The sequence below is a fragment of the Falco cherrug genome, chromosome 5, assembly GCF_023634085.1.
Source record: "Falco cherrug isolate bFalChe1 chromosome 5, bFalChe1.pri, whole genome shotgun sequence".
Taxonomy (NCBI): Eukaryota; Metazoa; Chordata; class Aves; order Falconiformes; family Falconidae; genus Falco; species Falco cherrug.
Genome location: NC_073701.1, coordinates 51,672,493 through 51,816,671, shown reverse-complemented (window position 1 = coordinate 51,816,671; position 144,179 = coordinate 51,672,493). Strand labels below are relative to the sequence as shown.

The window sequence follows — 144,179 nt, the reverse complement described above, 5'->3', positions numbered from 1 at the left end:
GCTTAGTTCTGTCCCTGAGACTCTACTAGGGTTTACCATATAGTAACATAAAACTGTGTTTTGAAAATAATGCTTTAATACACTGTGGTGTGCTACATGATATCTCAGACTGATTATATGTGATGCATATTTGCATGAACCTTAATGAGACTTACAAAAGTAAGAGGCAAATTTTAGAGAAAATTGGATTAAATGGCTTAATTCTCCATAGTTGAAGACTTTTAAATTTTAATCAAGTCTTGAATCTGAGACTAATAACTCTTCTACTAGATGTTTAAAATGACTAAAATTTAAACCCTAATATCTATAATCTAATGTGTATTATCACCAATGTATTTGTATAGCAGTAATTCCTAGAAGTACGAACATTAAAATGACAAATTTCAAAAGCCAGCATAGACCTTTCCCAAAACTCTGGGTTGGATTTTGTTGTGTGTTTTTGCCCAGCTGTATCCAAAGTGGTATCCTGCGCTGCTGCAAACCCAGTCGCCCCTGTGCAGACGTCTTTAAGACACCTGTGTTGAACTGCATTGGTGCAGGTCTTGTTCCCAATGATGGGGCAATGCAGTACCAATCCTCATCTTGCTTAATGTACGGGACAGGCAGAAGGATGTTTGATTCTTTGTTATCTGCCTGCTATGCAATTTTTACAGAAAAAAAAAAAACAAACCAAGAAAGAGGTGGCTTTGGATTCCGGTCTGTTATTCCCCGTGCCTGTGGTCACAATGCCTTCTCACCTCAGTGGTATTCAGGACTTCATAAATATTATACATTTGTGGATTTCAACCTTTCCTTCAGTTGGGTTTTTTTTTTTTCCACCTGGCTCACCCAGTTCTGGGGGACTTTGCGTTAGACTGAGCAGATCATTTATGGTCAGTGAAACTGGTAAGTCCCAGATCCTTTCAGGTAGTTCCCACCACACTTTTAAGCTTTTCTCACACAGGGTTCATCTCACAGATATTCCATACCAGGTATCTTCTAACACATAGGTTTATCTAGTTGTTTAAGAATGCATGTGTCTGTGTGTAGTCATATGTGGCTGGGGTTAATTAATTTTTTCTCTCTTCTACTTACTGGTAACCATCCATATCTGTTCATGCCACACAGCAGGTTTTGATAATGGCCATCATGTATGTGAAAATGAGCTGGGCTTTTAAGAAGCCTGCCTGTACTAGACATTTTGTTGGTTGTCATGAGGTGATGAGGGATTGTCTTGGCCTAGCAAAAGGTATTTGTATTTGTTAATTGGAAAGAGGACAATAAAACCTTCTAAAAGTTAGTTTGTTTGGTTTATATATCTATAGAGGATCATGAGAATGCTTCAGTGATAAGCAGTAATAAACTTTTAATAAGACATTTTGATTAGGCAGTTTTGACAACAGTTTTAATAACCTTAGTGAAGTCATCATAATTCTAAAATAATTTAATGAGTTTGTTGTGACCTTAAGACATTACTGATAGAGAATTATGTGAAAATAAATGAAATTATGTTTGACTAGTGAAATAAGATATTCTGGAAGTGCTGAGGAACACTTGTTCCTCAGTATATAAGCTAAACAGTATGCTTAAGAGATAATTCTTCAGACCTTTTCCCAGGATGACACCTTTACTTCCTGTGGATCAACTGTCCTATCAGGGTAAAGATGCTGTGTGTATAGTGGGGATAAGAAACCTCTAGCAGTGCCTTGCTTTCAGTCTACTTTTGGAGTTATTTTTAGTATGTCTAGTCACCTGTGAGACTAGCAAAAGTAGTAAGTGTCCACTAAACTTCATCCAATCTCAGCTGAATCTGGTGGTCAAAAGTCTTCAATATCTCTGAGACTTCCACTTTTCTGCTAGATTTGTTTGAAATTGTCCAAGAGGTTGAAAAACTACCAGGGAAAGTGGGGTAATAGTTGAGTGCATGGATAATGAGCCTGCCTAAACCTCATTTCCTTAGGATATCATACAACAAAGTGAACAATCTGTTCAATGGGGGCATCTTCAATATTTAGCATTATAGGTGTTTGGTTTCAGTTGTTAATCTTACTGCCAGTTTGTGGAGAAAAAAAAATCAGTTTGCTTAACAGAAAAAATACTAATCCGTTTCCATCACACTTGGCTTTTCCTTTGGAAAACATATAAGAGTTAAACTGAATGTATTCTACCTCGAGTTAGCTGTAGTTAGCATTTCTGATCAGAACATCCAGTTCTTTCTTCTCTCTTTCCTTTTAAAATTATGTTTTTATTTCAGCCACTTTCTACCAGCAGGCAAAGCTGCTGTTACACTCTACCCAGCTGTGAAATCAATATGATTTTCATTACAAAGATAACAGAAACTCTCTTAGAAAGTCTATGAATTGCCAAAGTTCAAATAACAGTCAGTGGCAGAACTTAGAATTTAGATATACTAATTAAAAAACCTCGTGGTATAAATATATTAATGAAATGCACCCTGAGAAATGTTTGCATTTAAGATGGCAACAATCTTAAACTATTACATTGTTTCTTTAATTACTGTAGTTCATGTAAGTCACATCAAAATGTGATGGGTTCTTTCATTTATGATTGTTTCTTATAAAATAGGTATTAGCTTTTGTTTCTTTTTTCAATTCACAATTATTTGAGCTTGATTAGATTAGAAAGTGTAGCAGTCATAGAAGAGAGAACATATCTAGTAAGATTTCTGTCATATTGGGCTCTAAAAATTACACATAAACAGAATGAATGGGTGCATCAGTTATTTCTGTGATATATGACTTCATTAACAACAAGAGGAAGTGCACAGTCAAACTGAAAGCAGCACTTGAGTCTTTCAGCCAGAGCAGCCAGTTCTATTTAAATTAAAATCAGTGTTTTAAAATAAATGTTATTACTCTTCCTAAGATCATCTTTGATCTCTTCTTATTAAACCTTAATTTTCCCAGCAGTTAAGTTACATCTGCTTTATTATGGATGAAAATAACAGGAAATCAATTATTTTGTTACTTGTATTTGGTTGACATTCCTCTTTCCCATCTCTATTTTTATTTAAATTCTGTCTTTTCCACCCCATATGCTAAAACAGTAAACTCAGATTGCCAAATATTGTGGATTTTAATAGAAAAAGTTCTTCACCTTACAGCTGAAGGGTTTTTACGTTATTGTGCTCCCTCTGCTGGATAGTGCCTATTAATTTTTTATTCCCTGAGCTGTTCTAATATCCGTGTTCTATAAACAAGCAATCACACTGCCTTAATGAAAGAGGTATAAAAAGCAGGAATGCTTCATTTTGGTCTCAGATGACATGGAAGGTGACAGTTGTAGGCTAGGAAAAATCCTGTTGTCTGGCAGCTCAGAGCAGCTGAAAGCCTTTAGTGGAATTTGAGGAACAATTATTTGCTCTCTCTTGGACTAAACCAGATGGACACTAAATAACCTTTCGTTTGTATAGCTCAGAGAGAGTGATGTTGATTCTTGTACTGTGGTAAGTACGACAGTATCCTCAGATGTCCCAGTAAAGTTATTAGTGTCTCAGTCTTAGTGGTGTGATTCTCATAACACTTCATCCTTTGTCCAGTCCTACAGCATTGCTTCTGGGTCAGCGTTTGCTCAGCGAAGAAAGCAAATGTGCTCTCATCCTTGCCCCACAGCAAGGTGGTGATGGCTCAGTCCTTTCCCATCTCCACTGCAGTGGGTCAAAAAGGAGGAAGAGCTATACTCCAGTTTTGTTTCTGGAAGTTATTTTGGTCTTCATGGCCTTTGACTTCATGGGGTGTTTTGGGTTTGCACTCCTGCTCACCTCTCCCACTGCTGTCACATGTCGAACCTGGCTTTGTCCTGCTTTCCTCCCTTCTCTTCCTCCCTCCCTCCCTCCCAGCATAGTTGATCCTATCCCACAGCTCGCTCTCAGGTGGCCCTGGGGCCTTCAACCCAGGGGGCCACCCAGGCCCCTCCATGGGGCACTGCCCGGACCAGCCAGCCCCTGGATTCCACAACCTCCCAGCTGTTCTCTCTGTGCTGGCTGACCTAATCGGTCCTGTGGGAAGGGGATGGAAGTTCAACATCCACTTCAGGTGCAGGTGGTTTGCCCATCTGAGCTGCTTCTTCCTTGATTTTATGCCATGGTTTTGCCAGGGAAGCTGGATACCTTTGCAATTTCCTTCAAATTTAATGTGACATTATAAATGCTGCTGCATATTTAGTAACATTGAACTGGCAGTTAACTGTTCAACTTGGCTTGGTTGCACTTAGAGATTAGCTCACCCATATTTCTATACAGATCAGACTTGTAGCATATTCCTGGAAAGAAATAAAAAATTACCAATTGTTCGGGGCGTTAACTTATTTTATAAAAATGGTAACTATTGACTCTTGGTTTAACTAGGAGACTCATTTTGGAAGAGGCATTATGGACAAATTCTGGTTAAGAATTTTTTTCTGAGGTCAGTTTTAAATTTCAGTTTCTGGATATATAAAATAATATTAAAAGTCTTTGATTTTTCCCAGACAGTCCTACAGTGAAGTAATCAGCATAATTATCTTCTTTGTGACCCTCTCTAATAAGCAAAAACTACTTCCATGTGCATGCACACTTCTTTTAGAAAGAAGTTGCTTTTTAAACCATTTCTGATAGAACAGCTGGTTAAAAGAATAAAGTTCCAGTTTCTGTAACCTTCAGTTCCTCCTGTTCAGAAGAAAAGACATGTTTAATACATTTTGGATTTGCTAAAATAATAAAAAGCTTGTGTTGTTGAACCAATATCACTCCTTAATTTATTGAGGCCTAGACAAAATCAGCATCGCTGTTTGCGGGACAGTTTGTCCTAGGGTGAATCCTCTCCATCGAACCAAGCTGGGCTGATGACGGTTCTGCTGATGGTGGGACTGGGCTGGGGCTGCAGCAGGGACTCTCCGTGGAAGAGCTTCCAGGATCAGGTTGAAAATCATTTGCCTCAGATGCCTATTGAGTTATAGCAACTGAAACACTTGACAGTGCTTGTCTCAGCAAGAGCACACACCATATGCTTTGGGAGCATTCCCAAGCAGAATATTATTCTCCTAGCACCCTGGCAAGCTCATTAATACTCCCATTATCCTGTTCAGTGGGACTAATCCAGCAGCCCCTGAAGCTGGTGAGGAGATTCAGGTTGTCTTTAGGATGCTTTCAATAAAACCTTAGATGAAGTTTGCATAATTTAAGTCACACCAATGGAATTATTTTCTAAAGTTATTAATGTTAGCTTATTTGTTGGTTTCTTTATTCCAGGCTACCTGTTTTCCTGCATCTTATGAAAAGCAGTGATGTGAAATGGAAAAAGGAATATGTTTTTGTAGTAGGATTTGCATTTCTGTACATTACTGCTATTTTCCTAAGTTTTTCCAAAGAAGGCCTGGAAAAAGCTTGCATCGGCACTCCATATAGTACTAATACAAATGCAAATTTGTATGTTGATCAAGTTTTTCTCTAAACACGTGAACAGCTCATGGAAAGAACTGTGAAAATTTTATAGTTTATGTGGATAAAGAAAGTACCAGTTTAAGCTTCTCAGTCAATTCTGATTATTCTTTATTGCTTTCTGGTCACACAACAAATTTAATAGAAAAATAATCTTTCACAAAATAACTTACTGTATGTAAGAGAAGAAGAATTGGGGTTTGCAAAAAAAGAAATCCCCCCTCAGATCCTGGTGTTTTTCCAGGCTGTATTTCTTTATATGTTGAAAATTTTTCTTTTCATTCCCATTCATTTTAACAGAAGATTTTAATTTTTCTTTTGGGAAAAAGAAGAAGAAAAAGAATACGGTATGTAGGGAGTGAGGAAGAATGAAGCCACAAACTAAACAGCCAAAAGATACTATTTCAAATAAGTATATTTATGGTAGTGGGAGGAAAACCTGGATCAAACAAAAAGAAAAGACTGGAGAGGACCTACTCTGGATTCCACTGATGTGGTAACAGCTGTTACTACAGTATCCGGCTTTTTTAATTAAATATTAATAGAAATAAATAAATAAAAGACTGAGTAAAGTGAAATGTGTGTTCTGTCTTCCTAAAGCTTTTTTTTTTTCCAGCATCTGGAGTAGCAGAATCAACACCCTTTTATTCAATTAGTAGCATTAAATAACAACATCAGCTGACAGGAAATAAGAAAGTTCCTATGGCAACTAAAAATAAGCACAGGAGGAAAAACGCATCAAATGCTGTCAGCAGACAGCATAAAAGGCAGCTGTATGGAGATAATAGAACAAGAACATATACAGAAATCCTACTGGTAAACATAACGCATTTCATAGCTTTTACCAGTAGTTTTTTTGTTTTGTTGGTTTTTTCCCCACAAATGGGACCATGACACCCTGGTTACAGCATCTACTTATCAATATCTCAAATTGTTTTGCTGAAATAGGCTTCTGATTTACAGCCTGTGAAACACAGGGACAGAGCCCTGCATCTTCAGGAGAGCAGATGTATCCCCTCAGATTTGTACGCTGTTCGGAAAGCCTTTGGGTGCTTCAAATCTTGTGCACGGCTGCCACTTTCTCTCAAGGTTACTCTTTGGTCCCTGCATACAGAATGTTTGATAAAAGTTTTTGATAGAAGCAGAAGTGCAAAATGTCTAGTAGAAATGTGACTTGTAGAAGAAATAGGGCAATACACATCATGCAGACACTACTTAAATGTGCAGCTGTGTTCATATAAAGTTATACTGAGCTTGAGAAGGTGTAGATGATAAAATCCCTGGTGGAGGGGAAACCTGAGTGTGCAGCTGCTGTGCTGAGGCTACAGCTGGGCCACTTGCGAGCTGCTCCTTTCATCTCTGTGGGAGAACTCGTTTTGAAGACAATTTAACTCTTGAAATTCCTGGGTTATCTGCTTTTCCTACCTATCTGATCTTCCCAGTTTCACCTGTCTCATAAAAAGCAAAACCACCACCCCCTCCTTCCCCCACCAGACCTGTGCAGGGCAGAGAGGGCTACGCTGTTTCCCCTGTGCTCCCTGTGCTCCAAAGTTGTTGACACTGCAGACCCATCTAGGCTCCCCCTTCTGATACAGAGGTGCTGCTGTTTCCACAGTAAAACTCTTCTGAGCAGTGCTGCCTCTCCACCCAGGACCCTGCTGGAGAGGCTCTGCTCACCAGGGCTTGCTGGGGAGACAAACCCACTGTCAATGTCTTGGCCAGCTCAGGAAACTTGGTTTCTGAGTGGGAGAACATTCAGCCTTGCAGATAGCAAAGGGATTGTATTTCTGCCTGGTTAATTCCATCCTGTTAAGTGATAAAAGTGAGTTTATTAATATCAACTCTGACATTATGAGGCAGTGTGGCAGAATGCTGAAGCAGGACCAAAAGCAGTGGCTGGGAGAAATGTGATCAGACTGCCCTGATACCAGTAGAGGCTTTTATCTTTGCTTAGGACCTTTGTAATTTCTGATTTTTTATGTGTCTGTGCTGATTGTTGACCCAAATCTTGAATTCACCACTCCAACTGTAAAAGGCAACTCCCTTGTTCCAAGGACAACTTCATTTTCAGTCCAAATGTTACACGACTGAGAGGACCGCCTGGGGTCGGAAGCCCACTCCTAAGCTATGGTGGGCCACTATATCATATAGTTGCTTCCCAAAGATGCTTACATGATAGTGTATCACAGATGTAACTCGTCATTAAGTGACTCAGGCTGCAAGTCGACACATGTAACCACAGGCATGTGGAGTATGAATAGATACCAGCCGCTGATACTATTATAGCTTACTCTGCAGTTTGGCTATGTACAGGCTGTTGTGAGCAATATCCTGCCCCTGTGTGGACTATACTTGCACTGCCTGCAAGTCACCACATGCACAACTCCAGAGAAAATTTAGGAACTGATCGTTGGGTAGTCCACAGCAAAGCATCAGAAACTACGTGATAGAGTCACTCAAAGGGAACCACTTTCTCAAAGTGGCTGACAAGAGCAAGCATAAACATGTTGTGTTTTGCTCTGACTTAATTAGCACAGCAAAGAAATTAGCTGTCTTCTGATTGAGTAAAGGTGTATACTACACAGAAGTACTCCAGCAAACAAAATGCTTCTGAAATTATCTGAACCAGGATACCACTGTAAAGGGAAATTGCACATTATATTGTAACAGAAATTCAGGGGATGGCAGCTGAGTGTTGGCAATTACCTCCGGATCCATAACAAACTCATTCTCATTCGTGTCTCGGTTATTGGCGCAGAGCAGCCTGCATCCGTGGGAGCTGCAGGTCTTGCGTTAGGGAACATTTGGTCTCTGAGCTGTGAGTTCCCGGTAGCGGTGTTGGGCAGGTACAGCCCAGAGCAAGAGGCAAGCACAACTCGTTCTGTCCTTCCCTCCTGTCCATGAGTACCCTGCGCTTTTCAACAGCTAGAGGAATTTATTGACCGCTTCCCTGGTGCTGCTACAGAGCTGGGTAATTACAGTGATTACAATGATTAGATTACAATGTAGTTTTTCCTACTGTGCTTGTGAAATGCTGCAGCTCATCCCACCTTTTATTCATGGCAGATGGTAGATTTGCAGTATATGAATGGGTACTGCAAGAGTAACACACACACGCCACCCCAGCTAGGATATATTCTTCACCTTGTGTGAACTAGCAGGGCAGTAAAATAGACAGCACGTCTGCTTTGTGTGAGTCAGACTTGTCATTTAATTTACCCTTTCATATTCAGTAACTCTGATAACTGAGTTGAAAATAACAACAACAAATGACAAGCAAACAGAGCATCAGTGACCTCATAATTTCTGTTCCTTGGTTGAACAGATATTCTTGATTTGCTGAAGAACCTTAAGACAAGTATTAAGAAAGAAATAGAAGAAACTAAATCTATAGTTTGAATGTTTGTACTAAACAAGGTCTAAAGAAAATACTTGGATTAAAAAGTTTAGGGTGGGTTTTCTTTTGTGTAGGAAATGTCAATGTATCTCTTAAAAAATTAGTGTAGTTGTAACACAGAATGAACTAAGGCATTGTACCTAACACCTGTAAGACTGATCTGGTACTAAAGCCTGCTTTTAGTGGCTGGGAACATGACTACTGAAATGCTGGCTGCTCAAAATGCCAAAATTTATGGAGGTTTAGATTCTAAACATACCTGCAAAGCAAAGAAAACCCAAACAGGTTTTGTTTGAAAAATGTGCTTCAAACAATGCAAATGCTTAAAGAATTTCAGAACTCTTGTTTGTGGAAGGGATAAATGAAAGGTCATTCTTCTCTCCTGTGACATTTGTCATCTTTTGCTCTAATAAAGTCCAGCTCCATTGAACTTTGTGAACTTTTGACAAAAGTATTTGGCTTACCTACAGTGACGCAAAAATTTCTCCTCCTCCTCTAGCAACAGCGACTTTTTCAGCAGGTGCAACTCACTCAAATTAGTCGATCCAACACTGACTGCCAGGTAGACCCAGAAGCTGATGGGGAGCTTGCATTGATCACCACTATTTCAGCAGTCAGTTGTTGAAACTATGTCTGGTGTAGGACAGAGGAGGCAGAGGCACTCATGCAGGGACTGAAGCTCAGGTAACTCCTGCTGGTCAAGTATGTGAACAAACTCCTAAAAAAGAAACACTTTTCAGCTGGAGCGAAGAAGCAAAAATGGAAAAAAGAAAGAGAAAATGGGAATGCCTTTGCAATATTAATGTGCAGTGTAACGGACTTTTCCTTTATGTAGTGACCAGTATTCTGCTAAGAACTTTATGATAACAGATCTCTCGTTTAGTGGATCACTTGCAGATTATGATCGACAATTCCCTTTGCTTCACTGATTTCACATTTCAATGGGTGTGTATATATATACAGGTTACATTGGTTGTTTGTGGATAATATACTTGGAATACAACACTTTACGGGACTTTGTAGGCACTCAGAACAAAAACTTCAGAAACAAAATAAAATTGGCCAGTGTACATAAAAGAAATCAGTCTTGTCTCTGTATGGGAGAACTCTCCGAAACGGAAAGAAATTCTGAAATCGGTGGGTCAAGTGTTCTGTTGGTATAGCTGTCCTATTCTGTTGGAAAGAACTTTTGTCATTGAAAACAAATGTAAAATTTAAAATGAAGCTGTTTCTCAGCTAATGTAGAGTAGGCTCTTTCATGTGCTTATTCCTCAGGGATGCAAAACATTCTTGGCTACTATTGAAATGAAAGACAAAATTGTTTAGTACCTTGCAAGACTGAGCCACCAGTAATCAAAGCTGGTTGCATATTCTTGGGACCTCAGGCAATGTGGTATTGCTGTCTACTGAGTGACCTGCTATACTTAATAAATACAGTCATCTCACTGGAAACTCATTGCACGTGTTCAACCTGAAAATAATTAGAAATATTTTGTTTTATTAGTAAATTAAAAATATTAAATCATTGCACCTTCAAAATTGAGAGTATATTTCTTTTAACTTTGAATACCTAGCTTTTTCCTTGTTCAATATGTTTCTGTTTCTTCAGCAAGTGTAATTTTGAGGAGGAAGAGAAATATATGACTGATGCATTAAAATCAATCATGATAGCAAATTTAATATCCAAAAGTTCTTCAGATATTCTGGGAAAAAAATCTGATGATGAAATGCAGTGCGATGGTTAGCACTCATTTGCTATACTGAAGTCAGAAATATGCTGTAGCTTAATTTTCCTCATGATTATAAATGGCTCTTGACTTTACCGGCAAGTCCAAACTATACCTCAGCTTTTGAGATAACCAGGTTATCTTGCACATGCAGCTTAAAACGTATGTGGCAGAAGGGTATATGACATGCATAAGTCACTGTCCAGAGCCCGGTGCAGTGCATAAATATAATTTGCATAGCACAGAACATATTTATAAGTTCATGCTAATGTATGATAAGGACATTTTTCAAAAAGGCTAGCAGAAGTGTTTCAAATCTTCTTATTGTAAGTTACAGGATTAATTTATTAAATGTGGGCTGCAAATCCCTGCTCCAAGTTGAGGCCATTCAAGACTAGGCACGCAGGGCTTCCTAGTGCCTGGGAATCTCCTGATCACAAAGAACATGCAACAGAGGGGAAGCTGCCAGAAGCCTCCTTTTTATTGAAGGCTGTGGTGGTAAGAAAGATGAAAACCTTCAGGGCTTGTATCCATGATCAGTTGCTGGTGGTTTGAGCTGAGGAATGAGGACTCCAAGGGTGCCAGCTTGCCTAGCGAGAGGCATGAACCGGAGGAGAGGAGCTAGGAAGCTCTCAGCAGAGCAGTGCAGTCCCTCAGATGGGACAGGTCCCTTGGGCTACCCCTGCACTGCTAAAGGAGTGCGACTTGAGAGGCTCCTCAGCCCTCTGGCCATCAGGCACAGGCTGCCGACGTGTGCCCTACACAGCCCTTGGCTCTGCATCTCTTCCAGATGCCCCGTGACAGCCTCAGAGCTGTTTTGCATTTGCTTTTGTGATGTGGAAGTGTCTGATGCCGTTGCAGTGGCGTGAAGCTGAAGGTACACCCCAGGTTCCCCGGGCCATGGCGCAGGGCAGACGGGGATGCTCAAGGGTGCGGATCTGCTGCAACAGCAGTGGGGGCCATGTCGGCTGGAGGCAGGGCTGGGTGACACTGGAAAAATTAAATAGTGTGGATGATCTCCAGCCTGGTACCTTGGCCCTCTTACTTACCAGGCAAGAGACTCTAAACCAAAGTGGCTGCCTCGAGTAAAGGTTTAGACTGATCTTTTTTTCAACTGTCACCCTGTCTTCATGGAAAACCTGCTGTTAAAGAGGACTGCTTTGTGAAATGGCATCAAAGAAGGATTTTTACTGTTTGTCATTGGGTTGTATTTCAGTGCTAAATCACATCAACCCTAGAAAGATTGAAAAAATGGAAAACATGTCACTGCTGTCATCCCAAGTTTTGTTTACATTTCTTTACATTAAAGCTCTGATTTCTGTAGGAGTTTTGAGGTTGATCTTGTTCTTGTCTCTTCTAGGTTTCTGCAGTGTATTGTTAGGTACTAAATCAGATCTCGGTGTTACTTGTAGTATGTTTACATATTGTAAAATCATATGGTCTAAATGATGCTCCTAGGAAAGCATATCAGCACTTAAAACCATAAGATTATAGTTTTCAGTTTAGCTATCCTGCATTTTGTTATTACTTGCATGTGTTAACATTAAGTATTAAAAAAGAATGTTAAAAGGAAACAAAGCTTTTAAAGTCAAGCAGTAAAACATAATACCATTTATTTCTGGCTTTAATCTTCGCAATTTTAACTAGCTTCCTTTGGGTTTGTGCATTGTGATCAGTCTTTAATTAAGAGAACACATACTATTTTTTTGTCCTTGCTGATGGCCCTCTTCTGCTGAAACTTTAAAGTCAGACACCTGGCATGGAAACATGCTTCATGTAGATGGCTCGTTAATGAACTCAGTATTTGATTTAATCCTTGTGTTTGCTGGGCATCCAATGCCTTATTCATTTCACATTGTGCAAACCTGCTGTAATGCAGAATTATTTGTTTCCTTACGACCATTTCTTTCCTGTCCATCATTAACATAACCCAGCTGTTTCACAAGCAGTAATGAACTTATTACCATACTCCTGTGATGCAGTGAAGAGTATTATTAGTCCAATTTTTCAGATAATAAGCTGAAGTGGAGGAACATGAATAATAACTTCAAATACAAATTTTGGACATTGAGTAAGAAAACAATGGACAACTATTCCTCAGGCTTTTATTAGTTCACAGTACAGCCCTCATCCCCCGCCCCAATGTCAGGTGTGGGTGTGAGAGCCCTGCGCTCCTTCATGACGAATGCAGCCCCCTGCTGCAGCTGGGCACCCAGCTGAGGGGCCGTCAGTGGCCATGGAAGGGTAATGTTGCGGGGAATGGCTTTGCAAGGTTAGCTAGGTAAAACAGCTTGAAAGGAGGCTGATGCCTTTCCCTTTCCAACTGCGGGGAGAAGTTTGATTGAAACACCACCTTGTGTAACCTCCACCTTGGTTTTGTGTCTGGCTCCTGGGCTGGTGCATCTGGGAAGTGCTATTGCAGGGAAAGTCTTGTCTATACCTCCTTTATCCTGGGATCAGAAAGAAAATAGGCTTAGCATGTACAGAATCCTTGGAAATGCTATTTATCAACTGCTACTGAGTGTATGCAATGAGATATTTTCTCAATTATTTATAGCTTGGCTATGTTTGGGCATTATACCCCTCCACACACGTAGATGCACAACAAAAGGCTTATCCATCACACAAAGACTACTCAGTGCCAAATTTCATTTCCTTGCTTCAAGTCATCATACTGCCAGAAATTATTGACAAAACTGTTGTAGTAATCACTGGTAAATAGTATGATTGGCAAATAATATATTTTGTGCTGACTTTATTATTGGAAACAACTGGACAATTTATGCTGACACTCTCTTGGAAAACAGACATGGAAAAATTCAGCCCCAACAGTTAAATTCTGGAAGAGTTTTGAACGATGGAAATGAACGGTTTCTAATGGGAAGAATTTGGCAGCATTAGCTACAAAGAGCCTTAGCCATTCAGTCTGCAATTGCTTTTCTGGAATTTTGAATTGCAAATCACCTCTACCCCTAATTCTCCCCAGAGTCACAGTCCCTAGTAAGACAGCCTGGTTTTTTATACGGGACATGGGAGTAGAGAGGTTGAGTAGCTCTACTCTATAGTATTTATATGAAGACTGGACTGCTATAAGCATATATGGAAGTATATAAGGATAAAATAAAGAGTAGAAATGAGCTTTATGTACAATGTATACAATGCGTGTAATGAAATTTTTCAGTTTATGCGTCTCTCTGGAATGAGTAGGAATAGTATTCTCTGTTATTTGCATAGCTGGTAACTTCCAGTTGCAGAATCAGTGTAAGGTATTTACAGTAGCAGTTTTGTTTTGGTTTAGTTTTAGTTATGTGAATTTGATGTGAGAAAGATGCAGACTGTAATACCATATTAACATGAGTCCTGTCCACAAATGAAAAAATCAGTATGTACTTGTTAGGGCAAATAAGTTAGAAAGAGAGTGCAGGGGGAGTATTGTGTGATTATGTTACAAATGCTGTTTCTTTGACTCTGCTCAAAGAAATCCCAAGTGCAACAATGCCATAACTTATTTTATAAGCTTATAATTCTGGTAGCATATACTTAAAAAAAAAAGCCAAAGGATGTCATCTTTGAAGAGTTTCTTCAGCTTCAGTTAAAGATAAGTCTTCGCAGGATCCATGTGGAACCCTTTAACAGCGTGGCGTTAAAATGTGCTCATTTTTCCATCTTTGGGAATTGTCAGTCATTTTGTACCTGTTTATTTCACAGTCAGATTCCAATTGCAACCTGCTGCTAGGAAACCTGGCCATAAAAGTTGGAAAATACAGCATGGAAGACATTATTATATACTGAGGCATCATCAGGATAGTTGGTGTGTGCATTTGGGAGGAGGTGAGGGAGAGCAGCAACAAGGAGGTCTTTTTTATTTCACTTGCTAGGCAAGACCCAGCAAACTTCTTGTGACTGGAAAGATTATGCCAGCACATTGCAGAAAATAAGTTTTCACTATAAGCACATTAATTCCCTGACTGCATGTGTCAGGGGGAAATAAAAAAGCCGGATTGTTACGATTGATAATACAGAATTGATTGGACATGACAGAACTATAAGAGTCAACACCCAGAGGCATGTTTTACCAATGTGGTGGTAAAGTTATTAATATTTAAGACATGAGGGTTCTGGCTAAGAAGTTTGTCCTAACTAAAAGAACAGTCCTTTCGACTAGGAGCTAGCAGTCTGAGGTTTTCCCCCTCCCCACCACTGATGGAAGGCAATACGGGGTGTGCCTCGTAATAGAGGCTCCACCAAGGGCCATCCCTCCACGTCCTCACCTTATTTACTGCGTGAGTCCTTAGAGCTGTGGCAGCTAGCAAGCTACTGAAGGAGTCCATTCCTGCTGGAGATGGATACCTGACTTTGTTAACATCAGAATTACTGGGTTTCCTCACCTCTCTCTTTTTTCTTTCTTTCTTTCTTTTTTTTTTTTTGTTCCCCTGACACAGTCTGCAGGCTGGGTCTCTGCAATCACTTGGCAGAACGCAGAGGAGCAGAGGGGGCGATGCTGTCCAAATGTTTTCTCCCTGTAATCATGGTTATTAATGCTCTTGTCTGACCTGTCCTAAATTGTACCTGTGTTACTACGCACTTGGATTCCCCAGCTGTCTGACACCAACGTGCAACCCCAAAATTAGATGATAACAAGGTTCTTAGGATAACAAGGAAGTCACCTCCATATTAAAAGAAGAATCTCATTTTTCCCCCTTCTTCTCTTCAGTTCTAAGCCTTTTAGAGGTCTTTGCACTGTATTTCAGTAATTTTTAAGAATTCAAACAGCTTTTTTAACCCAAAGGAGCAACTTTTTAAGATACCTATTTTTCTTAGCAAGACCACATTCACTCTGAAGAAAATGTATTACCTGGAATTTATAATGTAATATTGTTTCTCTGAGTCATCATAATGAGTCCACATTAGTTTATTATCACTTACGTTCAGCCCCAACACATTATCTGAATGATGTTGGGTAGCCTGTATATCTGAACATTGAAGTCTTACAAATGGTAGCTGGTACTCTGATTTAGAACTTGGTTGGGCAAAATGGTCTTTATAATGAGTATTTTTTTATTAAAAGTGATAAAATCTTAGGCAAGGCATTAAAGCAAGATTGGGACAATAGAAACACAAACTGAAGGATTGTGAGAAACAAATGTATTTCACTTTGTCTTGGAGCACCCATGACTGTACTGGATGACATCTGCCTGGATGTGAGTTTCCTAACACCACGTCCACACCAGCAGAATGAACCAAAGGGCCTGAAGATCTGCCCCAGCTTTTGCAGGGCCATGAGGTGCCCACCTGTTCTTCTTGTCCTGCTGCCTTCACAAAAAACAAGGGCCTGGAGGAGACCCAGCTCCACCACCTGCAGTTTCTACCTGAGGTGCCAGCAAGTCACTGGCTGGCTATAGCTTTTGTTGGGCTGAGCTCAACAGGAGATGCGTGTTCCCTCAGAATCACTCATTTTAGCCACTGAGTGGTTGTTTTCTTTTCATAGTTGTCTACCCCACTGCTTCTGTCATCGTGTCCTATGTTGCTTAAGGAATTGCTGCTGCTGCTGGACTATTGCTGTTGTGTGGTTACATGTACCACTAACTACATAACATCATCTACTCAGACAACGTGGAACTGGGTATATTTCAGATTTGCAGATATTATCACATATGAGTAAAAGATTTTTAAACTCAAGGTACAACCCATAAACATCAGAGTTTTTGTTCATACTTACCAATATAAAAAAGCCATCCTTTTTTTCTATAAACTTGAGGTCTCGATTTAAAATGAACACACTTGTCTTTAAAAATGCTATTTACATTCATGGCAATGACAGCTGGTTCTAAGGCCTAAATATACTCTGATTATTCTCAGATGTTAATCGGCTCAAAAGCACTTTTTTCCAATGGGAAAATTATTTTATGTATCACTATGGCTAACCGGAGTTAAATAATTTTGTCCAATATTATGTATCACATTGCATAAGTCTCCATAATGGATCAAGAGAGGTTTTAATTTTTTATTTTTTTTTTAACTTTGGAGCTTTTTCATTTTCTGCTTTATGGAGGAAGCTTTTCTGAATTAGTTCCAGTGGAATTTTTAGTTGTGAGATGCAAACATGATTTCTTCATCATCTAAAGCTGAGAGACAGAGTTAAGAAAGCAGGGAAAAGTTTCTGTCTTCCAGTTTACAAACAAATCCCCAAATAGGCAAGAAAAACATCAGCTGAATCTAAAAGTTAAAGACTATCTGGACACATTTACAAAGATATTCTTGCATGTATAGCTGCTTTCCAGAACTGCCTTGGCATCTTACTGGCACTGATTTCAACAGAGATGAAGCAACTGGCCTACTGCAGTATTTCTGAAATCCCAGAAGGTAATGAACTTCTTTATTAGGCACCATATACCTTTGGAAATCAGGCCCATGGTGACTAGAAGCAATCTGTCAGTTCACTATCTATAATTAATATTTCTTTTGTATAATAAACTGGTTTTAAATACAGAGCATAGCTTAAAAGCTTATTTTTCCCCCCCTGTATAAACAACAGATAAAAGGTCATTTATTTTACATGCAGAAACAATTTTAACAAGCTCTTTTTACGCATTCATAGAATTTTAGCTCTAACTTTCATCTGAATACTGCTCCTCAAAAATTCAGGACAAAAATTATCACCAGGAAATGCACCCATCACTACTATCCGTCATAAATATATATGTACAACTAATCAGCTGAATAAAGGTGTGTATGTAGGACAGAAGAAAAAGATGTGAAGAGGTATTGTAAAAATACCGCGTTTAGCATAACTATTGTAAAAGTTGCAAATGATCATGCCAATTCAATTTTACTCGGGGAACAGCTAAGTGGTCTACTATGCCTGTGCCCATGGCAAGAGCTGGTGGGGCAATGCAGAGTGCAGCCCCAGCAGCGTCTGAGCCCAAACTGGGACGCCGCCAGTTGCACCCCCCTTGGCACGGTGAGCACAGGCTGCCATGGGGAAGGGTCTGGGTGGTTTGTTCTCTGCCTGGCCAGTGATACACGCCTCTTCTCAACTGCCTGATTAGCACAAAGGCGACTGGTAGAATGCCACGCTTTGTGAAATGGGTGAATTGAGGCTTGAAATAAGTCAGGCAAATGGCTTGACTCAGTGAAATGAAGACCTCCACCTGTAACATAGCGCCTAGGTTCATCTTAGGGAGGTTAGGGAAGGGTAAAGCTGGGATCTGCTTGTAATGGAAATACCATTAAAGTCCTGCTGGTCATGTGCAGTGATGCTGGGTGCTTATCTGACTTGCAAAAAGCATGACAGATGGTCCTGTCACCTAGAGAGGGGTGACAGCTCTTCGGGGAACAGCACAGCATGTGGCACATGCACACAGGGCATGATCTTTGGCGTGGGAGCAGTGCCAACTGTGGCGCATCAGGATGAAAGTGGGACCTGAGAGGGTTAATTTTGCAACATGGGTCACTGTGGTGTGGTAGGACTGACCACGATAGCTTCAAAATGCCCAGTCTGTACCTGTGCTGGTTGCTGAGGACCCAGTTTCAGCCCCGTGTGACTGCTACGTATCACTGTCGCAGGGAAACCTTCCTGTGAGTGAGAGACATGAACGCTTGCTGGGGTGCAAAGCAGCACTGACCTGCTGGTGGTTAGTGCACGGTGTTCTCCCACCAAATCCCTGTCTCTTGTCACCTCCTCCCTCCTGCCAGCATCCTGGTGCTGCTTCCAACACATTCCTGGAGCCTCCTCCAAGTCCTTGCCTGGTGCTTGCTGAAACCACTGGAATTATTCCTGTTGACTTCAGGAGTCTTTTTCTTCCCCCAGTGTGTATCCAAGGGCTGTAGCGTCTGAATCCGATTTCATCTATTATCCTGCATCTTTTTTTTTAAAGGGATGGGGTGGAAAGACCCTATATCCTGCATGAAAACCCAAAGGGCTGTAAAGAATTATTCTCTTCACCAGGTCATGCCCTGATTTCACTCGGTCTTAAAATCAGCCTTTCTCACACTTCTCTATCAGTTCTGCTACATTTTGGAAAAAGAGATGACTTGCTTCCCTGATGTAACAGAGGCTGTTTATACCAAATATGTTTAACACAAAAATGTTTCCATGCATGTGACACAATTTGTACACACACAGGCTGTAGTACACATGAGCGTGTTGAATATCGGGCCAGTTTTCACTTTTTAGCTTCAAAAGAACCTTCCTTATCAGTAAATCACATCGGAATTTTTTCAGTACTTTATTCTTAGTGACATCTTTTTGGGGGGCACAGAAAGGTACAAATCAGGAGACATTTACTATTTATACAAATATTCCATGCTTATTGCTCATAAGGAGCCATTTAAAATGACAAATCACTATTCTATAAATCAGATATAGACAGATAACTTGCTGGATTCCTTCCAAGATACACTGAGACATGCACCAAAATATCAGAGTGTAATTACTTTCATTATGTATTCCAATTAATCTGAAAACAACTGAGACTGTAAAGATGGCATCCTGCTAATTTTTACTGACATAAACCCCAATATTATTTATAGAATTGGTTGTCCTCTGTTTACTTGATTAAAATATGGAGTAATCAGACATTGCTTTTCTAGAAATAGTTCTTGAGTATGGTAATTTGCCATCTTCTGAAATTTTCTTTATTTAGCCAAAACCCAAGTGCATGTTTTAATTGTGACAATATTTTAAATTTATATCTGTTTTAGAACCAATGATTTAACTAAAAAGGTTCCTAAACTAAAAGACCATTTTTAACGTGTATCTGGAAGTCTCTTGTATGAACCCATGTTCTACTTTTGATATTCCCAGGGTGTTTTGTTGTTTGACCACAGCCCTTTTCCAATAAGCGTAAGCAATTATTTTAAGTTGAAAATTATTTTGATAATGAATTCATCTTCACCTTTTGACATTGCTTCAGTGGGGGGAAAGGTTATACAGCCGTTGTGGGCATATAACTGTTTCTGACTATTGATATAGTGAAAAAACCTAAAACTCTGCTGCAGACAGAAACTGCATAGATAACAGAAACATTAACACCGGAGAAAGAAGGAAGGGCAGGAGCCACTTCCAGAAGGGACAGTTAGTACCGATGTAGATGAGCTCAACAAGAATGTACATAAGGAGCCTTCTGACTAGGACATGCTAACTGATAAAAGAAAACAAACTAGGGTGAAATAATTGCGGTAGTAGGAGATCAGCGACTCCCTACTCAAATGGTCCCCACTTCGAAGAGGGTGGATCCCCCGCCCGGGGATCGTGCTGGTATAGACTAAAACCAGCCCAGTGGGCATGCATTAGCTTGGTGTGTTTAGAGTGGACAATAAGGAAGGACTAATCGTTAGCTAGCAGATGTTTCAGGGTAACAGAAACTGTATAACAAAGACTGCCAATGTATGCAAGAACTTCAGGTAACTGCCCAAGAAAGGTGAAAAATACATCTTGAAGAGGCGCCAGAGGGAGGAGATTCTGAATGGTCATGGTCGGAAACCTTATGTGTATGCATGACTCTGTATAATAAATATGGGGCTGCTTGTTGAAACGCTGTGCAAATTAGGAGGAGCAATCCCCTTGCACCCAGTGCCGCAATAAACATACCTGCTTTGTAACTCTCCTCGAGTTGTAGAGTTTGATTCTGCACATCAGTAATTTAGACATTTTTCTGTCTTTCAAAAACAATGATTTATCTGCCTTCATTATTTCTTTCAAAACATCTTTCCTTCTTCCTTTAAAACAGAGATTAATTTTTGCCTATCTGGAGTTCTCCATAAAGGGAAAAGAAAAAAAATTAATTTAAAATGTTTTAAGACATTAAAAACACTAGCTAGTTAAATACTATTATATAGCATATTTTAATAAAAACCCTTGAGCACTCATAAAGGATTGGGAAGTTAAAGGAAAAAACATCGATAACAGTTGCCCAGAAAGGCAGTTCAAGTTGTGGGTGAATGGAGGAGAAATGTATTGCAAAACCTCAGCCCTGGGGTTTGAAGCACCCTGAGTGTCTTTCTGGCTATCAGTGTTACCTGCCTGGCCTTAGGAGGACCTGGGGGCAGGAGGTGGCCTTTTCTTACCTCCCTTTTTTTCTGGCCTTAGGCAACAAGATATATTTGTAGATTAATTAGAGAGAGAGCAAGTTGCCCATGCAATGGATGAGCATACCATGAGTCCACAGTCCAGGGCTTCCTCCCAACTCCTGCTGCTTTACTGGTCTGAAAGTTCCCCATCCCGTGTTGTGAGGGTGCCCTAGCTTCGCCCCCGGGTTTCTGTCCCTGGTGGCTGGGCCAGCCAGGTCACTCCTCCTTTTCTCAAGGAGCTCTTCTGGTAGGCCAGCATCCCAGCCTCTCCCACTGTTACTGTAGGCACACCATTCTGTGTGCACCAGCCAAAGTTTCAAAACAGCTCCAGTATCAGTTCCCTGTACATCTCCATTTTATGGATCAGTGAACTTGAATTACATTTTCCATATGGTGATGCTTCAGATGATTTTTTTTCTTTTTCACTAATAATAATGGTGGAGGCAGCAAGTTAAAAAATGAGGCATCCCTTCTCTGATGCCTCCTGGTATAAACAAGATACCGATGTTCAGATCTGACCAAGAACTATTCTCCATCTTTGGGGCAGGTCAGCAGGTGCAGACTTGCATGGAAGTTGAACACAGTATATGGGCTCATGATGGCCCTGCTTTGGCCGGCTGGTTCTTCCTGGACAAGTACTGCCTGCACAGAGAAGACCACTGAAGACAAGGATGTGTTGCCTTGGTAAGCAACAGCAGGCCCCAGAGCTCTATATGGAGAGAGGAAGAATATTGCTTTTGCCCACTCCTAATCCCACAGCTTCCCAAATGCTGAATTAATTATGTTTGTAAGCCTCTCTTCCTCATTCAGTTAAAGTCTTCTCTTCTGACCTTCTTTCTCCCTCTTGGCCCCTTCTTCATTGGCACCATGCTCCATTCAGGGCTTAATTACACCACCACACTTTGTGTTCTCTAGTTTGAAGCCACTACTTTTTGTTTTGTCATATTCTGGTAATGCGAATAATCCCCTTCCTTTGAAGCTATTTATATTCTATGATCTTGTCTCCTCTGAGCCTTCCCTTTGGCAGACTGTAGAAACCAAGTTTCTTCTGCCTAACCTAGCTCACTAGATACCTTTTAATATTATTCTCTCTGTGTGTGTTTTCTGTAGTTTCATGGCATTTCCAAGCTGTGACCCAAAAGGAGGTCCCAATGCGCTAACCCTTATAAAGCACTCTGTAGCCCACATTACTTTTACAAAATAACAGCGTACAATCGCTCATCCCTCCTGAACTTCTCAACTCTTAACATGAAGGAAAGTATCAAGGAAGAGGGATATCCATTGACCTATCAAGAATCTGTGGATTTAAAATCTTTGGCCATTCTAAAACCTATAAGGCTATGATTCGCCATGCAAGGCAGTACTGAGACTGGATTACAGTTAAGAGTCCTTTTGGCTGAGCCTTATCTAAACTGCAATATCTGAATACATTGATTCTAGTGACGTTATTCATGGCTTACATCGACTAATTTAAAGCCTTCATCTTTCATACGTAAATCTATTCTTCCAGATGTAAGGTAAATGGAAAGTCTTGTGATTAGCTTTGGTGAGGCTACCTTAGAGAAGATAACAACCAGAACTGCTGAGGCTCCCTCATGTCCTGGATCCTGCTCAGCAAGGGACTGTGTAATAATTTACAGAATGACTTAATTGAAGAAGCTATGGAAGTACAGTGATCAGAAAATTTACAGTGGTTTCTTATGTACAAAGGTACTGTCAGCGTGCCCTAATGCCTCAGCTGGTTTTCCTCCATCATCTGGTCTGTGCTATTTATTTTTAGACCCTGATGGTTTAATCAGTGCCGTGTGGACTGGAGGCTCCACATACCTGGAGCTTATGGAGGGCTACAACTGCAAGTTGCAAGAGCCTCATGGCAACAACTGCCATTCAGCCCTGTGCAATCTGGTTTCACTAGAAGTTATTCATTAAAGGCAGATATCTCTAATCATCCAACATTTTAAATCTCTCTCGGTCTGAGAGATTTCACATCCACTGATCATGCCTCCAAAAATAAAAGAATAAAACCTGTGCAGAAAAATACCTCACATGTTTAGTGAGTATCTCTGGAAAAATAAACATAAACTTAAAATTATGCTTTTTTCTAGAATCCTTGTTTATCTCAGGATATTTTCAGTACAACACCTCCTTCTTTCGTTTTAATGTAGTAAGTGATAATTGCACCCCTCGGGTACATCTTGGCTGATGCTTAAAACACATCTAGAGCTGTTTTCATATTACAAGGAAAAGTTGTTTGAAATGAGAGGCTACAAGTGCTTTAATACCAGGACCACAAAATGAGCTATCAATAAAACTCCTTTATCATTTAAGAAAGTTAAGTGGTGTGGAGATTTATTAAGTACCAGATATAATTTCAATGGTGCACAAAATACCACAGGCCCATTCTGTTACATTAAAAACAAAAGGAGAAAATATTAAAATAATGAATTTTATGCATTCAGAAATCTCATAAATCCCAGATAATAACTCTGGTCTTGGCATGGCAGTGCACAAAAGATCTACTCTGCGCCACAGAATTTCCCCAAAACTCACCGGTACTAATCATGCTTAATGACTTCAGTGGAACTAGAATTTCTCCCTAAGAAAGCTGCTTTCTCCTGCTGTCATTGCAAAGGAAGTCCAAACCAAATAACATAATTAAAATGATGTTGTGCTTTCTAGCACAGATGATGCTATATTTTGTAGGCTTCTTCATAAGAGGTCAGCAGTGTAGATCTTGCCTAGTACTTGCAGGAGAGACCACCTGGGAGTCCCACAAGGTGCAGTAGACATAGTACAAGAAGTCACGGCTAACCATCTGACAAGCAGGAAGCCACAGTAGACAATAAACTGAAAAAAACCCCGTTTGGCTGTAACACAGGACCTCAGGGGACAAGTAAGGAAAAGATGAAGGGAATACAGCACTTCATGTTTGCAAAATGATCCTCTTCCAAGACTGGATCTCCTGTCACAAAGCAGTTCAGGCTGTCCACAAGTGCCCCATAGGCTTTGTGCAGGCTTCTGCACAGGGATGTGTTCAGTGTGAAGAAGGTACTCTAAAATATAGATACCAATAATCATTCTCAGTCTCTGTTTTCTAAAATTACAGACATTTCTAACTGAGCAGAGTTGAAATATTCTTTACATACTAGTCTAAATAAATTCAGATTTACTATGGAAAAATGTACAGTAGCTTTTCCTTATGTACAAGACCCCCCATGGCTTCCAAGACAATGGGATCAAATTCCACAGCAGTGATGTTTTAATTTCAAGACAACTTTAATTTTTGAGAACATCTTGCAATAATCTTCCTTCCCATCCTCCTCCTGGCCCCAGAAGAATCCTGTGCAACCAAAGTTTGCAGTTAAATGTATTTGTTGACATAACATTCGTTAATGCTTTTTCCACCATCCTTCACTTTGAAGACAGTTTATTCTTAAGACTTCTGTGCTGCCTGGCTTCAATTCCCAATCCTGCGCAAAAGACATACTGCGCAAAAGCAGGTATTTGTTTCTGTCAAACACTACCTGGCACAGTAGAGAAGGGAAAACTGTGGGGCTGTAGGTCTGCGAGGTTGAGGAGCACGGGATTGCATCTCGGCAGACCACATGTCCAAGATGTCCTGAGTCAAAATGCATGTTTGTGCTGTGGATGAAAGAGTGAGACAGCAATCCTTGAGCTTGCCAAGACGAGAGGTCAGTGCAGACAGTGGCTGAGCAGAGTTACTGTCTGGGATCTGGAAGCTGTAGGCTGCATGTCCCCATGGTGCTAACCTGGGGCTCACATGCTACCAGGCACCACCCTGCAGTCCCAGCTCGGGTTGTCCACAGGGATGAAACATCTCAGTTTTTTACAGCTAGTTTGTGCTTCTGAGGTTTTCTGTTTTGCTAGGGGGTCCCAAACCATTATATTAAAGAATAAAAAAATATCCTAAACCACAATTAAGATTATATATATAATTTCACAGCAAACATTAGGCTTTGGTACACTGAATTACCAGGAAACTTGTGGATTCTTGCAACTCATTTCTTATGCAAGAAGGTGGAAACTTGCATGTATCTGATGTCAGCCTGTTGCTTGGTGCGACAGGAAAACATAATTGAAAGTGTTCTGGTCACAAATCTCAAGAACACAAAGAACAATGCCAACAATCTGCATCTGTGATGCAACAGCCCATTATCTGCTTGCTAAATAATTATACGTTTTAGAAACTAATCCCGTGCATACTGTTCTAGGAGTATGAAAGGAAGGAAACAAAACAGGTATGGTATGAAACGTGTACTGTGCAGCCTTCTGAGAAGTGGCGAAAATGTAAAAAGCAAATACCTTTTTTTATTCTGTGAATTCCAGTTCTTAAAAGCTGTCTGAGCAAAATATCTACTGTTAGCTGCCCTATAAAGAAAAATGGGAAAGGGGCAGCTGAAATATATGAAAGGAACAATAGTCTATAAACTAATTGCTCTTATTTCCATATAATTCAAAAAGATAAAATTGCCTGAGCAATGTAACAGGAGTAATTTACTTCCAGCCTGTGAATAACCTAAGGCTTACATGTTTCCCTATTCAAGAAAAACTTGTGCAGGAAAGTTGAAACAGTAAGCTCAGGCATGCATTCCTTTCCAGGCTGAGGTTTGCCATTTGAAGATGGTATGTAGCTCTCAAGCCTGAGCAGGGGCAGTTCTCATCCACAGAAGCACCCTTCCCCTGCACAGGGCTCAGGTCCCTCACTACAGATAAAATGTTGGCACACACGCTCTTTTTGTACTATCAAGAACTCCTGCTGTCTGCAAAAGCCTCCTGGAGAGGGTCTTTGTGGTTGGTAGTGTCTGACTATATGTTGTAACTGTCTCCCCTCAGGAGGGTGCATGGGGTGGCTGAGAAGCCAAAGGTTCACGGTGCCAGAGCTGCACTCAGTACCGGTCCATCAGCCTGAATTGCTGGATCTCTGCCTTGTCTTACAAAAGCAGAGGACAGCATCTCCTGCCTTAGCAGGAGACTCCGATAACAGGGAACACTGCTGTAACTGGAAGTAGCAATTAAACTCAATACTGGCAGTGCTACATAGCAGGATTTCAAGTTTAATAGCTCAAAAGCTAGGAGAGTAAAAGTAATCATCATTCACACAAAAGCAGACTTCAAAATGTATTTCTTTGAAAAACTAAAGCAATTAATCTAAAATCACCAGGATAGAAAAAATAATTAAATCTATAGCATTGAGTGAAATGATGTATTGTCACTACTATCATAGTATCATAGGCTCATAGGATAATTCAGGCTGAAGAGGACCTCAGGAGGTCACTTGTGCAACCTCCTGCTCAAAGCGGGGTCACCTCTGAGCCCAGACCAGGCTGCTCAGGGATTTACCCAACTGGGTCCTGAAACCTTCCAGGAATGAAGACCATGACTTGACTCTCATCCACTGCTGGCAGTTCTTCCCTTTGAACCCTAAAAGACCTTGTAACTAAGGACTACAGCAAAGAATCAGAACCTCACCCTCACTTGTGTCTGCTGTCACAATTCACTAACCCAGGCAACAATGAGCCCTCATTTTCCTTGTTCAGCCTTTTATCATTAATGTAGTGTCTGAAGTTCTTCTTGTTGCCCTTGACATCTCTTGCAAGTCTCCGTTCGAGCTGAGCTTTGGGTTTCTGGGTATCACTGCCTGGGCAATATTTCTAAACTACTCCTTTGTAGTCTGTCCTTCTGCCACCTCCTATAGGCTGCCTTTCTGCATTGGAGCTCTGCCATGAGCCATACCAGCTCCTGTTACACACACCTGTCTTTCTGAATATCAAGATTGGCCTGGCCTGTGCTTGAAGGGTGCTGTCCTTAAAAGCTTGCCAGCTCTTCTCAGCATCTTTCAGAGCCGCCTCAGGGGATCTCACCTACCAATTCCCTGAAAAAGCAGCAGTCTGCTCACGTGGAGTCCAGGGCCTGTGCTACACTCCTTCCTCTTTCTCCACAGGATCTTGGAGCCCACTATTGAGTGGTTACTACAACCATGGATACCACCTGTCTATCCTGTCCCCAACCAGCTCTTCCTTGTCAGTGAACAGCAGATGCTGGGGATCATTGCCCTGCTTGGTCCACACAGTACATCTATCAAGAAGTTCTCCTTTGTTCCAAAGTGAAGCATTAGAAATAGGAGTTAAAATGATAAAAATATGAGCAAGGTTTACAAGTTAACATTCAGTAAACCATCCTCTGTATTTCAAGCCATGTCTGAGTTTGATCACAATCCTATTTTATGTATTAGGGGAAGAAAGAAAAAAAAAAGCAGGTTTTTATGTCAAAGGAACAGAGTGGAAGGAATAGAACAGAAGAATGGACCATTTTAAACTCTGGCTTACTGCACGAGATTTTCAGCTATTGAAAGGTCAGAAAGAACCCCAGAAGATCCATGGATTTTCTACTGGAATGTGAGAACAACCAATTAGGTCAAATTACATTTGTGTCACATAATACTGAATCTAATAGTGATCAATATAGGATGCCTAGGGTTTGAGTATTAGAAAGAAAAGAATACAGATGAAGGATGCTGTTGTGTGGAATGCCATCTGGTACCCCAGGACATCTTCAGCAGTCATTGGGTTTGGACTGTTGGGGCAGCAGATTGCACCTAAACAGCCTTGGTAATCCCATGCTTTACAAACTCATTTAACTTTCTTCAGAGCTCATTTATAACTTTGGTATCAATAAATTACACAATTAAATTGTTTGTTATGTTGGGAAAAGGCTTCCTTTTGTTTGGCTTAAACATACAGCCGAGGCTGTCCCCTAGCTCCTGTGTAACAGGAAACAATGGGAAACAGTGAACGATTCCCCATTCACCTTCTTTCCACTGTACAGAGTTCTCATAGATCACCGCCAAAGCAACTCTTGAGTGTTTTCTTTCCTGATGAACTTCCCTTGGGATACATTTCCTATGTCCATTTGTCTCTTATCCCCTTCCCATGTGTCTCTCCCACAAACACCAGTTTGAGAGCTGTTTACAAAACAGTCCACAGATTTCTTGGCAGACTCTTAAGCAAAACACAGTCTCTAGCCAAAGTCTGTGTTTTGGAAACTGTGTTTCTTTAGTAAGTATAGTTTCATTTTTATTTGATTATCTCCATTTGCTAAATGTGGTTAGCTAGCATTTTACAACAGCTATATTTCATCAGTTGGAAAGATAGGAGGGACTCTGTTGCTGCATTTGGAAATGGAGGTGGGAGAAAGATGTCAGGAATGGCCTTCACCAAGGTCTTTGAAGTTTTATGTATGCAGAAGGCTCCCCACATCCTGTGTCTAGGCAACTGCCCTGTGGAGGTCATCCCTGATGCTCAGGAATTCAGGTGGGAGGCTTTGGAGGAGGAATTAGAGATTGTCAGGGAGAGGCAGGACAGGTGCTTGAGTGTTTAGCCCCAGCACAAAGCACTTGCTGGCATTTGCACCCTGGGCTGTGGGCATCCTACTAGAGCAGTGCCCTGGTCACCGTCGTCGTGCTTGCCTTGTGCTCTCAGGAGATGGGTTTGTGCCTTTAGTGTCACCACGCTTTGTCTCCACATGCAACATGGGGCAGGGAGCAGTACCTTTGCCATGCCAGCATCAGGACACAAGTCTTCCTCTGCAACGGGGCCCCTGCAGAGCAAAAGTCTGGCTTGATATATTACCCTTGGTGCGGTCAGTGGGATTTTGGGCATTTTTTTCCTTGCCTTTAATGACCTTAGGAGCAACAGTCATATAAATCAGTGCCAGAAAATTATTTCTGGCCATGAAAGTAGAATTTCAGCACACAACAGATGACAGCGGTGATGAAGCAGCATGTCACAGACCAACTCTCCCCATAACTCCTTGCACTGGTGTGTGAGGCTTTACGATTCAATATGTGGCACAGCACCTCCTTTCATTCTTTTTCCTTATGAAGTTGGTCAAGGTGCATTTTACCCTTTTCTTAGCAAGCTAGGCCCACTAATAATTTTGATTCTCAGGGGAGGACTTACTTTGGGGGCAACTCTTCTGGTCATTCAGTTCACAGCATTCAGTTCAGAGCCACGTGTGTTTGCCCTTACAAACCAAACCCCTTCCCCTGCCTTTCATCCTTTCTCCCATAAACACAAACCCCACCAACCAAAAACATTATTCTAAATGTAGCTGGGACAGGACAATGTCTTGTCTTTTTATTACAGTGGCCAATAATGATGATCAAAATTAAAAGAGGAAAGAAAAAGAGGAAAGGCTATTGATTCATTCCTTGGTGACATTTGGTTTTAGTCTAGGCTTTGGAAGACATAGAGTATTTTCCTCAAGACTATCGCGTTTTATGTCTACCTAATTTATTTCTCAGTTTTGAGTTTGAGCAGAAGTCTTGGCTGTCAGACACGTTTGTAGTTTGCGAATGGAGAAAACTGATAGGGAACTTCCTCATATAGCCCTTGAATTTTCAGTTTAAAGAGTCATACGCTGTTTTAGACTTTTTTCTATGTAGTGTAGTAAAGTAAATCATCACTCATGTTTTCTCTTCTACAAATAAAGCCTTTTGTTTTCTAGCAGCTCTGTTGTAGCACACCACGCAGTCAGATAGTTCTTTTTCCTTCACATCACAGTAAAAGAGTAACCTGAAGGTACTTACCAAATTTGATGGGCATTTCCTTTGGCAGTAGTGTCAATATTTTGAAGACTTTTTGCTTTCTTTTAGTTTAACCACTTAGCGCATTGGTTTAGTTTTCTTTAGTACCATAATGCACTAGACCTTTTCCTCTTATCTATCTAGACTTCTCTACTAACAGCTGCAAGCCTTAATTGTGTAAAGTTAAAAAGAGAAAACCATAAAGCATTAGTTTTGCAAGTGCAGATAACATACAGGAGATAACAGCATTTACCTATGACTTTCTCCAGCATAACCTCTTACAGAGTATACTGAAAATATGCAGACAGGCAATCTGTGTAAGGTTTCTGTGAGTGCTCTGGACAATATTTCTGACCAGATGCTCAGCTGATTCAAGTTGGCATTAGTGTGTAGACTACACTTTTAAATTATTTCAGTTATGTGCACTGAACTAATGGTTATCTCAAATTTAAACAAAGTTTAAAGATGGCCAGAAATTACAAGCTTTTCTAACCAAGAGCCCATTTATTCCTACTTGAGTGACAGACATTTTAAAACTGGTTAAAACAGCTATGCAGCTAGATGTTTTCCACTGGGCAAACTGAAAATCCTGGTTCAGAAAGGCTTCCAGCATATATTTAGTCTCTTTGATGCTCTGTAGAAAGAACTAATATGGTACAGAAAAGTTGCAGAAGTTTTCAGGAAAAAAAATAATCCCTATTTATTCCAGGGAACTCATATGGGGAAAAAAGAAGAATTAGATTTGTAATAAATGTTCATGTGAACCATTAAATTACAAACTTACCAGTGAAAGAAACTGACAAATATTTGAAATGTGCTTTCCGTAGGCAGTATTTCAAATTATGCTACTTTATTTCAGAATTTATCAGTTTGGAGTTAAAATTTCTATGTATCATAAACAAAATGTTTAATGTTACTCCTTAATATGATTCTATTTTAACTATGTTATGATGAATACTAATAGGAATACCATGGGTATTTTGAAAATTTTTCTCTATAGATGTCTGTATTCCATATTTGTATTGTAACATCAGGTTAAATTCAGTTAAATCCTATTTCAGAACTCTACAGATACTCTTATTTTTGTTTATGATTAAAAAATATTGATGATTTCTCTTTTCATTTTTTTTTTAAAATCAGATTTGTATACCTTGGTTCATAGTACGTCTTCATCTCTGATACTAAGTTTATAAATCATTAATTAGAAGCAAATAATGTACACATTTCTTTTATATATTATCTAGTTGCAGTTACTTTATACTTTATACTATCTAAATTACACATGCTACTATTCTTTTCTTCAAGATATACGTACCATTTAGCTTCCACTTTGTTTAGTTTTAGTTAGCAAGTAACTATTACAGATTTATTGCTTCACTGGTCTGTTTTTTGGTGAGGGTATTTTCCTCTCAAAACCAGGCTCATCCATTTTCCCATGTGTAGCTGCAGATAGACCTCTACTACTGCAGAAACTGGAAAAGTTGTGGTGTTCTCATTCTCAGTGATCTTGGTGGGCATACCTTATTTTAATAGGACTTATAGGAAATGCAGATACAATTCAATAGGAAACATCCAGTTTAGGATTTAGATTTCCAGTTAGACCTTGAAAGGGTTTGAAGAAACTACAATATTTCATCAAAGTGCTGGAAGATCTTATTTCCTAAAGCATGAGGGGAAAAAAATAATATTTTATTAAATAAGCTCTGAACCACAAAGGTTTAGATCATCCAGCATGACTCTTTGAACAAAGCAGAGGCCAAAACTAAAAAAAGATGCAGAGACTTTGTGCTCAGTGTTCCCATGGAAGGGCTGGGCAAATTCCTGTCTCTGTGCTGAACATTTCAACGTCAGCTGTGGCACGGTGGGATCCAGGGGGAAGCAGAGCCACCACAGCCAGTGCCACCACCATGGCTGTCCTGCTGCTTGCTGTCCCCCTGCCCAGCCTCTGCTCTCGCTCCTGCTCTGGGAACAAGTACTAGAAGGTCCATAAAGAAAACTGAGCTTGTGCCTCTTTCCAGCAAGAAGGATTACCTCTGCGTTTCTCCAGACTCTGCAAAGGTTGTGGTTAAAGTACCTGGTTTAACCCCACATTAGTACAGGTCTGTTGAATATTGAGTTGGCTCTTTTATTGTCTTTCAAGCAGGACAGAATATAATCTGATGCGGTTCTAGGTGGTTGCAACAACTGGAAACACATCTGCTTTCTTTCCTGCATGTAGCTGTTGTCTATCCATTGCGAAGGACGCAGAGGAAGATTTATACTACTGTTTACTTTTTCTTCTGCCATGTTTCATAGTCTTATCTGTGTTTGGAAGTTCTCCAATATGGAAACAGCTAATTCACAATTTTCTGTTGCACATTATTGGATCTGCAGTTTTGGCAGTTCTTAAGAATCAATCTTTGATCAGCAGCTTAGATATTTTCCCAAATGCCTTTATTTAGACTTAAAAATATTATGCATTTATATAATGTATGCTATATATCAAACAAAATTCAGTTTTGCAAGGTTTTTCTGAGGTTACTTGCTGTGGAAGGATCACAGTTCTGATCAATCTGTTAGATCTACAGGTGTTTCAGTGTTTCCTGCCCTCTGCACAGTTTGCTGTTTTGTTGTGCATTTTTAGGACCCTTTTAAACTTTGTCCCCTAAATGATGCCCCAGGTGATTACTCCCTGGCCTTGTGCTAAAGGCAGCTCTGGATAATCTACCTACAGCAAGGGAACATGCTTCCCTGGAATTCACAGTTGACAGCCCAGCAAGTATGCTGTCTTTCTACTTAGACACTGTGCTGTTAGAAGATTCAAAAAGGTTTAAGAAAACACATGTTTATTTGACTTATCTTCTATTACGCACAGGGTTTCTCCAAGCTATATTTCTCTCAGCTCTCCGAATCCTTCACTCTGCAGAGCCTCTCTCGACAGCCCCCTGCCTCTCCAGCTGCATGTTGCATGGTGTGCAATGACCCTTCTTTTAGCTTTTCATTTGTTCTCTCACCTATAGTTTCCCCCAAAGGTTGCCTTTGAACACCTTCCTTCTGCTGTTCCCACCCACACACCACCTCCTGGGAGCTGGCTGCAGTGCAGTACAGTGTTTCACAGCTTTCACTACTGTTGTCAACAAGCCTGTGATGACAAGCCGGTTCTGAGATTTAAATTGTCTTACTTCCTTTTATGTTGGTAGAATTACAAAAAAGAGTGAATAAGCAAGCATTGTCTGCACACCACTCCTGATTTTACTGACCTTACATGTCTCTTCTCTATATAACGAGTCTGGCTGATTTGATTTTCCCCCGTTCAGAAGGTGTTCCAACCTTTGGACCATCCCCATTGTCTTTCGCCTACACCTGTACCATTTCTACAATGATTTTTCAAATTATGGGACCTGAAGTGTTGCCAGTAAGACAGGGTAAATTCACACCACCTACACAATGCCATCATTTTATTTCTGGTTTGTTTTTTATTCCTTTCCTATATACTGACAGTCTACAGGCTGGGTCTCTGCAATCACTTGGCGAAGCACAAGGGAGCAGAGGGGGCGATGCTGTCCGAATGTTTTCTCCCTATGATCATGGTTAATAAAGCTCTTGCCTGACCTGTCCTAAATTATACTTGTGTTATTATGCACTTGGAGTCCACTGATCTCTGACATTTGACAAAGCCATGTATCTTTTCTGGCTGCTGTTAACAGTGAGCTGAGAGCTTCCCACAGACCTACCAGCAATGACTCCTAGTTCTCTTTCCTGAGCAGTAATAGCCAATTTAAAATCCATTAAGTTATATATGTCTAGTTAAGGCTGTTTCCCTCCATATTCATTACTTTACATTTATTGACATTGAATTTTGTCTGTTATTTTACTGCCTGCATACTTAGAGCATGTTCATCCGACTAAATGTAGATGAATGGGCCCTGAGCCACTCACCGTGTGATCCTGTTTATTATAAGCAGCAGAAAGTGGCATCTCTAGGGCTGTGATTCCTCCGGTTCTAACATATATATCACATACAGACCAGGGGAATCAAGCCTTAAAAGTACCTGTTTCTCTCCACTGAATACGAAAGGACCCTCAGGTGAATCTTGCTTTCTCTAACAGCTCTCCATTCTAGACATCTGTGGTTAGGTAAGATGAATCCCATGTATATCATATTGCGAGCTGTCTATGTCACATTACAGTCAGCTTTTTTTTATATTGCCCTAAACTATTTTGTATCATCAACAAACTCTGCCATGCTGCTATCCACTTTTCTCGGATGATTTATGGGTGAATGGAGCACACAGCTTCATAGATGGTGGTGGGGCCACTCTGAAAATCTCACTTTTTTAAAAAAAAATGACCTTTTGTTCGTACCCTTTCTTTTTGACTACAAGGGCGCCTTTATTTAAAAACCTTTTGGGAGGGACCTTGTCAAAACCTTTTTGGAAACATGAGTATGTTGCATCAACAGCACTACTGCAGTCTGTGCTCTCACTGACCCATTCCAAGGAGCTCAATGGATTTATGAGGTAAGATTTTTTCCCTACAGAAGTCACAGTAGTTTTTTCTCCATTGTGTCACGTTTGCCCGGTGTCTCTTAGTTCTACATTTTGTGCTAAGTTTTCCAAGTCAGTGTTCCTGAGTCAGAATTACAGGTCTGTAGATCTCTGGAACTTTTCTAATTTTCTTTTCCAAAACTGGGTTCACATCTGCCTTTTGATTTCCTTAGCATCTTTTCAGTGATGGGTTGTGCACTGCAGTTAGAAGTTCTTTTGCAATCCTTTGCAGTCCTGGGGAAATACCATATGGTCCTGCTGATTCATTACTACCTATTTTATTGATCTGCCCTAAATCTTCCCCTACTACATTTGAGCTGCTCCTATTTGTTCTCACCAGGAAAGCCCGTGCAGTGGGAATCTCCCGGAGATCCTCTTTCGTGGTTACTTAGCTTTTTCTTAGTCCACTTAGCTTTCCTCTTTCTGGAAGCCCTGTGGGCCTTATTGATTACCCTTATTATTACTGTGAGCAGGCTGCCAGCTCACAGCGTGTTTGAGAAAGGTTTGACTACTTTTGATTCCTTTAGCCGGTTGTCTCTCAAAATGTTTTTCTGACCTGCCTCCTTATGATTTTACCGTTTGCTTACCAGAATATATTCTTTACCCACCTCCTAGCTATTTGTCCTATATGTTGTTTATATCAATCAATTATTTTTCTTTCATTTTGTGTTGTGAAAAACCCAATATTCTGTTCATAGAGGATAAGTGAAGTAATGACCTACATTAGGCACATATTATTTCCTGACTATTATGGCGAAGAGGTAGTTCACCCATTTCTGCTCACAATCTATACTTTTGCTAATGAGAAAGAATTTCCATTAGCCTGAGATGACTGAATGTGGGCAGCAGAGGTATTTGTGCTCTGGTACCTTTCCTTTCCATGCCATTTTTAGAACACACTCTGCTCCGTTAAAAAAAGAAGAAACACCTTCCATTTTTAAATGAATTGAGTTAAGACTGTTCTCACATGATAGGAGCTTCCTCAGAGGAAGGTCAATAACATAATTAGCAAAACATAATTAAGAAAGTGGTGCTGAAGGACCAAGTTGCTGGCCAGATGCTTCCCTCAGTACAGCTGGGAGACCCATGGGGCTGTGGGTGACGTGGGTGTATCCCTGAAACCAAGGGCCAAAATCTGCCCTTTAGAGAGCACAGCGATGCAGGGTGAGAGGCAAGGTCTGTCCTTTGGCTAGGCTTGTGGAAAAGACAGAATTTGGGAAAAAAAAGCTCTTGGGGCTGAATATCTGGCCCTTGAAATTCAACACTACTACATTTAAATTTATAAGCACTGGACCTTTTGATCAAAATAAGTACACAAAAGGCATCATTTATGTTCTTTATTTCAAAAGTTAGTTTTTCATCACATATTCATTTGTAATAGTCAATGTTTTTAATTTGTACTTTGATATTTATTTGGAGATATGAGCCTGACTGAAGCCTGAAGTGACATGTAGCCTACCAATGCAGTCCACACCCTCAAATTTTTAATCTTAATGAACCCTCTAATCTCTGGGAGGTTTTTATAGAGGGAATCACAACTAATTTAGAATAATAACCATATCTGAAAGTTTGGACCTTTGTGTCTGACAGGTCATAAAGTGAAAAATCAGCAGTTATCCAATAAATTACTAGCAATGAATTGTTGTCCTTGATCTATTAATTATCACAGGAACAGAAGAATTGCTGTATTTTAACGGACCACTAGCCTGATGAGTCTATTAAAATTTGTTGCACAGTGGCCGATTCTGTATGTTTCAAAGAAATATTCAACAAATCCCATGAAAATATTAAATATTAACCCACCCACAGGAACAGTTCTTAACTCCTGGCAGCTAGGGCCTGATTTATGGCACCAAGCATGGCAAAAGAAATCCTAAATGCTTTCCCACATCTTTTTCAAAAGTAACCCCTCTGAGTAACTGAAGGACCAACACATGGGTGCCACCTGCACATTGTGGTTTTGGTTTTGTTTTTATTTTTAAAAGAAGACTTAATAGCATTTCAAGTATTTACTTGGTATCTTCAGAAAAAGGACACTTGTATTTATCTCTGTAACAGATACTGGAAAGGCAGTAGAAAAGGGAATTTTCCCACACGGTTTTGTGGGGACAAGTTAACCACAGCATTAACAAAGGGAATGAAATCTATCTTACCTAATTTCGGCTTCTCAAACTCCAGCCCTTGCTCCATCAGAGCACAAGAGGGTTTAATAATACAGCTACCTTCTCAGTGCTGCTAACTGGATTAAGATCAACAACTAATTTTACATACAGGAATGTAATTTTCCAATTGCTAAGCACTATTACCTTTCAGTCACTACTATGTAGAATCATTTTTGTTAACAGATCAAAATCTCTGGGGATTTTTTTGTTGCTTGTGACCTTTTTTCCTCATATGATTCAATTCTCACCTGGGTATATAATACCAGTGAGACTGTAAACTCTAATAATTTGGTCATGCAGAGTGCATCTTAAGGTGTTTGAATACTCTAAGTATGGTTTTCCTGATGTTCATTGACTAACACGTGGTTCAAGATTTTATTTAGTGGCCTATGCCTATGATTGTTTCTATAAATACATATTTGGACATGGATTGAATTAATTTGGCAACACTACTTAGGCATGGATGACTGATGGACCATTACAAGTCATTGACTGTGGAGAAGCTTAATCAGACAAATTTCTCATTAACCTGAAACTGATTTTCCTCTTCATTATTGAAAGCCAGATAATTTTAATTTTCACTGTGAAGTTAAGGAATTAGTTATCTTATTGTGAAATATGTTTATATACATATTGAGTGTGTGTGTAGTTTCTATGAGACGTTTATAAAATAAGGAATATATTGCACAAAAACATTTTGTAGTGCTCTGCAATCAGAAAGAAAACCCCAGTACAAGTAAATGAACAGAATACTGTTCTTTTCCAGTGCACAAACACATGAAAATGCTTTTCAAAGACTTCTTTTGTCAGCTGATGACCTTGATGGCTCTTTTTCTTTTCCAGAATTTTTCTATTTTCTGTGTTCGTGGGTTTGTTTTTTTATCCTGCCCATTTTTTTTCATTGTTTTATGTTATTGTTTCATTTTCCTTGAGCTGCTTCCTTTCTTAAAATACATGATTTTCCATTCCCTTCAGTGGTGGTCCTCATATTATATATAGGTTATCCTCAGATATATATATACACACAACCTTAGCTAGTAATCTTGCAGGTGGCACATTCTTGCCTCCTAGTAGTGTATTTATGTTTTTAAACCAGATCTGCTCATTGTGAGCTTTATTTCTCAGACCACTAGGTAAAATCCTATTTATTTATCATATTTGGCAAACATGCTATGCCAATATTCCATGGTCGATAGTATGTAGGTAGCAGGTCAGCTCATTCCTTGTGTCATGCAAAAATGAAATAGTTACTTACATATTTTTTTAATTCATAACAGTGTGCTACATGTATGCCTCCCTCTACATGTGTGAGAGGGAACAATACTAAATGAGTCCAAGGTGTCCTCTTTCTTTGCAGTTGTTGGGCTTCCCCATAAGATTCATGTTGTAGGGAAAGCTGGAAGTCTAGCCCATCCTACATGCATATGGAGATGTTAAACCATAATTAAATACTCAAAATCTTGTCTTCACTGGTAGCTGATGCTGGCAGAATCTTAAGCCTCTAGGCACCTAAATTTCTGCCAGTAAAGATCTTAATTTCTTGAATGATAGTTTGGGAATGTGACCGACACTGTCTCATTGCTGAAGGAAACTATGTGTTCTCAGATATCCACTAAATGTGATTATTTCTTCTATCAGATCAAGGTTTTGATTTCTTCTCTGGTCAATGTTTCATATCAAGTAACTGAATAATCATGAGAGCAGAAACCAGAATGCAGTCCTCTTCCACTCCTACTCCAAGTGACCAAATTAGAGGCTAATTTTCTGGCTGGCTAACCCAACAGAAATGCAATCGTTTCATAAAACCAGGAACAATTTCCTGGGAGGAACTGGGAGAGTGCCATCCATTTATATGCCGGTAGCCACAACGAGATCCAGGTTAAAATTGCCTTGGGTGGAGAAGAGTGGCCAAGGCTCCAACAGACCTGGCTGTGTGTCCTCACTGCTCCTAGAAAGCAAGGAAAGAGAAAGTCACATCAGCAGCTTCCTGGGGCTGAGGGAGAAGAGGCTTTCACCCCTAGCCCTTTAAAGCTAGCTAAGTGAGACAGTTCCCCATTCCTTCTGGTGCTTTCCTAGATCCTATTCAGAGGCATGGGGATGTCTCCACTTATTCAACAGGGAGCCTAGGTACATAATCCAGGGCTGGTTATTTCTGTGGGTGCCAAAATCTTGGATTCATCCCATGTAACAGTGAACCTAAATTACTGCCTGGAGCTCTCCATTGACTTCAGAGGAGCTCAGCAAGATTTTTCCTCCTGGCTGAGATTCCCAAAGTTAGTGGGATGAAGCCAGCCAAAAGTGCCAAAAGTTCAGAATTGCAACACTTGATATTGCAACATCTAAAGCCTTTTGTGGACTGATCTGCTGGGGAAATTCTGGTTAGGTAAACGCAGTGGTGTTTTACAATTGACTTTAATGGCCCTGGAAGTCATTTAAAGAATTCTGTACAAAAGCTAATGCTGCTACTCTAGAAGTAGGCATTAACTGCCTTTGCTCTGATAATATTGAGGGATCAAAGCCATTCCTCCTAGGTCTTGCTGTAATGAAAGATGGGTTTTAACCGTTCTTTAAAAGCAGTGAATCTTTTCAATTCTTTTTCTCCTAAAAGCTCTTTCTATCAGATGTATTTCGATAGAGTTAGAATCATGTCCCTGTTTTCTTACTAAATGTTCCTATTTATATGTTAAAAAACCTGGCAGGTTTGCAAGTACTGAAAAAAAATCTCAAGGGGACAGCATTTTTTAAATGGAATGGGATTTAAAGTGAGAATTCATGAATATCCCTTTGGCCGGGTATGACTGCAAATCTTACAGATTTGTGACACGTTCTTATTCAGCAGACTCCAGCTGGGAACTGGCAGGTTGTGCCTGTGTAGCCCTTTGCTCTCTGCATTGGTAGAGAAGGAGGTCAGTTCTTGAGCCTGGCTCAGCCCAGCCCTGTGGTGGGGAAGGATGTGGATGCTCTAGTGCAGGTAGGAGCGGGGGCTGGTGCTTGCATGGTGGCTGTAGTTACAGCTGGAGAGTAGGCTGTCTGCAGGGGTTCATAAAACCTGGATCACTTTCATGAAACTGGGCTACTGTCAGCCTTTTGGTTTGGTTCTTCACGAAGAACTTAAAGATCGTGGAAACCTTTCTGAGCTCAGCACTAACACACACATCACTGGATGTCTAGTTTAAGTCTTGCTGGTTACTTCTTTTTTAATGTTGACTCTACAGGTATCTTGAGAATATAAATCACCATATTACACCATGTGTCCTTAATGCAGGAAGCAATTACAACTACTAAGCTGAAAACATCTGCCTGAGGGAAGATCTTGTAGGCCGAGAACATGAAGGTGTTGCTGTGAGATAGACCAGTGATGGGTTGTTCCAGCACTGCCCTGTTATGTGGTTCAGCTCAGCTTGCTTCATCTGATCATGCCTCCATCTTACTTTTTTTCTACAGTGCCCTTAAAATAATGGATGAAAAGGGCTCCAGGAGCTGAGAAGGGCTGGAAGAACTACTGTCAGATGCCATGGGATTAGACCAAGCACTGCAAGGGTTATAGGCCAGTGTAAAGGATGGCACCACTCAAGATACTGGTTCAAATTTGTATGCCTGATTGAAAATCACTGAAGCCTGAGAATACAGGCAAATCTAAGTCATTATTACTTAACAGGAGGTTGGTTGTATTGCATCAGGTTTCCTTTATGTTACGGAGTAGTTGACAAAGCAGAGTCTTGCCACACCAACAGGCATAATCTAAAAGCCTGGAAATACTTCTGTATAAAGATGGAGGGACCGCAGCTGCTTGATTCAGAAAGCAGATAAAAATGTAAATGTATGAATAGAGTCAATACGGGGTGGAAGATGCACAAAATAATAAATGTACAGAAAATCAAGGTCTCCTACTTATTCTTGAGCATAATGCCAAAACAAGGCAATTTGAAATGGAAGTGAAAAGCAGCATATCCTGAGTGGCGTATTATTAATTTATGGTATTGATTGATGCATCAAAATGATGGATTTAGTAAAAATAAAAACAAGGAAACATCTCTGTATGGAGAACGAGAAGATCCAAACCCTGTTACACAGCACTGGATGACACAAGCCACAGTAACAAAAGGCAGCCCCTAAATAATTGCTAGTAGATTTCTTTTCCCTTCCTTTTGCCAGTGATCTGAACAAAAGTCTGAGATGGCCAGATCATTTCTTTGTTCAGGTGTTGCAATGCTGTACCGACAGGTTTAGGCATGATTTTGCTAAAGTGCTCAGTACAGCTTGCGTATATCCATATTTTCAGCTAAAATGTGTTTGACGTGCTTTCAATTGCATGCAGTATGGACAACCTGTTGTCAGCAACAGTTGCTTTTCACAGCCTAAGCTATACTGAGGAAAGTGAATTTGGCAAGAAACTTAACAGGAGTACCCTCATTCCTGAGGTAACTCCACTGACCTCGCTAGAGCTGCTCCAGAGTTCAGTCTAGCCTTGACCTGTTTTTCTGTGGTTTGCAAGTCATGTGCTCAAGAACTGTTTTTGTTTCTGCTGTTCCATCCATCTTTGTTCAAAGTAATAACAAGAGAATTAGAAAGGGTTCAGGAAAGGGTGACAAACATGATTGGAGCAGAGGAAAACTCTCATATCAAGGGAGATTGATAAAGTTGGAGTTGTTTCCCTTAGAGATGAGAAAAATAAAAAGGAGACATAAAAAAGGAGGCAAAATAATAAATAGTCTAGAAGGACTCATTCACACACCTCTTGTGATCTGCTAAAGGATCTTTAGAGGTCCATGACAACATAATCAAATTAAGCTGCTGCTACCTGCCTCTCCCTGCCAGCTGGCTGCGCAGTCAGGCTTCCCTGCCCTGTGCCTCTTCTGCCTTTTGGGCTATAAAGGCTGAAAACCATTAGTATAGGGAAGGTTGGGCAGGGACAGCTGTTGTCCCTGTTTCCCACCCATGGAAACGGGGGTAGACACAGAAAGTCAGAGAATATTCCAAGCCAGAGGAAAGAGAGATACTTTTCCACATAATACACAAACATCTATGGAGCAAGGCAATAAATAATATTTGAAGAGGCTGTGCTTTATTACAAGACTTTCCTGGGTTATAAGAGTTGCTGGTAAAGCTGGGTGCGGCTGTGCATGCTGGGGGAGGCTGCACGCTGCTTTCTCCATCCTGTAAGCGAGGCTGGGTGCCCAGGTGGGTGGTGGTAATTAGAGGACTCCTGCCCTCCCAGCCTGTTGCTGTAAGTCTGCCCCTTGTTACTGCTAACAGGTATGCTAGCGTGTTTACAGCAGCTCACAGCAATGGGGGCTTAGGAGGAATCATAATGTGGCACATACACTATGCCACCTCTGCTTAATGCAGGGGATCTCATATCTAATGCCAGCTGTCTGCTGTCGGGGTGGGATGGACAAGGTAGGATGGACCATGGCCGCAGTTCCTGTGCTCCTGGTTCTGCATCTGCCAGCATCAGGGCCATGGGGCCACCCAGAATCCGTAACAACTAATTTCTTCCCCAGTAGGGAAATAGCTCCTACCTTGACTCCAAAACCAGCTATGTGTTGTCCAGAAGAGAAGGTTTTGCAAATAATTTCATTTTAGAGAGGGATCAGTGCTTTTAAAATGGGTGCTCCTGTGCTGTTTCAAACTCCATGCTTTCTTAGTTACATCTTGTTCCTATGGCTCAAAAGATGACCTAGTACCTTTTTGGATCAGTTAAGGACCAATGTAACACCAAAGTCATCAAAGTTTGAAAGCCATAAATGGAAACAGGCAAAAATAACATGGCATGTATTGAACACGTATATGTGTATGTTATGTATCTGTCATATGTATATTGACATGTATATGTCTCCTTCTCTGGAGACATTCAAAATGCACCTGGATGCACTTCTGTGCAACCTGCTCTGCATGAACCTGCTTTAGAAGGGCAGTGGACTAGATGGTCTCCAGAGGCCCCTTCCAACCCTGACCATTCTGTGATTCTGTGATGCCGAGGGAAAAGCAAGGCTGAGGTGATTGAGGCTTCAGTCACCTGGGGAGTTAGCTGCCTGAGTCAAGCCATTGTCCTGCGTCATCTGAGCCATGCAAGTAGACCTAGAGTGTGTCAATGTGGAAAGCAGTAGTATCTCACAGAGGATGAAAGTGGGTCAGAGTAAACTCAATTTCTCATGCATTTGCAGTGAACTGGCAGCAGAAACATGTAATCATGTTCATGAACTATGGTTCAGTTAGTGTTTGGTAACTCTGAGGGTGACAGTGAGATATTGTGAGACTAAGTCCTAAAATCATGCTACCTCTCTATTTTATAGGAAACAACCATCATAACAATCTCTGAGGACTCACTCAAATGAGTTCCCTAAGCAGTCGATGAAGCAAGGTACTTTCTCAGTAAATTCAATTTCACGTCAGTGTACTTCATTCAATGAATATTTTTTTTGCTGCATGGCTTCAGCAGCAGTGGGGTTGAAGAGTGCCACGTCCTTGCCTTTTCCTTGCTGATTTGCTCACAGCACACCTCATTTGTAACCCAGCAAGCCCCAGAGATGGTAAAAATGCATCTCTTGTGCCTGGGCTGGGTGCTCTGGCTGGTCCCTTACGGCTCAGCAAACACCTGCAGGGGTGGCTGCAGAGAGAAAAGAGGTCATTTGGGAAAAGCAAAGAACCAAGGCAGGTGCCAGGGCATCAGGACCCGCTTGCAAGGACCAAGCTCTGGAGATGGCAGTGGATGGATCGCGGCTCCCAGCCTGCTGGGAGATCTGAATCTCTGGGGCTTTTCTCTTTAACTTCCCTTTCTTCCTTAGAGAGTCTTCGAATTCCAGGAGTTTATTCTTGTTTTAATATGAAGGGACTTACACTGATCATTCTTGTTAACAGCTGATAACGGGAATTTTATTCTCTTGAATCTCTTGTGTTTTGAAGTACCATTTAGTTTTCAAAGAAAACTCAAATTTCTAAGCATTCATGGGAAGAAAAAAACTACCAGGCAACCTCTGCACTGCCTAGCTGATTTTATACAGCCTTCTCTAGTTAGCTTAAAAAAAATATTCTGAGTTTAAATATGTAGCATAGAGCCCTAGACACAGAGCTTTACGGTGCTTGTCACTTCAAACACGGTATCAACAACCTCCCTCTAAAAAGAACAGATTGTAGGAGTGCAAGGGACTCCCTTTTTTCCTTCTGCAGAGGGTCTTTTAAAATCAAAAGGCTCAGCTGCAGCAATTCCCCCAGCTGCTTCAGCCAGACTCCAGCGATGGCTGAGGCTGCAGGTGAGCTCCCCACAAAAACTGGGGCATCTCCCATGTTCAAAGAAGAGCAGCTGGAGCTGGATGGGGCACATTCTGCAGACACATTTCCTTTAATTATTTTTAAAATTGTCTTTACCATATTATTTTTCCATATTTCTGTTCTATATTTCTTCTCATTTTTCTGACCCAATTAATGTCATTTCACTTGAAATGGTTTGTACAGTCATTAAGAGGGAATTTGGGGAGAGATAGCAGCTGTAAAGTAGATGCTGGGATGTTTTATCTGATAGCCCTCTGTGACTGCCCGTCTTTGTGCTCTCAGAGGCCTTTGTACACACTAACCTGACTTAGGTAAGTTTATCTAAGGAATTTAGGCAGTAATACAGACCTCACTTTATGGGGGCTTGGGTGGATTTGGGATGCTTACATGAAAATTGAGTATATATGCAGACAAAAATAATAGTGGAATAGAAGACTATGTAAAGGAATTGCCTAACACCCAGACAAAAATAACAGGTTTGTGTAACCTAGTATACATAGGATGAGCTTTCTGATGACTCCGTGCAGGAATGCTTGTTTAGGCCCCAAATATCAGGTTGCCAGTTTTTTTCAATTTGAATGTATCTGAAGAAGTGAAAGATCATTTGTAAAGTCAAGTGTAAAAATAATAGTGTTGTACAACAACTGCAATATTTTTTTCAGATGAACTGAAATTTAGTGTTAATGTTTCATTTTTTTTTAGAGCTATGATTAAGAATACATAAGCTTTTCCATCCTAATTCTGGCTCGCAAGTATTGAGCTGATGTGTTGCTTATTTATTCTTTTCTAGACTTTCACTTGCTTTTAAGAATGACTAAAAACTTCTCAAGGAGTCTTCAGTAGGAAAGTCATAGAAAACATGGCATAATCATCTGCACATATTGTGAGATCTTCCCAACTTGAAAGACTCCTAAGCCATGCTTCAAAATATGGATGTAAAGGTTAATTTATAAAGATATCTGGCAAATTATTTTAATAATGGCATTAGAAAGCTTCCCTGCATTGCTGCAAGTGAGGAGAGGCAGCTCTTTAGCGCTCCTGTCATACCAGTCAATCTCTAGAAATGTGTTTGGCCAAAACAAAAGAAGGAAGACAAGTCTAACAATCTGTATTTGTATTTTATTAACATTCCAAGTGTGTTGCCTTTTCATGTTAATAGGCTTTTAATGACTTTGCACGGGAGAACGTCCTGTTTAAAGAAAGAGGGAACAGCTGATAAGTTCAAATATAGGAAAAATAATCTAACATAACTTGTGTAGCATGGCAGCATATTGAAATTTATAATGTAACTTGTACTGCCTCAGTTGTGAAATGACCTCATCTTTATTCCTTTCCATACAGTTTAGTACTCAGCTGAAAGACTGTTGCTAATAACTGTTTATCTTTAATACCTTCACTAACAGCATTATTTTGCAGCCCATTTTCAACACAGGCTGCATTTTAGAAATAGACCTTATATTACACCACATTGCAATGGCCTCTATCCCAGAGGGCAGAAATAAGCAGCTTAAATAATTTCATTATTGCCTTTGTGAATGTTTATATGGGCAACTCTGAGACTTGTAGTTTGTTGGATGACAGGGCTGGATCGCTGAAGTGTGGGCAGGCAGCCGTGTCTGATCGCTATTGACAGCAGCAGTGGGGTTTTCGTCACATACCCCCCTGCAGCTGCCAGCAGGACCTGCCCCGCTGTCATTAGCATGGTGCCATTTGGAAACGTGTTGATGGTTGACATCAGGTTTGCTTCTGACGTATAGGCAGTTCTGGACTTTATTAAAGCAGCCTTCCACTTGAGCTGAAGGAACGAAGGATTGAGGGCTGGGGGAGGGCTAGATTCACTAAAAAGGAAGCACCTCAAATCAGAAGCCCGATAGATAAATGAGTACAGAAAAAAGTAATTCAGTTGCTGCCTTGCTCCTGTTCACCCTGTCTTTTGAAAGTGCAGTGGAACTCCATAGTGCACCTGTAGATGAAGAGCAGAGAGGTGTGTGACTTACAGGCTTTGCCTTACACGAGGAGGAACTGCTCTTCTAATCCATCAGACAGGTAGATTGCATTGCGTTTAGCTAGTAAAAGGTGGATATTGGAGGAAACAGTCTATTAAATTGCCATTTACTAGTCCTAGAGAGGTGTTTCTGAAGAAATAGATCAGAAAGGTGTGAAAGAACAGCCAGGTCTTTCATCGGCTCCTGGTTTTGAGTTTGGAAAAAAACCAGCAGCGCCTGTCTCTGGGTGAGTCACACAGCTTAGAGTAAGTCCCTTTAAAATCTTCTTACTCATTGCTGCACAGACGAGAGACATACACGCTACACGTGTGTGCGTTACGTGCCAGTGGCATCCTGGATGCTGCAGGGGACCTTTCCACAATGGAACCCCCCAGATGCCTCCTGGTAAAGCGGGGTCAGAGCCAAGGGCAGAGGGGAGGCTGCCTCCACCTCAGGACAGCCTGCAGCAAGCACATGTGCTCTCAGCCACCCCTTCACCGGCCCTGGAAATAAAGTGGGGTTGGGGTTATCCACTCCTTAATCCTATTTTTGGTTTTGCCAGTGTTTTGGATCCCAGCACAGGCCGGGTGAGGTGGCGGGGCTGGGGCACGGCTGGTGGTGTGGGCTTGCCACCTCCATGCCAGGGGGTGTGGACCCAGAGCACCCCGGCCCTCACACCTGCCCTCTCTCTCCCTGGCCCCTTCAGGAGCTGCTTAGCTCATTAGCACAGCAGATGACTAATCAGGCGCTGGCATTGTCTGCTTTTCCAGCTGTAGGGAAAAAAACAAAACAATTTGGATTCTGGTCTGGGGTCTCAACCTCAGGTTGCTTCTTCCAGGTGAAGCTGCGCTGTGGAGCTGGTGGTTGTTGCAGGTGAGGGTGTTGTGTGGGGCCAGGGCTGCCCGTCTCTCAGGACTCAGCAAGAAATGCCACCTTCTCAAGAGAAAAAAAGTTGTTTTTTCTTTTTCTGATTTCTTGCACTTTTCTCTCACTGACAGGTTTCTGCTTGAGGTTTCCCTTTTGATGAACTGATATTTTTTGACTGATATTTTTTCCTGAAGAACAATAGGTGGTGGTGAAAAATTCTCAGCCAGCTGTATCCAGGACGATTGCAAAACCTCCCGGAGAGCTGGTCCTGTTAGAGCAGCTTGTGGTTAGAAAACCAGCTTGAAAACACAGCCCTTGGGACTGGAACAAGCTTTCAGAAACTGCTTGGGGGTGTTGCAGATATGCTGGGTGAGTAGAGAGAGGGAAGCCCAAGGGCAGGAGGTCATCTGTGATGCCATACTGGGCTCCCACTGTCTGCCAGGGGAAATGGGAGGGGGCTCTGGTGAGTGTCTGTCTTGGGGTGGGAGCAGGGGAGGGCAGCGACCAAAGGGTGACTTCCAGCACTGGGACTTGCAGCTCTGATCCTGCTGGCCATAAGCTGGTGATGATGGGTCTGAAGGATGAGTTTGAAGGATGGGACCTTCAGTTTGTTAAAAAAAAAAAAAGGAAAAAAAGGGAAAAATGGAAAGCTTGACTTTGGATGGTCATATCTCATGGAAAGAAAATCCAGACACTGGAGCAGCCCCCTTCTGCCTTTCATCGTTGGAAAATGCAAGTGGCTAGTGCCACAGCTGGCTGAAGTGCTGACCCCAAATCCCACCTGCAATGTGCCTGTGGGAGGAGTAGGAGCTGGTAGCTCAGTCTTTCCCCCTGCTGGCACCCATGCTGCTGTTCCCCACGGTGGGAACATGCTTTGCCCTGGGCCTTCCCAAAGCAGAATACTTGTGCTGGTATTAGTAAAACTAGTCTGTTTTTACAATGAAGATATCAGCTTCTAAAATAAATCCAGTCTTTAAAAAGCAATGCAAATCACTACTTCATTTCATGCAGTATAACACATCTCTTTTTATTTCTAAGCTAAAACATCAGTAACAAATGTAAACTATGTATTGGAAAATATTGCATACCTTTGTAACTGATGTAAATATCCAAGTGGTTTTTTTGGTGGGGTTTTTTTTGGTTTTTTTTTGTTTTTTGGTTGGTTTTTTTTTTGTTAATGGCAAGATTCTTTGTGTGTTGTGCTTTTTCCTAATTTACAATCCTGAAAATTTGTTCAGTCACATTTGGTGTGTACCTAAGATTCAGATCTGAAAGCACTCAGATGTCTTGACTGAAAAGAACACCTAACATCTATGTAGCTTTTTTACCGATTGCTACAAAAGTGATGGAACTGTTTCCACCCTTCTACAATTATAATAAACACACAAAGTACTGATCAGGTTTTCATCAAACCCCCCAGCAAGGATAAAAACCAAACACACTTCTTGACAGATACAGAATACTGAAAATCAGCCTAAAATCAAAATGAAAACAATCTTACAATCAAATCTGTTTGACAACTAAAATTTTCAGTCCTATCTGCTATCAGCTTTTAGACAATAAATGATCCTAAAGAATATATATTAATATCACTAATGGGAAAGGGTCACATAAACTCTGGATTTTTTTATTTCAGTCAAATTGCATGACAAAACTAGGAAAAAATAAGCTTCTAATGTTACCTGATCTGCGTTATGGACTTGGATGTATTTTAGCAGCAATACTTTGGTCTTAGGGCTTTGTAGAATTATGTTAATTTTCACACTCTGAGATCTATGGATCAATATAAACATATATATATTTACTCATTCACACACTTTCTATGGAGTGAATATCTTTCACACTTTTTTTTTTGTCATCACTAAGCTGATTAATGTAAATTGAATCTGTTAATGCAAAATATATTTTTTTTCTATTAACACACACAAATCCTTGCATAAAAGTTCTTGGCTGAAGTACAGTATTTCTGGTCCAAGCTAGGAGGAAAGAAGAAGAAGAGGAGGAGGGAAAAGGGGAGTAGGGAGAAACAGTTCTTCCTCCTGCCATGGGTGAGTGTCTGGGGCCCATCCTGGGATGCTGAAGGCTTTGTCTCAGATCAGACTTCCTTTGCTTCAAAACTGGCAGGAATCCACCCCAATACTGGATGGTAGCTAGGATAAGAGTTAGCTGGGAAGGACTGTCTGAGTTTCTCCTGATGAAATAAATTTATACTGTCATTTTAGATAATTACACATTGGCATAGGAACCTCAGTCTGCTTTCCCCAAATTGCAGGTGAAAATGCTTCACTCCAGTCTTTTCCAGGCTTTTAAATCTGGTTGTGGAAAATTTCCCAAGGTTTTGGGTTTGCCTTGGGTTGTGGAATATAAAACAGTTTGAACTCTTAGAAACTCTCTGGGGAGGGAAAATATTTCCCATTCAGCTCTATTTAAAAACCCAACACAACAAACAAACCGACCAATTTTTTTTTTCCTTTTTTACTCAGTTTTAAAGACAGCTAAGAAATAGATAATTCATTCCTTAAAGTTGCCTTTTCATGGAGCAATTGAGGTACAAATGTTAACAGGTTAAACAAGCTGGTCTTGCTGTATTGGAAGGTGCTGCAGACAGCAGTCCCGCAAATAGATTGAAAAGAAAAAAATGCAGGGAAATGCTTGCCTTGAAATTAATCAGGTGTTTAAATAGGAGAAGCTGATTTCTGTAAAACCAGGAGTGCTTTTTAATCTTCCAGAGTGGTTCAAAGATTCAGTCCTCAAGTGGAAGAAGTCCTAGAGGGCTGCTCTAATGTGTTGGTAAGCAAAGGACACGGACCAGTGAATAAGAAGGCAGTGTCTGTTTTATAAATACATAGAGACAGCTTCATCTCTGTAATGCATTCATCATGCAGCAGTAAAAGCACTTTGGCCCCATGACTTGAGGAACATTCAAGTTTTACTGTTGTAGCAGTGCATTGCATGTCCTGTTTGGTGTTGCTGCACACTCAATGTATCTCTTAGGCTTGTAAATGGGATCTGTCGGGGAGTATTTCTTTAGACTTAAATTATCACAGGCCAGATTTTTGAGGAGTGTCAATATGTCTGGCTGTAATGGAGTCAATGGGACCAAAGCACTTTACACTAGCTAAGGATCTAGTCCTTTGTGCTTAAAAATAACCTAATGAGGGAAGGGACCCATCTACCTAGTGCGAGGTTTTATGACCTACTTCTGCAGCTCACCTCTTCATTTGGGAAGGCTCTGCTGGACTTCTGCTTCTTCATCTCCTTGGTCTCCCCCAAACTGCTCACAAAAGCAAGTTCCACCAGACAGAGAGACAGCTGCTTCTGCATATATTAATAATACACAGCTCTATAAATGATTAATAAAAGATACCGGTGACTTTGAGTTATGGTGTAGTAATTCACACTTAGCTGTTTAGATGGCTCTCAGCCTTCATCCTGACATTGCACAAGGCACCCGGGATGAATGATTACCCTGTCATGCAGACTGTTGTTTCTAGTTGCTTAAATTGAGCACTGCACATATCAGACAGGATCATACAGCTGATTGTGGCTCACCAGAGAGACCTTGCCCACCCCACAGATGGTCAAAACAAAATGATCAATTTTTCAAATTGCTTAACGATGCATCTATGGTAATGCTGTTAGCCATAGACTGCAAGGGCTCCATCCTTTGGCATGCTGGAAACCTAGAGCTGGGCCAGAGAGGTATTTAAACTTGTGAGCGTATTTAATCACATATGCAGACATTTTTGAGGATTCTATGAAGCACCTAGTGCAGAATGAGGTCATGCTGGCCCTCTGGTGCTGGATGTGGTCATGTTGTCTTTTTCCAGCTGTTCTCCACAGGAAGTCACTGCACTTTCTGCTGTGACTGTACATGTTCTCCACGATGTTTGTGTTTATGTGAGATCTATCCCTACAAAGGCAATACTTCATTTTGAAAAAGCTTTTCAAAGATGAGATTGTGTTAAAAAAAAAAAAAAAAGAGGAAAAAAGAAAACTGAGAAGTTGGGGTCTTAGTAAATTAGATTGTCCATGTGTGATAGAGAACAGAAGCAGAAATATAGCCTTGCCTAGTCACCTGCAGGCAACTAAGCCCGTTCTGGTTTACCTCCAGGTGATTCACCACATTCAGATGTCCATCAAAGTGTATCAGAAGGATCACACCTGAAAAGTGCCAGTTTTTCTCTGTTAATTACAAAAGCTTCCTGGGCTGGCTTGCTGAGATATAGATGTCTATGCTCCAGAGCCCTAAAACTTGGGGATGTGAGGCTTAACCTTTAAATCCCTGTTTTCCCATCCTCTATCACTTTCTGTTGGGGTGACACTACACAGGAGATGTTTTATATGCTGTGTCCTTAGCAGAGGCAAGTGAAAGGCCACAGTCATTGCTAACATCGTGTTCATCGAATAATATTCAGCATTAAAATGCTGTATTTAAAATGTGACTCTGCTGATGCGGAGCTTGTAGGGTTGTAAAATCCCCACAGAAACCTTGTCCCTGATGATGGTCTGCAAATGGGAGGTGGAAAATCTGGTTAGGTTGTCCCAAATGGAAGGATAAACTAGATCCACAATTGAAGCCTTGCTCCTCTTCAGAGGAGAAAATGGGGCCTCCGGAAAGAGTGTGGTGCCTTTGTGTTGGTTTCTGAGTGAAACAAACCTTTCAGGGGAAACAATGCTAATAAAGTCATCGCTTTGGCACATGAGCCCTGCTGGAAAGAAAGTCTGTTAATCCCCTCTATAGTCTCTCTATTTATACCCTTAGGCTGCACATAAACTGGCCAAGTACAAGAACAAAAGCTGACTAGAAATATCTCCTGTGACTGTTGTTCTCATGAGCTATTATCCCCTTTATTAAGGATCAGGCTAAGAACAACCTCTGTTAAGGACAATGTCTTGCGAAGAAATGTGATTATCATGCTGATTTAGGTAAAACTTGGCCCTGTGGCTGGCCTCTCCCTCTACTCTCACTGCTCATTTTTCTTATTGTGCTTTTAAGCGGTGGTGCCATCAGCCAGGCTGGAGGAATGCCCTGATCCCAGCCCTGTGCCTTGCTCAGGGAGGGGAGAGAACTTGGGGGCTGCAGGGCTTGCACTTGCACCAAGATCAGTATCAGCCTAGAAGTACAGTTTGTCTCTTCAGCCATTACTGTAAGATACTCGGTAGTATAGTTTTTACAATAAAGAGGGAAAAAATAATCTTGAACTATGTACTTGCGTGTCACCTTAGAGATGGGATCTTCTAGAGAAGGGCAAGGTGTGGGACTGTTCACCATAAAACTGGTGTCCTTTCTTGTGTTTCTTTACTTACAATCATTCTAGAAATTATTGTATTTTATATTTCATTTGTTTCTTTAATGTACCTGAAGCTCATTAATAATTGTTATTATCTTCTCTGAAGTTTTCATTTCATGAAAATAAAAATCCACTCCAGTGTCCAGTTTCACCATGACTGAATAGACATGTATCTGCTTGACCTGGAAGGCAGTAGAGCCCAGGTTCCTTTGTGTCAGTCAAATCCAAAGAGGAAAGCAGACCAAAGATGGCTTTTCTGATCTTTCTGATAAGTACATTTCCAGCAGTTTTTGGAGAACTTTGTCCGTGGAAATGCATCATCAACTGGGAAGGTGCCTAGGAAATGTAGAGTACAAAAAAATCCAGTGGTTTTGTTAGAACAAAAGGAAGGGGGTGGGATTCATCATACTTTGCTGTATTGAACATGAAATTTTGTCTTTGCAAAGCTGTCTGTCTCCATCAAGAATAACTGTGATGTACCTTATGTTCCTACATTTAGAATTGTTGCAAAGATCTGATTGACTTAATCTGTAACAGTTTTAAAAATGTTTGAAAAAATGTAATGTTTCCATTCACGTTAGAAGTATGATTGAGGATAAATTATTAGATAATGTGGAGTTAAGTAGTCTATGAACTGAGTGATAGAGATCCTTGAAGTAAAGCAGTAATTAACTTTTTCAGACTATGTCGTTACAATGTCCTAACCCTTCCAGTACTGGACAATCAATAATTTTATATACAGGATGCTCTGACCTTTCAAGTTGCAATCCCATTTAAGGCCAGACAACAGGAATAAACAAAATCAATGCAAAGAACAACACATTAATTTGTGGGATTTTTGTACCTCTTGAGCCATGATGCTCATTTGCGAAATGAAAGTAAGCTACTCTAATGATAGCTTAACCATAGACAGGCCAGATGAAGCTCCTGGTATTTAAAAACAGAGGATGTTTATATTTGAAGAGATTAAATTCCTGTTACACTGGCAAGATAAAGCAAAAGATAATGAGATAGAGTGGCAAGTGTTTAGGCTTATGTCTGAGGCTGACCAGGGCCAGATGTTGAACTTAGATGTGGTGGTGCTGGATTCAAATGAACATGCTGCTGCTGAGAGAGTCCACCAATATGGGGTAGGGAACTGCCCTGATGCCATTTTGACCTTAAGATGCAAAGTGCAAGTATAGTCAGTCTTCTTTCTTTGCAAGACCAACTGAAAATCAGAAGCAACTGGAGAAAGCAAAGAAAAAAAATAATTGGAATTTTTGTACAAATGTGTCTCATTCTGGGATTTCAAAGTGGGTGAATTGGGTATTTCAAATTTGCAAAAAGCAATACAAATCAGAGTATGTTTACTAGGTCATGTACACAAATCAGGCAGTTCTAAATCTGGAGTGGGGAAAAGCAATCCGCCTCAGACTCAAGGTTAATGCGTGCTTCTGTCTTATTCCTGGGTGAAGAAGAGGGAAGTTGGAGACCCTGTTGTCCACCACACTGAATATTGTCTCTTTGGGCTTGACCATCTGAATCCACAACTCGTCTCTTGCCCATTAAATGAGGAATGATCTCCCAGGAGGGTGTCATACAGAGCCACTAACATCCATGTAGGAGCTACAGTAACAAATATGGGAGAACCACTGGAAATACCCTGACTGGTTATTCTAAGGAGTTTCTTTCTCTACTAAAAAAGCCCTATTTAAATATTTCATAACTTTTTTTACCCCTGAGAATTCAATTCAGCTTTTAATTGAAGGGAGATGTCTGGAAAATGGAAGTATTCCTCCTGAGCTGGTTGTTTGCCAGTGTTGTTAGCATCTCTTTGAGAAGCCACTTCTGAGAACCTCACTTCTTTGCAGGTCATCCAGCATCCTCCTGGACAAGCCTTGGTGGATGTTCAGTTTTCTTGGGGTTTGAATTCAGCCCACTTTCACTTCCCTTCTGGCCTTGGCTCTGCATTTTGAAGATACGTACTCACAAGTTAAGACATCACATATTGCTCACTCCTGCTCCAGCACAAGCAGGATTTAATATTAATCTTTGTTTACTCAACAATAAAAGTTGTACTTAATCTAAGATCTGTTAAATTTAATACTGATAAATTGAGCACTTTCTTAACGTATGTTCACCTTCTGTCTTATTCTATTATATACATGCTGTACAAATGTGATGCATTGGCTTTGTAAACACACAAGAAAAGACAAGGAGAAAAAAAGCATTTGCAAACCAAGTTACTTTTCTGTGAAGAAATGGAGCTGTGAGATCTGCAGTTCATCCTGTGCAAGGCTGAGGATGTGGCCTAACTGTGACACCTGGTTTGCAAAAATCTCTTTTTACGCACAAGATGCTGAGAGGACCCTACAAGAAGAAGAATCTATCTAAAGAACAAAGGTACATTAATAATTTTAATAAGATCAGGCCACAGACATGAAAAACAAAACCCACATCACCAGCTCATGTTTGCTTATCAAAAATGTCCACAGCTGGTCCAATTAATTTGATGAGGTACAGAAATTAGCAAACAACTTACTTTAGACTCTGATAAGGATAAACCGGGTTGTAAGAAATGGATGGACCTGTATATCCAGGCCCATCCATATGTCAAGTACAGCAGCGAGAAAAAGTTCCAGCACTGTTCCCATATGTACCACAGATCATACTTTAACTGCTTGCTGCTTTGGGCATCCTTCTTGTAGTCAGGTCCCCATACTTGATGGAGTTTGTAGTGCAGGTGATACCTTGGTGAGCTATGCACACCTTCTGTGTGCCTAGGGCTGCTAAAGGCCATTGGAGAACTAGAGCAGTCATTGTCTTTGATTTAGTAGCTAAACCTGTTTTCATTATTTGGTCTCAAGTCCTGGGGACAGCCCAAATCCTCCAGCGCTGGAGCTTTCAATAAGACATTGTTTGTTCTGCTGCGCTGTCAATAAGATGTCATTACTTTAGCTGCAAGATAAAGGATTTGTTAATGGCTTCTCTTGGGGGATGGTGACGTTTTTTTCCCACTTATAGATCACTGGGGAAAAAATATGGGAGCAGGAAAGAAAGAAGGAAAGAAAATCAGTTCAGCTTATTTTTTATGTTTTTGCTTCCGGTTAAGGCTTTAAGTTATGAAACAACACAAATGCAGCCTTTTTTATACAATGTGCATATTGTATACACCTTTTTAAGAGAAAAAAAAAGTTACTTTAGTGTCTCTTTAAAAGAAAACTGCTGTGAGCTGTAACAGGTCTACAATTTATCGTTAATCTGGAAGTACGATACCCCACGAGAGGCAGATCAGATTTTGCCCTTCCCAGATCTAACTACATAGTTACTAATTAACAGCAGATACGGCAAGAATTTTTCAGTTCTTGCTTTGGCATAGCTGCCAGTGCTGTAACCCGCGGGCTGCGTGGCTGGGGATGGATAGCTGCTGTCGCACTCACCCCACACCTCTGCCTCTGGTTGAAACCTCCTGCAAATACCCCTGTCTGGTGTCACCTCTGCCTCAGCTGCACAGCAGGCTTCTGCCTTCTGCAGGCTGCCATCACAAAACTCCGTGGTCATCCTAGGGTTTTCAGAGACCAGGTGACATTTTGGCAGTTTTAGAAGTAACAATGCTGTATTCTTTGCAAAACCGCATTTAGGACAATGGGTAAGTGCTCAATTCTGCCAATTTTTAGCCATCTATATAATCTTCTGCGTAGCTGGAGTTATGAGCATCCAGAGGGCGTGTCTGAACTTGAAAAATTCACTTGGCTTCAGGTGAAGCCTGAGCTCAAGGCACAATAGCAGCCCCTGAAAAGGGATATTCAGAGACCCAGACCAGGTGCCAAGGCCAGCCCTGCCTGTCTGCAGTTGTGCAGGGGACTCTTAAAGACACAGCCCTGACGGTTCAGCTGGATAACCAGCTCAGGCAGGCAGGCAAGTCCCTTTCTTTTTAACTCATTCAAATAATCCTGGGATAAGGAGTACATTTTAGTTGCATTTCGGTAGATTGCTGGGGCCAGAGGCTATCCTGCTGCTGGGCTGCCTCTCTCACTGCCCCATCCTCCACTTCTCACCCTGCATGACCCCTGCCAGGCTTGCCATGCCAGCACAGCCACCCATGTGGCCACAGCCACCCATGCCAGCACAGCCGCCCCTGCCGCCGCGCTCCCCTGCCCAGCATGCAGCTGCACAAACAGGAGCTGGCAGGAGGCACTCCAGCGTGGCTGGGAGGAGGCAGAGCCCCTGCCTACTTATGCTGGCGTGGTCACCAAAATATTTTCACAGGACAAGTAACCTTAAACCCTGGATCAGCCCTTGGTAGGCAGGTTGCTTTCAGCTAGATAAAACCAAAGAACATGACAAACCCCAAGTGCCGTTGCCCCTTGGTGGAGGGCATGGATGCTCAGGGCTGAACGACGGGTTGGGGGTATCGGTCGCTATTTCCACCGGCTTGCCAGGCTCTGGCAAGCAAAGATCCTGCAGTACCTTTGCCACAGAGGCTTACATGTAACTCTGCTCACTCAGAGCACCCAGACTGGTTTAGAAAATGGCTGCACGAATGCGCACAGCACAACTGTAACAGGAGACCAAATGGGATGGCAGAGAATGGGGAGGTAAGGCGATAGCCGCAGGTGGCTGTGGCTCCTGGCACAGCTTATTTAGCCACTTGTTGTGTCATGCCCACCCAGAAAATGAATTAAATTATGTGAGAGGCTCATGTGGATACTGTGTGACTACCTAATAACCCAGAAATCCTTGATATTTTGTTAATGCTATCAGAGTTGGGTGCAATTTCCCTTGTGTTGCACAATTTAGGAATTTGAGTTTGGTTTTTTTACCCCTATAAACTCTCTCTTCATATGCTAGAGGTGTTTTTTCGGTGTCCTGGCCTGTGCTTGCTGCACCATGGAATGCAGCACCATTCTCTCCATGGTCTGTCACGTGCTTTTTCTTCATTTTCTTTCTCTTCAGCATTTAATTACCATAGCCTACATATTTATAGAGAATAATATATCTTGATACAACTGGATGGAAGGCTTTTTTTCTTCATTGGTATAGACCAGGGGTCCTCAAACTACGGCCCATGGGCTGGATACGGCCCCCCAGGGTCCTCAATCCGGCCCCTGGTATTTACAGAACCCCTCCCCCCCACCCCGCCCCACCCCCCTGCCGGGGGCTGGGGGGGGAAACCAAGCAGCCGCAGATGACTGCCTGCCACTGGCATCCGCGCGCCGGCCCCCTGGTTAAAAAGTTTGAGGACCCCTGGTATAGAGCATCTTGCAGTGTGAGACAGGCTGGGAGTTACGTTCTTTACAGTTGGCAAAGCACCCATCACTGTGTGTATGTGTACTTGAAAGAGGACAGAGGATATGTGTTCACATGTGCACTTCCATACCCTGTGCTAGGACTGCCTGGAATAACAGAGAATAGATGAATCCATTCTAAAAGCAAGAGAAGTGATTTAATTTCTTTGCATTATTGCTGGCTGATAAACTGTAACTTTAATCTCAGTGATTAGCAGTGCTTTTACAGGACACTTGTATCAGAGAATGCAATAAAAAATGTAGAAAGCAACTTTAAAAGGCTCTTGTTTTGATACACTTCCAGGCTGTAAATAAAAAAATGCTTTCTTAAACTTTCCTGGAAAGAATTTATTATTATTATCAGACTATTAAGATACACTATTTTCTTACGAGGAAACTATTGCCCCAAGCCATGTGGAGGATATTTATGGCTAACTACATCCATATCTTTTCAATGTTTTGTGTACTTGTTACTGATTCATGGTTGAGGTCCATATAAATGCAAATAAAAATAAAGCTTACAGGTACCAGCACTGCTCCCCTGTATAGGAAATGTGGCCTTATTTAGTAGACTGCAAATGACAGGTGGGCATACCAGAGAAAAACTGAGGCTTGGTGTGAACTGCTGACATCCCTGGTGATGTGCAGGTGGAGCACAGAGAAGAGGTGGGGTGTACCAGGCATGGCAGAGCACAGCTTGCTTTCATCCGGCACATACCGGCTAGCCAAAGCAAGTGCAATTCATCCACTCGGTGACAGAAAGAATTAAAATTAAGCAAGCACCACCAGAAGTAATATGCTACTTTGGCTATTTATGTATTAAGCAGAAAAAATACTAAAGCCTGTTCTTTGAAGGGTTTTAAATATATCAGTCAATTTGAAAACACACCTTCCTTATAGATTTGGTCTGTGACAACACCAGATCCTGCCTGTAGGACAATAACCGTTGTTATGCTTCAAGACAAAGTTTCTTTTGTTCTCAGTCTGACAAAGGCAAATCGATGCAAGAGTGGCAGGACAGCTTGGGTACTGGCATCGGTATGACACATAACCCTGAGCCAGCAGAAAACAGGTTGGAAGTGGTAGTACCTCTGCTTCCACAACTATCATAAAGCTACTGAATGCAGATCGTGGGAATCCCTAAGGGAAATAAAAACAACACACCTCAATGCAAAAAAAGGTCTCTGTTTAAAATTACTCTCTAACCTTCCTATTCGCTAAATCTTAGAAAAGGATTTCCTCAAAGTAGAGAGGAAGAGTCAGAGCAGAAACAGAACGGATGGCTGGCTGGTTGGCTGGCAGGGAAAGACAGAGAGAATGGACTGCCTGGAGGTGGGAGCATCACAGACTCAATTCAGATGAAGAAATAAATGATGACTCTGAAACATAACACAGGGTTTATCATGACAGGAGTGAAAGGGTATAAAGACCTGAACTGTTTATTTGTATGAGAACATAATGGTCCTTGTCATCTACTTGGTGTGGAAAGGAATGACTTCCATCTAGAGGATGCAGAAAAAATAGGAGATAAATTTCAGTACCAGTAACAGTTTAATGGAAAAAGATTGAAAAAGAGGAGGAATATGGAAATTAGACAGAGATGACATTGCAATAATTTAAATGTGGCATTTGGCAGCAGCACTATTGTTCATGGGAAAACAATGGTAGTCAACATCAGATGTATTTTTATTTTAAAATAGACTTTATTTAATGACAATAAATATAAAGAAATCTTATTATTCTGAAACTAATAGCAAACATTATTAGAAAAAATACAAAAAATACATTCTTATATTATGAATTTTATAAACATACATGGAGTCTAAAACAGTGGCAACGGTCTGTAATTTATGGTGCTTGTTAAGGCAAGGAAATGGTTACTGGTCCAAATTCACCCTGACTCCAACAGATCTGTACAAAGTAAGAGTCTGGCATACATATCAAGTGTAAAAAAGAGTGAAATTGATTCATAGTTTAAAACAAATGTTAATTTTCCCTTCAAGCAGATTTTTAATTATTAAAGTGACCTAGTCTAAAAAAAAACCAAAGAAAGTTACAAATGCTCATATTTTGGCATCTGCCCTCCCCAGCATTTTGTTCTGATGCCTACGCAGAGCTCCCTGTGTACAAGCAGAGCACATTTCAGCAGTTGGAGGTAGAGGCTACAGAAACTACACAGCTTAAATCAAACTATTAAACTGCAATTATTAGGCACTCTGTTGGTTTTCCTCTTCTTTCTCTCTCATTCAGAATTGTGCTGTGAAAAACACTGTGCATATGGCAAACTGAACTGAATTCCTCGTATAATGTCTTCTGAAATGAAATGTTACAGCTCCATTAGCAAGGAGCATGGCTCTCCAGAAGCAAACCACTAGAGCAAAAAGTTATGTTCACTAGGTGATGCCCATGCAGTACTCACTGCTCTCTTCAGCCTAGCTCTGGTTTTAGCTTTCTGGACTAAGTGCCTGTCAGGGACCATTAAGTGCATCTCTAAAACCTGCCTTCTGGTTCAGTTTAAACCAAGAGGAATTCAGTCCATGCGCTCGGAGACCAGACTGTGATGGGAAGCACTGCCCAGAAAGTGGGGACAAGTGGATGACTAGTTTCAAAAGCACACCTTTGAGCTGAACAAAATGGTAATGTAGAAACATACTCAAACCTGATCAGGATTTTATTATAGGAGGATCCCAAGTCAAAGATACACATGCTTTGCTGATGTAGTATTTTTTTTTTAAATCATTATCTTAAAGGCAGGAATATAAACTCTCTCTGACACCGAATCAACTCCACCTTTAGGAAAAGCTGACAACTGATGTAAAAAGCAGCAACTGAGAGAGGCCACAGGAGCCAAACAAGGAACAGAAAGACCAGACACTCCTGAAAATCACCCTTAAGCTCTGCCACTGCTCACAGTGTGACCCCAGGCAAGGAACTCAAGGCACTCAATTCCTTTGTTTCCTAGTCTCTTTACCTCTCAAAGAGGGCAATAAATGCTTCCTTAAGACCAAACAATTGTCTGAAATGGTCCATTTCATGCTGCTTTTTTTTTTTTCCTTTATCACAGGATGCCTGCTTGCCTTCCCCAGCCCTCCAGCACCACACCTGAAAAAGTACTTAAGGCACACTGGTGCTGTGATCACCGATGGGCAAAGAAAATGAAGATGGCATCTCTCAGCTGAACACAACTGCAGATGGGGAAGGGCCAGTTCAAAGCTAAAGTCAAAAAGCTCCAAGTCTGAAAGGAGCTGACTGGCCTTTCTAACTCATTTTGCACTGGGAAGTCCCGAGTACTTCACTGAAAAAATTGTGCCATGAAACAGTTTTGGATAAAAAATTGTTTTAAATACAAGTTTGGTATGCTATGCAGTGACAGTACCAGAGGCAATGAGCACAAACTGAAACACAGGAGGTTCCCTCTGAACATCAAGAAACACTTTTTCACTGTGAAGGTGACTGAGCACTGGCACAGGTTGCCCAGAGAGTCTGTGGAGTCTCCATCCTTGGAGATACTCAAAAGCCGGGCAACTGGCTGTAGGTGGCCCTGCTTGAGCAGAGGGGTTGGACCGCATGACCTCCAGAGGTCCTTTTCAACCCCAACCATCTGTGATCTGGGGAAAAGGTCAAACCAGTATTGAAGGGGTATAATTTGATAAGAAATTCTGTCTTTTTTAGAAACTTCTGAGTGTTTGTCCATCTGCCCAATTTATATTTTCTTCCTGGTAAATTAAAGTGTTGTCATAATTCTGATGAAACCAAAACAAATGGCAAAGGGTAGAATTTTCTGTGCAAAGAAGCACTGGTTCCATTGCTGCTCTGGGTGACTGCAATTTATGACTATGGTCTATCTTGGTTTTCTGACCTGTGTTTTTTTTGTCTTCAGGTGGAGTCTATACAACAGTGCCAGAAATGCAAGTGGTTCTCTGGAACCTGTGAGTTTCTTTCATCATCACTTGTTTTTTGAACCAAGTTTTATTCTCACAATCTTTCATGCAATCATGCAAAGTCTTGCTGAGTGAAAGCTTGTGTACCATGACTGCTGAAAGGACTCCCTTGATGTGCTACCTCTTCTGGTTTAAATGTTGCCATTTCAAAGGATAGGCTTGAAGTACACAGCAGTCAGTATTTGGAAGTTTTGCTACAAAAATCAGATGTTTGTTTTCTTCTGATTATTAATGAGATAAAATACATCTTATAAATGCTACTTAGTTTCTGCAAATGAACTTCTTAATATGTAAAAAGCTATATGAATAATCTGCCTAAAAATTCTTCGTATCTATTACATTTAAGATTAGCACAAAATTACAAACACAACAGTAATCTGGTTTACAGAGTACAGGCATACTTTAGCTTTTTTAACAAGATTTTGTTTTTTTCAGAATTTGTAGAAATTGGTCCACAAAAATTGTTAAAAAGAGAAAGCAAGTTAATAATGTGGAATATCACTGCTGCAGACAAAAAGCAGAGCTCTGCATGCATGCTTAATCTGTAATTCCTTAACAGTTTGCAATTGGAGCCAAAATAGCCAAGCAGATCTGGAGCCTAATTTGAAGATGACTGATGGCTCTAGCACATGCATTCACATCTCATCCTTCCTAGTTATTTAAAGCCTCACAACATGGTTAAGGCATATTGAATGGTTTATTCCAATCTCCAGTTTGAATAGGTTTATGGTCTTGTCAGAATTCACTTTATTATGCAATGTCGCACCACAACAGGTCCAGCTGCTCATTCTTCCTATGTCAAAATCTCGGGGAAGAGCATGGTACCTCTGGTGTGGGAGAAATGTGAAGGACGGCCCTCTACAAATATTGATTTAGTATGTGAAAAGACTTTTAACACTCATTACTGTTACAGGTAGGAGAACTTCCAGGCTACGGTCATTTAGAGCAGAATGGGCAAGTGAACTAATGAAAGTACATTGACTGGGAAAAGAAAATGCCCAAGTTTTCTGCTCACTCAGAGTGCTGTAAAGTCAGTTTGTATGCATTGATTTCAAAGGCAATTCTTGTGTTTACAGAGAGATTGATGAACAGGATGGGCTTACAGTCCTGCTGCTTCTTGTGATCCAATTCCATGATTAATTGAAATATCTTGTTATCTATTTAAGTCTCAGTATGCATAGCTAATTCAGTGCAGCATATACAGCGCTTAGTATGTCAATTCCAATGGCTTAACAACATGATTTTGAGTTGTAGTTTCCTTCTCCTTCCTTCATGTTTTGGCTCTTCCTCTTCATTTTTTAGTTGGGGTTTGCATTAGCAAGTAATCAAAACTCCTTCAGAAGATGTGATGGTATTCTTATAACAAATCATTCTTGTTCTTAAGTTTTTATTCAAGTCAAACGAGATCTAATAGCCCATGCCAAATAAAATGGAAAGCATTTTATGCATTTAAGAATTAATCTGCATCATCTGAAGAGGATGAATAATTTTTATCTTCACATGTTAAAAAAATGTCCTACTAAAGCTGTTTAAAAAATTGATAACTCTTACATGAGTTGCAGTGGTTGCATTTGTCCAAAGGAAACAGGTAAATGAGCACGTAGCAGTTGCAAAAAACAATGTTTAGTCAAGGGAATTAATCCAAAGTCTTTGATTAGCTATTGGTAATATCTGGACAGGTAGTAAGTAGTTGGCTAAATACTGTTATTCCATAAAAAAACTAACTTATTCAGCTTTAGGTCGGAAAGTGCTGTCTACTCCTCTGATAATTTTGTCGGCTATTTTCCCCATGGTTTTTTTCACAACTTTGAGATCATTCTCATGCAAGAGTTTCTGTGTTAGGTACTTCTCTCGTTTGACCTTGCTCTTGGTCTTTTGTGATACATCTGGAATTACGTATGAAATAATAAACTTCACGAAGTATATGACATGCTGGGGAAGGTGAAAATTAAAAAATGTCAGTCAGGCTGAGCAGCTCATTGTTATTATTATAAATGAAATGTCACATTATCTCTTAAGACTCAGCTGGTTCTGTACCAGATCTATCACAGTGGAACCGTATTTTAAGAAACAGATGACTAATGAATAATTGTCTGATAAACAAGAATTACTGATTTTCTAATCCTGGTTTTAACAAGGGCTTCTCTACCTGCTTTGGGGGAACCCTGGTATGCAGTGCTTTCTCCTGCACGGAAATATTGGTTACAGTTTCTTTTAAAATTGTTTTAGGTTTGTTCAAATGACTCTGGGGCAATGGGCTTTCCTCTGCTACAGGAACTCTGACGTAACCAGTTGCCTGTTTCTGATGACTTTAGTAGCCCTTAGATCAGGCCCTAAGTGCATTTTATAATGAAATAATATTTAATAGTCCTCTCCCTTCATCTTGGACGAACTCCCATCTTTTGTAAACCCAGATGGTAGCTGCAGAGGAAGAAGCAATTGCTTTTTGATGCTCAACTAGAGATTCACCTCTTGTAGTGACCATCTTTATAGACTTCACTCTGCTACTACATGTGAATTATGTATACGTATTCATAAAGCCGTGTGCAAACTTTGTCTGAGTAGATGTAAAAATATTTTTGGTGTAACTGTCCCTTCTATTTCTGATACTAAAAATAATTTTACAGTTCTTGAGAAAAGAAGCTGCAAACACATGGGGCAATTCTCAGCTGATGTCATACCTTCAGAGACTTTTTTTCTAATGGTGCTACACTTAATTTACGTCTCCCAGTCTCTTGCCCATGCTAGCATACATAACCAGCTCTGATAGCTGTGCCTGGACAGAATGTCTGTGAAGGAATTTCTGCATGGATGGAAGAGAAGTTCAAACAAGTAAGGCTCAAAACCCTGTACGCTTACCTCCATGACAATGATGAAAGCCAGCTTGGCTGCAATGACATGCCAGTAGTATATGTTATGCTCATATTGGTGCTGGTGACCAGGAGGGTAGCGGAGATCCCGGTATCTGAAAGCAATGTGGGAAAGTCAGGAACCAGTCTCGGGCATCAATCTGCAGTACGGCGCTGTGGCCAGAGGATGGAGCAAGACATGTCCCAGCTTAATACATCCAGGAACAGTTAGCTGCACCTAACTACAGTAACGTGCAAAATCGTGGCTGAGAATAAGTTATACTTCACTGAAATGTCCTTTTTTTGACACTGTATTAAGAATTACTTATAGAACTTTAAAAGTGCCTCTTTTTTTTTTTTAAGACTATTAATTATGAGAAAACCAAAAATAAAGTAAGAATTTTCTGAGCAGCACAAACTTATGGGTGAACGCTTCTACTCAGTTCTGCCATTCAAAACATGTTGGCTTCTACTGTCTTTTAACGTTTCTTACTGGATATCTTTAACTGAATTCGATGATTTAGATATTAAAGAATTATATTTATTTTTGTCATTGGAAAAGAATGGTTATTTGACACTTGCCTGCATGTTGTTTGGTTCCCAAACAAAGGGGAAAATGGCTTGCTTACATTCTTGAAGTCTGATATATTGAAGACAGAAAGTGTACTATTTATATAGCCTTTCATAGTGTGACCGCTGTGACTCCCATAAGGAGGGACCGAAAAGGACCAGTAATAAACCAGACGAGGAATCATGTCAGATGTAAAAGCAGTGATCATAGCCTGCATTTCAGAAAAAGATGACAAAAAAGCAGAGCAGCATTTAAGAAATAGGCCTTAATATGCATGGCTTTGCCATATACTTAGTATCTCACAAGTTACAGTATGAGCTAAAAATAGAAAATACGTGCTTTTCCAGTCAGTGGTTCCCTCTGTAAATGAGCACATAGTCACTCACGGGCATAAAACAATCTTTCTGGAATGTGCACTCTGTACAGTTTTTAAATTATGCTAGCTCTGTTGGATGCCTTAAAAAAGTTACACTGTAATACACTTTCTTCTTCATGAGCATGCAGTGGAGGTCAGCAGCCAAACTCACCTTAAAGTACTCTAAGGTAACCTTCTGCAAATGTGTTTGCTATCAGATGTACTTATGAGATGCTTAAATCCTGCCTGACGAAACTCATGGAAACAATGGAAGAGTCCTTCAGTAATATAACATTAAATTTCACCAGGAACCCTGAGGTTTGAGTAAAGGAATTAAATAACTTATATATATAGCTGATCCACCTCTGACCCTAGAAACATCCCACTCTTTCTGAGGTGCTAGCCAGCCCAAATTCATCTTGGCAGTTGTTGCCTCATAAATTTTAATGTCGGTACATGTGGAAACTGCTCTTGACGCCAAGATAATTTTTTTAGTAGCAGCTGCATAGTGCTGCTTTACATATGACGTGACCATTTGTTTTTATCTTGCTCCCTGTCCTACCCAGTCTGCTAGTCACAAACTGGGTAGGAATTGGATCTGTGGGTTTGTTGTGGGAAGTCTTTTCTAAACTCATGAACTTCCCAAAACATCCTATTCTGCAGGGCAGGTTAACTATGTTTATTCAATCTACTCCTCTGCTATTGCAAATTCAAAAGGTTTCCCTGAGAGGAAGACTTTCCACTGGCAAGATCTGCAGCTGAGTGCCTGCAAGAGGCTGCCTGGCTAGCTCATGACAACAGGCGTCTCTGGTGGCTAGCACCTAGGAAGGAGTGATAAGCTGCACCCTAGGGCTGAAATAGAAGTCTTTTGTCCCATGGCAGGGGAAAAAGAATAATTGACAAGATGGATGGAAAGAACCAAGGCAGAGACATGGAGGAGAAAAGTGTCGAGTAGGGATCTAATGAGAGGCTTAGGCAGAGATGCATAAAAGGGAAGAAAAAAGCCATAGGAGAGGTATGGGACAGAGGAAGGTGCAAAGTTAAGCAGTAATGGGTAACAGAGGAGCAGAACCGCTGGTAGTATCTGTATTTTATTCCCCTTCATGCCAGTTTGCAATTCATGCAGTCTGTATTTCCTTATTTTCATGAGATGGGGCAAAACCTGTCCACCCTTGTGCAGCATTCCCAGCAAGACAGCCCCAGCCTGAGGAGATATTTCTAACAGTTGTAGGTAAAGGGGAACGGGAGAGGAGAAAGACCAAAAAAAACCCACGGACCCCTCTTGGACAGTTCTTCAACCACCACTTTGGTGGCAGTGCTAGCTAAAGCAACCGCTGTCCCTGCTGCCTCTGCACCTAGCAGCTCCCTCTGCCCTGGGCTGGCTCAGGCATTCCTGCCTGAGCGCAGCAGATTAGATCCTGGCACTGATCCGGCTGGGAATCTCCATCGCGTGTTTGTCAAAGTGCTGGTGCCAGGACAACACAAAAGACAGTAACAAGGGAAAAGACAGGGAAGGGAAAGGGCAGGGAGCTGAAAACGCTGCAAGATCCCCCTCCGTGCCTCAAGTAGCACCACTGCCAAATGATGAACATTATCCTACCATCTTACCTTTTGGGTTGGCTTACTTTGAAGTATCTAAGAAGCTAAACTCTAGTTAAGACAAAAGTTGCAGAAACAATACTTTTGAGACCGTGGTCCAAGATCTATATTTGGTTCTCCAGAATATTGTTACAAATGAGTTCAGCTGTGAGAAAGCTGATTTGGCAAATGAGAAAGAAAAGGGAGGCATCCTGAGACTAAAATAAACTAGTTTAAAATTTCCAAGATATTTTTTTTTTGTACTGTACTCTGGCTTAAATCAAATGTAGTTGGCACGTGCTTTTAACAACTCTTTTTAAGCATTACATGCCAGTGTGAAATGGAGTGAAAATTATGTGTTGTTTATATTTACATGCAGAGTAGGTATTTTTGGCTGACAAGAAAGATACATTACCATGTCTTGCAGTTGCAGGGAGATGACCTCACACCTAGAATACTCTTGGTTTTAACTGATGTACAAGCATAAAAAGTTTTAGTTAATTTCTTTCTGTTCATTAGCTCACCCAGTCAGAATATATATGAACTAATAGCAACTGAACAGTAAGGCAAAAGAATCCCTTCTCCCTTTGGACCAAATGAGTTTGCTGCTGCTTCTTTGTATCATTTATGTTATTTAAACAACTTAATATTTGGTCTTACTGAATTTTTTTGCAAGGCCCCAGGTCTCTCATCATCCTAAATCTATCTCACTCTCCTCCCTCTTTTAGAATGATCTCCAGATGTGCTGCGAGGACAGAAATACAAAAGCTAATCTTACAGCATCCTCTCAGAGGAAAAACTTTTTTTCCTCCTGAATTATGGGCCGCACTTCAGAGTACTACACTGGAAAACTACAAACAAATGGGACATTCTCCACTTCCCAAGCCCAAACTGCAAAAAGTTTCCCACTTATACCATAACTAATAAAAATCAGTCTTCAAATCAACAACAGATGCTTTGGTATCACGCAATAGCAAGTCCAGTGCTAGAGTAGCAAGTCTCAAAACCTATGTTTTTGTGCAAAAGTTGCTTGCAAGTTACTAGCAGGTGTTTGCAAAGGTAATGCATGAAGGAGAAGATGATACACTACCCAAGTCTAATCAGCTGTAACACATAGAAGAGAAGAAACAGTTTCTGTGCACTAAGGAAAAATCAAGGCAGGGATGGTAAAGGAAAGAACGAAGACCTATACTAGATTCTGGATGTCAAACAAGAAAAAAAAAATACTTAAAGGAAGAAAACTGCTTTTAGCATTTACTGTTGTAAATGTACATGGTTTTATGGCCCACACTTCATTAGCAAGGAACACTGATCTCTTTGAGGTTCTTGCAACACCTGCAGCAGGGCCTTTTGAACACGATGGTCTCTGGTGCTGTGCCTGTTGCACGCTAATAGCCCCACCAATGTCAGCGGCAAATGCACTGCGTTCGCACGGACCTTAACTGTTATCTAACACATGAGGCCTCCAAAAAGGGTGACTAAAAGAAACATGCCTGCAGTTACAGTCACATTGGGATTGAATGCCTGTCAAGGAGGACAGAGAGTAAAACCAAGCTGTAAATATATCTTTGTACATTGAGAACTCCATGATTCCAGCGATGCCTTGAGGGGTGTAGCACATAAGGAGGAATTTGGAGGGAAAAAAGTTGCAAATCAAAGATTAGCCTCAGGTGGGCTGTGACTGGGTAGTGACAGACACTTATTGCTGGGTCATTTTTCTGCAGAAAGCATGGCATGAATACATTCCTAACAGAAGCCTACACATGTATGAGTCACTGTAAGGTCACCAAAGCCACTTTAACTCTGCCCTGAATTTCATAAGAACTATGTCTAAGGTATTCATAACAATATTTTAAAGTTATCTGAAGATCTATATCCAATTTCTTATTTCACAGTGGTACTACAAGATCCAGCTGGATTGACTAGGAAAGAGAGCTTATCCAATAGCATAACATATTTGTTTTTCTCCCAGGGCACCAGAACTTTTTTTGCTTTTTAATAAGTTTTCTAGCAGCATAGTTCAAGAGAGGATATTGAGGCACCAGTAATGTTGCCTCTACTTCTAGCTATGCTAGATGAAGCTATGCTTCATCTGTGAATTTGCATTACCTGCTACGATTTGCATCATTTGATAGAAGAATTATCATTAACAATTTTTTGCACAACCAAAAGGGCCCCAAAGTATCTCTGGTGCTGCCTGACGTTTCTAACAATTTGAACATGTGCTACCAAAGCTGCACCTTTTTTTTTTCTTTTTTTAATTTTAACACCGGATTTATTAGTAGGCCTTGGATGTTCACATGCCTATGGAACAGCTGGATTTATGTTTGGCTTGCCTTAGCAGAGCAGTGCGAAACAGATGGAGCATATGCTCAAGCTTGTTGTCTGTCGCCCAGATTCTCTTGTACATTTTCCATCCTCGAGTTTCCTTTTTTCTTCCGACATTTCTCTGTGCTTAATTTTCTTGTTTTACATCCTCCTGAGTCTGCTCTCTACATCCTAGCTATGTTTACCATACCTGTTGAATTGCTATAGTGTGAAATAAAGTTCTGAACAAGAATAATGGTCATTTTGGGAGACCTTTGAATACCTGAAAATACATCTGGTAGCTGAGGCTGACACATGAAGTTTTCCTTATCACTGAAATCCACCCTGGGCTCCTATTTCTATACGGTACCACCCCAGCACCCCAAATAATGAAATCAAGCTACTGAGAAGATGATAACCCAATAAGCAGTCAGGTCATGGAAGCTCATCTATCAATTATTCAAAAATAGCTTCATCCTTCCAGCAGTAAAACAAAGACTTCTTAGAGTGGGGAAAAAAAGAGGAAGGAATATGCAGGGATGCTCATCTGAGTGTGGGAAAAGAAGGTACACATACTGCCTATCCCTATATTATTTCTGTAAAGCAGAATCCCTGGGGCTGAGACCCCAGACCAGCCAAACACCTAATGACTGCAGAAGGTGCCTGAGATATAGGAATATAAGTTCACGTCCTTACTTAAATTTGAAGTGCTCTCTTACTTGAAATAAAGTGCCCTAACTATCGAGTTAGTATCTATAGTAGAGTGCTCAGCTCTGTCTCCCTCCTCTTACCCAAAGTCCACTCTTCTCCAAACAGGCAAAGCCTCCCGTGAAAGCCTAGGCTAAGACAAACTCTTGTCTTCAGACTCAACTGCTTTCTCCAGAAACTCCTATTGAGCACAATAAGGTACTGTTACTGTGACAGTAAGGTCACAAGAAGGTCCTGGAGGAAGTGACTACCTTTAAGTGTATCAGAAGGAACCCCTGATCTCACCCTTAATAGCAGAAAATGGTGACCTTGTTGAAAAAGGCTATGAACCATGGACAGTGTGGTGTTACTGTCCCTGCAGCAGAAACCAGTGGTCCCCGCTCTTTTCAGAAATGCCAGCAGTGAGAATTTTTTGAAAGATAATACATACTAGCTACTGTTTAAGAATAAGCAATCAAATAATTCACAGTGGTAAAGTTCAACGTATTATTTTTCTCCCCACAATGCTGGCTATCTGTAAGATCTTGGTGAATTAATGATATGGGAAATTTGAAAGGTCTGAATTTCATTGTTAGGAGTGTATTAATCAGAAATATTTTCCCCCTAAATATTATAAAGAAACTATTTTAAAATTAATTTTAAATCCAACTGAAAAACAGATTAACTTGCAAAGTATCAGAAGATTCATTCTGATCTCAAAAGCTAAGTGCTGCAATTTTGAGCACACATGGCATTATTAAGCACATAAGAAAGAAGCAGATTTTCTGTTTTAGGAGCAAAATTGCTTAAAGCCAAACTGAAATATGAAGGCATTGACCATAAGAATTGTAACAATTAGAAACAACAATCAGTTATCACTTAGCTAAATAGTAACGTATTTTTTTTTTTCAGAATTCAGGCATTTAGCTGTGACTTCTAAAAAGATCTCTGCACTATGCACTATAATTTTAGGAAAGATGCAGTATGGTCTTCATATGTAACAGATTTTTCTGAAGACTCTATCAGCTCTAAATAAAATCTATTTTCTGTAGATATACTATTTTAAACAGTAGCCATATTCTGTTTCCAAAACATCTGGAAAGTTATTGAGAGCCTATTTCACAGGCGCTGAAGCCTTAAGGGAATGATGCTCATAATTAATTTAGGAACATTTAAGTGTTACATTGCCACACATGGCATTCCCACATTTGGATTTAACGCCTGCAGTGCAGGCATTTAAACCTTTTGCAATTGTTGGCACCGTACTTACATTGGTGACCACTGCAAGAATGGCTATGCCTTGCATGATGGGCTGCCAGGCACCGATGTCTTGTGCCTTCTGTGGAACCATGCGCCTGAACTGTGTTGTCAGCTTCCATGCATCCAACCGGATTTCCAACATGTTGTTCATAAGAGCCAGGAGAGGAGCCAGAGGAAACGATGCCACAAACAGAGTGACAAAGCCAAACTGTATAACTGTCAAAGGGACAGGTTACATACATCGATAAGGCTTTTACTTACTGGAGATAAGCATGTATACTTTATATACTCCCAGGTATGGGAGAGAGAGAAACAAGAAAGGGTGGCTGAATTCCTAGCAAACCTTCTGTATGAGGAGATAGGAGCACAACAGTACGGAAAAAAACCTGCCAGGTGAAGGGGACAGGAAAGTGTTACAAGTCACAACACACCAAGAGGACCTATTCTGGATATTTAAACATCCATTTCTTTCTCATGTCTTCATCATGAAGACCTGGAAATCTAATGACTGTCTGTCTCAGTGCTGTGCTGCAAAGCCTGGACTAACAATCATCTTATCGGTCCCCAGCTGCTGTGATAAGTATGCTGGCAATGCTGTGATGGAATGGATGGTGGCAACAAATTGGAGATCTACCAGCTGCCAAGAGACCAGCAAAAAGTCCTGGTGCCTGCAGACCCCTGGCTGAGCAGTCTAACACAGGGCTGTGTAGTGGTCAGGCTCCTGGATACATTTCTCAGAGGATGGGGCAAAGATGCAGCAGTACTCCTCCTTGTACAATCACGTACTCTTTCCTAGTTATAAACTGGATTAAGGCTTAGCTGCTTAGTAAAAGTTTGCAGAAATATCTGTAATGGTTATTCAAAACTTGTCTTGGAAAGCAGTCATATCTCTTCTGTTTATACACTTAATTAAGCATTGCTTGTATGAAAGTTTTCTTTAGAGCATGTTTGTATCCAGCAGTGATAGTGAATCCAAACAAAACTGTTACTTACCCATTTCAAGATACTCATAAAACAGTCCAAGTTTTCCAATGGGCTGCAGGTGGTAGTCCTGTTCCCAGCGTGGAACAACTTTTTCTGATCTAGCAGTTGCACAGTATCTTCCGATTAGATTCTTAATCAAACTATCAGGCAGGGAGAAAAAGACCACTAACATTGGTAAAATAACTTAAAAAGCTCAGTAAATGGAAAAAGTTGACATTTGTGCCATTATAGCTTTGAAGAGTGGATTTAGTTATTCTTGAATTACTGAAAACTTTCTTCAAACATGTGTATAATCTTCTGTTGCCTTATCCTGAAATCAGTCCTATACAACCATCAATAACAGTGTAAAAGGGCAATATATTAGATTCATAGTGATTTATACTTATGTGGTACAGGTGAATGACCACATAAAATTCACGGTAATAAAAAATCAAGTTAAATGTAGGCCTGTGGTTAGACAGATTAATTCCTTCTGATCACAAAATTCACAGAATCATAGAATAGTTGAGGTTGGAAGGCACCTCTGGAGGTCATCTTGACGAACCCCTCCTTGCACAGGCAGGGCCACCTACAGCTGGTTGCCCAGGACCATGGTTGCCCAGGACCACGTCCAGATGGCTTTTCAATATCTTCAAGGTTGGATGGAGACTCCACAACCTCCCTGGTCAACCTGTGCCAGTGCTTGGTCACCCTCACAGTAAAAAGGTATTTTCTTATACTCAGAGGGAACCTCCTGTGTTTCAGTTTGTGTCCACTGCCTCTGGTCCTGTCACAGGGCATTAGTCACTGAAATTAGTCTGTCTCCATCTTCTTTACCCTCACCCTTCAGGTAACTGTACACATTGATGAGAACCCCCTGAGCCTTCTCTTCTCCAGGCTGAACAGTCCCTGCTCCCTCAGCCTCTCCTCATATGTGAGGTGCTCCAGTCCCTTAATCAATGTTGTGGCCTTTTGCTGGATATTTTTCAGCAAGTCCATGCCTCTCTTGTACTGGGGGCCCCAGAATTGGATATAGTACTGCAGGTGTGGCCTCCCCAGTGCTGAGCAGAAGGGAAAGATCACCTCCCTCAACCTGCTGGCAACACTCCTCCTAATGCATGAAGATACCATTAGCCTTCTTTGCCATAAGGGCACATTGTTGGCTCAAGCTCAACTTGGTGTCCACCAGGACCCCCAGTCCCTTTTCTGCCAGGCTGCTTTCCAGCTGGGTGGCCCCCAGCATGTACTGGTACATGGGTTGTTTTTCCCTGGGTGCAGGACTTTGCACTTCCCCTTGCTGAATTCTCTGCCCATTTCTCCAGCCTGTCAAGGTCCCTCTGGGTGGTAGCACAACCCTCTGACTTACCAGTTTGGTGTCATCAGCAAACTTGCTGAAAGTGCACTCTGTTCCCTCATCCAAATCATTAATGCAGATGCTAAACAGGACGGGACCCAGTAGTGATCCCTGGGGTACAATGCTAGTGACTAGCCTCCAACAAGACTTCATGCCACTGATGACCACCCTCTGGGGCTGGCCATGGAGCCAGTTTTCAGTCCACCTCACTGTCTGCTCATGCAGCCCTTACTTCAACAGCTTCTCTATGAGGCTTTTATGGAAGACAGTGTCAACAGCCTTACTGAAGACCAGGCAGACAATATGCACTGCTCTCCCCTCATCTACTGAGGCAGTCATGTCATCATAGAAGGTTAGCAGGTTGGTCAACCATGACTTCCTCATGGTGAATTTATGCTGACTACTCCTGATGACTTTCTTGTCCTTCATGTGCCTGGAAATGGTTTCCAAGATTAGCTGCTCCTTCACCTTCCCAGGATCGAGGTGAGGTTGATCTTCTCATCTGAAAGACTTGCATGAGAATTTAAGAAAACTGATGAATTGGCTGTAGCCATTTTCAGCAGTCAAGGAACCATATTAAAAAAAAACCCCAGGGTTGGAGGCAAATGTGTATTGACAGAGAAAACCCCAAAATGGTTTTCTTTATACTTGCAGAGATGCAGAACGAGAGAGCAGTAAAGAACCAGATCCAGAAGTAATACTCAGCATTTCAAACCTAGATGTTACTTGTCATCCTGGGAAGTAAATTAAAAATTCTGGTCAGACGAATATATTCCTGTACACAGAAGGGGGATTCAGTTCTCTATGCCTGGAGCTGACCTCTACAGGCATGCTTATGTCTAGGGGCCCTTCCCCAGGTGGAAGAAGACCTTGAAAGGAAGGACGGGTCTACAGGTCCATCCTGCAACCAGCAAAATATACGGAGCATTGGGGACTGGAGGAACCATAGCTCAGCGTAGCAAGCCAGCCTCAATCCTACAAAGAATTCATTACATGCTTTGAAGTGGAGTCACTGTGCAGCAAATGAACACAATTCGTGGGCTTGGAAGAACCACTGCCAGAGGGAACACAATGCTGTGAGCTGATGCTTACAGCATTCAGGAGGACATGAGCAAACTGGGAGTTCCCTACTCCAAGCAACATAACAGCCACCGATCAGCATAAAATAAAAGACAAGACCTGGGAGAAGGAACAGAGTCCTGGATAGTACCTTAACCTAAATTAAATGGAGACCATTAGTGGTTAGCAATTTGCTTATTGTTTACATTAAAACATGACATTCCAGAGATCTGCCCCATTGAAAGAGAATGTATAGGCAGTATGAATATAAAATATGACTGTAAAACTAAGCGAGTTAAATTAGTGACTTATGTGTAACTTTTAAAAGCCCAATGTAGAACAACACATTGTTCCATTCAATATTAAGCAACAGCCTTTAGTATTTTCAGAGCTTCTATTGCCTCAGTTTTAAATATCCAACTTGAAACACATTGAGTCTGATTTGCAGAACAAGGAAGCATTTCTGAATAGAACGAAAATGAGTCAGAATGACAGAGACAGGAGCTCAGAGCTATCAGACCTAAAATACTGAAACTGTCTAAAAAGGCCCCAAAAGACTAGTCTTACTCTTTTAGAATACAAGATGCACCTATCAAATTTAGTGACCAAATGCCTGAGCGCATCAAGCAAAAGCAGTACCTTTCAAATATAAAAGAGCAGATTACTTATTTGTTTGAACTCACGGAAGAAGCACTTCTTGAATGTTGTTCCAGATTGCTTTACCTCCTACTATGATGGCAAGCTGAGTTGTGAGTTCAAGGAGACATCCACCTGGATCGCACTGAAGGTTGGGAGAGACGTGAAGAATTTTTGAAGTTTGACAATTTCCCAGGCATGAATGAAGCATTTAAAATAATGCATTCCTGGTTTATTATGATAGCATTTCTTAAGGCAATACAAGAAGACTATTTAAGCAAACCTTTCCGGTAAGGTATGCAAAAGCCAATTCCAGGCCACATACAGTAGGTTGACAGGACACCAGTGAAAGAGTGAAATACCAGGTGAAGTCAGGCAGCTCTGTACTGCGCTATCACCAGGTGAGGGTCACCCAGTGGTACAGGAATGCTTCTGGTGATGTTCTGCCCTTCCCATGTGCCAATTCACAGAATGCTGGACCATGGGAAAATAAGCTTGTCTGGGCACATGTAATACATTTCTAAGCCCAACTGATCTCACGTGATATATGCTAGGGGTCACTAAGGAGGCAATTGGCTTGGGAGGCAGTCACTTTTTTAAACCCTCATGTTAAATATGTACAAACACGTTATACATTCCCAACTGCAGCAGAAAATCCAGACTAGTGGCTCCTGCTGTTTAAAAACAAACATGTCATACATTCTTACCTCTTCATTGCGATACTTTCCTAGCCAATAAACTGGATTTCCAGGGTGACCTACAAATTTGCCCTTAAAGAAGGCTATGTAGAAGCATGAAGAATAGTAGTTGACAAACTGAAACAAGAACATCTTTGTGGTCAGACTGTTTTCATAGTCAGTCTGTGTCCTTGGAAGCTCTGCAATTAAAAAAAAAAAAAAAATAAAACCCCAAACCTACAAGTAACCTACAAGCTTCTTTACAGCCTCAGCTGAGAGTATGCATGTGTATGCCTTGTATTCCTTAATATGACTGAGAGCATTATAAATTAGATTGTACATAATCCCCATGTATACTGTTACCATTATGCTAATTCTAAAACTATATGGGTTGTAAAAAGGAAAGACAATAAAGAAAAAGGACAAGCAAAAATTCTGATAACTCAGGGAAAAAAAGCACCCAAATCCAGCACACTCAGGAAAGATGCAAATGTAACACTTTGAACTGATGAAACAGTATCAAATAAAACTATATTAAAACACCGCGCTACTTCACACATCTAAAGTAAAATAGCTACTTTAATGTTGATGGTCTGGGTATAAAGAATAATAATATTTGTGACTGTTTATCTATTTAATAACATGGAAATGGTATCTAGCTTTGGAACAGTGACCTTATTTCATTTATTTACAAGAAAATAGCTATTTTCCCCATAAACAAAAGCTAATGTAATTGAATGTGTTATGCGTTACTGATCTGTTTTCATAAAACTTGGTTATTATAGTAATTTTCTTTGCTTTGTCTGTTTCAAAAGCACAAAACTGTAAACAATTGATCTTTCATGCTGGCTATATGAGGAATTTTCAGGCAAAGAGCTGAATATCATATGCCTTTGATACTGAGAAAATCTCTATTTGAAAATTTCTAGGTGGTATTGTGTGATTTGGTGGGAAAATTCTGAAATATGTGGTACAGGTTCATTTATTGGAATTCTTATTATACATCTAGATGCTATTTTTTCTTGCTATTTTACCCCAAGTTTCTATGTGAGGTACAGCAGCAGCTTACCAAAGTCAGTAATCAGGATTGCCACTTTTTCATAGATGACATTGAGAACCATAATGACTATAAAGCTGATGAGCGAAGCAGTTACTGAAGTAGCTGTCTGTGGAGTCAGGTATTTGCGGATCGCCTCTGTTCCACTAATGTGCTGTGACAACGTTGCAGAAAATGCCAGGAAAACCGAGAGCCTGTAGACAATGATTCCAATAACTGAAGCAATAATCAAAAGAATCTGCCAAGGGAATGCAAGAAAGATGTTAATGTTGAACCACTGGCTTTAGGAAAAAGCGAGTTTGAAACATTTTCTACAATAGGCAAAAGAAAACCAATTGTGTGCCTGTTATTCCATCACAAGAGGATGATCAAATAAGATAGAAGGCAATAAGTATAGAATCCATAAAAGAAGCCTTTTTTTCTTGCAGCATAGTCAATCTGCTGGAAAGAAAAGAGATGGTCTGTTTTATGACTAATAACAAGGTCTGTACCAATGCAAATCAAGACATTGAGATGCATAATCAGATCTTACGCCTTGAGGCATGTGATGGAAGAAATTTCCCTCTTTTGACATCAGGCAATTGGCAGGATGGCAAATGTACTAGCAAGTCTGCACTGATTATGGAGGGGGCTGTACCTTCTCTTTCAGATGATAATACTACAGAGTACAGACCCCTCAAAGGAACAGACAAATTTTAAGCCAAGTCATGTAATCTGCAGGAGTTATAATAATGACCCAGGTACCCCATCTTCTTTTTCTGTTTCTCCTCTTGCTTTTATTTCTGGCTAGTTCTCTAGTTTTTATTCAGATTGAGGTCCATAGAGCTGTGAATCTTCTTTTCACTATCTCTGCAAACTGCCATGAATCCACCTACCTCCCCTTACCCTGCACATAATAAGAGTGCAGTAACACAAAAGACCAAATCTCTTCCCTTCAACCCTAAGTCCTATTTAAATGCAACAGCAAGCTAGCCTTCTTTCCTTTGTGTTTCAGATGTGTTAATACTGAGGGTCTCCTTGGCTGCCAGCCACCACTCTGCCTCCTATCTGTCTGTTATCACCTAGGAAAAGTTCTTTTCCAGCTTCTGTTTGTGCTACAGGTGAGGAGGACATGCAGCATACTAAAACTCTGAGCTTTTCAAGGTAACCTCTCTGGGCATGTTCACCATGTTATATCATGGCTGCCTGGACTGCTTTTAAGTTTTAGTTGCAATTAAAGCAGTGGCTCTAGAAGATTAGAAAGCACCCGGCTTTGCTCTGTTAAGTGAAACGAAAAACCTGAAAGACGCCCAGGACTATGAGACACAATACTGAAGCAAAAAGCTGGAAAAAGTAGGATAGAAATTGGCAGGGAGGAGAGCATATAAACCAAAGGCTTTCCCCTGCTTGCCCCCGCAAAGACGTTAGTCTTAAAATAATGAGGGAAAAAAACAATGGAGCACATTTGCAAGCACAACTCATGAGCTACAGCTGCAGGATATTTTCATACATATTTTCTATTCTATTGACTGTATGCTAATGAGTATTTGGTGACTACAGCTATGTTCTTCTTGTGGGCCCATACCTTATGGGCTTGGTTTATGCATCAGATGGAAATCCAACTGAAACTGTTCCATTCTTTCATTCAATTCAGGATGATTGTTTTTTTTAGATACTTACTAGAGAAGTGGATTAATGAGGTGAACAAATAAGAGAACTTTACCCAGAAGAAGACGGCACTTGTACAGAAAGCCATCCGTATGCACTTCCCACAGGCAGTGTATGGCACATGTTCTTCTTGCTGTAAAAGATTTAGAAACAGATCAAGGATGCACCCAATCTTTTCTTCATATTTTTTGTTTTGCTCCAATTAAGCCCTTTATGATATTAAGGGCAGAAAAAAGTAACAAAGTCCCCGGTTTTGTTTCCTTTCCTGCTTTATCCTGGAAATTCACATTTATTCATGATGTCAAAAGTCTTGCCTGATTATAGGTGTCTTTTGTTTGCTGCTCATTCTAAGATAAAAATGATTTCCATAGAGTCTGAGTGTCCTCAGCTCTTACTGATTTCAGCTATGACAGGGTTTCTTGGCTGATCATGGTATCCAAGGTCATTACCTTTCAAATTAGTTGTCAAAACATTGTCTAAAATTAGCAGGCACTAAAATTTTGCTCCTTGATCTCCATATTTCTCAATTTATCCCACAGAAACAATGGGATGGACTTGGAACTGTGTCCAGTTCTGGGTTCCCCCATTCAAAAAACACAGGGAACTACTGGAGAAGGTCAAGTGGAGGGCTATGAAGATGATGAGGGGACTGGAGCATCTCCCTTAAGAGGAAAGGCTGGGGAAGCTGGGCCTGCTGGGCCTGGAGAAGACTGAGAGGGGAACTTATCAGTGTCTACAAATACCTTAAGGTGAGTGTTAGGGGGATGGGGCCAGGCTCTTTTCAGTAGTGCCCAGCGACAGGACAAGGGGCAATGGGCACAAACTGCAACATGAGAAGTTCCATCTGGATTTGAGGAAAAACTTATTCACTTTGAGTGTGACAGAGCACTGGAACAGGCTGCCCAGAGAGGCTGTGGAGTCTCCTTCTCTGGAGACTTTCAAAACCCGCCTGGGTGCGATTCTGTGCGACCTGCTCTGGGTGAACCTGCTTCAGCAGGGGCTTGGACTAGATGGTCTCCAGAGGTCCCTTCCAACCCCAACCATTCTGTGTGTGATTCTGTGTGTGAAACAGGAAAATGCCTACCTCAGTATGGTGGCATGAAGATCCACTGAGTCTTTATAGGATCTCTGAGGATCAAAATCATGTTTTAGCATAGTCTTCACTCTTTGAACTGTCTGAAACAAACTTTCTAGCTATGACTTTAAACATTAAAGGTGGCATAGGTTTATAAGCTTTTAAACAGAACCAGGTTTTTTGTAGTACAAGATATAAAAGATCTATATAGGATAGTTTCAACTCTGGCAGTTAATTTTGAAACTTTTCAAGTGCTCTCTAGTAAACATTAGTATAATGTGCATGGAATGTGAAAGCAATGCAAATGATCAGATAAACACCGGAGTAATATATTGACAGAGAATAATAAAAAGTGAAGCTGAGCTGGAGTGAGCTACAGAAGCTAAAGCTACTCAAAATGTATAATAAACAGAGATCTAGAATCCTCATAAATATGAAACCTATTTCATTGAAATGAGGATTATCCTCGTCCCAGTGAGTTTGCTACTATTAATCATAATTGCATCCACATGTACCTAGCAATACCTATTTATACATGTTTGAAAGAGAAACATCTTTGGTTAAAAAAATAGTCTTGGCATGATATATAATGTAACATCTTTCCATCTATTTCACCCTTTTTTCCTGATGCATTCTTAGGCAAAGATAGCAAATGCTCTGTGATCTTGGCCTCTGGCAGCAACACTGAAATCATTTCTTGGGGGATTTAATAAAGTAGGCTTAGTGTCCTAAGCTGGGGATGATGCCTACTTCTGTTTATTTATGACACAGGAACCTCAGCAGTGCAAGCTCCTCGAACAGGAAACTACTCGAAGGTGCCTACAGTTAGGTATAAATTCCCTCCCAGGCATCTGTACTTTATAAGTTCACTATTTCCAGGCCAGCTCATCAACTATCCTTGAAGCACTGCTGATTTATACAGCTCCAGTCCAGATTCATCATTTTCATAGTGTCCTCCCACAACATGTCTATTGCAATAGGCATCATCAGTTATCAAAATATTCCTTACCTGTGTGATTTCATTCATTACTACATGAGTGCACCGAGCTTCATACTCAGGGCGAACTTGTTCTTCTTGTTCTAAGTACTCAACTGTGTCCCATTCATACTCCAGTTCAGCCTGCCGTCGCTTCCAAAACTCCAAAAACAAAGTAACTATCCAGAGATGGACAAAATGAGCAATACCATGTCAGTATTGGACACATCTTGACTCCCTGGTCTACAACACGTGGCTCACTTTTCCATACAGCTTTCCACAGATACAGAATAAAACCCTTCTTGGCTAATGCAATGGTGAAGATAACTGGATCTACTCCTTTATGCAATTACTGCTTTGGATATACATGTACTTTAATAAGAGAAACCTGAGGTAAATGGTGTTGTAAGCACATGCTAAAAAATGCATAAACATTTTCATTTGCTTTCTGCCTAAGGCCAGAATATGAGCACTTTGGATTTCATATTATAGACTGCTTTTGGGAAAAGTTTATCATGGGATGCATAAGAAAGCAAGTTGGTTGGATAAGTGAAGACAAAATGTTGGAGAGTGCATGACTTCTGGGAAAGAAAAACTCAGTCTGCCAAAAATTGCCACAGGGAAAAAGCTTGTGTTCCTTCAGTCTGCAACTGTATGGACACATTATCAGTTTGCAGAGTACAAGAACCAGTAATGGTTCAGGTAAAGCTGCTTAAACACAGCTGTCTTTCTTCCCCTGCTAGCACGAATCTGAAGGAGCTGCAGTTTATTTGCATGGCACGGAGCTTAGAAACTCCCTGCGCTGGGCCAGCAGTTTCCTTGGACTGTGCTCCTACAACGGGAAGCACTGGGGGGAGCATCCTCAGATTAAATGAGTGCTGTGGCTCTGCAGCGCTGCCTCCAGGAGGAGTTAGTATCTCATCACTGCACTCATTACTACAATTGTCTGGGAGTAATTAACCCTAAAAGTGGTTTTTTTATTAGTTTGGCCCCCTCATCCTGAATGATCAAACATCAATGGCATGCAGTTACAAGGTTATTTCCAAAATCAGGTGTGGTCAACAAACCCCAGACTGAAGCACTTAAAACCCAGAAAACGCCGTGGGCTGGGCTGTGAGATGACCTTGGCATCTGACACAGGCAAAGCCCCAGGAAACCCTCCTTCCTCGATTATTCAGGAGCCTCTTTCACAAAGCCTTTGCTACTTTGAGCTTAGAAGCACAAAGGCCATTCCAAAGCAGTGGGCCAGAGCATCACACCTGCCTTCTCCAGCGGAGCAAGACCAGTCTTACAGAAACCTCTAACTGCTGCCCAGCCCCAACCACGGGAAGCTACAGGCTATACTGATTTGCTCCAGCTGCAAATCCAGCTGCTGCTGGGGAGTCCAGAGGTGCAAGGCCTCCTTCTGTGACAGCCTCCATGTTAACAGCAAAAGAAAGGCACGTAACATGGGGACAGCTCTCAGTCCAAATACAAAGAAAACCTGCTAGCTAAAATAAAGCAGCAGCCGAGCTGCATCTTTCAGAGCAGAGAAGGAGCTGCTGCTGGATTTGACATTTTTCTTTTGTTTTGAACTAGTGTTTTTTAACAGTGGAAACAAATAATGTTTCAGAATCAGGAGATCCAAGTACTAGTTCCACCTTGCATTGGTAATTGGTGTACCCTTTTGTGTGTCCCTCAACACTGCTAGTCAGTATGGCCCAGGCACTCTGCCTCTGAAGCTGTGTCACCATGGACTGAAAAGAAATGCCTCTATTGGAGAACATTTGTTTGTTTAACTGATCTTGTTAAGGGAGATGATCCAGTGAAGTGGAAGCTGCCTCTTGTTTGTGACCTTTGCCAATTTAGTCACACCATCATGGGAGATGTGGCAGAAGTGTTGGTCCAGAGCATTAATGTATAGAGGCCAAATTCCCTGGTTTTATAGTGTTTTAAGACCTTTGAAGGGAATACACTATAAAAAATGCAATTATTAAAAGTGTATTGATGATAATGATGCAATAATATATCTAAAAATCTAGTATTATTTTAATTGTTTTGGACCAGGAGGTCTACAAAAGTATTAAAGCAAGATGAAAATTACAGCTGGAACTGCACCAGGACCATGGGTCATTTGGATTCATTACAATTTTGACTGAATTCCTGTAATATAATTCACCTCTTTATATAGTGGACTTATGACAAGAATACTAATAGAACTTGCAGCCATCACTATAACCATGCAGCTTAACTTTGTAATTATTATTCCTGGAACCATTCTTCAAAACAGGAAACACAATTTTAATTAAAAAGCAAATTACAAATAAATTAACTATTCAGATGGCAGGAGAAGATTACATTAGTAACAAACTTTTTCATTTTCTTTTATTTAGAGAAGTTTCTGCTAGTATTTTGATTTTAGCATATATATTTAAAACAAATCTCTTTGAAATGTTATGTTTCATCTTGTATTTCTTTAAAGCAGTAGCTATTTTAAAGCACTTTAGGTCATCACAGGAAAACAAGAATACAATGCGTTTTACAAAGAAAGCAGATTATGTATTCCTGTCAGCCTACATTTGAATTTAAAATGTTACATGAGTTTGTTACATGGGTTATTTTATCTATAGTGTCCTGTATACTGATGTAACGTTATTTTGGTAATTCCTGGATAAGACTGCAATAAAAGCCAGTTAACAAAGTTGCTAGTATGAACAAATGAAATCATTTCTGGGAAAATAAACCCTGCCTAACCCTTTGAACACACCACAAAGTGGTTTCACCCATGGGAAACATCCTGGTTTAAGATACATTTTCTCTGCTAAAAGATAAATATAGTGCTTGTAACTACTACACTTTTTACGATCAGTTTCTTAAATAAAGTCAGGAGGAAAAAAATCCTGGGAAATAGAAAAAATTACTATTTTTCAATTGCCTTGCACAGTCATGCAGCTGTTAATAGGCACAGGAACCTCCCAAAACCCTCTGGAAGAAAACCAGCTCCTCTGCCAGATATATTTCAGCATGTGGCTCGCTCCTGCTGGATGAACACGAGACAGCTCTTACCACTTCTTTGAGATTTTTCTCCAAGTCAAACAAAACAAAACAGACACCGAAGGCCACCTTTAAGTTCTGCAATTTTTTGTTTTCTTATGATGCTAAAAAAGAGTCCCTGTGAATGTACATGTCTTCTATGGAACTACCTACTAGTGAATTCCTGAGTGCTAGAAAATGAAGTCATTGCAAATTTATCTATGTTTTCTTGGCTGATGCTGGGGACTTGGCCAAAATTAGATGACAAACCACAGTTGTTGAAATCGACTTACCCCATATTCCCATAAATACTGCAAAGACCAGTGTTCCAAAGCTATCAAATATACAGAGTTTCTGAAAAAAAAAAAAAAGCAAAAAAAATGCTTAAAATATAACCAACCATTTTTTTATTTCTACACTGACCCACAACAGAAGCTGCTTACTGAACATGTTGATTTTTAGCTTTTATGTAGTTTAATAAACAATCTTTATTGACAGTGTTTCCTCAATTTCTGTCAATGTACACTACCCTCCAGTAAATTAAGGAAATTAAATGCAAAGCCCAGAATCCAAAATACAAGCCAAATATGCAGCGAGAGGACAGTAAAATGCATTGCTATCAAACTTCCTTCCATCTGTTGCATCAGAAGAGGAAAAACAATGCTTCTGGTCTGGGAACTCGGTATAGAGTTATGAATTTTTAATACAGCTACAAAAAGGCAATGGACACATCTGGTTCTCATGAGCAGGATGACAACAAATCAAGCTAGTTAGTAAAAACACATTCCGATGAGATACCTCTGTGGTCACAATTTGCCTTTCCTTTCCATCAGAGCCTTTCCCCTGTATTCTTATTATTTTTACCCTTTAAGTGTGCTGGAGCAACACATTAAAGCTGGGTAAAATATTTTGATGAATAGCTGGAAAATTGCAGTTTTGGGAGTGACTAGATCTATGGAAAGGAATTACAAAAGGCTAACGTTAGCCTACTGAGACAAGGCAATGGAGAAAGAAAGCGAGGTTCCTCTAGACAGGAACTCAGAGCAAGAGTCTGGCTGTGTCGTTGTTAACAGGACACGGCTGTGTCACAGCTTCTGGCATGGCCATCATCAGCTTCTCCTTGTACCCATCTCCTCCTTGACAACAGGGGTCAAATTCAAGGCACAGATCCAGATAACTTCTTTGGGGACGGAGGGGACAGAATTCAGAATATCAAAATATATTTTAAATATTTCCTTAGCAAAATTGATTCAGAGCAACTGAATCAAGACTTCAGTAACTGAGTATTTTTTCCCCCCCAAAAAAGGAAGAAGTACCCCCAAGTGAAATTAAATGGTTTCATTTTCAACTAAAAAACCACTTTAGTCCTGTATTGAAAATTTGGAGGCTACGGGAAATAAAAAAAGCCCAATCTTTTAAATCTTGGATCAGACTGAAGCGATTAATGTTGTTGGTTTTACTTTTCAAAGTTCAGTCACTGTATCAAAAGGACCAACTATTTGCACAGTTTCAGCAATTCTGCAGGGTATTAGTGGAGGAACAACAACGGTTTTATACGTAGTACTAGAGGAAGTGGAACTACAGTTCAATAGCATGTCTGTAAGCTGTAAATGTAGTTACCTTGGATGATTCACAGGTGATGCTGAGGTTCCAGTAGGTACATACTTTATCACACTGAGGGCACATTAAGATATTACCTCCTATGTTGGGATCACATACTTCTTGGCTAAAAACAAAACTAGTCAGTCACTCACCAACACTAAATTCTTCAGTCCTTTTTTGCACGAGGCCACTGCAATAATCTCAGGGAATTGAGAGATAATTTACCAGTGATGTGCTCTCAAGAATCTGCCCCCACCCACCCCAGCAACACATCCCCATTTCCATTCCTAGTCCTCATCTCAAAAACCGATGACACAAAAGGAAAATAATTTCTATCCCTTGTACATGGTGGTAATTCTCAAAATTGTTCACATTAAAAACAAAACAACTCTTCAAAGATCCCATGTTCTTCAATAGGAAACCCACACTCGCATGCTCACACGTGCTGTTACAGCAAGTCCTAGAGGAGAAGGAAGAGGAACACTGACTAAAAGAGCAAGGAATAGCTGCAGGACCAAAAGGGCTACCTAGTCCCTGTGGTCGTCTAAAGAGGATCAGATTCAAAAACATGCAAAGGGGGGCTGCTAGGGTGATTCAAGGAATGACAGATCTGTCTCCTAAGGGACGGCAAAAGAGTTGTGTTCTAACTAGTACATACAACCCTACTATGGTGCTGGCTGAAAGGTGATGGATGTAATTGCCTTCTATAAATATATCAGTGGGGTGAACACCAGGGAGGGAGCTGAACTATTTAACTAAATGAAAATACTGGCATAAGGCTAAATGGGTATAAATTGGTCACTGGAGTGGAGGTCTGGAACAGCCCTTCATCACTTTTAAAGATAAACACAATTCCAGAAGCAGGTACACAGTGTGATGGCCTGTGGTTGATTTGGCACAATGACCCAGGTGTTTTTTCCTGGGTCATGGTGCCATGGTTGAATTTTGTCATTTTCTGATGAGGGAATCTGTGACATGGCTATCCCTTGCCTCCCAACATATCCTGGGCAGCTGAATCCCCCTGTGCTGTTGCTCTTCCTCTATTCTTCTCTCAAAGTAGAGGAAAGAAATTTTGGGGGTTTTATCAAGGTCTTTGGATAAATCCTTTAAGGATTACCACAGTGAAAATAATGTGTTATGGCAATTTGTATCGACTTCTGATCGCCACTCTTTTCTTCGTGTTTCTACAGTAGGTGTGGTGAACCTAGTGCAAAATATAAATAAAACAATGAAATAACAAACTTTTGGATGTCTATCACTGCAGTGGTCCATGGACACCCTTTATTCTTGTTATCTCAATTTTATGCCTTTACTTCAAATCCACACCCACTGTTGTTCTCAGGCCCTTTCATTTTTTTCTCTTTTCTTATGCAGTGTCTTGCAAACCCTGCATGGTCCCTTTTGCAGGGGACTGATCAAAATTGCATGTGACATCAACATAGGCCTGATCAGGTACCTCCATGTGCAGTTGTCCTTTGTCAGGCATCCATACAGAAAACAGCCAACTCCTACAACTGCAGCCACGATCAGCATATTAGTGTAAAAGCCCAGCCAAGCAAAGTAGATTCCAATTTTCTCTCCATAATATTTCCTGTGGAGGAGAAAGGGTTTTTCTGAAATGCAAGTAAATTCACATTTCTGTTTCAAATGGCTCTTCATTTCATACACCTTGTGTCAACTCTTATTGTCATATTCCTCTGGTTTGAACATGGGGATTGCAGAAGTATTGCAGCCAGGTATCTCTATCACCACTTTTATGCTTTTACAAAAGGATAGGAAGACGGCAGAAAAAAGGAAAAAAAGAGAAATACCATGCCTTGGGGGAAAAAAAGTAATTGAAGTGGTTGCTTTTTAATTAACTGGCTTATCATGAAACCAAACTCAAAGTATGCTCCCATGCATGAGCTGATATAGATGTACGTATCTGCCCTCAGAACTGAGCTGTCTCTTTGAACCCCTCAAGCCAGGCCTGTTACGTAAATTCCTAGTTCCATCTGCATTAGTCCAGCCCCAGTCACACCAACCTGATGAAATCCAGGGGCTGCAGCTTGAAAATGTTCTTAGGATGAGCCCATTCCCTGTAGAGAAGATACCGTTCACTTGGGCAGTTGGGATCAGTTGACAGGTGCCTAAAACTAGACTGCAAAACAGAAAAGGCATGAGAAGAATATACTGTTAATCTAACCAGCACAAATCAGCTCCCATCTCCACAGATCCTATGCCATGTAGCCAAAGCCTGGAATAGTCTTTTAGCCCAGTCCAACTGCCAGCCAGGAAAAGGAGCAGGAAGGCAGCTCTGGGACTGCACCAGGATTCAGGATAGAAGGTTGTCAGAATGGCACTGAATGCTAAAGCAAATGCTTTACATATGTGAGCTGAAAATAACAGAGACTCATCATGAACTTAAATCAGAGCACATGTCATCATCTTGGCACTTAGGAATAGAAAATAGCAAAAGGATCCATTCTAATTAGAGAACAGGACCAAATTAAAATGGATTTTAAGTAGCTTTAACAGGCTAACATGCTTTGCTTCAAAATAATATTGTGCTGGACTGAAGGCTGGAAAGTCTGAGTGATAAATCCAGGGCTTCAAGTCTCTGTTTTAAATTTAAAAGAGAGTTCACATGGAGATAATCCTTGTGGGTTTTACAAGGTAATTTGAAAAACTATTTCAATAAAGCCTATTTTATTTGAGGGAATTCTCTGTTCTATATCTGTGATGCAACAAGACAAGTGACATTTGTAGAAATCTATAGGCTACTTTTGCTTTTCAGAGTAGCTGTGATACATAATTTTAATTGTATAAAAAGACAGTCATTAACTACTAGTCATACTGAGCCCAAATTCCCCGTGCCAAGATAGAAGTAGCCTGCAAGGCAGGTTTTAAATCTTTAAAAGGAAACCTTAAAAACGGATAGTCACGAATTATACTAATTCTATCCTGTAAAGCTTTGGGTTACTTACAAGAAACATGATTTGTCTTGATTCTGTCTTAAAGATTTCCTTGAAAGCCTTGGAGGCCTCCTGAATATTTTAAGCCGAGTTCAAACGGCTGAAGCAGTTATCATTCCTGACCTCCGATGTTCTCAGCGTCTTCTCAACAGAACACACCTCAGACACAGAATGGTGGCTCTGATGGGGAGGAGGGGTGGGGGTGTATAATAGATATAATGCAGAAAATCAGCCCTCAGTCTTTGCTTACTGTATGCCATTTGCAGCCTCACATGGAGTTTTTCTTTAATCAAATATTCTGAAATCTGATTTTTTTCTCCTTAATTTTCTTTTCCTGTGTTATTGCTAGCCTTTGTATACAAAACATTTTTCAGTATAACTTCCTTCTTTAAATGCTGTAATTTAAAAAGCTTCAGAAGTGTAGCTATAAAAGCTGGATTTCTTATTATTGCAAGGTGAAATTCAGCCTGGTTAAGCTTCTGCTTGCATGACACTGGCATCACCGGTGAGGCGTTGGTCTGGTTGGACAGAGCCTTCCTGCAGAAACCCGAGTTTCCCTGCATGTATGTTGCAATGTTTGGAAACTGTGGGAATGTTTCTCACTGTGTGAGACTGTCATGCATCCTAAGATGAGATTTGTAGTCTACATCTTTATTAATAATGCTGATATTTGATAGGAAATTTCATGATGAAAACCTGAATGCTAGAAAAAGGGGCAAAGTTACAATTGATTTAGAACTGATGATACAGTGCGTCACGGGAACTATCGCTCAGGCCAGGCACTTTGCTGAACTACGCCTCCCAAAGAATATAAGTTTAATGCCTCCTAAATGGAAGATATTGTTTTTCAGTTATGGAGCTATATTTTTAACCAACAGTGCTTTGGAAGAAAAACCCTTTAGCTGAAGTGTCCTGTTCTACTATGTGGATATAATAACCAGTCAAGGAGTAAGGCACTCAATAGTGCTTGTATCTTTAGGTACAAACCCCACAGACATAGTTCAGAGCCCTATTTCCAAATACATTTTAGTTACAAGCACTGGACTTACGTCATGGAGGGGAAATGCTGCTTTGTAGATTCCAGTGTCCAGTAGTCTGTTAATGCCAAACTTTTTCACCTTGTTTTTGGTTGCATATTCAACACGGGACAGGATAAAATGAACCTGAAATTCATAAAAATTTGTTGTGCCTCTTGCAAATCTGAAAGTAATCATACACAGCCATACCTGTCTCAGTATATAATCAAGTTAGGAGGGGGTAAGCAATGCAGACAAAAGTAATTGCACAGGGTATATGAAATATTCGAATTCCTCCTCTAAATTTAGGTGGAACAGAAATGAGACATATGCAAGGAATGTTTTCCTTCTGGATTGTCCAGGCTGTTTCATAAATGACACGGGACTACTGCATTCTGAATATTTCTAATTTTTCAGGATACTTTCATGAAGATAATTGCACTGATGGGATTAAAAGAATCTTTTTTTAAAGATTAAATGCTAGAGATACTCCATGAACTTACAATTCGGCTTCTGGTTGCAGGATTGAAAAATGTGTCTTTGTCTTGAATATAAAAGTTGGACAAACGTTCCTTTTGAAAAGGGGCAGTGAAAAACTCCTGCTCAGGTTTGATGATATTTTCATCCACTCTGAAGAGTCGACTAAACCAGTTGAAAGCTGAGTTTCGGGTCTTCAGGTCATTGGGTTGCAGAGGCAATTTGATGTGCATAACCTCGGCATACGTGCATAGCACTTCCCAAGGTGCATGCACTTTCACAAAAATGAGTTTTTCATCCAAAACCTGAAATGAAAGAATATTAAAAATATCTGTGTAAGAAAATGAAAGAAAAGGACTTTTCATAACACTTCTTAAACTATCCAGAATTTTCTTTCTCTTTACAGGTCACAAATGACCTACTCAAACTCGCATTCATTGTCCATCTTAGCAAAAATATCATTAGCTTCTGTAAAAGCACTGACATGAGGTGGAAACACTCTGGTATATAAAGGTATATAAAAAAGACACCTAAATCTTCCCTTAACGCTTAGTGTTTACACCTCTGCAAAGTATTTTACAAAGCAATTTAAGTTTAACAACGCTTCCCCCGTATGGGTTCATTAGCAGTGTTTGTACCTGTAGCCTGGCAGGGAAGCCGTGGCTTTGGAGCTGTCAGTGGCTCCCCAGCAGCTCAAGTACAACCCCAGGGTGATGTGACTTGATGGAAGCAGGTTAGGCACCCACGGGTGCTCCTGGGAAACATGAATTCCCAACTTCATTGGGAGAATGGGGAGAAGGAAAGGGAAATCGGCTGAGACTGCTATGAAAAACAGCACGGGGCACATTTGCTCCCAGTTACATGCCCAAACCAGCACCTGTATGCAGTGGGAACCCTGACAGCCACTCTCCTCTCCTGTATACACACCACCTGTAGACTTTCTATTGATGCCCTGCATTAGTGAGCCTCAGCCACATGAAATGACATTATGCAGTGTGTTGGCTCAGGAACATCAGTCAGATGACCTAGCCTGGGGAAATCCAGTTTCAAAGGTTTTTCTGTCATGATCGTGGAAGAACTATTGAAAACTGCAACATGTAAGCAAGCAAGGGGGCCATGTCAGACTTCCAGCAAGCGGTTTGCTTTCTTACGAATGTGAAGAGCCAGACTGCATCCCTGCATGTGCAGCAGGAGCTCTCACTGAAGAAATCAAGTAAATACCATGATGCCGTGGATTCTGAGTCTAATCTGGGAGGAAGGGGCAAAGTGACCTTTTCTGGAGCTCAGTATAGATTACCAAACAGCAAATACAGACTGAAAGTGATTGTCCTGGACGGAGAGACCCGGACGGATGGCTGCAGCCCTGCAGGACAGGAAGGAAAGGGGCTCTGAGGGGCTCTAACCCTCCCTGCAAGAGACAGGAGCTCTGGCAGCTGGTGTGCATTACAACAGCAATCTTGAACTGCCTGCAGGTGACATCACGGCCCAAAATATACAAAGCATGAGAGTTACAACCACTTGCATAGCGCCAAGCCTTGCGAGGAGCAGGGTCATGTGCTGGAGCCCTGTGCTGCTCTTCTGGCAGGGGTGCTCGGCCCTTGGCACCCACTGGCTTCCCACGCATCCTACACAGCCAGAGTAGGGGAATAACCTCTCCTCATAGTATAGCCAGTAATATTTATCTCACAAGTGCTGAGCAAACATGACCCATTCAGTCTCCCAGCTTCCCATCATTCATTTTGCAGAGGAAGGAACAGACACAAAATTTAAAAGATTTTGCATCAGACCACAGAGACGCTAGAGACAGAAAAAAAGGTGGGCCTTTTTCTCCTGAGAGGAGAGAAATGTTACAGTAAATTCATATATATTCAGTTTCCTTATTCCCACAGGAGCAGCTTAGCTCTCAGACACAGCTGTTCACAGAGAAGAGCACTCACCGATCTCGTTGCTTCAAGTTGCAAGCCGTTGCTTATCAGGTTTGATTCATATATTTGTCTCTTCCTCTGTTAAAAGGTATTGAACACTGTAAAACACCTGTTCCAAATTTCACAAATATGTATGCATAGAAGAATGGAATTGCCTCCCCAAATGAAAAATTGTTGAGTTGTTATCTCTATAGTCTACGTAACAGCTAATGTGGCGATAGGTAGTCTCACCTGCTTATCCTGACCAGGTTTGTTTTGTCTAATATGCAACACTGCTCTCAAATGCAGTTGTGGGGAACTCACCCTCTCATTTTCTGGTACATTACAGAGGTAAAAATGTGCCCCACAGTTTGAATTTTGAGAGCAATTACCCCCAGTCTTCTTCACCTTTAGTCACTACGTGAACTACTGACGGCAGCCTCCCTCACCCCATTAATCTGCCCTTTTGAAAGTCTTCATCTCAAGGGCTTTCCATTCCACTTTCCTTCCAGCAATCTGTAACTTTATTCTTCTTTCACACTAATCATGAGTTCACACAGTGGCTCAGACTGCAGTAGCCCTCTACATTTTAGCCCATGGATAAGCATCCCCAAAGGAAGAAGCTGAGAGCTGTAGCACTTGCAGAGTCAGTGGTGCTATTCTAGGAGCATTCAATGTCCCCGGAAGGACATCACAAGTTTTCCTTGGTAAACATGAAATTCATGGATCATTTTAATTTCACTTCACAGTTACTAGCACTTGGCAGGTAGTGAGTTACAAAAAATATGAAATGTCTTTGCAATCTTGAATTTGCTTCTCCACACACATGACCTCCCCGCAAAAAACACACAGAGACAAGCAGCCTGTCTCCCCTCAATATGCAAAATATACAACTCCATAAAGGATTTATAAGAAATTTTGAAACTTAACGTGAAGTAATCAAATTTAAAAGCTATTTGCATCAACTGGATAGTTCCCCAATGAGCTATTTGTTCATGTAAGTCAAGGGTAGCCAGCTCTCCCTGGCCTACGGAATGCATGTACCCTGTGCTTAAAGGGTCCTACACCTACCACTACAGCAACCTAAAAGAATGGTCCAACAGTTTCTGTTGCCTGGTTCTCTACATCCAGACTAACCCCCTTAAGATATGTGCTTAAGATCCAGACCTGTTGCTACTGTGAAGGACCAGAGTTAATGAATGACCCTCTAGATAAAGTCTTAGGAATTTTGATAGGTACATGGAAACTGGTCTTCAGGACTAGACACGACTCACTCGCTTGAGGGAGCAAAAGCCAGATGCTTCAGCAAAAAGGGCAAAAATCTTCAGGAGTTCCATGAACAGGTCAGTTGTATCTCCATGTAAGTTTCATCCAGTTCTTTAATGTTTAAAGACTGTTGTAAGTCCCCAAAGAATAAAAAACTATTTTTTCAAAACTCCAGCAAGTCTTGGAATTAATAATAATAATAAAACTGTATAATAATATAAACAGCCGACTCCATTTATACTTGGTTAGTTCTCAGCTGCAGCACCTGCATGTGGCAACAGTTACAATGGACTAATTTCATATTTTGTTAAAAGGTGGGGGTTTTATCCCTTTCAGGTTTTCTGCCTCTTTATTCTACTGAGTATCACCTTATTCTTGGGTTAGGGACAGGAAGATCTAAATCTTTCCATCTGTTTTCTTCTTTCATCAATACTTACCACATTTCTCGTTATTCCTCTCTTTTCTCAGGGTAAAACCACAATTCCAAACTCTGATAGCATTCTTCATGGAGGTATTTTTCCATGTCCCATTAATCCACTTGTTTACTGGTGACAGTATAATGCTCTTTATATTTTTTTCGTTGTGTATAGAACATTGTACATCTATATGTAATATGCACATCTATAATATATTGTATGTACCTAATGCTTTCTATTGTCTAGTATTTTGATGGTAGCTGAACCTTGAAGAGGACACAGTATTTCTGTTTCCTGTGACATCCAAGCATCTTCCTTGTACTAACAGCACTTAGAATCCCAAATGAGAATGAGTTTTTTCCTTGCAGTAACATATTTCCTTGTATTTTTCAATGTTTCACACATAATAGTGCTCTTTATTCTCCTTCAAAGCTAAAGGTTCACAGTCATCCTGGCTTCTAAGGAAACTACATAATGATCTCCTTTCCAATTTTTATTATGTCATAACTTTTTCCCCTTACCAGATCATTAATATATGTAGTACACAACACAGGAGTTGTTACTTAACTATTAGCTCTTCTGCCATTTCATCTTACCTCTCTGCTTCTTCCATACTCACATGGTTCTTTGTAAAGTGAATAACACTCAATCATGAAAATATTTCAACCTGAGTTCTGCTTTGTTTCAGCAAACAGAAAAGACAGGGGGCAAAATACCCTTTCATTTCTTCCTAAATACCACAAAGATGGATGTGGGGCAATTCTCATTTGTAGAGGTCTAATACTTTTTTTTTTTAATCTTACCATTCAGATTGCTTTAATAATTTATTATGGCAAGGAGTTCCCCAAATTAATTTTGCCCTCCATATCTTAGAGGAATGTTGACAACATTAAGGTTTCTAATAATGCATTAATGCAGGTAGTGAGAAACAAAGCCCCTGGGAGACTTTGCTAATTAGGGGCTTTGCTATTTTATATAAATGATTGAATTATGCGTATGATGATCTATGGAGGAGCTAGACTTTTACCCAGAGGAGTCTATAGTGGTTTTGCATTGACTGGGGAATACCGCATAAAGACATGATAGCATATTATGTTGGAAGGTGGAGACTGTCCAAAGTTTATTTTAGTATCTGCTATTTTGCTAAGCTACCTGCAAGGCTAAGTTGTAATAATAATGTAATCATGATCTAAACCTGACACAGATTTTGATGACTGAATGGCTAGCCAACAGACTAACACCCTATGGGATGCATAATCATATACAATCTTAAGAAAGTGAAAGCATAGTGTAAGTAAATGCCAAGTATTACAGGCATGCAGAAGGATTAGCTCTTGGGAGCTGCTTTTCCACCATAATGCTTTCAATGTCTGGTGATTGTCTTGCCAAGCTGAGGAGACTAAAAGATTGTGGGTCTGGAAATTGGTAGCAGACCACTAGCAGTTTTTTCCCCTGTGTTTTGTAAATGGTAGGGAGCACTTGCTTCGATTACGGTGACAGAAGAACACCAACTCCTATTGTTGTTCAGTTTCTTTTGTGCAAAGAGAAAAGTTCCCCAAAACAATATCTGTGTGGCTTCAGGGGAAAAATCCTAACAAGGAAGCAGTGCTTGAATAGCCATCCCTGTCTTACCTGACAGGCAACAGATAAATCACAGTCAGTAAGAAAAAGAGCATGGGGCCCAAAGCCTCCCCCATGGAGATCAGCTAAAGGGAGTGGAGAGGATCACTGTATCAATATCAGCTGCCAGCTCTCAGTTTCTTTGATGGTATTTGGAAGCCTTCCTGAAAGTCCCAGCTGTCAGCATCAGGAAATTAATTGATTGAGAAGCTCTGCTTCTGTAAGCTTCTTCCCCTTATGTTTGAAGATAATCATAGAAATGTGAAGCAGAATATGCTATAAAGGCTGACACAAAAATAGTAAACCCAAAGAACTCCAAATACATATTTTCTGAGATACCCACTGATTTTAAGCCAGCCTCGTGATTTTCTGAAACTTGATTCATGACCACACAGAACTGGCCATACTGCTGTCTAGCCCTGCTCTCAACAGTGGCTTTTAGTTACCCTGTTTGGAAAGACCCATTTCTGGGCTTATGAATGTATGTTGTAACTTCAGAGTAACTCCCTCTTTCCATTTGTCTTCCCATCCTTCTGTCATCCTTCCTTCCATCCGTCAGGCAAAGAAGTAAAATTTGCATTTGGGGTTGCCTCAGGAGCCGAGGTTTTATTTCAGTGAGTTCCTGCTTCAAAACCAATCCAGCCAGCAGAGACCAGGGCAGGTGTGGCTGCTCTCCTCCCAGTGCCAAAGGTCCCTTTCATTCTTACTGTCAGACTTCCCGGTTAGGTTGGCTGAGCCCACCACAGGCATGTTGAGCCTCATCCTCTACTGCCTCAAATCTCTGCACAAAATGGCATGGAGGTACCTTTCTTTCTGTAAACCCAAGCATTGTTCTCTCACCACAAGAATGACACAGGCTAAATAGTGGAAGAAATACAATTACTTTTTGAAAAGTTATCAAAGCTTTTTTTGTCGTTGTTTGTTTATTTAAACTAAACAAGACTAGAGGCAGGGACTACTCATTGTTTGCTTACAAAGTAACCGTGCTGACATTCTCTGTAACACTGTACTTAAAAAAAAAAGAAAAAGTGTGCGATACTCTCTGTGAATTATAGTTTTCATTTAAATTAAAAAAAAAAAGTATCTGTGTATTTCTGTGAGGCACAGGTTACTTCATGGCTGGAAATGAAGATTTTTCCCGCATTCCTACTTCAATTACTGACAGTCTTTCTGTTTATTTTTGTTGGGGGGAAGCAGATGATTAGAATGACATTCTGCATCCATTTATTTTGAATTCACCGTTCTGGAGCTGACCCTTTAACTTTTGACAATGAGCTCCTTGAGGACCCCAACAGATAAAACTGGCATTTTGGAGCATTCCTGGAAAGACTGGTGATATTTAATTTCTATTCTGATGGTAACTTATCCTGACAAACAGGGTACATAAACTGTAGATTTAAAAAACATGCTTTGTGCAGGAATTTCAATTGCTTGCAAGGTACAGTTTCTGAAATCTGCTCCTGACAGTTTGATTTTTGCTAGTGCTTCCAAAATTAATTGTATACCAACTTAATAAGGTTTGGAGTTGGAACCGAGTTGCAAATATGAACCTTATCTGCTAACTTTTGGATCTGTAAATTATGTTAGAAACTTCCATGAGGATGCCATTTCATTAGTTTGACTTTGCTTTCTTTAAACTAGATTTCAGAAACAAGTGAAAATGAGGGAAGCACAGCACCACTGAGCATCTCCAAGAGCTTCAGAATCCCGTATTTTTGTTCCTTCTACCCAAATCATCCCCATGTTTTTAGTTATTTCCTTATGTCCTCTGAGATTTTTTCCCACAAATATGGCTAATTAGCATAAATCAATGCTGGGCCATTTTCTCAGTTACACTCATACAATTATTTCGAAAAAGGGTGGAAAGCTATTCAAATCAAATATAACAATGGTCCCAGGACCCAACTTCTCTTGCTGCAGAAGAATAGATGGATCTGTGCCCCATTTCTCTCAGTCCAGTAAATTGGATACCTAGGCAGAGGTCTGATTTTCAAGTCCTTCTGACTAAACTCAATAAGCATTTCGGGACTCTCCACTCTCAGTATCATACAAAACCACACAGTGCAGCACCCAGAACCTTGCACTTCAGAAATATAGATCTATAGATGTCCACTAAAAATTTAAATTCTGCCCTGACTTCCACATCATGGAATCAGGTGTGGTGCAGAGTGTGTCAGACAGAATTTGCCCCAGCGACTACACTCGTGGTCCCTACATGTCACAGACCTGTAATGTTGCACATGGCCAGTGGAGACCGTGCTGCTGACCCCAGTGAGGTGAGGATTTCACCCTATGAGAACAGACTTCACTGGATCTGCTATTCTTTAATAAGGTGGGGTTTCCAAATCTGTGAAAAATAAAGCTCTGGATAATAGCTCTATAAAACTGTCAGGGGAGTCAAAGAATAAGTAGCATGAGTAAGGAACCTATTCAGGCTTAAAGCACCTTGAATTACACAAGATACTGATTATAAAATTTGACATTTTCAGTTCATCATTGATCAGAGACAGACATGACGTATGCAATATTTAAAGCTGATAGTAAATGTCAATACTCCTCATTTTGGTTGTATTTCAGCACAAGGGTAGAAGTCATTTGCCCCAGGAAAAAATACAACCAAATAAACAACAGTGTCAGTAAAGACAAGCTATCAAGCAGGTTTTAAGCCAACACTGTATAAAACCTGTATATATCTTGGGCAGCATCATCCCCACACCATTCTGGGAACTGTAGCAGGCCAAAATGTTAATTTCCTCCCTGGAATTCCAAGGATGCAAATCTTCCCTTTCCATCTCAGACATAAGGTATATGCGTTTTGTTTCTTCTTTTAAAATACTCTGTCCATATTTATTTCTTTTGTTACTTCTCAGTTTCTCTCAGTCCTAGTATGAGTGTGAGGTAGGTCTCAAGGCAGTGTCCTGCATCCCACTCAGGAGGAGGCGCAGGAAGAAAAATGTTATAGTGTTGCCAAGTCTGTGCAGTATTTGCTTAGGGAATGAAGATCTGCAGCGCACACAGCCTCCTCCTCTTGCATAGCAAGTGATGTCAAGTGAGACTAAGGACCTCTCTGTATTTGAGCTGATTAAAGTGTTTGTGTGCTTGGAGCTGACCTGTACCTGCCCCATCCTAAGAAGTCAGAAAGCTTATGCCTATTCACATTTTAAAAGACCATTCCTCCAACAGATAAAGGAAATGCATTTCTAAACTGATGACAACCTGTATGTGAGGCATTAGAGAGCCAGCCAGTCTTTCTCAGTTGTATCGCAGGAATCTGGTTATGACCAGATGACTCATTTCAGCTTACATGACAGACTCATTGAACAAAACCCTCTCCTCACTCCCTCTTCTCTTTCCTCCACCTTTAGGTGCCCTCTGGCACTTTACCCTGTGTGCAGTGTTTTGTCTGTTTCGCGGACAGCTTTAGGATTTTTTTCATTAGTTTTCCAGCTCAGTGTCTGTCTGTTCTTGTGCTTGGAAGTCCTCTGTAACTGCCATTTCATCCTTGCCTCTTTCTATGCTTTCTGCTGCCCTTTCAGCACTGTACCCATGCCCACTACCAAAATTGTTGCCTGTGCCTTCCACGGTACCCCTATGATTTCAGATTCTCCCTGTACATGGAAATCCTGGCTCTGGAAACTGCTGTCACCCCTGTTTTCAGCTTCCCTCTGACACATCCACATCACCCCAATCACGTGTCTCAGTCCCCTGGCCATATTTGTGTCCACACAGTCTTTGTTGGCCACCCTGCTGCCAGGCCACGCAGCCGGCTCTTGTTCAGCTTGCTGTCCACCAAGACCACGAGGGCCTCTTCCACAGAGCTGCTCTCCAGCCACGCAGTCTTCACCTTATCTGATCATTACCCTAATGTACTCGTGTTCTCACATCTGTTGCATGTAGGTAGACTGCTTCCTCTTCCTCAGTGTACCACTGAACCAGTGTGGCTGCAGATCTTTGTAGGGCTGAGACCTTTGAAAGTAAACTTTTTTTTGCATGCACTAGCACATTACACACAATCTCCTGGTCTAATTATTCATGGTTTTGTTCAAGCTAATGTCCTAACATTAACGCTGCACTAAAAATACTATTCCACTGCTCACATTTAATTTCCTGTTTGGAAAAGAAACTGATTATATTTTTTAAGTACATTTGGGCAATGGCCAAATATTACAAACATAAATGTAAAATGCTAATTGATAAAAACAATTGTTTCCAAAGGGGCAGCTTTTTGTTTCTAATTACTTCTTTCAATTAATTTTTATTGCTGATCCTGTGATCATGTGTAATACAACATCCACCCACGGCAGGACTCCCTCAGACCCTGCTAACGACATTCCTTATGGCCACCCTGTTAATGCCAACGACAACACTGTGTAATGAATATCAACCGACTTAGCTACAGGCCTTTTTACTCCTACTCTTTCCTAACTGCAAATCATTATTTGTGTATAAGCTGCTTTCAGTGATATCTTTGTCCTTGCCCGTCTCTACTACATGCTGCTGCTGGAACATGGGGAGCTGCTAAATCCGAGGAAGAAGTGGGTGAGTGGGAGAGTGCAGACGCTGAGGGGACTGCGGTCCCGTGGATGGGTATTTCTCAGGCAGTTCACAACTAAAATAGCTCAGTCACATGGCTGAGCTTGTTTCTGTGAATGTAGACCACTGACAGAACTATTGAAATAATGGAAACATCATAGTTACAAATAATCTGTGATTGTTGTTCGCAGGTGCTAAGGAGCATCAAGCAGTCACTGGCCTGAGTCAGAAATTGTTTGCAAGGTCCCTAGGAAGGGCCAAGCTGTTGAACTGTGAAGGGAAGGAGTGGTACAGGGAGAATTTCTGGTGGCAAAATGCTGTACAATTATTTCCCATAAATGACTTACGTACTTTATTGGGCAGAATGTCAGCAGCTATGTTTGTAACTGTGATCTGGAGCACCTGGTCAGCTGCCTCCTAGTATGGGTTCCTCTGAACACCCTGATTTTAATACCAAAGTCCACTAGGGGCCTTATTCAATCACTGTAGGTACAGAAAACTGCTCCAAGTCTGCAGATCTTGGTGTGCAATTCTAACTGGGAACCTGACCCCAGCATTTTTCTGCTCACATCTCCTGAAGGGTTCCCTCCCAAGAGGATGCTCTGAGGTGACTGAGCACACCGACAGACAGAGTGTGCCACGCTCTGCCCATTTACACAGCAATCTGCTGGCTTGAGCTCACCCCTGCCTGTTTTCTGCTCAGTTTGATGGGCTTCAGCCTCCCAGCTCCCAAGAGTGCTGTGAGGACAGGGCAATGCAATTGCCGTTCTGGGTGAGGGCACTGTCCTTTCTGCCCACTGCTCTAACACTCAACAAATTATTCGGATTTATATGCAAAATAACTTACCTTTTGCTTTTTACGATCACTCCTCTTATGAGTAATTTTTTTACTTTCATCTTCATACACCAAAACAAAGTCAATTCTTCGTTGCCCATCACTGAAGAACAAGGAGTCAGGCTTATCATCAAAATCCACCTGGAAGGCAGGTAGCACAGGTTAATATGAAGACTTTTACTTGCCAGTTCCTTACTTGCTTCCTGTTATACAGTATTTCAGTGAACAGAGAACTTCAACATATACCAGACTCATATAACAAGAAGCTAAAAAGGACAACAAAAGTAGCATGGAGTAGAACAGAAGAAAAAAATACATCCAGAGGAGTTTGGCAGTTCTCTGCATAACATAAAATCAACAGAACTTTGACCTAATTTCGTTCTTTAAAAATGGTGTGTTAGCTTTTGGCAGTGGGAGGAGCACTGGGATGCAGCACCATTACCAAATAATGCATCTGTCAAATAATTTGTATGCCGTCACAGATACACTGTTAGTTTGTCTACAAGACATGTTGTTGCCTGATGGAAGTCTCAGAATTAGTGCATTCCCATCTGTGCCCTTACCTACCAGAAGTTTAAGCATCTCTGTAATCAGTAAAAAAAAAAAAAAAAAGAAAAAAAAAAAGAGCAGTTTTATGTATGCTAATACCCAAACCCATCATTGCCCAAAGAACAAACAACATGGCCAGGCTGGAGATGAGCTCTCAAAATGGACACATTCTATGTGGATTTATTTCTCTTTTTATTTGCAATATCTCAGCAAGGAAAAAACATTATTGTATGCCTCACATCCATCATGTTATAATAGATGCCAAAATCAAAAGGATTAATATATCCATAAGCCATTATCTAGTCCCTGGAGGAAAGTAGGATAGATTGTCATATCCACTAATAACATCTTAATGTGTTGTTTCATGTGTGAAATGATACAGACATTGATGACAGGGGAACCTGAATGCTCAAGTAATGATTTTGTAGTTTCTTAGAGTACTCTGAGGGCACTGTCACATGTAACTAACCCCCCTTTCAGGCAATATATAGCTGTAATGTTATCAGAATCATCATGTTATGCAACGAGCACCAAACTCTCAGGTACTTGGCCAAATCCATCCCTGGTGTTAACGAGGGCAGTGCCACTGAAGTTTATAGGTATCAAATGTTTGAAATGGGACTCAGCATTGCATTAGTGATGGTAAGACCTCCAAAGCTGGCATGACTCCCGTACTGACTGCAGAGGAGCCTTGGCTTCCAGATGGCTGGGCATGCAGGGTGGCCTAAGGCCAGGCAAAATGATCCAGAATAATCTCTTGAACATGCTGTGCCTCTGGGGACATGGAAAAGATTCTCAGATGTCCTACTCCTGGAATTTCCCTGTCAGTGCAGGCCAAACTTCATGAGGGATGCCAGATCCATTTTTGTGAGCTCTGGGATGTCTGGTCCACAGAAAGACACATGGAAATGTGGTTATGGTGTCAGAAACCCCTTAAGTACAGACTGAAATGGCTGTTCTTCAACTGCGATAAAACTGGGAAGAATGACAGTCTACAGTGAGGAGCATCCCTGTTCCAGGGAGCATACAGTGTTTTAGGAACTACATGTGTCAGTGTTTCCAAAACAAAATTTCCCAGGAGTTTCACTCTAAACCTCTCCCTGTAGGCTATTTTTCTACTGTTTATTGGCTGAGTCAAAACAGGCAACCAAGATGTGTCTCCCCATAATTATGACACAATTTCCGTCTTTTAAATAAACACAGGGGAGTTTAAACTCACTGTTTTTTATGTTGTATGTACAAAGGCTAGGACCTGCTGCAAAGAGGTCCTGTTAACTCAGTTGCTTCAAACAGTGTGAGCAGATTCTTGGTCAGAACAGTTTTCTCTGAATCCCACCGGTGACTAGAGATTTGTGACAAACCTGACGTCAAGCAGCTGCTGACATACACACATGCATATATATATATATATATATATATATATATATATATGCTGACATACAGCCAGTATACACACATATTGCACACCACTTCCACAACCTGTCCTAGGATTCAGAAACTACCTAGGCAGTCACCAAATCAACATACAACTCCATACAGTGTGAATAAAGTTTTAGGTAAAAAAAAACCCGCTCCAAACTTTCAGATGGCATCACCAAGCCACAGTGACACTGAGTATCTCTATCACCCAAAGCAAGTCACAGATGTGAATTTCTAAATTCTTGAAAGTCAGCGTTGGCAAAGTCCCATCAAGCAATTTGACTTGACCCTGACAAATTTTCCTCTTGTGGAGGACTACCCATGGGTATCAAATGCAGCCCCTGCTGCAACCATTTCCAGTCTCCTTTAAACAACAATCATGATGACTTCACGTTGACTAGATTCCCACTGGGAGGAAAGCATTGGCAACAGCCAACAGCCCCTGTTGGGGGGCAGCCTGAGAGGTGCTGGGGCAGCAGCAGAAGAGGGGGCGTGGGGAGCTGAGCCCAGCCTTGCACAGAGCACTGTCCTGCAGCCCCTGCTCTTCCCTGGGCTGAAATTGCTCTGTGTCACAATGCTGGAGACACAGAGCCCAAACCTTGTGATAATGAGTAACGAGGGCAACTGTGGCCACTGCATAAAGCAGAAGGTTTTTTAATTGGGCTTCTTTGTCTTTTGAATCTTAGAAAAAGCATTATAGTAACTTCTGTTTAACAAGACAGAGTCTAGTTGTGAAATTCAAGCACTCCAAAGTGTACAAGTAGTAATAGCTCTGAGGGTTTTCTCGCTACAGCTTTCAGCTCTTTTTCCTGTATGACCTGTCCACAGGATAGAGAAGAAATGGCAGACAGCAAACATCAGATCAAGTTTTGATCTAACAAGTTTTGATCATAATTTGTGATTGCATAACTTTACTGTCTAAATAATTTTCCTTTAAATGTAGTCTTCTTTAAGCTTATAAAACCAGTATGGTGCAGTGATGCTTAGCTTAACTGGATTGTCACTAACCAGACCTGTTAATCAGTATTCTGACTCATGAATTTACTTGCATACTTGACACATACATGTTACCATATACATACACCTTCCTCTCTCTCTCTATATATATATATATCAAACTATGCATGTATATTTAATGGAATATAGGGGATAGAGTAATCATTATTGGACTGCATGAATACAGATACACAGAAGTTTATACTTACAAAGCTAACTTCTTAAACGTAATCTCTACTGCTTTTAAACACAAGGGTATTGTTCAACTGACCTATACATAGATGCTTTATACATCAATAAAATAATAAAGAATTGACTCATTAAGCCTGAATACTTAAGAGATCAAGATTAAGACCCACACAAATCAATCGTAATGTAACATTAAATGTTGCTCAATTAAAAGTAAGACATAAAATACAAAAGGGAATGTAATAGTCAGGGTTCTGATGGCCACATTAACTTAGATGTGTGATGTATCTTGTAATCCCTACTGGATAGTTTGTAATGAAAAATCATATATTATTCAACATAATTACCAGGGGACAAACAGGACTGGAAGCCAAAAAGATGTGCTGTACTCTGAAGTTAATAATTCCTTTGAGACAATATTTGTTTTTTAAAAAATATGTAATATTATTTGACAGTATTATAAATGTTATTATCATACAAATGCACACAAGCTTGTGTGCATAGAAACATAAGTTAATGGGGCTGAAATTCCAATATGTAATTTTTCTTAAGTATTAGCAGCAAATTAGAACCCAAAATAATGAACAGGCCCATTGATACTTCTTTGTTTTGGAAGAAACAAACACAGGGTCTATTTACCGCGCTAATTTTCTTAGCCTCAGGATAATCACATTTTAAGTACTGATGGAGACAATCAGTTGTGTACTCTAATGTTATAATAACACCCTAGTGGACAGCAGGTTAATATTGATTAACATCATTAATAACTAAAAAAAATAATACATTTAGCTGTAAAATACTAATTATATTTAGCACATACACCGCAGTGCTTCTGAACTCTCCAGGTGCTGTACAATCAACCACTTGCCTACCTCTGAGAGACAGGGAACCATTAGCTACTTTATTAACAGAAAGAATCCGAGGGAGAGGAGGGCCTGGCTGTGGATAGCTTTTTGGAACACTCAGGTTACACCTATGTGGGTTAGCCACATTCATGTAGGTGTACCTCTGCGTTTCAGTTCAGAGCAGGGTCAGACCAGGTGAACACCGGTGGTTCTTTGCTCCAAGGAAGAGACTGGAGGCAACAAAAAGCCCAGAAACATGTACAATGCAGACACCACCTCCTCAGCACCAGATGCCTTATTCTACAGACCCACTGCTTGGGGCCTCACTACCCGTGGATGTACAAGCAGCAGGTGGGATCCTGCTGGAACAGGGAAGTTCTGCACTGATGTAATCACACTGAAGGTCTCCGGGCAGCCCTGAGCAGCCCTCTGTCATGCACACTCCCTTGCTTACACCCCTTCTCTTCATCCTCCCTGACACTGGCCCCCTGCGGCAACCTCGGCAAAGAAATATGGAGCTTTCTGTGCTCTTTGCTAACCCAGCACAAGCAGTCGTTGGTAAGCAGCATCTGCTCTCCCAGCCCCCAGGATGGAGTGGCACTTGGAGAAGGGACAGGTGGGACAAGGAGACAGGCTTGCCCCTCCACACTGGGCTGTAAATACTGAAGTAACTCAAGCGACCACACCATGGAACCAACCTCTTGGAACTCAGCCCCTTGTTTCAAAGTTCCTCAGCAGGGAGACTATCATGTGCTCCTCCACACGTATAACCAGGCTTGCCGGTATCTAAGGGGAGTTGCCGTGTCTTACTCTTGAGACCATTCCTGTAGTCATGGCTACATGTGATGCCTGCAGCTGAAGATGAAAGGAGTCTGTGCTAGTGGAAAACTCCCATCAGCAACAGCGATGCTCCATGCCAGGGAAGTGAAAACGGTGGCGTTACAAAGAAACCCGTCTTCACTTTTCCAGGCTTCTCTGGGCATTATAGTGTTAAACATTCAGTGGGGGTAATGGTGGGAAGGGCAGCACGGAGAGAAGCATGAAGAAAAATATGTGCACAGGAATTGCAGTTATTTATTGTTTACTACACACTGAACAAGCACAGTATTGTAAGCCGATTTTTTTTAAATAACAAGAGATTCTGCAGGAATGACTTATCTAACTGTAAGGATAAAAGGAGTGCTTTATTTTGTCTGCATAAGCCTTTGGTGTGACTGTCGATAGCACCAAATGAAATCATTACTGGAGGGATAAACTACTTGTCTGCAATCTCACATAATTTTCAGATACGCTTCAAAACAGCTTCCTGCAGCACACCAGGGAATAAATCAGTACTGGGAAACAGGAGAGCAGAGTGGAGCCTGTATTACATCACCTCTGCTGACAGGCACCTGTAAAAAATCCTCCCACCAGGGCACGGTGACTGTCTTGCAGGTTACACTTCTGTTGTGGGGTTTACGTAGGTGAAAATTTCAGAGTGCCTGTTTAGGGGCAGAGTTATTTCTCTCTACAGGTCTCGGGGAACTTCAAATCAAGTAAATAAAAAGGAAACAAATTATATTAACAGAGTATCATGAAAGATAATTATTTGTAAAATGCTTTGAGATCATCTAAAGAAAATGTTACAGAAATATAAAGTTCTTACTATCACAGCTATATAACAAGATCTTTCATTACTTCATGTTCTGAGTGACCAATACAGACACCTTTCTGACCTTAAGACCAGCACAAGCATTTACTTCTGGAAGATATAAGATATATATACAATACATGACATAACTTCCGTAAGGTAGATCTTTATTTGCATATCACATACTAACGTTAGTCTGTCTCTATAGGGCCATAAAACCCTTGTGCCTCTTGTGACTCATATTTACTAATAACAACAGATGACTGTTTTAGTTCTGTTTTTAGCAACAATGAGATTATTAGCAAGCACTTAATCAGAAGATTTTTTCATACCCTCAACATGCAAAGAAAATTTTCCATGTAACAAAGTGAACTGAGACAAAAGACAAAGCAGAAAAATACAGGGCATCGTTACAGTCATACATTTCTGTCAGCAGAACGTGGTTGGTGACTGGCCAGGCATCGGGATGCCTTGTCCCCTGAGCTAAGTTTGGACCAGACACCCACTTGACTTCCTGTCTGAGCGTCAGGTCGCTGCTGGCTGCAGGAAGAATTCCAGCACTCCTGATCAGAGACAGGCCAAACAGCCCTAATTTTAAAGAAAGGTGAGGACAGTATTCTGCTGAAAACCTGCTTTTCAGCACCTCCCATCTTTCTTGGGATGTAAGAGCTGGGGAATTCACTTTCCTGGATTTCCCTAAAGCTTTCTTGCTGTAGAAATAGTATTTGAGGGGCAGTACATAATGGACAATTTGAAGAAGTTATCCTCCCCTCTGCATATGCTGACTCTCAAAAAAAAAATCTTCCTGTTACATCCAAATTCAAACTATCTACCCACAAAGTAAGTAAGACTGCACAATGAAACATCTGGGAGCTGGAAAAAGCTCAAATTAATGCTGTCTATGCAGTTTAGCCTTCCTTATACATATTGTTTATGATCCATGACTTAATTGACAGCCACATGCCATACTTCTACCCTCCTTGTAGTAGTTATGGAATACTCCTTTTTCTCTTCCTAATTCAGGGTCTTTTTTTGTTACATCTCATCTAAATAGCCTGAATGCTTAAAACAGGGATTTTGTTCTGGTTGTTCCTGTGGCATTCTCCTCATAGAATCTCAATGTTCTGTAAATTTTGAGAAATTTAATTTTATAAGATCCCCCAGAAGAGAAAGTAACAGTATAACCCTCATTTTAGCAGCGACCACATAAGGCCTCTGGAGATCAATACCAAAGACTGTTTCCTAAATCTGGAATTCCAGCTTGAGACGCCAGGACAGTGACATCTTTCCAGAGAGCTCAGCAATTCCCTCTTCAAAAAGCAATCCACTCAGTTTCAGGTCCGTATGTGACTATTTTGAACTAATGCAAACAGGGCCACAGATTTTCCCCTTTGACACTCAAGAAATAAACAAAAGCTGGATATGACTTTGCAAGTCTTGCACAGAACTCTGTAGCAGAAGTAGGGATAAAATCCAATTATCTAGGACCGAACACAGTTTCTTTAGCTGTAAGAGCCTTTCATTCCTTCCCTGCAACTTCCTGCCACATTTACACCTTGCCGAAGTAGTACAAACAACATCCTCACAGAATTTGGGCTTTTTTGGAGATTAATACCCTACTCATGTGTCAAATGAGGCACAGAGTTCTCACAGCAAACTTAGCATGTGATCCTCTAATTACAGACAGCACCATAAGAAGAACAGGACCATTTTTATTAGCCAATAACTTACTCAGTCTTGGCTACTCCAGGACGACTTGCAAAATCAAATCAAATTTCCAGAATACTTCCAGCTGCAAAGCATGACCTAAGTTTAGACAAGAGACACAGTATTTGCCCTTTGTTCAATCATTTAAGGTCAGTTTTCCACTTCAGTTTCCATTTCTAGCTACAGTTAGCACTCACCCATGTAACAGCCAGGCTCAGCAGATCTCAATTTTATCTTTCTGGCCTGTTCAACCCACTCTAACTGCCCAGTGGCCAACAAGGCAGACCTGACATGGAAGGGGCAGTGCAGAAAAGATGCTGCTAAAACAGAGCAGAAATTACAACTGCTGCTAAACATGAGTAACCAAAAATAAAAATTGATTCTGACAGTCAATTTTTGACAGTAGAAATAAAAATAAATTCTACCAAGACTGTTTGGAGGAGACTGTTCTAACCACAAGGTATAGGACATTCCAGCTGTTTTGATGCTATTTCATTTCATATAAATACGTAAAAAAATATTTCATTGAACCACAAGGAAAGTCTAAGAAGGATTTTTATAACACGCTAGTCAGGGCACTCAGATGGGAAATAGAAGCTCTTGGTTCCACCTCATGCTCCAAACAATGTTTAAATATTTTTGCAGACACTGAAGCAGCACTAAAGAAAGAACACTCTGCTGCAAAACACTGGGACAGGAGCAGAGGCAGGGAGGCGAGGGTACCCAGCTCCCAGAAGGAAGCTCATTTCCTGGGACTCTGGGTATTTGTTTCCTGCAGCACACCTCCAGGTCTTTTTTCTTCTTGCCACTTCAGTCTCTGATTGGAGCAAGGAATTTCTTGGTATCTCCAAGCTTTCTGTAAAAACGAACCCTGAATTCACAAGTTGGGCAACTAATACCTGTGTATGAATCTATAGGGTATGTGTGTTTCTATGTAGGGTGTGTTCATAATTAATCTTTGTATACACACACAGAAATACTACACATGCATGTACAAAATTATATATAGAAAGGAAGTGTACATGTGTGTATCAGTTTATAGTGAATATATTTTGGTCCCTTTTAATTGAGTCCAGTGCCTGTGTCAAACTGCACTTTCACATCTGAGTCAATGATTTCAGGTACCTTTAGGGAAACAGATACAGCAACTCTGATTCAGTCATGCTGATGAACTGCATGTGCTGCGAATGCAAAGGAATGCTGACCTTCTGGAACAGCAACAACTGACTGTTGCATATCTATACGAGAAAAGATTACAGGTAGTCATAGTTAAAGAAATACCCACCCATTCAGGAGTATGGAGGTTTTGCTGATCCGGCACAGTTCCGTAAGTGGGAATAATCACCTGGTTCAGTTCCAAGACTAAAAATAAACATAAAAAATCAAAACAATTTAGCAATTTGTGTAGTAGGCAGGTTTTTTTTTAAAAAAATTATTAATGGTTTGTGAAGAAGCCACTTTATTGCACTTAATATTTCAGAAACAGAGTGTTTGTGTCTCACACTTCAGTTATAATCAGCAGAGAGCAAAACATAAAATTCACCAGGATAAAAAGTTAATGCTAGGAGAGCATCCTGACCAAGCTACGGTGATGCAAAACATCCCTTTGCTAGTATGTGTTATTTAGTGCTTCAGAAACTCTAGCAGTTGTTACGCCTATTTTCAGTGAATAAGGGTACCAGAACTGGCCCCATCTGCACAAATGACCCTAGCTCGTGCTGATTGTACTTGTCAGGCAATAACAAATAACAGCACCAGAGAATTATTCAGAAATCCTGGAATGGCTGTGATACAGGCAGTGATGCTGTAACATTCCCTCTGTAACAGGAATGATTTTCATATAACCTAAAACCACACCTACAAGTTCAATGTGTATTGAAGTCGCAGTTACTCCTCACCCATTTTCCCAATACTTCTTAATAACCAACAACCTGCAAACTGAATTGGTTTCTTGAAATACACCATAAAATAAAAATGATATCATTATCAAGCACACTGGGAAAACTGGCCACCAGATCAAGCATTGGATAACACACAAATTCATCCTAATGAGGCTGCTGGAAATAAGTTACAGAAGCTCTACAATCACTGCAAGGCATTGGTTTTACTTTCTTAACAAATATTTTGGGGTTTTAAGAATAAGTCAGATATCCTAAGGCTGAAGATAACATCAAGCAGCTGAAGGGAGAACGCTGCTTTCTGCCTATGCATGGCAGGCAGATGGACTCCATGTGTTATTTTTAGACCCTTAAAATAGAGAGGTGTCTTAGCCAAGTCTGCCCTACGCTGAGGAAAGGGTTGTGGATGTTAATGGTAGCTAAATGCCAGTGTTTTCTGGAAAGGATAGCTTCAATTTATCAAAAAATACTGTAATACTATAAGAAAACCCCCAAACCCTAAAATAATCTAATCTATAGTACTCTTAGGATAGCTAAACACTCATTAGACACAATGCCAGGACAAACATAACTGATATGCCTGGTTTTGGTTGGTTTTGGTTTTGCTTTCGTTTGGTTTTTATTTTTTTGCTTAATTTCATTGGTATGTGGCCAAATTCTCAAGAATTTTTAAGAACAATTTTTTTCACTGATGATGCTAATTTATACCAGCTGAAGATAAATCAAAACACTTAGAAACAGAGCACAACAAGAATGGTCTTTCCAAATCAACAGAATTCTCTCATGGCCTCTAAGCAGCTGAATTCTCTGGTTTAAATACTCTTTTCATAGAGTTTGGTAGGCACTTTGTTCCAGATGTTGAGCTGTCAGTTTCCACATCTCTGCTGTGGTGATAGTGTATACTCTAGGGAAGAGCCAAAAGCCAGTCCATTCATTTTTCCATCAACATTGCTTCAGAAACATTTGAGTCCTAACCCAAAAGTTGGCCCAGTTGAATAACCAAAGTCTGTGAACTCTCAAAAACATTAACATCTTTAGAAATGTTTCCCAGAATTTAAAAAAATGAGCAGGAAAATATGGACTACTGCAGCACACAAATGTCACATGGTCAGACCATAATATGAGGACTCAAAAACATGAGCATATCTCAGGAGCTACTGCAAGATCTCTGTATATGTGCATCATTATATTTTAATGGATCCATCTCAGACTAGTGAGACAAGGGTAAATATATATTCCTGATGTCAGTGTAATGGGCATTCCTTAGGGCATTCTTTATTCTCTGCCCGCACACAAATACATTCAGATACAAAGTGCTTCTGAAAACCCACAGAAGAGGAAATATTTCTGCCTACATGTAATGGGCAGAGTGGAGGAGAAATACAAGCATCTTGCATCAAAATACAGATATCTGCTCTGAAGCCTGGTGTGCCATTACACCAAACAAGCAGATGCGGACATAGACATGAAGACTTCTGCCAGCCACCGAACAAGAATTACGAGCCACAGTAATGAGAATCATGAATTAAAATGACCTTTCTGCTAAGTCTCATGATGTGTCACTCATCAGTGCTGCCTAGGAAGAAATCTTTCCAGCCAGAACTGAAGAGAAGGGGGAGACATGGCATTCACACCAGGAAGAATAACTCGAGTTCTCCGTATCCTGATGGATCTGAGGCTGGCCAGCAGTATCCTCTGAAGAAATTTATATATGAGTATAATTTGCTTCTATCTCAGTGTCTGTGGTCAGTATATCTTCCCCATGATATCTATGGTGTGTCACGCATACTTTATTGTTTTAACAATATGTACCGTCTTAACAAATTTTTACTTGAAATACTGCTTAGTACCTGGACCATTGATCCAATGAAAGGACTCATGGAAAAGCGCCACACTTATTTCTTATAGGACATCATCCCAGAACTTCTCTCAAGTTAAATATAGATTTATGTTTGTGTGAAGCCATAAATACAAAATCTTCACACTACCTGAATGTGTACTTCAATAAGATTCGTTCTGGCAGTGGTTTGCAAGGACAGCTGTGCTGATCTGTGCAGTTTTTAGCTGGAAGAGACCATTCCAGTCTCTCAGAAAGACAAGAATGGTACCTGCAAACACTCAGCTTTAGTAGAAAAAGCTGCACCCACACAAAGTGCTGCACCCCCAGGATCACTTCCTTTATTTCTCTCACCTCCCCTCCAGCATTATGGTAAGGTTAGTTTTAAATATGGAGGACAAGGAAGAAAATTGCAGCACAGAAGTTTGGAGCTGGACATTAGGAAACACTTTCTAACCGGTAAAACAGTAGAAGAAACTTCCAGGGAAGGCAGATGAGGTCTTCAATAGCAGAGATTCTTCAGCACTGGTTAATTAAATGTCCTGGAACAATTTAGGGCAAGCTGCACCTGGCATGAACCTTAGGAAGATGGCCTAGATGAGCTTCTGAGGTCCTTTCCAGACCCAGTTTCCTCTGAGTGTAAGCCTGGTCATAGTGTTCTCATAGTTAAGTCCAAAAAAGACCATTGTGCTGAGATTTTATATTAAAATAATAGTTCTGCTTACCTATTTCTTCTTCAGAAGCATTATCACTCTTGTTAATGCTTGGGTCAGAGCACATCAAGTGTAGATGCTTATGTTCTACCACCCAGCCAAGTAAAGCAAAGAAGGTGCAAGGGAACAAAAGAATCTACTGGATTCGTGCCAGCACGCTCTGATTTTAATTGACTGATACATTAAGTTCTATCTTCAAGCAATCCTGGCAACACATGCTTTTGTCAAAACATTTTACCTAATTTCTTGGAATTGTAATCATAATTTTGAGTTCCTGCTCAGTGATATCAGTTGGTCTTTGATCTAGTCCTTACAAAAGATGCTGTTGTAAAAATTGTAAGTACTGAATCTGTGCGTGCTACTTTACAAGAACACCTCAGTTGTCTCTGAACTGCCAGTATATCAGTGGTATTTCCAGATGGCCGGAGACTGTTCTGCAATCCAGGACACTGGACTGCGCTGTCAACATTTCACACCTTACCTCAGATATGCCTATACACAAATACTAAGAAATCTATGTTTATCCCATGCTGCTGCTTTACAACCTGTGTACATCCCATGCTTTGGGCCAGGCCATGGAAAATGAATCCTGCTGTTGATTCTACCAGTCGTTTATTTTATGACCTTTCTCTATGGCTTTGCTTTCTCACAGGTTGGTCAGCATTTCTGACTGGATTGAATAAAGACCCTAAAATTCCTTGAGGGTCAACATAAAAGGCTGTCTTTTCGTTAGTTAATTGATGTTGACAGTGAATGACTTTGTAAGTCCATGATTTTCCCATTGAATTTTAAAGGCTTTCATGAACATTACTACTAGCAATCTCTGTCTATTGCTATGGCAGAGGTGAGATGCTATGGCACACTGATAGGCATGGAAGCTGCTCTCCCTTTGGAATAAATATAATTAAACCTTTCTTTGGAGTCTGAATTAATAGAAGCTTCCCAAAGCACAGGCAGCAGTTTTGAGACTGTAAATTAAAGAGCACTGAGAATGGACAAAAAGCAGTACCCAGAAGTGAAAAGAAACATGCTGTCCAAAAAACCATTAATGACAAGAAAACCACAAAGATATTGGATAAGATGATGTTTGAAAAGACCACTGGGCTTCACTCTATAAGCAAGGACATTGCCAAACTTGCCTGAAGTTGCCAAACTTTCCGTGCCAAAGCAATTCTTGGCTATTATTGATTTCATCTAATGGAAATAATCAAAGGTGAAAAAGGTCAGCAGCGCTCTTTAAGCCTGTGTATCACCTACATAAGCCAAATTAATAAGCGCAGAATTATTCTGAGAAGTCAAAAAGGTTTTACACCACCAAACTTATAGTATCTGGTACTTCACTTCCCTCAACAAACCTGTGAGACATTGCAAAGGACAAGATCTCAACCCTGGCACTCAACGTGGCACCTCATGAGTAATCCTGAATGTAAAGCCAGGAAGCTATGTCTGCAATCCCCAGGCATTGCTGCTTTGCTGTAGACTTTTACTTTTTTTTGCATGTTACCTTTTACTTCTCTCAGAGTATTTTGTAAGAGTACTGACTGTCTGTCACAGAAGTTTTAAAAAATCCCAAATCCTGTTGTTATAGTGGGAAAAATAAATTAATATAATATTGTGCTCTTCTAAGTACAAAACTTACGGGTCCAAGAATATCTGCTCAGGCCCTCAGTGGGATTCGGCTGCTGCACAGAGTACCTCCTCCATAAGCAGGGACATTTATGGTTACAGAAAACGAGCTGTTGCAAAGCTAGACCGCAGAGCTGGGGCATATCAACTTATCTGCATTACCTGGCTGCACGCACAGGCTGTCCCTCAGGAAATGCAGGTGGAAGGCATGGGAGGAAAGAGTAGCAGGCATTTACCAAAGGAGAACACTGAATAGGTGGCGTGCTTCAAACCCACACTCTAGCTTAGCTCACAGCACTGCCCGCACGTAGCCGTGCCTTAGACAACAACAGTCACTGCACACAGAAATGTAAAAACAGAAGTACATAATTAGACACACTTAGGTTTTTTAGACCTCTGATAGATTGCAAGGAAAATTAATACAATAACAAAATACCTAACTGACTGGAAAACACCAGGAAATATTTATATGCAATTGTTATCTAAAGAGACACATTTCCTAAAGTATTTGTTTGACAGCCTCGTCACTGCATTAGAACAGAAAAGATAGTCATTAGTAATGTCTGTCTGTTCTAATGAAAATCAGATGAAAAGCACATATCAGGTTTGTCACTGTGAGGCTCAGAGACCTGGATGGAACCACTTTGTTCCCATCTGCTGGGATAAACGAGAAGATCCAAAGATGGTGGGCTTTGCCCAGATACTGCTTTCTAAGCAGAGCTGATCCTGCTCACACGGCTCCTCAGAAAACAGACCAACATTGTGGTTGTATCTCCCCACCTTGGCAGGCTGCAGTCGTGCTAGCAGAAGATCAGTTTCATGATATCTTCATGCACGGCACCCAAGAGGGAACCAAGCAGAAAGCCCCACCGCACAGGTACTGTCTCAGAAGTCATGAGAAGGCATGAGGTAAAATAATTACAAATTTATGCCATGTTTTTTTAAATGCCCCAGAAGATGCAAAAGGCAGAGAACTGACAATACGAGGGAGTTTCCCTACTGAGCAAAGATTTTGTTTTTCCAAATCTTAACACTTACCCAGAAAGTGAAGACATTGTTATAAACATGACTTGGAGCTCTGGGGCTATGAACAAAGAAAACTTTGAATATATGCTATTCAGACTAGACAACTGCTTTCCTTCCTGTTAATGTATATCAGATTTTATATATCAATATATTAATTAAATATTAAAATTAAAAGCTTATCAGATCAGAACCTGTCTTAAGGGCTGATCATAGAATAAATTTTTTTTCAGTTCAATGTCAACAATTCAAGCCATATGTAATACTTGATGAAATCTGAAGTGAAGTAAAACCATTGCACAAGTCGAATTTTCCTGGAAACAAAAACTGTTGGACTGCTATACTGCCTTTTGACAGCCATAATCTCTTGCTGGTGCAGAATATTTCTTTATTGTAGTTCATTTCATATGTTCAGTTCTTTGTATAGGAATACTCTCAGAGTTAAGAACCTAGGAGTTGAAAAAGCAAGAATATGTATTTTCCTTTGTAAATACATAAATCAAAGAAAGAAAGATACAATGAGATCCATAGCTCCAAACCAAAATTAATCAAGGCCTTGAAGTTCAATGTGCTAGAAGAATTACTTTTAAATGTAAAATATTCTTGATAGCCCTGATCCTTATATATCAAAGCACATATATTTTGTTTAATCACCTAAATAATTTTAATAATTTTAAACAAAAAAAACCCCATCAAATCTCCTTAGCTAGGATGATATGTTAATCTAATTTATTTCACTTTGCAGACTAAATGAATAAACACAAAGAGTTAAGAAAAGAATGTTTTAGGTTATCCTTCCAAAATGTACCTCCGATCTTTTCACCTCACTCCTTGCTAGCTGGAGACATTGTCATCATCGAGACCATTTTGATGGTTAAAGGTCTGTCTGGTCCAGACTGGCTCTTCTCTGGGATACAGTCTTTTCTCCACTCACATATGAGGGCAGTCACTAAGATCATAAATTACCCATGGTTTCACCTCATTCCACCAAAATATCATTGGCTTGCATTTAGTAGCATTCATTCTTTCAAGTTCAGTTATTGATTGGAATGTGCTTAAATTTTTATTTAATATCTATAGGCCTTATTTGAAGAATACATGCTATGAAACCCCATATTCTTCACTTTCTGAAGTGATGTATTTGAAAAGAAATTATTTTTTTAATAACAGACTATACTTTATAATCTATTATTTGTAGCTAACAAGAGAACTGTACAGCTGCTTTCCATGTGAAAGTCTTGTTCTCTTCTTACAGTCACCTGCAGTCTTACACCACGTGAGGAAACCGACAACAGTAACGCCAAAATGGCTTCCCAAGCCACCAACAAGTTATGTTCCTTGTGCACTCACACAGAGCAGATCTGCAGGTATCATCAATCCAAAACTTAAGCTATGCCACAAAATGAGAAAAACCTTGATTTTAATTTTAAACGCCCAAGCATACCCAATATGAAGCTATAGATGTTGTTGGATCACAAAGGATGTGAAATGGCTATCTCGGAAGATGATTCTTTCTTGTTTGAAAGACTGTTCTTTACATTAGATCATTTTATTTTACAGCTGTACAACCAAAGGGCTGGGAACATGTGGTATGAGTTTCAAAAATAAGTACTCTGTCATGACTAATCTTAAACAGAAAAACATTTCATTGGGAACACAATTCAGAGTATTGCTAGTCCAACACCCCATGTCCTGAATCAGCCAGCTTAGAGTCGGGGTAGCTCACCAAAAATAATAAAGCAATTATCCGTCAGTACAGAACAAGAAATTAGACTTTGTGGAAGTGATTCTGCTGATATCAGTGTCTAAATAATTAAGAGGCACTGGGCTGGAAGGTTTAAGGGGCTCAGTAACAAAATTGTCAGATAGTTCTTATGGGTTCAGAGATCAAAATGGGACACTTGCCCCAAACCTGTAGCAAAACTCCTGAATCATTTCAGTGAGACCTGGACTAGCTCCAGCTTCAGTTTCCAAAAAACAAACACTGGGCTAATGATATTTTTGTTACAATTCTGTGAATCCACAGTAATCTGCTGAAATGCAGATGCTGGCTCCTGGTTTTCACTGCTGCATCGCACGCATGCCAGAGCCAACCTGTCTGCATCCAGCCTGCATATCACACACCAGCTGACTAAATCGCTGCAGAAATTCAGTTGCTAATTAGACTATTCTAAATGCTTTTTCTGAAGCTAAACAATTTACCCACCTTCAGCTGAAATAGCTGTCAGGAAGAATTATTTTGGCTCTCATCTGTCAATAGGCAATATATAGATACAGAAACAATTTTTGGTTTCAGAATGTATTAACAAGCCTATCTGCTATAATTTTAAACAATATTTGGTACGCTTTTTGGTTGTACATGCATACATGTCAAACAGCTAGCTATCTTTGTCAGAATATAAAATAATGGAATAAACTGATTAAGTCAGAAGGCTTCAGACTGATAATTTTTTCAGGCATTAATCTCAGGTTGAATATGGGCTTGAATCATTCTCTCTTATCCACATACACCTTCTTATAATCAGTTAAGTAATTTACGTATACTAAAATAATGCAACAAATGAGCCTTCTTAAATTTTTCAGTTAAGGGCTGCTCTGTTTTAATTATATATGGAATAGGGTAGAAAACTGCTGTAATGATGACTGCCAAATGAGCTTGGTTTGTTACTGATTCAACCTATGTCACATTGTTACAAACTGAGGCACACATACATATATACTTTATTTCTTTAATTTTTAACAATAGTGCAAACATCATAATTCCTGCTACCAAAAATGAAAGTTCTTAGTTTCTAGGGTTAAGAAAAATAACTACCTCAGTCGCAATAAAGTATCAGCTAGGTCACTGAAACCAGCACCAGCTTATAGACAACTTGGATTTTTAGTTTTGTTAGTAGGTTCTGAGATTAAATTTTCTTTATTTGGAGTAATCCGATTAAGTCTGAAAAAGGGATCAAGAAAAACATGCTGCTGTTCTTTTCTTGCAGTAAATAAAAACCAGGTGGCAGGGGATGAGATCCACTAATTCTAAAAACCCAAAGGGCATTTAGGATATGCAGAAGGTGTTAGGCATATAAAGTTACAGATAAATTTCTGCTGAGGTATTCAAAAGTGTCCATGCAGATTGACAGTTTTTATGCTAAATTATCTCAAACGTGGCATATGGCCCTTAGTGACCAGAATTAATCCATCAATTTCATTAACTACAGTTAATGTTTCCCTTGCATAATAAATAATTCCAAATGCAAAATGTTTTAGACATGCACTTTCTTCTTAAGTATACAGCATATTTAAGGTATCTAATAAACATGTTTGCATGTTGTTTTTCTCTGTGGTTAATTAACTCTATTTACCAACAAGATGCATCTAAAGACAAGTTCAGACTAATTAGTTATCTTGTAGATAAGAAAGAATTCATTCAACAACAAATTAAAAATCAGAGTAAGTGTGCATTGAGCTATATACTTGCTGAAATGATTGCGTGTCTATGGAACTAAAGAAGGGATGTGAGCACCTAACGCAGGATTTGGGAGTAACCAAAACATTCAGGTCCAGACATACAAACCAAAATGGTGGCTGTGCAGCTGCTGGCTAACAGGAGCCTCCTGCCTCACTGTCACACACTGTGGGCATTGCCCCTGAGAGTCACTAAGGACCTGGCTGGGTGTAGCCCCTGTGGTGCCCTCAGCAATGTCATTATTCAGCAGAACCCAAGGGTTTTACTGTCTTAGCTGCTCTACTAATCAACAAGAAAACTCTCTTAGAAAGCCTTAAAAAAACAAAATTCCAAACATGATTAAAAACTCTATACAGGTTACTGCTTATTACAACCCATAAATTAAATCACTAACTTCAATCATTCCACATTGATTAGTACTGCTCTACATGGTAGAAATTGGTTTTCAGCGGTCTTAACCGCCCCCCCCCCCCCCCCCCCCCCCCCCGGAAATTTATAGTCAAATGTGACAAGTGAGCAGGTCAACAAGACTCCAAACTCAAACCCACAAACACTGAAATAGTCCTGGTTCAAGACTGCCTGTCATCACTGATGCTTTACTTTAAAGACAAAGGAAGGGGTTGGATCCTGGTCTTCCCATTTCAGAAGTGGTTCTTATTACATAAATGGTAAAAGGTACACAACGATACCAGTTGTTCTAGCACATGAGATACTGGTGGATTTTAAATCACAGAAAGTAATTTTTCATTATAAAGCCCAATTCGTTATTGTTCCTTCAGGACCCTACCTTCTTTTGTAGACAAGTTGGGGCTGCAGAGGGGATGACTGCGGCCAAGGAAAAGAACTTGTCTGTCTAGACCTTTAACTTGTTTTTGCAAAAGATGGATAGGATATAGAGACTGTAAGAAGACTGAAAGGAAGAAAGGTTATCTGATTGTCAAAGAATTTGTGTGTGGCCTTGGAGAAGTGGCCTATGCCCCAGCCTCAGGATCTAATACACGCGATGCTGAGCAAGCTACTTGAACAAAGTTTTGCCTAGCTTTCCACTGCACAGTTTTCAAGCAAACTCCCCAGGGTATTACAGCTGGGAAGCTTGGCACTTTTACAGCAGAGCTGGGCATTTGTCACTAAGTTAGCTGGAGATGTATGTTGCAGTACTTGGAATTGCAAGATTGGGAAATGCTCTTATTTCTGAAAAATCAGTCCCAAAGCTTTTGTGATTGGTGAGCACTTTTTGGACAACTTTGTATGAAACGCAGAGAGTTTATCAACCACAATCCAGAATGGTGTTAAGATCTGATTGTACAAAAGTGGCTGAAAATGAATTATTTTCTTGTGGCCTTGCAGCAGACACGTTCTAGGGAGGCCTGCCAGTGGGATGTGGGTCTCTCTGTTCAGTGTCCTGTCTCCGCACAGCCCATTCAGAAGTGTTTTACATTCCCTACATCTTATCACTTCAGCAGCCTGCATTCCTGTCAACTGGGGTCTGGATTCCTGAAACTCCAGCTCTCCCTAAAAAGGGAGTAAGGCAACCTGATACTCACATCCCTGTCGGATACTGTGCTCAGATGTGGTAAGAGCACCATAGAAACACAGAGGAGGAAAGGAATTAAAATGTACGCTGTGCAAGGCTTGGGTAATTTGAGTTAAACAAGGCTTGGAGCCATGCTCTTAATGAGGAAGATAAAAAGAAATCTGCAATTACTACCAGTTTACTGAATGAGGCTGTGGACTTAAGAGGGAAAAAGAACAGTGAGTGTGTAATTAAAAACTGTAACATGCATGCAAACCAATGGTAGGAAAATTGAAGTTGCCTAGGCAACACTGATGCTGATGTTGCCCAACTTCTAAGTGCTTGACTTTGTAACCTTGATGTTAATATTTTTTAGACATAATATATAATTATCTGCAGCCAATTAGGGATGCTATGGCTTCTGTTGGTAACCGGTAATATTTACATTTAAATATAGAGAAAGATTACTGCTGGCTATACTGTATTATTTAATTATACAGTTAGTTTAGAAATGAAATTATATCTGAAGCATTTGAGAGATTCCCTTGAGCAGAAGTAATGGAACAATTATTACTGCAATTTGGCATGAGGAAATTTTGCTGAAAGTCTAGAATTTCACCTAATCAGAAAATTTGATTAGTGGTCCATGTGTAGGAGCACTCTGCGCTGCTGCTGAGTGATTTCAAAATGCACTGTAAGAAAAGTAATCATAATAACTATGGACACCCTTCCTTATCAACTTGTGAATCAGATTTATTAAGTTTTAGAAGTTAGTTCAGAATAATGTAATTAGTGTAAATTCAGTACCATGAAAAAACCCAGTGTTTTAGCTTATTACAAGCACGATGAATAAAAGGTTCTGGTTTCTGCTGACAATTCAATTCATAATGCCTAGCAACTACAGCTGGGCAAGGTCTGACAGCTTCATGCCAAACAGCTGTGGCTTTGAAGACACAGAGGTTTCTAAACTACTTTCTGGGTAAAGAGGGATAAACAAGAAAGACGCATGCATACAGCTTTCTAGTAACAGTAATGTGGGCAGACTGATGGAAAGTAAGAATACGCTCTCAGTCTGGCATTGAAAAGTCCACTGTACAGGAAAAAAACAGATGCATGTGAAAATACCAACTCAAGAAACTTACACACAACACATCTGGAAAATATGAAGGCAATAAAAACAAACTCCAGAGTGATCACAGGCATTTTTCCCTGGACTTTGAGAACCTGGAAGTAGAAGGCGATAAGATCTCAACAGTCATTACAGTCCTCTTACAAGACAAGGATGGAAAAATGCAGTGGATTCCTTGGGAGAGAGGATCCCATGCTGAAGGTCCTGGTCATTTCAGTCACTGGTAAAAAGCCCTCCAGCTTTAGGTAACATGAATGCACAGATCAGGCACTGCACATCTACCAGACCACACTTTGAGCTTAGCAGGGTTGGTAATGCTACCAGCTTTCCAAGGTAATGCTACCATTAGACCGCACCTTTGGCTGCAGTCAGCCTCTTGTTGGGATGGGTGATCTCTCATCTGGCTTGTCAGCCTGACTGGTGGCTTGCTTTTTCTATCAGATATAAGAAAGGAATGCACCACTTGCCTGCAGTCATTGACCTGCAGGGCTTAGCGCTAGTGGACAGACAGCCTGCTCCCAGTCTGGAACTTTATGTTGTAAAGGAGTCTTTGGCTTATAGCTTGCCTTCTGTCCATGTTCTTGCCTTGCCTTTTGACTGCAAGGTGGTTTTGACTGCAGGTGGTTTTGTGCAGGGTCAGTGACTTTTAAGAAACAGAGTGTGTGTGTGCAGCCAGAGGAGAACAAGGGCACCTAAGAACACAGGAATGTGCTTATGGATCATCTCAGTGGTCCACCTAGCCCAGCCTCCTGTCCCCAAGGGAGACCAATGGTGCTCTGGGCCAAAACCACCACTTAATCTTCTGAAGTGTAAGATGAAGGCATGGAGACAGTGAAACTCCCATACTACACGATCAGACAGAAGCCGTGTGTTTTTGTTTTACATCACCTTGTGGCTTTTTAATTCATACATTTCTCTCTACAGCTTTTGAACCTGCAACTGCTTCCTACACTTCTTGGCACTGGGAAGAGTGAGGAGTAGTAAGTTTTTATTCACCTCCACTCCATGAGGTGGCATATTAGAAATCTTCTCAGATATCTTATGTATTACTACACACTCTGAGGCAGATGCCACAGATACCTGAAGAAAAGTATCAGCAGTGCTGCCCATGGGATACTGAGAGTTTTTTGAGTGCTTGATACGCCGCAATGTTAATAATGTACTGGGGGTATCTAGTTATTATGTCACCCAAAGATTGGTGCTTGTAAGCGGCACATATAGAAGGATCATTCCCTGTGTAATGTCATACTTCAGATTTCATTATGGTCACCCACCACTATTGTGAACAGCTCTTTCAGAGTGGGAATGCTGGAGGCAGCTTTAGACCCACCAAAGCAAGCACATGACAGTGTGGTATAAAGTGCCATTTCTAGTTTTCTCTAACTATTGTTGCACCTTCCTTGAAGACTGGCCATCCCATAGCAAGTAAAATTTTAAAGTACAAGTCTCCTTTTGATTGGCAGGTAGCATAAAAATGTGGAAAATAGGTGTTTTGATAGTTTATCTCAGGAGGAAGAAAAAGAAGTCACTAATGATGCTGATGAAAAATGACTGGCTTTGAATCTTGGATACAAGTCAGCCATAACAAAAACAAGCACTAAGAATAAGTAGGAAAAAGGCAAACAGATATTCTCTTCTTTTCCTCCTATCCCACCTATACCACAGTGTAATTCCAAGAAATCTTAAAAAAAAGCCCACAAAAGAGGAGATGCAAGCTTTGCCTTGGAAAGCATGGAAAGACATTTTACTTTGGTGCCTATAAAGAGTCCTGCTAAACTGTTTTGTGATGTTATGAACATACGAAATGGCAGTAACACGGCAACAACCATCGGGCTTGCTCATTTCATACAACACACAGATCTTCATGAGAGTGCAACCAGTGCTGAGAGACCCACCCATACCCCTCTTCACAAACTCATTTCCACTGAGACTCTAATTCATTTCTTCAAAACTGTGGAAGTGAGAGGATGTAAAAAATCTGTTTTCAGTTGAAAAAACCCAAGCAGCCTCTAAAGAGTTGTTTTTTATTTAAGCTTAGGTAAGATTGCTTGCACATCTCATTATAACAGTAGGGAAAAAACAAGTGTGATGGGCTGGTAGGAGGCTAGTCATAATCCCCTGACATTGGCTATGCTGAGTTTTGTTTTATTTTTTAAGAGGACACCACAGTGGCTGTACTGCAGATTCTATTTTTTGTGTCAAGGGGGACAAAAATAACCTTTTGAAATGTGTGAATCCAGCTCACAGACTGTAGGGCAACAAGGTACCAACGAGGCCATCCTGTCTGGTCCCTGTAACACAGGCCAGTGGATTTCACCTTCTGTCTCTTGCGTCAACTCCAACTTCTGGGTGAAGGCAAATAAACTTCTCCATTCCAAGGATTTTACTGAATTGCAGACTGAAAGAATGATATCAAGGAGATCTCTTAAAATACAACAAATTAGGATCCAGTAAATCCATCAAGAAAATTTTCTCTTTACATTTTATCCTAAGTATGGACCTCATAAATCAGTAACTTGACATATGGAAAGACTCATTTATAACTTACTGAAAAAGTACACAAGCTGTGAAACAAACGCTGCAAGCACACGTACAGAAACAGAAGAATCCAAAGACAAACCAGTATCTGCATACTGGGGGTTTTTTTAGGTCTAACTGTACTTATAAACCAAAACTCACTGTGACGTTATATTTAGAGCTCTGAGTTTAAATGCAAACTCCATTTTGGAGGGGTTTAGCACTCAGTCCTTCTAACTGGTTATTAGCTGTCTTGAATGTTGAGTTAACATGTTGATGGAGATGTTGCAGCACACTAATCAATCCCAGTATTATCTGCTACAACAGTGAAAACATGACATGCTGCTTTCCCTTCATGTGGTGGAGGCAGGACACAGAAGAAGGAGGAGAAGAGGGCTTCAGGAGTAGCAAACACCAAAAAGTGACAGCAAGGAGATGATAGCTGTTTAGCTGTGCCAGCTACTCTGTAATACATGCTGAGGGAACTGAGAGGGGCAGTCCCAGGTGGAGCATCTCTGGTGGCCCCATCTCCAAGCTCTCTGCAAGAGGCATGACCTAGCCTTTAATGAAAAATAAAAATATCACGCACTTGAGGAATATTTGAGGGACAGCTAAACTCCAAGCCATATTTTTGTGCTTAGAATGAACAGTGCAAAGTATCTCCACTAATCTCAATAGCAATGTACATTCTAAAAAGCAGGGATACACATTTGAGACCAAAACCTTTATTGAGATTTGCCTTGCGTGACTTCTTACTGTCCCATATCAAGGGGACATATTAGACAAAAGTTCACAGATACAGAAAAACACACGTTTAGAGCAGTACTGGCACTTCCATTTCCTTTGTATTATGAAAACCAGCAAAAATAATCAGTTTAAAAATGTGGAAAATTCTGCTCATACGCTTTCAAAGAAAATGAGATAAACAGCAGTGATGATCCTAAGAAACATGTATAATTTAGCATTTCAACCTCCCTGAAAGTAAACTTTGCTCACTAGAATGCAAGGATCTTTTTAAATATCAAATATACTTTTTCTCACTTCTGAGACTTCAATTCTCTACATTAGTACAGTTAGAAAGCTGCCTGATCATGTAAAACAGAAGCTTTTAAATCTTACTATTGTCATATTTTTGACCTGCATTCTACATAGACAAAACCTTAAAGGCTGTAAGTGTTTGCTGTACCAGTCCCCTGCTGCACATAGCACTGATGGGATATGCTCATGCTGAACTTGCACAGCTAGATTTCAATGGTCACCCTTCCTGTAGCCACAGACTTTGGTTTAGTTTAGTATCTGCAAAGTGGAGCAATAGAAGAAACGTGAAATCACCAAATGACTCCTCTGTCCCTGTTTGCTGCAGGTTGGCACTTCAGCTGTGCAGTCTGGACCCTCAGAGCACCTTATGTCACTTCTGAGTAATATTTCTCTTCTGCATGTGCCAGATTTGCTCATATGGAGTCAAATGGCACTCTGAAGGCCAAGAGAATCACTGACCCTAAAGGTGACACAATAAAACAGCAAAGAAATAGTGAAGGCTATGAAAAAAACCTGAAAGATTTATCCTGAAAGTAAACAAGATTTCTATGGAGTTTATTTTTGAGTACAAGGTGTTCCTAAGAAGCATCCTGCTGAGAAGAATGGCCAATGGGTTTGTTCAGTGAACTGGACACACTGAGAGATGCAGAAACTCCTCTGATGGACACTTTGGTCTTATCTTAAAGTGCAGGATAAACATCTATCCCCAAAACGCTTGATGAAACTCACCTCCATTCAGAGCAAACAAACAAAAAGAAAGACAAGGATACACTGACCACAACTGATAAATGGAGTACCGTTGTTTAGACAGATATGTATGTTGCCATCATGAATAGCTTTGGAAAACAAACCGCTGAAAAAAATACAACGGTGAAAAAAACCCCACTGTGAACTGCAATATGCAGTCTCTGGGGTCTGAGACTGCAACATTTACACCCTTAAATAACTTAATGGATGCTGATGGTTCCACTTAACTCAAAAGGATTGTTCTTGTGTTTTTGTCACGTTTGGCTTGTAGTATGTCCCTACATAGACTGGCACACACAGATGAGCTACAGCCTGCTACCTCAGAAGCTGATGCTGTTGTGTGAGGACTATAGGAGCAAGCTGCAGGCAGTCCTGTAAAAATCAGGATTCCTATCATGTGCTGAGAGGAGTACATGGAATTGTGGCAATGTAACAGCTATCAGAAGCACTACACTACTTGGGTCCAAACATAATAACATATCATTTGGTTTATGTGTTTTCTTTCCCCGGGAAATTTCAGAGGAGTTGTTAGTGATGTCTTGACTTAAATCAGCTCTGTTAAGCTACAACATTGCTGATATTTTAAGAGGTACAAAGGATAAAACCAAGAAAGCTGTTGATCATGTTTGTGTAAGCGCTCTGCCCTCCCTGCCTAGATCACATGTGTGCCCAGCACCTGGCCTAATAAACTTGCATATCTCTGAAGGCAGATTTGCTGCAGCACTGTGACCTAAAGCTTTGGTCAGGACTGTAGAATTAACCCTCTGGTCAAGAGGGTTACATAAGCTGAGGGGTGTAGAATGTTTTTATATCTGCTCCAGCACTGAAGCACATCATTACACAAATGTGCCTGGAGTTCCTCCAGTCCCTGAGCGCTGTCTTGAAACTGAAGGGGGTTTCTTCATTGCTTAATATAATGTGAGGGTTTGGTTGGTTGTGTTTTTTTTTAAAAAAATCCCAGAGCAACTAACCCAAACCAGCTGTCCTTAAGCAGGATACACAAGAAGACAAGCCACTTTTACTTTTGCCATGAGACAGACTTGCCAAGACCAACTCCAAGCATACTGTTAAAATTACTGACCAGTTACTAGGGGAACAAGTGTACCCTGCCTGCAGTGTGTTTTACAGGAGGACAGGCCATGTGCAGCAGCAGCTGCCCCAAGCTACAAACACAGCTTTTTTTAGGGGCCAAGCTGATCCCGTGGTTTTCCTCACCAATGCCAAGCCTCCAGGCAGCTATGGAGCCTTTTCATTGGGACTGAAATGATTAACCAAATTGTAATTGCAGATCACTGTTTGGTTAGACTTCAATGCCTATGGATCAATAAGCCATCTAATTAGAAATCTTAAGTTTGAAATATGTTTAAAATTATACCCATTGCTATTAAATCTACATGTCTCAAAGGAGATGTATTTGAATTTCTGTAATGAGTTTTTCAGCATGTTTGTTTTAAAGTATTTCCTGCACTTAGCTGTTATACAGTGTGTTTACAGGAGAGTCCCAAAAAGACGCTTTTAATTACTGTGACTATGAAAATACTGAGTTTAAAGTAAAAGCCTACAGGTATTTTTGAGATACTTTGTAGGTACAAAGGCTCGTGTATGTAAGCATTCTGTGTTGTACCCAGAGCTGAGAAATAAACTGTATACTTTTTTTTCCTAATCAGGAAATACTCTGTAGTTTTAGCAGTTGAAGGACTCCTCAGATTTTTCTTGGAACAGCTGCAGCTTAACAACCAACTTCTACCTAAAACCACCTTCTTCTGCACATGAGAGAGCTTTGCTCTTCTTGCAAACATCAATAAACCTAGAAAAACCTACAAAAACATCTGGAACTCTACTTGGCCAGACTGCATTGCTCTTTAAGCTTTTTCTCTCATGACCTTATTATCAGTATTAGCAAGGAACAAGATAAAAAAAAATTAAAATCCAGCATTGACTCATTTATTCTTCAGGTTACATTGATTTATTTTTTTTTTAGGTTTTTATTTTTTTTTTACTAAAGAATGTATTACACATTTAAGTCTTACCAAATATTGTAGGAGTTTTTTCTGGACTGTTTGTCTTAAGCACAGCCATCAGTTTATAGATTAAATTGTGCTTTTGTGCAAATTCCTTCTTGTCTTTTATAGACAGCAGAATAATTAAATGAATTTAATTATTTTTCCTAGAATAAATCAGTATATACAGACACGATGAAAGATTTAATAGAGATATTTCCTCCATTAGGGATTAGTTCTGCATTCTCTACTATGAATAGCATTTACAAATATAATGCTATTCCCACTCTAGCCAACAGGACTGCTCACAGGGGTAAAGTGTGCATTGTTTGACCTCATCCTTGTTCATTAATGCCTATAAAAACTCCATTAGACTACTTAAGGAAAAAACACATAGAAAGAGAACACTAATAATTCTACTAATATTGCACACAAACTAATAAAACTCTCTGGCAAGGCCAGAGCCCTCTGGATCATCATCTCAGTCTTGTTTTGTTAAATGTTATTATCTCTAACCGCAGTGCCAAACCTACAGCAGTGGAAAATTTTTGCAGATAATTAACAGTATAAAGATAGTCTTTTTTTCCCTGCTGGATAAATTACCATGAACACATTGTGATTTTTACTGTATATTAAAAATATGCATGAAAACGCCACAGATTACTTATTTCAATTCACTGCACCTACAGTTATATTACCTTAGTCCCTTGCTGTAGCTTATTTTCCTGGTGAACTGACTTGAAAGAATCTTTATGCCACTGCTTATGAGTTCCTGGCCAGATAAGTAAGTGAATAGCTACACTGGTTGGCTATACACTTGCAAATACTGTCACAAGTTCTTCCTCTTTCCCTTTTACTTTCTTTCTTAGCCTCTACCTGGATCTCAATGGATGTTTTGCCTTTACATCCACCTCCTTACTCTTTCCATCACTTCCTTATTGTACCAGACCCTTCAGTTAAGGCCCCGGTCTGTGCTACAGGAGTCTTTCCACTGATGCAAGTTCTAGTCTGGTCAGCACCACCACAGCATAGGAGACTCAGTGCCACCCCAACACAAGTGCTTCTTTCTCCCACTCTTCATTACAAATTCTCTTCCCTGCCCAGTGAAGATTCCTCATCTGACTATGATTTCCCAAAGTAGTAACAGTTGAGGGACAGGTCACGAGTCTCTGCTGCAGCAGTGGAGCCAGAACCAAGATCTCCCTGTAGACACTGTGAAAGCCAGATGCCTTAGCAGAAGATCCACCCATGCTAGAAGCCACAGGACAGAAACACACCATGGAGGCTCAAGTTATCAGACATTTAGCCTGCTGCAGCAACTGCTCTCAAACAGTACTTGAACAGAACAGAGGTGGTGGCTGTTTCCTACAGAAGAACACTGGCACAGCAGCTCATTCTGATGACTGTACTGTAAACAGTCTCCCATGCAAATATTTAATGTCCCATAATAAATCACACCTAAAAAATGCCGGAGAACCTGACTAACCAGATTAATAGGGTCAGGGGAAATCCGTCAACAAAAATCTGAAAGGAAGGAACACTAGAAAAGCAAAGCAAAATCTGCTGTTTGTGGCAGCTCCTACACCACTTAGACACACACAGGTCTATGAGGCCAGATGGGATCCACCCCAGGGTACTGAGGGAGCTGGCAGAAGTGCTCACTGAGCCACTTTCCATCATTTATCAGCAGTCCTGGCTAACCAGAGAAGTCCTGGTTGGTTCGGGTTAGCAAATGTGACGCCCATCTGCAAGAAGGGCTAGAAGGCGGATCCTGAGAACAGGCCTGTCAGCCTGATCTCAGTGCCGGGGAAGGTTGTGGAGCAGACATCTTGAGTGCCATCATGCAGCATGTACAGGACAACCAGGCGACCAGGCCCGGTCAGCATGGGTTTGTGAAAGGCAGGTCCTGCTTGATGAAACCTATCTCCTTCTGTGACAAGGTGACCCGCTTAGTGGATAAGGGAAAGGCTGTGCACACTTAGACATCAGTAAAGCCTTTGACACCATTTCCCACAGCATTCTCCTGGAGAAACTGGCTGCTCACAGCTGGGATGGGTGTACTGTACACTGGGTAAAAAAACTGGCTGGATGGTCGAGCCCGAAGAGTGGTGGGGAATGGGGTTACATCCAGCTGGTGGCTGGTCACAAATGGTGTCCCCAGGGCTCCATATTGGGGCCAGTTCTGTTTAATATCTTTATCAGTGATCTGGACAAGGGGATTAAGTGCACCCTCAGTACGTTTGCACACAAAAGCAAGTTGCGGGGTGAGTGTTCATCTGCTTGAGGGCAGGAAGGCTCTACAGAGGGATCTGGACAGGCTGGATTGATGGGCCAAAGCCAGTTGTATGAGGTACAAGAAGGAGAAGTGCTGGGTCCTGCACCTGGGTCACACCAACCCCATACAATGCTACAGGCTGGGGGCAGAGTGGCTGGGAAGCTGCCCTGCAGAAAAGGACCTGGGGGTGCGGGTTGACAGCCGGCTGAACATGAGCCAGCAGTGTGCCCAGGTGGCCAAGAAGGCCAACAGTATCCTGGCTTGTGTCAGAAACTGTGCCCAGCAGGACAAGGGCAGTGATGGTCCCTCTTTAATTGCCACTGGTGAGTCCACACCTCCAATACTGGTTTCAGTTTTGGGCCCCTCACTACAAGACAGACACTGAGGTGCTGGAGCGTGTCCAGAGACAGGCAACGAAGCTGGTCAAGGGTCTGGAGCACAAGTCTCATGAGGAGCAGCTGAGGGAACTGGGGTTGTTTAGCTTGGAGAAAGGCAGGCTCAGGGGAGACCTTACCACTCTCTACAACTGCCTGACAGGAGGCTGCAGTGAGGTGGGGGTCGGTCTCTTCTCCCAGATAACACGCAATAGGACAAGAGGAAACAGCCTCAAGTTGCACCAGGGGAGGTTTAGGTTGGATATTAGGAGAAATGTCTTCACCAAAAGGGTTGTCAAGCATTGGCACAGGCTGCCCAGGGAAGCGGTGGAGTCACCATCCCTGGAGGTATTTAAAAGCTGTGTAGATGTGGGCTTAGGGACATGGATTAGTGGTAGACTTGGCAATGCTAGGTTAACAGTTGGACTTGATGATCTTAAAGATCTTTTCCAATCTGAAGAATTCTATGTTTCTATGAATAGTGGTTTAGTTGGAAATTATTTAAGGTAAACACCAAATTGAAGGGTTCAATCTTACTCATCTTTATACAATATTTTGAAACTAAGCTGCAATTTCTACCACATGAAGCATAAAATCAATTAACAAATGTTTATGCTCCAGCAGACTTGTAACTACACTGCTTAAAGTTCAGTCATTTTATGTTCTAATATATTTTTGTTAAATTTCCAATCTGAATCTGGTATTTACTAAAGAAATTTCAATGTGGTCTCTTTCCCAAACCATTTGGTCTTCCTGGTTCTTCCTGCTAACGGCGTCTATACCAGTCTGAATCTTAACCTTTTACAAGCATAACTCACACATTTTATTAATATGGCTATTTCCATTAGCAAAACTATGTAGGCTCTGCCTGTTTTGCATTCAGTAATGTTGTGCCCTTCAGCAGGTCAGCTGCTGCACAGGAGATGGCCCATCTATACTGATAAAGTTTGGAACTGAAAGGCTTGTGAAGAGGAGGCTGCTCTGACACGGATGCAGGGTAGGAATGGGAAAAAGGGATCACAGTCCCATTTGATGGTATCATGCAATGGAAGGATATGTGTTGGGCTGCCTGGTGTTAATGAAAGAGCAAATCTTCTCCTTTCCCTGCCCTTTGCCACTCAGCAGTCCATCTCTGATAAACCAACAACTGCTTTAGGTCGGTTATCTTCTCATAGGCATAGTACAAAACTGTGTACATACAAACGTGGGGCCTGAGCACACCTCTTGAGCTCCTTGGGGAAGGTACCTCATGTATACGTAATGAGTCTGGGGAGTGAGTCTGAGTCCTGCAGAGGAGTGGGGACTGCCCAAACACTAAATCTTCTTTGTCATGAGGTTGAGGACTTTTTTTTCTAATCAGCCCTAGTGATGCTTCAGGATCTCACTTCTGAAGTCCATGCAGGGAATTGTGCCTACATGTCTATTGCTGTCATCAAATGCTTGAGTTTGGGACAGGTGAGAACAACAGTTAGAGATAGTTCCATTGAATCAAGCAATTCAATCATCCTTTCAGATGCCTATATAATTCCTCAGGAAGCAATCAAGACACTCCTCCTGTCATGAAGCCTTCAGAGAGATGTGGGACGTCTGAGTAAAGTGTGAGGGGTGAAGACAAAGGATTCTGTGCTCAGACATCTGCATTCTTAGACTGACTGATCAAACAAAATCTGCTATTTGATGGCGATTTGTGTGACTGCCAGTTTTCATTTCCCAGAGACACTGGCAATAAGAAGATAAAGGGTACGTTGTCCTTCTTTACAGCTTTGCATTCCTACTACACTGCCACTGATACACTGCAATGAAAAATAAGGCCAAAGCGCCATGAAGACTTAAACTGTCGCTGTAAGGCGGTTTGGGGGGGATGCTCCTTTTGGGAGCCAAGCTAATTTGTGCTGGCTTGACTTGTTTGGGACATTACAGCCTATGGCTTTCATTTCAACTTCCAGATTCATCAGATCTGAGCCCTAACAAAATGTTAACAATGTCCTAGCAGGCTCTCGCTGCGGCCAGCGCAGCAGATGAACACATATGCTCTTCAGTGGGAAAACTGTTCTACCTACATTCACAGTGAGCCTGGATTTGAGTCAACCCCCCCTAAAAATTTACAAGTGATATTAGGTCCATGCCTCGGTGAATATTTTTAAAAATTTATATTAGAAATATCAACCAAGTATCAGCGTAATAACATACATATTCTATAGAGCAATACTTCAGACTGTTAGAAAGGACCATGCCAGAGACCATAGCAATAGTGACAGTCGTGCAAAACCAAGCTGGTTTTTTCTACTCACTAAGATACCGAGCTCAGCACTTGCATAATATTTCTGTCCCCACCTTTGTTTCCTGAATATAAGAATAATACACAATCCAACCCATGGCACCATTCTTCACTGCCCTCATCCTTGACATTCATATCCTGTTAAATGCATTATCTTGTTAAACACAACTGCAGCAGCTCCATATGCTTAAGGCCTGCAGCATCTTTTTTAAAGATCTCATGTCAAGCACAGGATATTTAGTTTTATTATTTGTGCGTTATTTATAACGCACAAAACTGAGTAACCCTTTTTCCTGAACCAACCCCAGTTAATCCCAAACTTAGGCTAATGCTTTTTTATTTGACTTTTGAGGGAGGTACAAGAACGTATTATCTCAAACTAAGAAAAAACAGTAAAAGAAAAAATTAATCATTTTTTATAAGGGATAAGCTGGAAGGCATTACAAAGACTATTTAATTTATGACAAGTAATTGCTCTTACAGAAAAGCACCCTTGTGTTTGTTCCTTTTTTTTTACCATAGCAGAAAACATCCATTTTAGTATCAGTTCCCCCTTGGGGTTTGCCACATGTCTAGTGGCAAACCAGACCTTAATTCCACAGCATGCAACCCATCATTTTCTAGGAAACAGCAGGTACTAAGAAATACTAGGTTGAAGTGATTTAAATGATAACAACTTTTTTGAACTTCCTATGCATATAGTAACAGATGTTATTACGTTTGAAAAGGTCCATTTGTGTGGAAGCACAACACTTGTTACAGCATGCATACATCCATTCCTTCCACATCTCTGGTCTCCTGAAATTCAAGCTCTCTACCTGCAGTTTCATATACTGCGTAAATTGCAAATCAGCTGATAACTAGGACATTCTTTGTGCGTTTTCGATTGCATTACTTTCAATAACTGTAACACTATGGAACTGCTGGAGTTCTGTACCATGTAACAAAAGCCTGGCTGTTTCCTACATTATCAGCGTTGATAAGTTTTCTTTTTTACAAATGATAATGCTTGAAAAGTAATTTACAAAATCTAAGATGTTGAGGATAAATGTGTATCGGGTATTTGTCCTTTTAAAAGAACTTGAGGGTTATGTAAATAGAGGAAAAACTTTAAGGAATGACCTGTGATAAATATCTGACATAAAATTAATGACTTAATAACCAGGAAAAGAAACGAAACTATTATTATTAAAGTTGTGCAAATGGCACAAGTTGATAAAATTGCAGATAACAAGTCCTCCTACAGATTGTAGACTTATCTGTAAACTGCACTCATATGTTCAGTACAGCTAAATCCAAAATACAGGAGCAAAGAATACTATCAAAGTACAGGAAGTTTTTAATGGAAAACTGGGGATTCTGTTATGGTAGGAGAACTTTAAAAAGAGGAAAATCTGTGAAGTTTTTCAGTTTCCTGAATTCCTGCCTGATTCTTGAAATATTCTGGTCTCTTCCAGAGTTTATGAATTATAAATAGCTGCAAAACTGTAATTATATTGTATTTAAATATTTATACTCTCACTATTTGCTTTTTAGTAGTTTTATAGAAAAATCATTAAATCAGAATTAAAAAGTGAGTGGTACCAGCAGTGTACTGTTCAAATGCAACCATACTTGGTGACAAGGTTGTTACTCCTGCATGACTTGCATTTGGTAAAAGTGAAGTGGGTGCAAGGTCAGAAAATAAAATTACTGAAGTATGAAGAGAGGAAGAAATTAGGTAAACTATCAAGGTAGCAGATATAAGAGGAAGGACATGAAGGTATGAAAGGTAGTTTTCAGTTTTGACCACTAGTACAGGCCAGTGTTTCCTGGACTTCACCATGAAGGGTCTCTTCTTGTCTCCTAGATGTTGTACAACAACAGCACAGAATCAGGGAGCAGAAATTCTTGATTCTCAGCTCATCGGATGTACCCATCCCACAGTCTTCTTCAGGACAGTGGCTGACTGCAATGTGCCCCAATAATTTTTAAGTTGATTACAAGACAGAGAAGAAAAAGAAAAGCAAACCAGGTGTGATAAGAATGGACTGAGGTAGTCTTACTTATTACTGTAGGTAGGCTGAAAAGCAAGATACTGTCCTTTCAGGAACAGAATCACATTTTTTTAAAGAAGCTGCTTATAAAGCCTTGCATATTACAAGACTATGAGATCTGATCCCTGCACCTGCTGATGAGTAGACCACCTTTAAATTCCCCACAGTGTGGGGATTACAGTAAATAGATTGCAGGACAAAGCCAAATTTTTCAGTCAAGGAATCCAACTGTTCAGACTTTCCACTGTCTTCCGAAGACTTCTACAGAGAATTGACCGTTCTGCAGCATCATGAAGGCAAACACTGGAGCAATTTGTAGAACACTGTTGGTACTCTACATCCATATTGGAGTACAGTATATGATATCAATAATATTTGTAGGGTCATATGAGAAGTAGGTCAAGTTAATGAAGCTATCAAATAGGAAAAAATAGAAGCTCTAGGCAGACAATATGATAAAATTCAGTATATGCCATGAGGAAACAAGCAGAGGACAGAACCGTTAGCAAAACTAATGAGGTGAAGAATAGCTATACCTGCTCTTCACCATTTGGATTACAACATCATCCCTTAGGACAGGTTTCCAGTGGTACAGTGGGCTGCGCAAACCCGGTTATTTTAGGGTGCAACTCCACAACCAGTGTTGCTTGAATAATGCAGTACTGTTGTACTTTTTTTACTGTAGTTGGTAAAAACATGTGCTGAACAGCAGCATGAAATCCTTTTCAGAAAGAAGAGCAGGAATCTTCATCAGCACAGTATCTACATTGTATGACAAAAAAAATGTCAAAAGGTGGGGAGATGTTGTACACTCAGGCTCAAGGAACAAGTAGGAGATATATTTGAGCAAAACCAAGACCACAAAGAATGAGCAAGACGCTAACATATCCCAAATAAAAGTATTTCATGCAGAATGGTTAGTCAGAGTGGATGCGTCTGGATATTGTCTGCAGAAGTTAATTTTCAGAAAAGCACACTCTGATATTCTGTAAATCCCCAAACACAAGCAAACTAATTTATATATGGTATGAGGTTTGGCACCAGGGAAAGAAAAAACTTCACAGTTTATGGAACTGTCTGACAGTTTCTAGGTGGAAAATAATGGGTTTGGAGAATTTTAAATGCTGTGGCAACTGCAGGTCAACGTCCTTCCCACCATTTCTGCCTGGTAACAAGATATCTCAGAAACAAATTGGTTCCACTAATGTAACAATCCTCTTGAAAACAGTCTGACTCCAGAAGAAAAAGTTGCCCATCTAGTTTAAGCACTGGAAAAAAAAGGGTTTAAACTTGTCAAAAAAGCCTAACCCTTGGACAAGACTCTCAAAGCACAAGTCTGACTGAAATAATCCATTTCTAAGCTATGTATGGCAGGCAGCACAGCCGTGGTACCTTCCTGCGGATTGGGACTCATGAGTCCAGCTCTTTCCCTCAACACCTAAGTCTGCCTCTGACGTGAGTGGTTTGCTAGCCATCAGCAAGGATAACCAAAACCAACTGTATGCCAATATGAGCCAGAGCACTCCCTTTATGTGCCATGACTACAAACTTTGATATGCCATAATAATGCTTTCCTGATGAGCCATAAACACTTGGGATTGATCTCGAATACAACTGGAAAGAGTTCAGAAGTCCTACTTACTTGCTAAAACAGGGATGGCTGTCTTGGGAAAATGCAGATGCAAGTGGTACAATAAAATTGGAGATAATGGATGATTTGCCAGTTCCTCAGGCTAATAAAATAGCTCTCCTGTAATTATACATAGTGTAAAAACCTCGATGCATGCATTTTGCAAGGCAGAGTAGCATATGTGACAGACCTGGGCATGTAAAAGGCTTTGCATAACAACTCATGAAATCATCACTGCTCAATTTTTAGCCAATTTTGCCACATAGCATGAGTTGTTCCTAGCTGCTGTATCCTGCAAGCAGAACACGCAGCTCATTATTTGCTGGCTCTGCGAGCCAAACTAACCCCAGATTTGATAGTCATGAGTAGGAAACAATTCAGTTGTTCTTTGGAGTGAAGAATGGAAAGAAAAAAGGCATGTGTTGGTTAATAAATTGCAGTCCTGATTCACCCTTTAATCTGGGGAGTGGAGTCAAAAAATTCCTCTGCCTCACTTCATATGGAAAACTGAATTTGTCTTTTGGACTGTTACTGTAAAGCAAGGGATACTCCCACGGCATCTGAAACAAAGGCTAGTAATGTTGGAGGAAAGACATCCCCCTGATTTCCACAGACCGTTGGGTGAGGCTCAAACTTTATACACTTTTGGAGGGAGCTAATCGAATAAAGGAGGCAAACTGTAGTGGCCATTATTAAGGATTAGTATTTAGAGGCCACCAGAGTATCAGAGAAAGCTAATCTCACCAGAAGTTTTTACAAATGCAGAAATCCAGCCCCAATATTAAACTAATACCAAAATCCTGTACTTCTCTGTAAAAGCATTCACAACCTTTTGAACAATAATGAGCAGGAACCCTTTTAATTTGTATACACAAACCTACCTCCTACTTGCTTGTCTAACTGATGTTTGCCTGCACTCCTTGTTTGTTACATCCATTTTAACCGGTTAGGTAGACGTACAGGACTTCAGAATGCCTTGGGTACCACAGCTGAAAACAGCTTGTGACCTGAAGTAAATCTGTGTCTCTTTAGTGAAACAAACAGACCCCTTCAGTCTGACCCGGCCGAGAACCAGCCCCTTTTGGGCTGTTTGCTGGAAATACTTTAATAGAATTCATTCCCACAGTAAAAACAACTGTCATTGTCCTGGGCTGCTGCTGTTGGGATACTGCTGTTGGGATACAAGTAACATACATTTTGAATGTAGAACTCTCAGCTTATTTTACGGTCTACATTTCTGGCAGACAGAATATGCATTCCCTCCCCCCCCCCCCCCCCCCCCCCCCGCTTTGTTTAAGAAATTACTATCTTTCTATGCTTTGCCAATTTCCTCCCTTACGTTGTTTTTTGGGGGGGGGGGGGTTCATCTTCTCCCTCCGTTGCTTGGCTGCCAAGCTAAGGCAGCCAGCCGGCAGCTGGGGGGATACAGCCGCTGCCCGCCGGCGCTGCCGCCAGCCGCGGGGCCCGGTGCGAGGCGGTGGTGCCCCGCACGCTGCCCGGGGACCGGCGGGGCGGCACGGGCTGTGCCCGGGCTGGGGGCTCCGAGCGGCGCCTAGGGGCTCCGGCACCGCACTGTGCTGGCTGCGAAGCGCTGCCCTGTGCCACCTCACGCCTGTGCCTCCCAGGAGAGGGGAAGGAACGGGCAAAGTTTTCGGTGCTCCCCCGCCAGCTGACGCTGGGCAAGCAGGAGCGCGGCGGCGGCGCTGGGCGAGGGAGCCCCGCCTGGGGCGCGCCGCCGGCACGGACAGCGGGGCGCGTCTTCCGCGGGGGAATCATCAGTTGTAGCAGCGGGGGGCGAGCTGCGGGGCGAGCCAGCCTGCCACCCCCCGGCCCGGTCACTGCCCGGGGCGCGGCGCCAGCAGGTGTCCTCCCCACCCACGACACCGGTTCCACGAGGGCACTTCCCTGGCTGCAGCCCCCGCCGACCCCCGCCCGCCCCGGGGGGCGCCCCCGCCGCGCCGGTCCCCGCGCTGTCCCGGGGCGCCCGCCCCGCGCCACCCCGACTCACCGGTCTCCCCGTCATCGTCGTCTTCCTCCTCCTCCTCCTCCTCCTCCTCCTCCTCCCCCTCCAGATCCAGCAGCACATCTTGGTTCTCCGCATTCATCCTCCCGAAATTGCGGCCCCCCGCGCCCGCTCTCCCGCCGCCGGGGAGGCGAGCCCGCCCCGAGCCCTCCCTGCCCCGGAGGCGGAGCGGCAGCGGCGGGGTGGGGGCGGTGGGGCGGGCGGGGCGGCCGCCGCCACCTTCCCGGCCGGCGAGTGTGCCCGGTGCCGGCCGGCGGCCCTGCCGGCTGCCGCTTGCTGCCCGGCCCGCTGCGGGCGGCCTCGCACTGCCCCTGCCTTGAAGGGCTCGGCTGGAGGAGGGGGCGCTCGGGGGTCCCGGCCGGGCAGCGGTGTGCCTGCCGAGGCCGCACAGCCCGCCGCCTTCCAGCCAGCAGCTTGCCGGAGCTGCCGGGACGCGTGGGAGGCACCTACCGCTCCCTGGCAGGGACCCGTGTTAAAACGGTGCTCTGCAAGCGGGCACCTGTACGTACTTCACTGGCAGCATCCTGAATGATGGAAGGGGAGAAGCTGGAAAAACATTAATCAGTGTGTGTTCTGTTCCAGTTTTTTTGCAGTTGGCCCTATCATAGAATTCATACCATGATAATATCATAAGCCGATCAAAGGCTATCTTAAAACTAATTAGTGAACTTTCAGCAGGATCCAGGCTGAAGATTTTACAAAGCTTTCTCTGGTTTCATCCACAAGTTTAACATCTGAAAACCGGGTCAGGAGCGAAACCTCTGGGTCTTTTAAAAATATGTCAAATTATGCACCCAAGTGCTGAAGAACTCACCATTGCTAAATACTTCTGAAAATGTGAAGCCCACATACATAAAAAAAACCCAAACCAGTAAGTAATTGGCAGAGCTATTTGGAGAAGGTAGCAGAAGTTGGAGGGGAGATGCTGAAGGACTGAATGAAAAGCCCATCTCTAGAGCTCCACTGATGGGTTCAACCCAGCTGACTGTTTCACAGGGGTGGGGTTGTCCTCATCCCCATCTCTTTCTCCACATGCAAACTCAGATTTTGCAACACAGGGAATGCAGGGTTGCCAGTCACCGTGCAGAAATGCTGTGGGGACAAAAGTACTCCTGAAAAGGGCTTTCACTGCTCGGCAATATGCCAATCTACTCACATGTATTGGTTCCAGGGGGAAAGTAGAGAGTACCTAAAACTGAAAAACATCTGAAGGAGTGCCCAGAGAGGAACTGGACTGAGCTTTAATAGTGGGAAGAAATGGAAATAAGACCAGAAGAATGGATTGAAGAAGTGGGGGAGTTGCGTTTGGGGAAAGGAGAAAATAAGAAGGGCAAGGTAACCTTCCCCACCTCCCCCAAGCAATAAATACCCTATAAGCAATCTACTTTCAATCTCTAGTCTATTGCTGATATCAAAATGGCCCACAGGACCCAGGATGTCTAAAATACACAAACAAGAATGTGGATGAGAAGCCATTTGTCAGATAAGCTGGTCACTTGCTAACATGGTTATCTGTTCTCAAGCAGCTGTGGGTTAGGGTTACAGCAAGTCTAGGTTCAAGCAAGCAAGTCAAGAAATTTAACTGGGAAGTTTTGGAGCAACTCTGCTTAGAAAAGACCCCCTCACACTGTTCGCTTGAAGACAGAAGTGGTCTGCGAGGGCATAGAAATCATCAGAACAGAAACTACCTTCTTGTGTCCCAAGTCAGAAACCTGGTCACTGCCCTGTGAGGCTGCCCGTCTGCCTCTGACCATCTCAGCCATGTGCCTTACTGTTATGCCCACTTGTCAGGTTTCACACTCAGTGAGGTTACAAGGAGAGAGTGAATTACGCCACCCCTTGCCAGGACCATTTACTCCAGGCTGACTCAGCTGCAGACACCTCATGGTTTCAATGTGTCCAGCAAAAGTTGCCATGACATCTTTATATTGTGTAATACTCAGCTGCCAGCCTTCCTTGTGGGTCCTCCCCAAAATATGGTCCCATTGGTGAGATCTTACTTCATAAATGATGGGAGAAGGTGAGAAGGGATTGTTACAGACAAGGTACAGCTCTGTTTAGGACTGTGACATGAGATTTGTGCACTCTTGGATACACACCAGGGACATAATTGTTACTTTGGTTATGTACTTCCCATTTTCACATTTAATGAATGAAAATGTAATCAAAAAGCTGCAAAGTGCAAAAAACCAGTGTACAAAAGAGGAACATTTCAAAACCAGGCTATACACAAAATGTGTTTTTTTAACTCAATCCTACTAAAAAATACAGGTAGAGGATCTACCTCTTCAGTCCTGTTCTCACTGCAGGATTTCTCCCAGCAATTACAGAACATGAAGATTTTGTAGGCTTCATTCAGACTGCAACAGCTGAATGTTCACTTTCATAGATTACTTCAGAGCCAAGTTTTGCAGTTATCTGAAAAGGCAATGGGAATACTGTGTGTCTAAAGTTCCCATAAAAACCTTTTGAAAATTCATAGCTATTTTTTTTAAACTTCATACCCGATGCAAATATTTTCATGTGTACTTTTGCTGAAGCACCAAAGCTTCAGAAGCTCGGTTTTGTTACTCCTGAAACACAGATATCAAAGAAAAACAACACAAAGGCAAAATGCAACAGCACCACCCTGCTGCCATCTCTTTGTCAGATGGATAATAACTTAAGATCCACTCAAAGAATTGCAATTGTGTAACCTCTAGCCAACAAATATTTTTTCAAAAGTAATCTGAAATGAAAAAGTTGGGCTGAAACAAATTCTCCCCCCCAACCCCGTTCTAGCATGGCTGTTTTCGATTTCAGAAATAAAAATTTTTTAACATTCCTGCTAGTGAGAAACAGAGCAGAAGTCTACAGAGCCGGCAGAAAAATCGCTTCCACAGGTAAGGGTTTCATAGCAACCATAACAACATAGGTCAGGAAGAGACTAAAAGAGATTGTTTAGTCCAGTGGTGACAAAACTTTGGCACAGGCACCAAGTCTTTAACTGACATGGATCTGAGCTGGCACCAGGGTCTCTGAGTCACAGGGTCTTTGACAACGAAGCTGGCGCTGAGCATCAGAAATAACTGTCGATTGCTGGTCTGCTCCAGCCCCCAGCAGTCAGACAGGTTTGAACATATCCAGACACTGGTGACAAATATTTGCCGGTCATGTGCTTCACTATCTCCGGTGACAAGTCAGTGAGGTCCCCAGGTAAGCTCTTGCCAGAGTTTCACTGCTCTTGATACACAGCCAAAATAGTTTTGCAGCAATTGAAGCTGTTTTATTCCTGTCCTTCTCCCAGCATCTATGAGAACAGCTGGTTGCTGTCCTCTTAATAATAAGATACTACACATGGACAACTATCACTTTAATGCTTCTGAAGCTTTTCTCATCCAGACTAGACAAACCCAGGTCTTTCAACCTTCCAGCACGTACGACTATCTGTGCTTTCCTCTCTGCTAAGAAGTTAGTGTAAAAAGCTCAGCGTGAGACTCTGGAAGGAGAAGACAATATTATTTTATTATCAACTAATTAACCCAGCTTCATTCTTCTACACTTCCCATCTTCCTCTTCCTTGGGGCTAATTCTTCTGCTGACAGGCAATGTGTGGTCTTGTTTTACTGGAGTGCAGGCCTCCTGGGCTCAACACTGGCAACGGTCCTCAATCTTACTGTTGTGGACTATGTCCTCATCTATGAATATAGTTAATTTTTTACATTGTCCTTGTTTCTATGCAACTGTATGCACTCATACTTCATTTCTGCCATCTTAACATTTCCATTACAAGTCAGTACCTCTGTACAGCTTCTTTCATTGCCTAACCATTCATTTTAAGTACAGCGCCCAACAACAAATGCTGTATTCTAGGTAAGAACTCAGCCACAGTTGCCATTTCCCATTTCATTGATTCGTTGATTTTCTGCTCCTAAATGGACATTTTTGCCCTTATCTTTGTTATACTTCCTCATTTGATCAACTCTTTCTCATCTGTCAAGATCATTTTGAATTCAAATATTGTCTTCCACAGTGCCTATGAACTGCTGGGAGACAAAATCCATACTGCTTGCACCATAGTCCCAGTAGAATAAAGACCATGAGCATCAAGAAAGCAGACAGTCAGCAGATTTGGAGAACTGGTAGGTCAAGCGTACTTGGAAAAAAAAACAACTTGGAAGAATTTTGTGGGAAAGCTATCAGTTATTGAAAGATACTATATTAAGGCCACTACAACAAATGATATCAGTGTAGAGAAAATTTAGGAAGAATAGCAGGAGACAAATATCACTGTGTGAGGAATTATTTAAGGATAGAGAGGTCAAAGTGGTCCATCACTGTGGGATTCATTGCAGAGCAGAGCACACAGCCATCTTTCATTCTGCATTCTTAGTTGGAATGAAAGAAGTAGTTATCCCAGAGACCAAACAAAGTCTATTATTTCACATTTCATAAAACATTAGACTTCTTAATAACTGCTGGAATATCATACCTTTGTGTCTCAAAGCGGTGAATTTTAAAGCATTACTGAAACTGTTTGAAACTCAGGAACAGAAGAGAGACCATTTGAAATACTCTATTAGATAGCCCGCAAAGCCCCTGTTCTGATGCAGAAATAAAATCAGAGAAAAAGTAAAAACAAATAAAATAGTCATTCCCTACAAAAAAAAAAAAAATCCCTTAAATTGTGCAGAAATTTGCTGCGTTAAAAGTCAGTAAAAGAAAACGTAGGAGAATATACTTCCAGGTCACCACACCATTCTTTTTTCCTGGTACAGTTAAGTTAGTGCTTGCAATCTATTCAAGTCTGGAGAAAAATGACTGTGAAGAGTTTTGAGATCATTTTGTTTCACAAAGCTCTTGTGTTTGTTTAGTTATGATTCACAGACAGGGAGAGCGGTGAAGCATTATGGGAAATTAAAATTACCTGAAATCTGTACAGCTCTAGTATTTTTCTTTTTTCCAATTGTATGTAATCCTCCCAGATTTCTTAATTCTCCCTTTTGCATGCAACCTCTAGTCTGAGATGACAACTTCAGTCTCTTTTGCCCTCTATTGAAGTGAATTGGTAATAACAATTGCCAATAAAATGTGAGCTACAGTATATAAAAAAGGGTATAAATAATTGATCTCAGACCAGTAGCGTGTGTAATTACTTTATGTACAAGTCTCAAAAGTGCTGCCAAGTCTTCTGCTGGCTCCTACCTATGTGTTCATTTTACCTTCTTTCACTAGCTGTCCTTAATATGGGATGTAGACATGGTAACTACATGGCAAACTTTTTGTCTGTTATTTCTAACCTGTTTGATACAAAGCTTTTAATTTTTAGGAAAAGTCTATACATGGCCAATCTTAGAATAATAGACACAGAGTTCAGGTACTTCTATTTTTCTAACACAAATGTTTGAACTCAGATAGTTCAGAATATTTACATTTCAAGGAGTTGATCGAGTTATTTCAACAGGTGATTTAAGAAAAATTGCATACAATCATTTTATTTGCAGTGTGCTATACTAGTTTTATGACACTTTAATTATACTTACAAAAAAACCTAGTCCCATTTCTGTCTGGATATCCTTAAGTCACAGGAAATGAGTGTAGCAAATCTTACCCATTTTTCAAGAGAGAGCATGTTCTCAGTCATTCTACCTTACTCTGCAAGCGCACAGTAGACTACAACATTACCATAGGTAGGTAGTGTGGAAAGCGGTCACCCACATGGGTTAGTTAATTCAGGTATGGTACATTACTAAGATGACTAGTCCTTTCAAAGCTGGTGCTAGTATCTCTGCGTGTTGCTGATCTTTGCATGGGGATGTACCAAGCTGCTCCGATTTAGCTGCAGTGTGGAGAATTGGTTAACCGAACAAGGACATGTTAACATCGGAATGTTGAGTCATCAAGACCTTAAGAAATATCGAAAGCAGCTTATGTGAGAGTCAATGATTTACAAGGACACTCTGTCCTTGTTATCTTTGAGGAGGTTAGCACAGGGAACTTGTGGTTAACAAGAATAAGAATTTTGTCTAGAAACAAAGAGCATAGACGTAAGTTAACTTTTTAGCTGGCCAGCCAATAAGGAGCTTAATTTTTGCAATATGTATGAGCTAATTATAAGTGCTATAAAAGCTGTAACCGTAGTTGAATAAACGAAGTATGCTGATCTCTCATATTGAGTGACTGCTTCTTCCCTCCGTTCCGGCAAATGGCAACACTGCAGTATCTGGGCATCATGTCCAACTGACGGAGAAGGTATGTCCCACACTTGTGGGACTGGAAAGAGATTTTGTCTTAGTGCTCTGAGAAGATGCAAAGAGCTATGGTTAGCACTGACCCGCACCCCATGGAAACTGTTAAATTAATTTGAGCAGTGTAGCGCAGCATTGCTGTGTTCAATGCAGGTACAGTCTGGATGGGAAGGTAATGGGGAGGAGTACACACAACCACATTGTGTAACTGAGTGCTCAGACTACACTGGGCAGTGCTGTCAGTGGGATATATCTCATCAGAGTAAAACCCTGAATTTACCTTTTGACAAATTTGCATATGGAAGTTTAAGGTCAGAAAGGGTTGTCTTGGCACAGTCAGATTAACTTAAATCACATCCCGTCATCATTACCATCTCCCCTTACTGCGGTGGCCAATGCACCCCACACCGCAGCTAATGTGAATTTTTACTGTTCTTCCAGTGGGACAAGCAAGTCCTTCCTCCGCAGGCTTTCAGAAAGGCTTTGTGTTTGTGATAAGCAATGTGCTTTCAATGACTGCTCTTGTACATCTCCCCCACCACCTGCGAGCCCAGATTTTCCATTAAAAGTTGAACTGAGAGGAAGAAAGGAATTCTGAAATCAACCCCACAATTAGAGAAGTGAAGCCTTTATGTCAAAATACTTTACAGCCCTTTTAAGAATAATTTGGTTCTATCCTGTGGCCATGAAGCAATCTTAAAATAACTTGTCAATACTATATCCTGCAGGGATAGAACAGGACCTTCTGGCTTTCATGAAAAACCTGGCAATCAAGCTTCATAAGGCTTTACTTATATCTGAAAGCATGAATATAAGCACACAAGAAAACACTTAGCAACAGTTTCATTCACGTCTGCAATTTTGATAATCAGTGGTTCCCCCCAACAAGTAGAGGAAGATTCATATTCTTTTGGCTCCTTCTCTTCTGGCAGAAAGGAAACAGCTTTCTGCTATTTCTGATCAGACATGTTTTATCAGGATGGGTAGCTTTCTTGCTGGGGATGGTCTTAATTTGCAACAGTCCCTCATCTAATCTTTAGTAACATCCCCGTTGCTGGGTTGTTCTGCTGATAGATGCTATGCCTGTACTTGCTTGTGGTGATGTAATGGGAGTACATTTGTAGACTCCACAATGCATTATGTGAGAGTGTTCTGTGACAGGCTTCAATGCTGGCACAGGAGTTGCAGGAGCACATATGTCTGTGCCTATCAACTCCTCTTCCTCTCCACTGCAAATGGAAAGGGTCTTGCCACCAGTCCTTTCTTCTCCTCCACTGTGCCATG

General features: G+C 40.9%; 1 protein-coding gene and 1 long non-coding RNA gene across 2 annotated transcripts in view; one reads left to right on the top strand and one right to left on the bottom strand.

Moving 5' to 3' along the window:
• The window catches only part of LOC114017216 (uncharacterized), a 32,601-nt gene extending 26,623 nt beyond the window's left edge, over window positions 1-5,978 (top strand). The window contains exon 3 of the long non-coding RNA XR_008732417.1: window positions 5,746-5,978. This is a non-coding gene — a long non-coding RNA (uncharacterized LOC114017216). The remainder of the gene's footprint in view (window positions 1-5,745) is intronic.
• Window positions 5,979-57,719: 51,741 nt separating this feature from the next.
• Window positions 57,720-136,769, bottom strand: ANO6 (anoctamin 6). The gene is made up of 20 exons (XM_055712460.1): window positions 136,654-136,769; window positions 107,840-107,916; window positions 99,232-99,360; window positions 90,583-90,648; window positions 88,672-88,950; window positions 88,202-88,315; window positions 86,223-86,338; window positions 85,655-85,789; window positions 84,217-84,322; window positions 82,890-82,950; window positions 79,618-79,763; window positions 77,589-77,666; window positions 75,899-76,124; window positions 74,860-75,029; window positions 74,200-74,297; window positions 71,134-71,264; window positions 70,151-70,356; window positions 63,965-64,164; window positions 63,393-63,498; window positions 57,720-62,465 (listed from the first exon to the last, which is right to left on the bottom strand). The coding sequence occupies exons 1-20, from the start codon at window positions 136,748-136,750 to the stop codon at window positions 62,259-62,261; spliced, it is 2,748 nt and encodes a 915-aa protein (XP_055568435.1). The 5' UTR covers window positions 136,751-136,769; the 3' UTR covers window positions 57,720-62,258.
• Between the last annotated feature and the right edge of the window lie 7,410 nt (window positions 136,770-144,179).

Coding starts and splice junctions, on each gene's coding strand:
- ANO6 (XM_055712460.1), bottom strand. CDS start 136,750: ATGAATGCGGAGAACCAAGATGTGCTGCTGGATCTGGAGGGGGAGGAG. Junction 99,361..107,839: donor ACCTCCATACTCCTGAATGG/GTGGGTATTTCT, acceptor CCTGCCTTCCAG/GTGGATTTTGATGATAAGCC. Junction 75,030..75,898: donor AATCCTGATTACTGACTTTG/GTAAGCTGCTGC, acceptor TTTTAATTGCAG/AGCTTCCAAGGACACAGACT.